This window comes from Bos mutus, chromosome 5 (assembly GCF_027580195.1).
Source record: "Bos mutus isolate GX-2022 chromosome 5, NWIPB_WYAK_1.1, whole genome shotgun sequence".
Lineage (NCBI taxonomy): Eukaryota > Metazoa > Chordata > Mammalia > Artiodactyla > Bovidae > Bos > Bos mutus.
Genome location: NC_091621.1, coordinates 39575110 through 39719288, shown reverse-complemented (window position 1 = coordinate 39719288; position 144179 = coordinate 39575110). Strand labels below are relative to the sequence as shown.

General features: G+C 41.6%; 1 pseudogene; it reads right to left on the bottom strand.

Annotated features, from left to right (window-relative positions):
- Nucleotides 1-46426: 46426 nt before the first annotated feature.
- LOC102288033 (dnaJ homolog subfamily C member 28-like) lies at nt 46427-104623 on the bottom strand (annotated as a pseudogene).
- Between the last annotated feature and the right edge of the window lie 39556 nt (nt 104624-144179).

Genomic DNA, 144179 nt, shown 5'->3' with positions numbered 1-144179 from the left:
TTTTCCAGAATACTAGGATCCTGTGACCATGTGTGGACGCCGTGATTGCTTCCCTCAGCCATGGGCTATTGGACCGTAGGAGGGTGCCTGACCTAAACTGGACCAATCAGAGTTTTCCTCTTAGGAATTTGTGACTGAGACTTGGAGATGCTAGTTCATTTTCTGCTGGTTTCATGAGTTGAATTGTGTAGGTGCCAAGCTGCTGTGTGACCATCCTCCACCATGTGCTTGAAAAACAGAGAAAGCCAGTCTGCAGGAGGGTGAGTGGGAAGAAATAGATTTGTCAAGAGAACAGGGGATGTGAGAGAATAATAATATTAATAATAATAACTAATGCTCATTGAACACTTATTCAACATCAGGTACTGGTTTTTCTATTTTTGAAAGTGAAAGTCACTCAGTCGTTTCTCTTTGTGACCCCATGGACTGTACAGTCCATGGAATTCTCCAGGCCAGAATACTGGAGTGGGTAGACCTTCCCTTCTCCAGGGGTCTTCCCAACCCAGTGATCGAACCCAGGTCTCCTGCATTGAAGGTGGATTCTTTACCAGCTGAGCCACAAGGGAAGCCCAAGAATACTGGAGGGGGTAGCCTATCCCTTCTCCAGGGGATCTTCCTGACCCAGGAATTGAACTGGGGTATCCTGCATTGCAGGCAGATTCTTTACCAACTAAGCTATGAGGGAAGCCCTTTTTCTATTTTTAGTATCATTTTATAAATAAACTTTTGATTCTGAAACAATTTTAGATTTAACAGAAAAGTTACAAAGGTAGTGCAGAGAGTTCCTGTTTATGTCTCATCCAGTTTCTCCTGATATTAGTGTCTTAAATAGCTATACTACACTTGTCAAAACCAAGAAGCACTGGTACATTACTATTAACTAAATTTCAGACTTTATTTGGATCTCACCAGTTTCATACTAAATTCCTCTTTTTCTTCTTTAGTAATTTTTATTTATGTGCTAACAATGCATTGATTTCTTTAGTTAGAGGATGATTATGCTTCTTGGGTGGAAATTCGTAACCTTTTACTATGCTTTTTTTGTTTGTTTATTTTATTTTATGATTGGGTATTTTTTCTTTCTTTCCCCCACTACTCAATGCCAAAATCTCATTGAATTTAGTCATGGTGTCTCCTTAGTCTTCTTGAATCTGTGACAATTTCTCAGATTTCCTTTTGTTTTTCATGACTTTGACAATTTTGAAAAGTAAAGGTCAGCTATTTCGTGGAATGACCCCAATGTGAATTTGTCTGATGTTTTCCCTATGGATAAACTGTAGTTCATGGCTTCTGGGAAGAATTCCGCAAAAATGAGGTGTCCTTCTCATCACATCATATTGTGTGTGGGGGGCGGTGCATGACAGCAACATGGCTTACACACAGGTGGTGTTGATCTTGTTCATTTGGTCCACAGGTTTCTCTGATATAAAGTTACTGTGTACATTTTCACTCTCTGTTCTTTGGAAGTGAGTCACTAAGTCCAGTCAACACTCATGGAGTTGTTTCTTTAAAAGTAATCCAGGTTCGATGCACAATACTGGATGCTTGGGGCTGGTGCGCTGGGACGACCCAGAGGGATGGTATGGGGAGGGAGGAGGGAAGAGGGTTCAGGATGGGGAACACATGTATACCTGTGGCGGATTCATGTTGATATACAGCAAAACCAATACAATATTGTAAAGTTAAAAAATAAAATAAAAAAAAAAGGTTTCATTGTATTAAAACACTAAAAAAAAAAGTAAATAATTTACTGTTTTTTGTGACAGGAGGGAGAAAAAGTGTTAAAATGATTTCTAGTGAAGTCAGATATTGAAATAACAAATGAAAAATGTGTTGTGTAGATATGAAATAAGCCAACTAATGATTAAAAACTAAAGATTTAGCCAGTCTTCTAATACTGAAATTCCCTGTATCCTGTCACCAAAGGCACATCCCAGTGAGGCAGGTTAGTGTGGGCTTAGAGGTCCCCACCTGTTGCTCTGTGGAGTGAGACAATCATGAATTCAGTTCCCTGTGGCCGCTGAGAAAATAAGGTTATCCCTGTCACTATCACTTTCACCCATACAGCAAAAGTGTGTAACTTGTCCTGGAAGGAATTATGTATATTAATATGAATCAGTTCAGTTCAGTTCACTCACTCAGTCGTGTCTGACTCTTTGCGACCCCATGGAGTGCAGCACACCAGCTCTCCCTGTCCATCAACAACTCCCGGAGCCCACCCAAACTCATGTCCATTGAGTTGGTGATGCCATCCAACCATCTCATCCTCTGTCGTCCCCTTCTCCTCCTGCCCTCAATCTTTCCCAGCATCAGGGTCTTTTCAAATGAGTCAGCTCTTCACATCAGGTGGCCAAAATATTGGAGTTTCGGCTTCAACATCAGTCCTTCCAATAAACACCCAGGACTGATCTCCTTTAGGATGGACTGGTTGGATCTCCTTGCAGGCCAAGGGACTCTCAAGAGTCTTCTCCAACACCACAGTTCAAAAGCATCAATTCTTTTGCACTCAGCTTTCTTTATTGTCTAATTCTCACATCCATACATGACTACTGGAAAAACCATAGCCTTGACTAGACGGACCTTTGTTGGAAGAGTAACGTTTCTGCTTTTTAATAAGCTGTCTAGTTTGGTCATAGCTTTTCTTCCAAGGAGTAAGCGTCTTTTAATTTCATGGCTGCAGTCACCATCTGCAGTGATTTTGGAGACCCCCAAAATAAAATAATATGAATAAAGATAGTAATAATAGTAAGAGCTAACATTTAAGCGTTTACTATGTGGCAGATAATATTCTAAGCACTTTACTACCTCAATTCTCATAAACCTATGTAGAAGGTAAACAAATAATACACCCAATTTACAGATGAAGAAACTGATGTATAAGGACATTAAGTAACTTGTCCACTTTGTGCAGCTAGTAGGTGGCAATGATAAGCATTTCATCCTTGGCCATCATAATCACAACCTGCCATACTGCCTCTCCGATGACTCTGATACCTGTTGACATGTGAGTTTCCTGGGTAATTATGACAGAAAATGGAATATTATCTTTGTACACATATTTCTTCCTCTCCCTGTACTTCTGAAAACCTTTGAAGTGTGGAAGAGGTGGAGAACAAGAAACATAACAGCTGTAACTCTTACCCCAAGATAATTAGAAATGCAATGTGATAGAGAAATCTCTATCCCCATCACAAGAGGTTTGCAGATCCCTTTATGGAGATCTTGTTTGTTGAGAAGACACTGTGATAAGCTCGCCTTGGTGGGGACTCTGAGACTCCGGAGTGTTGATCCGCTCCGTAGTTTTAGAGAAGCAGCTTGTGCAGTGAGGGGGCGGGGGTGCATGGGTGGATGGTGGCTGTTGTGTGTGAAATGAGGAAAGGTGTTCTCTTTGAAGAGAGGAGAGAGGCAGAGGCAAAGTGGGAGTGGAGAGCCCAAGTAGCATCACGGAAAGGGAATGTTCTGGAGAGAAAAAGGCAAGAGAGGGATTTCTAAAGTGAACTGACGTGTAGCTTGGTGGTGTGATCCCCCTCGTGGCCTCCGGCGCCCCCATCTTCAGTGACTTTGTGAAACCTGGTGTCGTGCTATGGTGACTGGCGCTGGGTCAGGACCGAACCAGACAGTACGGGCACCGGGATGCCGAAGTCCGGTCTGGAAGGATGTGAGTCTGAAGAACATAGGCATCAAATTTCAAATTTTCTCTTATGCACACACATACGTTACAGATACAATAATGCGAAGGTTAATTAAAAAGAAAAAAGGCATATAATGAAGGAATGTGGATTCAGGAGTTGGTCGACGAGATTCCAGTCTTTGCCTGGCCTCCACTGCTGTCCTGGTGTTAATACTGTGCGTCCTTCCTGGGCCCACTCCCATCATCTGGATTCTTTCATGAAGGTCAGAACTAAAGTCCTTTTGTCTGCACCGCTATCCCTAAAGAGCCTCTTCTCATCGTTCAGGAATCTCTCTCCCTGTCATCAAGCTGGAGATATGCTTCTTGGTGGTTCCCACTGGCTGGCTATGCCTATATCCACCGCCTGGTGACAGGGCCATGGCTAAAATTGTAAGCAGGCCTGCTGTTTAAGGCCTCCTGACAGGTTGTGCTGCAATTACAAGGCAAGAGCTCAGGGCGCCTCTGTCCCAGCTGGCAGCTCTGCCCCTCATGCCCAGCCTGGGCCTATCCCCTGGGGAAGTGTCATTCGGCTCCCTAAGCACCCCCGGAGGCAGAGAGTAAGTCCTGTCCAGCTAGGGTGGGGCCCGCATATTGCCCACTTTCTCAGATCTCCCCACACCAAGCTGGTTCTTCTCGGAAGTAGAAATAGAAAAAAAAAATGCTTTCACTTCCTTGTAAAGGGAGGTGTTTAAAATTATATGTATTTCTAGATCTGCAAATTTATAACCTGATGAATAAGCTGAACATGTGAAAAACAAAATTAATATACTGAAAACAGTATAATTACAAAAATAGGCAGTTTCCAAGATAATCACCCACTCTCCAAGCTGACATGGGCAGCTGCAGCACCGAAAGAGACAAGAAGCCTAGACAGTGTTAGAGACCCTTTTCACTCCAGACCCACACAGACTGTGCCCTCAGTCCTTCCAGCCTCATCAGAAGTCTCGGTGGTCCTTTCAACAAGCGGAAGTGCAGGACTAGAACGTACCCAGCCTCCTCCCCTGGAATCTGAATCCCTCCACTTATCTGGACCTTTCCCTGAGGAATATTAAGGAAATGGCATGACCAGGCAGAAAGACACCAGGACTAGTAATGTGGCTCTTGCTTCCCTGATCAGTGAAGAGCAGAACCTGTAATAATAGCACAGCCTTTTAAAACACTGACAAAGTGGAGGAGGGCTTTGAGAAAAATGACCCAGCTGAGTCAGGGCTCCGACTTGATCTTGGGTAACTTGGCTCAGGTGGGGAAATTTACCTCCTTTCCCTCTCTGTCCTCTTATGCCTTTCCCCTGCATTCCTCGTTTTTGTTTTTACCCCCTCATCTTCAGGTGGTTCTCCCAGCTTTATCTTCCTGTGGATAGCACTCAGGGCATGGAAGCAGAATGGTTGTCATAACAACAGTGTGTATGGTGCTTACGGAGAGCCTGGGAGGAGGGATGAGAGAGGAGGTGAAGAGTCAAGGCAGTTGGGGATAAAGAAAAGCAGTGGAAGCATCACGTTGTGTTCTAGATATGCTTGCAGGAAAGATGCCGGATCCCTGAAAAGACAGAGAGTACCAGGGCAATGCACAGGTGAAGCCTTCAGGAGGATGATGCGTCGTGGCACAGATTTTGATCAAGGTCATTCCTCTCAAAAGGAAACTGAGTGACTTCATGAAGTTAGTGGCCGGATATGCTTCTGGTTTCAGAGAACACCAGCTCTACATTCTTTCTTCTCACCTGTTGGAGGTAAATCTTTCCCCTGCAGAGAGGGCCGTGCCCTTGGGCGCTGAGCCCTGAAGAAGCCAGGCCAACTCTTTCAGTCTCACTCTGTGCCAGCAGCTAAGGAGACATGTTCCAAGCACGGATTTTCTGGCAGCCAAATCACTAAAGGCTCAGAGGTTGTCCTGAAAACGCAACAAAGGACAGCAGTCACGTCAACCGTCTGTGCTGGTGAGGCTGTGCTGGGAGAGCACACACTCACTTGTGCTACCTCAAGTTGTGGGCACTCTGCACATAGGACTCTAGGGAGGATCTGGGGTTTAGCCGCATGGCCAGGCCTTGTGGGCACTGAGATATGATAAAACAACCAGTCTACAGTAGCGCATGTGACCACTCCAGGGACAGAGCGACTCTAGGGACTCCAGTTCTGGGATTCTCTGGTCTTCACTGGAATGTTCTCCAAGTGCTGGGACTCAGCGCCTCCCCTTTCCTCTGTGCTCCTCTCTGTGCATCACCTGCTTCTCCTTTCCTTAGCCCCTGCCGCATTCTCTCTACAGCATGGTAGCCTGCTTTCCCAGAGCCAGAGAGCTGAGAGAGAGAGAGGGAACTCTGAAAACAGAGAGGCAGTTTTCTCATAACCTAATCTCAGTGACATATCATTTCTGCCATATTATATCGGCCAGAGGGACTGACCCTGGTAAAATGCAGGTTGGTCTACACAAGGGTATAAACACTCAGAAGTTGAGATCAGTGAAGGCCAATTTGGAGGCTGGTTACCACATCCTCTCCAGTGGTGTTGGATATTTTCTCTTCAGTATACTTGCCATCTGGCAACTATTTCCACTGCCCTTTATACTTCGTCTTGTGAGGAACTACATTTCCCAGAATTCCTTCCCAGCAGGCTTTCTGGATATAATTTAGATTCAGCCAGTGCACTGATCAAAAATGACATCACTGTGAATTAGTGTGTGAACAATCCAACGCTTGGCGAATTCTGCTTCACAATGATAGGAAGAGCTGACATCAAAGGATCAGAAGTTGATGTTTAGGAGGCAGAACGAAGTGGAAATTGTTCACTCTCCAGCCTTGTGGTGGCTGACACATGGACTTCATGGAAAAGAATGTTCGGTGTCTAGCCAGACTCTGCATCCCTCTACCTGTCCCTGGCTTTGGGGCTGGAAGGCAATGTTGATTTCAACAGTGACTCAGAAGCTTTCTGATCCCTCATTGGAAGCAACAGCTTCTTAAATTCTGGGTCTTAGCTTGGCCATACAACCAAAGGACTTCCCAAGTGGTGGTAGTGGTAAAGAGCCTGCCTGCCCGTGTAGGAGATGTAAGAGACAACACCAAGCCTCTCGCACAGCACATGGAGGACAAGTGGCCTGCCGGAGGTCATAGCCAGTTAATCCAAACTCCTCACCCCTATCCTGGCACATTCTTTTCTTTTACAGAGGTGACTGTGCTAAAAAGTAGGTAAATCTCTCAAGTTTGTGAGCCTCCAGTTACTGGTTTATTTGGTAAAGGGGCAAAAGGAAGGTTGCAATTTTCTCTTAATTTTTAAAAATTTTACTTTATATTTTATTTTTAATTGAAGTATAGTTGACTTAATAATATTATATTAATGTACAATGTAATGATTTGGTATTTCTATAAATTATACACCACACAAAGTTGTTATAAAATAATGACTGTATTCCCCTGTGTTCTAACTGCATCCCTGTGACTTACTTTTTTATGACTGTATTATGTTCCTTTTAATCTCCTTCACTTACTTCACTCCTCCCCCGGTCACTGTCCCCGCTGGCAACCACTAGTTTTTTCTCTACATCTGTGAGTCTGTTTCTGTTTTGCTATATTTGTTTGTTGTTTAGATTCTTCATCTAAGTGAAATCATATGGTATTTGTCTTTCTCTGACTTATTCACTAAGCATAATACCTTCCAGGTCCATCCGTGTTGTCACAAATGGTAAGATTTCATTATTTTATGACTAACCGTTTGTTGAATATGTATAGCACTTCTTCATCCATTCATCTGTGGATGGGCACTTACTTTGCTTTCATATCTTGGCTATTGTAAATACTGCTGCAATGAACATAGGAGTGCATGTATCTTTTCAAAGTAGTGTTCTCATTTTCTTTGGATGGAATTCTCAGCAGTGGAATTGCTGAATTGTATGGTAGTTCTATTTTTAAGTTTTTGAGGGCCCTCCATACTGTATCCCATGGTAGCTTCAACAGGTCACGTTCCCCACTCCCAGCAGTGCACAAGTGCTCCCTTTTCTTCACATGCTCTCCAACACTTGTAATTTGCTGTCTTTTGGACAATAGCCATTCCGTCAGGTGTGAAGTGATATCTCACTGTGGCTTTGATCTTTACTTCCTTATTAATTAGTGACATTGAGCCACTTTTCATGTATCTGTTGGCCTTCTGTATGTGTTTGTTTGGAAAGATGTCAATTAATGTTCTCTGCCCACTTTTTCATTGGATTTTTTTTTTTGATATTGAGTTGTATAAGTTCTTTGTGTATTTTGAATATTAACCTTATGGGATGTATCATTTGCAAATGTCTCTTCCATTCAGCAGGTTTCCTTTTTATTTTGTTGTTGGTTTCCTTTTTTGGACAAAATCTTTTGAGTTTGATTGGGTCCCATTTGTTTATTTTCGCATTTGTTGCCCTTGCCTGAGGAGACAGATCCAAAATAAATATTGCTGAAACTGATGTTGAAGAGCTTACTAACATTCCCCTGTTTTTTAAATGTTTACTTTTATTTATTTATTTGGCTGTGCTGGATCTTAGTTGCAGTACGTGGGATATTTTAGCTGTGCCAGGTGGGATCTAGTTCCCTGATCAGAGATCACACTTGAACCTACTGCATAGGGAGCAGAGTTTTAGCCACTGGACCATCAGGGAAGTCCCTCCCTTAGGTTTTGGGATTTATGTTGTATTAGAGCATGAGAAAGCAAGAAAGGCAACAAAAAGCATTCAAGATTTTGTTATTTGCATTTTATAGAGAGAACTATCAATTTTCAGACAAAGGAGATATAATTGTTATAACGAAAGGCAACAGAAGTTCTACATCTGGTCTGTGAATACCCTTTGGGGCTCTGAAGTTATGTGTGAAACTTTGTCCTTATGTGAGAATAAAGTCTTACAGCTTTCAATATATTCACAAGGGAACTCATGACCCAAAAACCTGTAAGAAGAGCTGCTGTTGAATTTCACATTCCTGCAGCACTGCCTGGGCTAGTTTCTTCATTCATTAAACAGACATTTATTGCACTTCCTTGCCATTTCAGAGGTATTTAAAGTTCAACACATCCGAAACCCGAGTCAGGATTCCCATGCAAACCTCTCTCTGTGTTCCTTCTGATGTTCTCTGCGTCCATAAGTATTGATCTCTGTATCAGTAGGTGGCACCACCACTTGGCAGTTCTGAAAGTTGGAAGCCTGGGACTCATCCTCAACCCCTCCCACTCCCCAGCCCCGAATCCAATCCATCTGTAAACCTCATCTAATCCCATTCTACCTCCTAACTCTCTCTCACACATCCCACTATATCTCACAAATAATATATTAATGTCTCATATTTTAGTAAAAGTGTGTGGGGGGGCTTAGTTGCATCTGACTTTTCCTGATCCCATGGACCGTAGCCCACCAGGCTCCTCTGTTCATTGAATTTTCCAGTAAGGCATACTGGAGCAGGTTGCCATTTCCTACTCCAGGGCATCATCCTGACCGACAGATTGAACCCACATCTCTTGTGCCTCCTCCATTGGCAGGTCAAATCTTTACCACTGTGCCACTTGGGAAGCCCTTTTAGTAAAAGTAACAATGTTTATTTAAGCTTCCTTTAAAAAATTGGAGTATAATTTGCTTTCAATGTTGTAGTTAGTTTCTGCTGTATAACAATGTGAATTAGCTATAAGTAGTCAAAAGCAGAGACATTACTTTGCCAACAAAGGTCCATCTAGTCAAGGCTATGGTTTTTCCTGTGGTCATGTATGGATGTGAGAGTTGGACTGTGAAGAAGGCTGAGCGCTGAAGAATTGATGCTTTTGAACTGTGGTGTTGGAGAAGACTCTTTGAGAGTCCCTTGGACTGCAAGGAGATCCAACCAGTCCATTCTGAAGGAGATCAGCCCTGGGATTTCTTTGGAAGGAATGATGCTAATGCTGAAACTCCAGTACTTTGGCCACCTCATGTGAAGAGTTGACTCACTGGAAAAGACTCTGATGCTGGGAGGGATTGGGGGCAGGAGGAGAAGGGGACGACAGAGGATGAGATGGCTGGATGGCATCACTGACTCAATGGACGTGAGTCTGAGTGAACTCCGGGAGTTGGTGATGGACAGGGAGGCCTGGCGTGCTGTGATTTATGGGGTCACGAAGAGTCGGACACGACTGAGCGACTGAACTGAACTGAACTGAACTGAGTGTAAACCTGAGGCTTCCCAGGCGGTGCAAGAGTTAAAGAACATGCCTGCCAGTTCAGGAGACTTAAGTGACTAAGGTTTGACCCCTGGGTTGGGAAGATCCCCTGGAGGAGGGCATGGCAACCCACTCCAGTATTCTTGCCTGGAGAATCCCATGGACAGAGGAGCCTGGTGGGCTACAGTCCATAGGGTCGCACAGAGTCGGACACAACTGAAGCGACATAGCACACACCCATGCAGGGTGTAAACGTATATCCCCTCCCTCTTGAGCCTCCCATTCACCCCCCGCATCCTACCCCTCTAGGATCACAGAGCACCAAGCTCCCTGTGCAATATAGCAGCTTCCCACTAGCTCTCTATTTTACATGTGGTAGTGTATGCATGTCAATGTTATTCTCTTAATTCATCCCATCTTCTCTATAAGCTTTTTATGAGGGAAAACTCTAACCATATACTAATGTAGTACCCTACACTTGCATACCAGCCTTAACAAATGAACAACTCATGGCCAATCCTGTTTCATCTATAGCCCCACTTCCCCTCTCTTTCCTCAATGGACTATTCTGAAACAAATTTCAGACATGCCATGAAATCATTAAATATTTCAATATCTTTGAAAGTAGCAGTGTTTAAAAATCAAAATTATTATAAATGAGTCTAACAAACACCCTAAGTATCACCTAGTATACAGGCAGTATACATATTTTCCCAATATTTATTGTAGTTTGTTTGAATCATGATGGAAACAAGGTCCATACTCTGCAAATTGATTGGTATGTCTCTCAAGTCTTTTTGTACCTTACCTTCCCATTCCTCTTCTCTCTACTTTATTTACAATGTATTTCCTGGGGAAATGTGATTTGCAGGTCATTCCCATAATTTGCTGAAAGGTTTTGATATCCTTCCACAAATGGCATCAGGTAATTTGGGAAATGAAAGGAGGGAAATCAAAATGTTCTCTACCTGTTTAATTCTTAATTCTAGTCCCTTCAATTTTTAAAGAAATATGTTTTAAAATATCTTAATGTACTTTTTGAGTTGGAAGAAATGTTGGAGGCTGCCCAACCTTCCTGTTTTCGCACGTGGAAAATGACACCTCTGAGTGACAGGCATGCAGCCATCCAGCAAGCTGCACACGTGACCCCTGTGCTCCTGTCTGAGTCCAATCACTTTCCATAACTGCCCTTACTATTCTGTTCAGCATCCATCAGATGGGAATCTATTAGTTGGTGTTTTCATATTTCACTTGTTCCAGGATAGCTGCTGTCTCTGCGTGTGTGTGTGCATGCTCAGTCGCTTCAGCCACGTCTGACTCTTTGCGACCCTATGGACTGTAGCCCGCCAGGCTCCTCTGTCCATGGGATTCTCCAGGCAAGAATACTGGAGTGGACTGCCATTTCCTCCTCTGGGGATCTTCCTGATCCAGGGATCGAACTCGAGTCTCCTGTGTCTCCTACATTGCAGGCGAGTTCTTTAACTACTGAGCCACTTGGGGAGCCCAGGTGATGTCTCTAGTGATGACCCAAGAGACCAATAGGTAAAACCATGTTGAGCGTTAGATTATTCCATCACATTCTAATTTCTGAACACTGGCAATTCTTATAAAGTACACGGGCAAGTCTTCCTAACTATACAACCTCATTGCAGTCTGCACAGGAAGCACCTTGGGAGGATTCCTCACACCTTCCTTCCTGCTGGCCATTTCCCATTTCTTCTCAGTGGAACTCACAGTACCTCTTCTGTTGGGCAGGAAGGAAATCCTCTGTTCCCCCACACTGCAAGTGCTTCATTAGAATTTTTTAGACGTTTATGAGGAAGTGTGGTCAGGGTGCAGGCAGCTGCTGGAGTATGGATAAAGCCAAGAATCACACCTAGGCTCTTGGGCCCCTCAGCTTTGCTCACAAGCAGGACTGCACCTCACCTTCCGGCTGCCCCCACCTCTGTCAACCAATCCTCCAACCCTCCTCAGTTCCCCTTTGGAATTCTCCAAGACAGGTTCTGATTTATAAAATTGCTTAGCATTTAAAAAAAAAAGGTTGAGAGAATAAAACTAACTCTGGCTCTTTTATTATGATGTTGTCTTTTTTTTTCCCCTTTCAGGCTACTGACTCAGACCCATTCTTCCTTCTAATCTCTCATGGGTCTTGCCCTTTCAGGAAAAAAAAAAAAAAACACAGATTGCTTTGAAACTGTATTCTGTACAGAAGTGACCTCAGACATGTTTCTAAGATTACCTTATTCTTTACCAGAATAGATTAGAGACAGAATGTCAATTGATCACTAGCTACTACAAACATAATATTTTCCTAGCATTGTGCTCAAAACTGTAGTTTCACAGCAAGTATGAAGTATGATCACTGTTCCCATGTTACAGAAAGGAACATGATTTAGGATCTAAGTTCAAAATCAGTTACTATTTAAACCTGGTTTGCTCCGAGTCTTAGTTTCCTTGCCAGTTTCTGGCAATAACAGTCCTCTGTTTCAAGGAACTTTATTAAGGATTCATTGAAAGAGTGAAAAGAGTATAGTGTCAGATAGCGGGTAAATACTTAACAAATTTCCCTAACATGACTATAGTTGTTTAGAGAAGTAGAAAAATATACTTGGGGTACACTATGAAAGCTGCAATGAGGGTTTAGATGTAATGGATTTGGAAAATTTGTTCTTGTTTAGTTGTTCAGTCATGTCTGACTCTTTGTGACCCCATGGGCTGTAGCCCACCAGGCTCCTCTGTCCATGGGATTCTCCAGGCAAGAATACTGGAGTGGGTTGCCATTTCCTACTCCAGGAGATCTTCCTGACCCAGAGATTGAACCCATGTCTCCTGCATTGGCAAGTGGATTCTTTATTGTTGAGCCACCAGGGAAGTCTTTGGAACATTAAGTAAGTCATTTAATGTGCTTGAATGGGTGATATTATGGCAGTGGTGTTTTAGAAATCCTAGTCTAGTTCGGGTAAGACCTCAGCCAGGTAGACGTGAGAAGCAGAGAAACCAGCTAGAGGTGGTGCGAGGAAGAGGATCTCAAGCTGTGTCTGAAGGAAAGAGAGAAAAAGGCTCTCTGAGTAGCATTTCCTCAGACGAAACAAAGAGACTTGGTATCCATTTTGATTTAGGAGTGAGGATGAGAAGCTAGCCAACACTGTTATCTCACATTCACTAACCTGGGATGTGGAAAAAGAACTGTCCATGGTAGCAATCTGGTATTTAGATAAACGCATCTATTTGTGTGGGCTTCCCCAGTGGCTCAGCAGTAAACAATTCACCTGCAATGCAGAAGATACAGGTTTGATTCCTGGGTCAGGAAGATCCCTGAGATCTTGGAGAAGGAAATGGCAACCTACTCCAATATGCTTGTTAGGAAATCCCATGGACAGAGGAGCCTGGTGGCTACAATCCATGGGGTCGAAAAGAGTCAGACACTGCTTAGCGACCAAAGAACAACACATCTATTTGTGGAGTAGGTATGATGAGTTTTCTTTGAAGCTATTGAGTCTAAAGTGCCCTACTTAACTACCTATTTGCTCTTTACAGCATCGAATCTTGCTTCTATCACCAGTCCCATCTGCAACTGGGTGTTGTTTTGCTTTGGCTCCATCCCTTCATCCTTTCTGGAGTTATTTCTCCACTGATCCCAGTAGCATATTCGGCACTTACTGACCTGGGGAGTTCATCTTTCAGTGTCCTATCTTTTTTCCTTTTCATACTGTTCATGGGGTTCTCAAGGCAAGAATACTGAAGTGGTTTGCCATTCCCTTCTCCAGTCGACCACATTCTGTCAGACCTCTCCACCATGCCCCGTCCGTCTTGGGTGGCCCCACACCACATGGCTTAGTTTCACTGAGTTATACAAGGCTGTGATCCATGTGATCAGATTGGTGAGTTGTCTGTGATTGTGAACATTGACATTCTAGGAATCAGCGAACTAAGATGGACTGGAATGGGTGAATTTAACTCAGATGACCATTATATCTACTACTGTGGGCAGGAATCCCTTAGAAGAAATGGAGTAGGTATCATAGTCAACAAAAGAGTAAAAAATGCAGTACTTGGATGCAATCTCAAAAGCGACAGGATGATCTCTGTTCGTTTCCAATGCAACCCATTCAATAAACGGTAATCCAAGTCTATGCCCTGACCAGTAACACTGAAGAAGCTGAAGTTGAACTGTTCTATGAAGACCTACAAGACCTTCTACAACTAACACCCAAAAAGATGTCCTTTCCATTATAGGGGACTGGAATGCAAAAGTAGGAAGTCAAGAAACACCTGGAGTAACAGACAAATTTGGCCTTCCTCTCTGGCAGAGGGACCAGAGATCAAACTGCCTACATCCGCTGGATAAAGGAAAAAGCAAGAGAGTTCTAGAAAACATCTGTTTCTGCTTTATTGACTATGCAAAGCCTTTGACTGTGTGGATCACAATAAACTGTGGAAAATTCTGAAAGAGATGGAAATACCAGACCACCTGATCTACCTCTTGGAAAACCTGTATACAGATCAGGAAGCAACAGTTAGAACTGGACATGGAACAACAGACTGGTTCCAAATAGGAAAAGGAGTATGTCAAGGCTGTATATTGTCAGTGTGCTTATCACAGTACATCATGAGAAACGCTGGGCTGGAGGAAGCACAAGCTGAGTCAAGATTGCCAGGAGAAGTATCAATAACCTCAGATATGCAGATGACACCCCCCCATGGCAGAAAGTGAAGAAGAACTAAAGAGCCTCTTAATGAAAGTGAAAGAGGAGAGTGAAAAGTTGGCTTAAAGCTCAACATTCAGAAAACGAAGATCATGACATGGAATGATGCTAATGCTGAAACTCCAGTACTTTGGCCACCTCATGTGAAGAGTTGACTCACTGGAAAAGACTCTGATGCTGGGAGGGATTGGGGGCAGGAGGAGAAGGGGACGACAGAGGATGAGATGGCTGGATGGCATCACTGACTCAATGGACGTGAGTCTGAGTGAACTCCGGGAGTTGGTGATGGACAGGGAGGCCTGGCGTGCTGTGATTTATGGGGTCACGAAGAGTCGGACACGACTGAGCGACTGAACTGAACTGAACTGAACTGAGTGTAAACCTGAGGCTTCCCAGGCGGTGCAAGAGTTAAAGAACATGCCTGCCAGTTCAGGAGACTTAAGTGACTAAGGTTTGACCCCTGGGTTGGGAAGATCCCCTGGAGGAGGGCATGGCAACCCACTCCAGTATTCTTGCCTGGAGAATCCCATGGACAGAGGAGCCTGGTGGGCTACAGTCCATAGGGTCGCACAGAGTCGGACACAACTGAAGCGACATAGCACACACCCATGCAGGGTGTAAACGTATATCCCCTCCCTCTTGAGCCTCCCATTCACCCCCCGCATCCTACCCCTCTAGGATCACAGAGCACCAAGCTCCCTGTGCAATATAGCAGCTTCCCACTAGCTCTCTATTTTACATGTGGTAGTGTATGCATGTCAATGTTATTCTCTTAATTCATCCCATCTTCTCTATGTAAGCTTTTTATGAGGGAAAACTCTAACCATATACTAATGTAGTACCCTACACTTGCATACCAGCCTTAACAATGAACAACTCATGGCCAATCCTGTTTCATCTATAGCCCCACTTCCCCTCTCTTTCCTCAATGGACTATTCTGAAACAAATTTCAGACATGCCATGAAATCATTAAATATTTCAATATCTTTGAAAGTAGCAGTGTTTAAAAATCAAAATTATTATAAATGAGTCTAACAAACACCCTAAGTATCACCTAGTATACAGGCAGTATACATATTTTCCCAATATTTATTGTAGTTTGTTTGAATCATGATGGAAACAAGGTCCATACTCTGCAATTGATTGGTATGTCTCTCAAGTCTTTTTGTACCTTACCTTCCCATTCCTCTTCTCTCTACTTTATTTACAATGTATTTCCTGGGGAAATGTGATTTGCAGGTCATTCCCATAATTTGCTGAAAGGTTTTGATATCCTTCCACAAATGGCATCAGGTAATTTGGGAAATGAAAGGAGGGAAATCAAAATGTTCTCTACCTGTTTAATTCTTAATTCTAGTCCCTTCAATTTTTAAAGAAATATGTTTTAAAATATCTTAATGTACTTTTTGAGTTGGAAGAAATGTTGGAGGCTGCCCAACCTTCCTGTTTTCGCACGTGGAAAATGACACCTCTGAGTGACAGGCATGCAGCCATCCAGCAAGCTGCACACGTGACCCCTGTGCTCCTGTCTGAGTCCAATCACTTTCCATAACTGCCCTTACTATTCTGTTCAGCATCCATCAGATGGGAATCTATTAGTTGGTGTTTTCATATTTCACTTGTTCCAGGATAGCTGCTGTCTCTGCGTGTGTGTGTGCATGCTCAGTCGCTTCAGCCACGCCTGACTCTTTGCGACCCTATGGACTGTAGCCCGCCAGGCTCCTCTGTCCATGGGATTCTCCAGGCAAGAATACTGGAGTGGACTGCCATTTCCTCCTCTGGGGATCTTCCTGATCCAGGGATCGAACTCGAGTCTCCTGTGTCTCCTACATTGCAGGCGAGTTCTTTAACTACTGAGCCACTTGGGGAGCCCAGGTGATGTCTCTAGTGATGACCCAAGAGACCAATAGGTAAAACCATGTTGAGCGTTAGATTATTCCATCACATTCTAATTTCTGAACACTGGCAATTCTTATAAAGTACACGGGCAAGTCTTCCTAACTATACAACCTCATTGCAGTCTGCACAGGAAGCACCTTGGGAGGATTCCTCACACCTTCCTTCCTGCTGGCCATTTCCCATTTCTTCTCAGTGGAACTCACAGTACCTCTTCTGTTGGGCAGGAAGGAAATCCTCTGTTCCCCCACACTGCAAGTGCTTCATTAGAATTTTTTAGACGTTTATGAGGAAGTGTGGTCAGGGTGCAGGCAGCTGCTGGAGTATGGATAAAGCCAAGAATCACACCTAGGCTCTTGGGCCCCTCAGCTTTGCTCACAAGCAGGACTGCACCTCACCTTCCGGCTGCCCCCACCTCTGTCAACCAATCCTCCAACCCTCCTCAGTTCCCCTTTGGAATTCTCCAAGACAGGTTCTGATTTATAAAATTGCTTAGCATTTAAAAAAAAAAGGTTGAGAGAATAAAACTAACTCTGGCTCTTTTATTATGATGTTGTCTTTTTTTTTCCCCTTTCAGGCTACTGACTCAGACCCATTCTTCCTTCTAATCTCTCATGGGTCTTGCCCCTTTCAGGAAAAAAAAATCAACACAGATTGCTTTGAAACTGTATTCTGTACAGAAGTGACCTCAGACATGTTTCTAAGATTACCTTATTCTTTACCAGAATAGATTAGAGACAGAATGTCAATTGATCACTAGCTACTACAAACATAATATTTTCCTAGCATTGTGCTCAAAACTGTAGTTTCACAGCAAGTATGAAGTATGATCACTGTTCCCATGTTACAGAAAGGAACATGATTTAGGATCTAAGTTCAAAATCAGTTACTATTTAAACCTGGTTTGCTCCGAGTCTTAGTTTCCTTGCCAGTTTCTGGCAATAACAGTCCTCTGTTTCAAGGAACTTTATTAAGGATTCATTGAAAGAGTGAAAAAAAAGAGTATAGTGTCAGATAGCGGGTAAATACTTAACAAATTTCCCTAACATGACTATAGTTGTTTAGAGAAGTAGAAAAATATACTTGGGGTACACTATGAAAGCTGCAATGAGGGTTTAGATGTAATGGGATTTGGAAAATTTGTTCTTGTTTAGTTGTTCAGTCATGTCTGACTCTTTGTGACCCCATGGGCTGTAGCCCACCAGGCTCCTCTGTCCATGGGATTCTCCAGGCAAGAATACTGGAGTGGGTTGCCATTTCCTACTCCAGGAGATCTTCCTGACCCAGAGATTGAACCCATGTCTCCTGCATTGGCAAGTGGATTCTTTATTGTTGAGCCACCAGGGAAGTCTTTGGAACATTAAGTAAGTCATTTAATGTGCTTGAATGGGTGATATTATGGCAGTGGTGTTTTAGAAATCCTAGTCTAGTTCGGGTAAGACCTCAGCCAGGTAGACGTGAGAAGCAGAGAAACCAGCTAGAGGTGGTGCGAGGAAGAGGATCTCAAGCTGTGTCTGAAGGAAAGAGAGAAAAGGGGCTCTCTGAGTAGCATTTCCTCAGACGAAACAAAGAGACTTGGTATCCATTTTGATTTAGGGAGTGAGGATGAGAAGCTAGCCAACACTGTTATCTCACATTCACTAACCTGGGATGTGGAAAAAGAACTGTCCATGGTAGCAATCTGGTATTTAGATAAACGCATCTATTTGTGTGGGCTTCCCCAGTGGCTCAGCAGTAAACAATTCACCTGCAATGCAGAAGATACAGGTTTGATTCCTGGGTCAGGAAGATCCCCTGGAGATCTTGGAGAAGGAAATGGCAACCTACTCCAATATGCTTGCCAGGGAAATCCCATGGACAGAGGAGCCTGGTGGGCTACAATCCATGGGGTCGAAAAGAGTCAGACACTGCTTAGCGACCAAAGAACAACACATCTATTTGTGGAGTAGGTATGATGAGTTTTCTTTGAAGCTATTGAGTCTAAAGTGCCCTACTTAACTACCTATTTGCTCTTTACAGCATCGAATCTTGCTTCTATCACCAGTCCCATCTGCAACTGGGTGTTGTTTTGCTTTGGCTCCATCCCTTCATCCTTTCTGGAGTTATTTCTCCACTGATCCCAGTAGCATATTCGGCACTTACTGACCTGGGGAGTTCATCTTTCAGTGTCCTATCTTTTTTCCTTTTCATACTGTTCATGGGGTTCTCAAGGCAAGAATACTGAAGTGGTTTGCCATTCCCTTCTCCAGTCGACCACATTCTGTCAGACCTCTCCACCATGCCCCGTCCGTCTTGGGTGGCCCCACACCACATGGCTTAGTTTCACTGAGTTATACAAGGCTGTGATCCATGTGATCAGATTGGTGAGTTGTCTGTGATTGTGAACATTGACATTCTAGGAATCAGCGAACTAAGATGGACTGGAATGGGTGAATTTAACTCAGATGACCATTATATCTACTACTGTGGGCAGGAATCCCTTAGAAGAAATGGAGTAGGTATCATAGTCAACAAAAGAGTAAAAAATGCAGTACTTGGATGCAATCTCAAAAGCGACAGGATGATCTCTGTTCGTTTCCAATGCAACCCATTCAATAAACGGTAATCCAAGTCTATGCCCTGACCAGTAACACTGAAGAAGCTGAAGTTGAACTGTTCTATGAAGACCTACAAGACCTTCTACAACTAACACCCAAAAAGATGTCCTTTCCATTATAGGGGACTGGAATGCAAAAGTAGGAAGTCAAGAAACACCTGGAGTAACAGACAAATTTGGCCTTCCTCTCTGGCAGAGGGACCAGAGATCAAACTGCCTACATCCGCTGGATAAAGGAAAAAGCAAGAGAGTTCTAGAAAAACATCTGTTTCTGCTTTATTGACTATGCCAAAGCCTTTGACTGTGTGGATCACAATAAACTGTGGAAAATTCTGAAAGAGATGGAAATACCAGACCACCTGATCTACCTCTTGGAAAACCTGTATACAGATCAGGAAGCAACAGTTAGAACTGGACATGGAACAACAGACTGGTTCCAAATAGGAAAAGGAGTATGTCAAGGCTGTATATTGTCAGTGTGCTTATCACAGTACATCATGAGAAACGCTGGGCTGGAGGAAGCACAAGCTGGAGTCAAGATTGCCAGGAGAAGTATCAATAACCTCAGATATGCAGATGACACCACCCTTGTGGCAGAAAGTGAAGAAGAACTAAAGAGCCTCTTAATGAAAGTGAAAGAGGAGAGTGAAAAAGTTGGCTTAAAGCTCAACATTCAGAAAACGAAGATCATGACATCTGGTCCAATCACTTCATGGGAAATAGATGGGGAAACAGTGGAAACAGTGACTGACTTTATTTTGGGGGGCTCCAAAATCACTGCAGATGGTGACTGCAGCCATGAAATTAAAAGATGCTTACTCCTTGGAAGGAAAGTTATGACCAACCTAGACAGCATATTAAAAAGCAGAGACATTAGTTTGTCAACAAAGGTCCATCTAGTCAAGGCTATGGTTTTTCCAGTAGTCATGTATGGATGTGAGAGTTGGACTATAAAGAAAGCTGAGCACCAAAGAATTGATGCTTTTGAAGTGTGGTGTTGGAGAAGACTCTTGAGAGTCCCTTGGACTGCAAGGAGATCCAACCAGTCCATCCTAAAGGAGATCAGCCCTGGGTGTTCATTGGAGGGCCTGATGTTGAAGCTGAAACTCCAATACTTTGGCCACCTAATGTGAAGAGCTGACTCATTTGAAAAGACCTTATGCTGGGAAAGATTGACGGCAGGAGGAGAAGGGGATGACAGAGGATGAGATGGTTGGATGGCTTTGCTGACTCAATGAACATGGGTTTGGGTGGACTCTGGGAGTTGGTGATGGACGGGGAAGCTTGGCGTGATGCGGTTCATGAGTACACAAAGAGTTGGACACGACTGAGCGACTGAACTACCTACCTATTTAAAACCTTCCCTGATCGGCTGTAAGTGCCAGGAGGACAGGAGACTTTTTTGTCATTAACCTCAGCATCTTCAGCATCTAGCACAAAGCCAGGTGCTTAGTGAATACTCTGTGACTATTCATTGAATCAAACTGAGTAGAGTTTAAGGTGGTGGCCGGAAATTTGAGTGAAGCTATGGGCATCAGGAAATATGGCTTCTTTGGGGAGGCATTCCTTTAAAAATGGTACTTAAAAGCCATGAAAGGATGATCACACTTGAGAATAAATATAGAGAAAGAATAAAAAAGAATAAAAGGACAACACTTTGGGGCCATTTGTAGTTTGTGAGTAAAAGGAGATAAAAGAATTGTATCAGACCAGGTTATTCTGTAATAAAAACAAATGTAGAAACTCAGCGGTGCAGCATCACGAGTTTATTTCCTACTCACAACACTCGCCTGCACAATAATCAGTGGGGTGGACACTCGTTCAATCTGGCCACTCGGACACCTCTCTTGACGCAAATCTTCTGCTTCCTCATATCCTTACTATCAGCACTATCCATCTGTGATTTTTCTATTTTTTCTTACAGCATCAACTACTAGCTCTCTCACTATGGAATCATTTTCAAACTTTTGAAGAGAGAAAATCTAATTGGTCCAAGAAGTCAACATCCATCCCTTTGCACCCTGTCTAGCCTGTTGTTTGTCTGACTGTGGATCAAAGGCTACCATTTTATCTAATTCTCTGTGACCAAGAGGGATCACATTAGAGGAAGTAACAGCCCAAAGATTTTACCTGAGTTGCCTCCTCAATGCTTTAGGTCCATTCCCAAGATGTTTGTTCAGAAGCAGCCTTACTTGTATGGCTGTTTCCAAAGAGAGACCAAGGGGCCAGTGATAGAGTGATAATTCAATGCTTTTTTGGAGAGGAGAGGGAGATTTATCTCTATTTGCAATTACAATCCCAATAAATTTGTATTTATAGACCTATTCTTATTCTCCTCTTTCTCTTTAATTTCTGAATTCATCTCAGAACAAAAATGAAAGTTTTGAGGTCCGTTGAAGTGGAGAAAAAAAGAGACAAGAAATACTTTCATTTGATGTCTTTGTTTTTTCTGTATTATGAGCACAATTCAGGGAAAACATATAAACTGGGCTGTCACTACTAGAAGAAATGCTGTAATATCAAGTGTCCTACTTACGAATGTAAAAAGGGGAAAAGTACAAGAAATTGGAAATCAGATCACAAATGCTTTTCCCTCAAAGATCAGCATCTTGAGCTCAGAGACTTGGTAAATTAAATGGTTGACCAGCACTGGTCCTACAAGCTTTGCCCCCAGAAGAAAAACATCTGACCTTCCTGTATAATTTGACAGCTAACAAGTTGCTCTTACTTCTCATCTCACTGGAGTATCTCCAATCCTTAAAGTTGTAAATAGATGCTGCTATCCAAATTTCCAGAAGAGGAAATCAAGGCCAGAGAAATTGAAATCTAGCCAAGATTTTAAAAGAAATATGGGCAGATGCAAAGATTAGAATTCAGATTTTCTAATTCCAAGTGTTGTATTTCTTTGGGTTGTAGAAAGCTTTTCCCTCTTTCACCTCCTGCAGTTGACTAGGATGCAGTGAAATGGCACAATTTCAGGCACAGAGGACCCAAAACGGTGACAGTTAGTGCACTAACTGTGTGACCTTGGGCAAATAACTTGGCTCTCTACTTTTCATCTTCTTCAAGTAGAAAACTGAGAAAATTATAACCTAACTCCAGGGCTTCATGTGATTTAAATAATGTCTTTAAAGTACTTAGCGTATGTTAAGCACTACTAGATGGGGAAACAATGGAAACAATGACAGACTTTATTTTCTTTGGCTCCAAAATCACTGCAGATGGTGACTGTAGCCATGAAATTAAAAGACGCTTGTTCCTTGGAAGAAAAGCTATGACCAACCTAGACAGCATATTAAAAAGCAGAGACATTACTTTGCTGACAAAGGTCCATCTAGTCAAAGCTATGGTTTTTCCAGTGGTCATGTATGGATGTGAGAGTTGGACTGTGAAGAAAGCTGAGCACTGACGAATTGATGCTTTTGAACTGTGGTTTTGGAGAAGACTCTTGAGAGTCCCTTGGACTGCGAGGAGATCAAAACGGTCAGTCCTAAAGGAAATCAATCCTGAATATTCATTGGAAGGACTGATGCTGAAGCTGAAGCTCCAATACTTTGGCCACCTGATGAAGAGCCTACTCATTGGAAAAACCCTGATGCTGGGAAAGACTGAAGGCAGGAGGAGAAAGTGATGACAGAGGATGAAATGACTGGAAGGTATCACCGACTCAATGATCAAGCTCCAGAAGATAGTGAAGGATAGGGAAGCCTGGCATGCTGCACTCCATGGGGTCCCCGAATTGGACACAACTGGGCAACTGAACTACACTATTACCATTGAAATAATTCCTTTGGGTTAAGCCGTTTCTATCATATTAAAATGTAAATAGGACTCTTGGCAGGTCAAGTACATTAATCTATAGCTGCAGTTAACTTATTAAGAAGGAACTGAGGCAGGAGAGTTTCCTTAATTAGAAGGGAAAAACTGAAGCAGACAGGGCGGGAGAGGGTGTCCAGATGAGCGCCTCAGGCTGGGGCTGAGTGCGCCTGCGCAATGCGCAGGATCCTGTGCACCGTGTCTTGGCTCCGCACTCTGGCCCCAGGAGACGCGCACAGCAGCCATGAACCTGACTGTCATATGTTTGCACTGGGTTGTATTTGCTGGTAGGAATCCCTGGGACACCCTGAAAGATGTGAGATATAGAATCTCCCCAGTCATAGCTCAGAAATCCATTTGAGGGCCATTAAAAATAGTTCTTATTCAAAGGAGGGGGCCACATTTTGTGAACCTCTGCTAAGGAGTAGTACCCCGACTCCACCCGCCCCACCCCCATTCCCAGACGACACCCCAGAACCTATGAAGGCAGGCTGGGGTCCAAATTTGTCTGGGGAGGAAATGACAAGTAAACTGAAGAAAATGTTCTCGACCTCAATAGAAATCCAAGAAATAAGAGTTATACTAATCATTAGTACAATAAAATACCTTGAAAGGGTTTAAACCAAAGGAGGATTGTGGTGAGAATAGTTTGAAAAAAATTGCCTCTAACTCTCTGGGGACATTTGTGTGTAAATGACTAAGATAAAAGATTTTTTAATACTGAAGTACCAGTATTTTAAGGATTTAAAAATAATGGGCGACTTCTCTGGAGGTCCAGCGGTTAAGAATCCACCTTGCAATGGTAAAGACAATGGAAGGGTTCCTTCCCTGATCGGAAAACTAAGACCCCACTTGCCCGGGTACAGCTAAGTAAGCCTGGAGCCACAGCTAGAGAGTCCCTATGCCACAACTGAAAGATCCTCCATGATGCAATGGAGATCCCACATGGTGCAACTAAAACTCTATGCAGCCAAATAAATAGATAACATTTTTAAATAAATAAAAATGATGAAATACTGCACATTCGTATTATGCTCACTGCAGAAGTTCTGCTTGGTGTCATCCACTCAGGTGTCCCCACTTTTCTCTGCTCCCTCCATCCTTCCTGTTTCTGCTTCCAGGAAAACTACCAGACTCCACTGTCCTTTTCCTTCTTTAACCCTTTTCTATTTTTTTGTCTATGTCACACAATTAGACCATTTCATCCACTAAGCATGTTAGAGTGCTTTGCAAACAAAGGCAAAATCTTTGTACTCAAGGAGTTTACAGCCCAATGGAGTTCAATAGGACAAGGATACAGGTAAATGTAACACAAGGCAGAAGAAAAACGTTGCATCTTAAATATAAATTAAATACTATATTCTTTCAAAGCATGAGGAAAACAGACTTTGTGGTGAATCTCTGTCCACCTTTGGCAGATGTTGAAGTGGAGGCACCCAGGGAGGAAGTGATTCCCTTAGGTGCCAGGATCTGTTTCTTATATGTATATATATAAGATCAGGCACTTTCTCCGTGTGTCTTTGGCAGCATGACCCTGAGTGAACCAGGGTTCCATTGTAAAGTCTGAAATCCCTAAGCAAATGAGGCGGTCTGCTTTTTGTGGTCAAGTTTTGGGGAAATACTACATAGCATATCCTCTTTTTGGAGTTCAAAGTGACCATTCAAGTATTAAAGTTTCCTAGAAGTTCAATAGAGGAGAGAGATTTATTCCTCAGCCTGGAATCTCCCTTCATACCTTCAGAGCCCTGAAGATCCAGTCTTCAAGTCAGAGAAGCCTTGGAGCATCCTTGGAGACCCAGTCTGGGTCAGTCCCTCCTCCCTCCACTGACTGTTCTGCTCTATGCTGGAAAAAAAAGGAAAGGAGAGAAAGGCCTTTGAATGCCTCTGTGGCCAGCTTCTCGGGCAGTTACTTGTGTGTACATTAAGAATGCTCTTTATCTAACTTTTTGGATGAGGGATATTTATCATGGCTGTTGATTAGTGACACGATTCTGGAGCTTGTATCTGAGCCCATATGTCATTATCTGTGATATATAATCCCCTCTGGAAATTTTCTATTTTACTTCTTTAATGTCAAAATAATATACTAACTTTTATTCATTTTACTAATGCTTTTAAAAATAGGTAATACATTCACATAGCACAAAATTCAAAAGCCAAAAGAGTTTGACATGAGATGTACTCTCTGCCAACTCTGTCCCCCAGTATGTATATGTATATGTATATATATATATATATATATTGTGTGTGTGTGTTACCCCTTGCCATTCTTCCCAAAGGGGATGGGTACAGATACACATTGTTATGCTCCTTGCACTTAAAAATACATTTTGGTTATAGTGCATTATATGTACATAGAGAGGTCCTCATTTGTTTTAATAGCTGCATTGTATTCCATTGTGGGCTTCCTAAGAGGTGCTGTGGTAAAGAATGCCTGCCAATGCAGGAGTTGCAGTTTCCATTTCTGGGTCAGGAAGATCCTCTGGAGAAGGAAACAGCAACCCATCCCAGTATTCCTGCCTGGAAAGTCCCATGGATGGAGGAACCTGGTGGGCTATAGTCCATGGGGTACCAAAGAGTTGGACATGACTTAGCAACTAAAGAACAACAATAATAAATCCCATTGTCTGTGTTGTTGTTAAGTCCCTCAGTCACATATGAGGCTGCGATCCCATGGACTGCAGCACACCAGGCTTCCCTGTCCTTCACCATTTCCCAGAACTTGCTCAAACTCAGGTCCGTTGAGTCAGTGATGCTATCCAACCATCTTGTCCTCTGCCGTCTCCTTCTCCTTCCGGTTTCAATCTTTCATAGCATAAGGGTCTTTTCTAACGAGTCAGCTCTTCGCATCAGGTAGTCAGAGTTTTGGAACTTCAGTTTCAGCATCAGTCCTTCTAATAAATATTTAGGAATGATTTCCTTTAGGATTGACTGGCCTTATCCCCTTTCAGTCCAAGGGACTCTCCAGAGTCTTCTCCAACACCACATTTCAAAAGTATCAATTCTTTGGTTTTCAACCTACTTTATGGTCCAACTCTCACACCCATACATGACTACTGGAAAAACCATAGCTTTGACTAGACAGACCTTTGTCGGCAAAGTAATGTCTCTGCTTTTTAATATGCTGTCTAGGTTGGTCATAGCTTTTCTTCTAAGGAACAAGCGTCTTTTAATTTCATGGCTGCAGTTACCATCTGCAGTGATTTTGGAGCCCCCCAAAATAAAGTCTGTCACTGTTTCCATTGTTTCCCCATCTATTTGCCATGAAGTGATGGGACCAGATGCCATGATCTTCATTTTATGAATGTTAAGTTTTAAGCCAGCTTTTTCACTCTCCTCTTTCACCTTCATCAAGAGGCTCTTTAGTGCTTCTTCGCTTTCTGTCATAAATGTGGTGCCATCTACATATCTCAGGTTATTGATATTTCTTCTGGCAATCTTGATTCCAGCTTGTGGTTCATCCAGCCTGGCATTTCTTATGATGTGCTCTTGCTTGCTTGCTAAGTCGCTTCAGTCGTGTCTGACTCTGTGCGACCCCATAGACAGCAGCCCACCAGGCTCCCCCTTCCCTGGGATTCCCCAGGCAAGAACACTGGAGTGGGTTGCCATTTCCTTCTCCAATGCATGAAAGTGAAAAGTGAAAGTGAAGTCGCTCAGTCATGTCTGACTCTTAGCGACCCCATGGACTGCAGCCTACCAGGCTCCTCTGTCCATGGGATCCTCCAGGCAAGAGTACTGGAGTGGGATGCCATCGCCTTCTCCGGTGATGTACTCTGCATTTAAGTTAAATAAGCAGAGTGACAATATACAGCCTTGACGTACTCCTTTCCCAATTTGGAACCAGTCTGTTGTTTCATGTCCGGTTCTAACTGTTGTTTCTTGACCTGCATACAGGCTTTGCAAGAAGCTGGTAAGGTGTTCTGGTATTCTCATCTCTTTAAGAATTTTCCAGAGTTTGTTGTGATCCACACAGTCAAAGGCTTTAGTGTAGTCAGTGAAGCAGAATAGATGTATTTCTGGAACTCTCTTGCTTTTTCTATGATCCAGAGGATGATGGCAATTTGAACTCTTGCTCCTCTGCTTTTTCTAAATCCAGCTTGAACATCTGAAAGTTCTCGGTGTACATACTGTTGAAGCCTAGCTTGGAGAATTTTAAGCATTACTTTGCTAGTGTGTGAGATGAGTGCAATTGTGAGGTAGCTTGAGCATTCTTTGGCATTGCCTTTCTTTGGGATTGGAATGAAAACTGACCTTTTCCAGTCCTGTGGCCACTGCTGAGTTTTCCAAATTTGCTGACATATTGAGTGCAACACTTTCACAAAATCATCTTTCAGGATGTGAAATAGCTCAACTGGAATTCCATCACCTCCACTAGCTTTGTTTGTATGGTGCTTCCTCAGGCCTGCTTGACTTTGCACTCCAAGATGTCTGGTTCTAGGTGAGTGGTCACACCATCGTGGTTATATGCGTCATTAAGACCTTTTTGGTATAGTTCTTCTGTGTATTCTTGTCACCTCCTCTTAATGCCTTTTGCTTCTCTTAGGTCCATACCATTTCTGTCCTTTGTTGTGCCTGTCTTTGCATGAAATATTCCCTTGGTATCTCTAATTTTCTTGAAGAGATCTTTAGTCTTTCTCATTCTATTGTTTTCCTCTATTTCTTTGCATTGATCACTGAGGAAGGCTTTCTCATCTCTCCTTGCTGTTCTTTGGAACTCTGCATTCAAATGGCTTTATCTTTTCTTTTCTCCTTTGCCTTTAGCTTCTCTTCTTTTCCCAGCTATTTGTAAGGCCTCCCCAGACAACCATTTTGCCTTTTTGAATTTCTTTTTCTTTGGGATGGTTTTGATCACTGCCTCCTGTACAATATCACGAACCTCCATGTTCCTCAGGCACTCTGTCTTTAGATCTAATCCCTTAAATGTATTTGTCACTTCCACTGTATAATTGTAAGGGATTTGATTTAGGTCATATGTGAATGGACTAGTGGTTTTCCCTACTTTCTTCAATTTAAGTCTGGATTTTGCAATAAGGAGTTTATGATCTGAGCCACAGTCAGCTTCTGGTCTTGTTTTTGCTGCTGTATAGAGCTTTCTTATCTTCGGCTGCAAAGAATATAATTAATCTGGTTTTGGTATTGACCATCTGGTGATGTCCATGTGTAGAGTTGTCTCTTGTGTTGTTTAAAGAGGGTGTTTGCTATGACCAGTGCATTCTCTTGACAAAAATCTGTTAGCCTATGCCCTACTTCATTTTGTACTCCAAGGCCAGATTTTCCTGTACTCCAGGTATCTCTTGACTTCCTACTTTTGCATTCCAGTCCCCTATGATGAAAAGGACATCTTTTTTTTTGGTGTTAGTCCTAGAAGGTCTTGTAGATCTTCATAGAACCATTCAACTTCAGCTTTTATGGCATTAGTGGTTGGGGTAAGACTTGGATTACTGTGATATTGAATGGTTTGCCTTGGAAATGAACAGAGATCATTCTGTTGTTTTTGAGATTGCACCCATGCTCTGCATTTAGGACTCTTTTGTTGCCTATGAGGTGATTCTTGCCCACAATAGTAGATATAATGGTCATCTGAATTAAATTTTCCTATTCTGGTCCATTTTAGTTTACTGATTCCTAAAATGTTGATGTTCACTCTTGCCATCTCCTGTTTTAACCAATTCCAATTTGCCTTGATTCATGGACCTAACTTTCCAGGTTCCTATGCAATATTGTTATTTATAGTATTGGGCTTTGCCAGTGGCTCAGTGGTAAAGAATCTGCCTGCCAATGCAGGAGATCCAGGTTCCATCTCTGGGTCAGGAATATCCTCTGGAGAAGAAAATGGCAATCCATCCCAGTATTCATGCCTGGGAAGTTCCATGGATGGAGGACCCTGGCAGGCCTACAGTACATGAGGCCCCAGAGAGTTGGACATGACTTAGCAACTAAAGAATAACAACAACAATGACAAACTCCACTGTATGTACCATCATCTATTTAAGCATGACATTTAGGCTATTTCTAGTCTTTCATTCTAGTCAAATCTGCAGTAAATAATCTGAGAAATTGAGAATATTTGCAAAATTAGGTAGTAGCATCCTGCCACTAAAACAAATCCAGAAAGTTAGTTGAGGATCTGTAAAAATCTTTTTATAATATGCTTTGTAGTATTAAGTCAGGCTGTATAGATAAATTACTAGTAAACTGGGCTAAGAAAAACTTTGATAATGAGCATTTATGCCAAGCACACAGCATAAAGGGAACTAAAGGCAACTATAGGCAAAAGGGAAATAAAGGCAAAAGATCCAAAACTCGCAAAGGGTCTGGTGGTTTTATGTTAGTCCACAGGACTGGAAAAGGTCAGTTTTCATTCCAATTCCAAAGAAAGGCAATGCCAAAGAATGCTCAAACTACCGCACAGTTGCACTCATCTCACACACTGGTAAAGTAATGCTCAAAATTCTCCAAGCCAGCCTTCAGCAATATGTGAACTGTGAACTTCCAGATGTTGAAGCTAGTTTTAGAAAAGGCAGGGGAACAAGAGATCAAATTGCCAACATTTGTTGGATCATTGAAAAAGCAAGAGAGTTACAGAAAAACATTCATTTCTGCTTTATTGACTATGCCACAGCCTTGACTGTGTGGATCACAATAAACTGTGGAAAATTCTGAAAGAGATGGGAATACCAGACCACCTGACCTGCCTCTTGAGAAACCTGTATGCAGGTCAGGAAGCAACAGTTAGAACTGGACATGGAACAACAGACTGGTTCCAAATAGGAAAAGGAGTACGTCAAGGCTGTATATTGTCAGCATGCTTATCACAGTACATCATGAGAAACGCTAGGCTGGAAGAAGCACAAGCTGGAGTCAAGACTGCCTGGGAGAAATATCAATAACCTCAGATATGCAGATAATACCACCATTATGGCAGAAAGTGAAGAAGAACTAAAAAGCCTCTTGATGAAAGTGAAAGAGGAGAGTGAAAAAGTTGGCTTAAAGCTCAACATTCAGAAAACTAAGATCATGGCATCTGGTCCCATCAGTTCATGGCAAATAGATGGGGAAACAGTGGAAACAGTGGCTGACTTTATTTTTTGGGGCTCCAAAATCACTGCAGATGGTGATTGCAGCCATGAAATTAAAAGACGCTTACTCCTTGGAAGGAAATTTATGACCAACCTAGATAGCGTATTCAAAAGCAGAGACATTATTTTGTCAACAAAGGTCTGTCCAGTCAAAGGCTATGGTTTTTCCAGTAGTCATGTATGGATGTGAGAGTTGGACTTTAAAGAAAGCTGGGCTTAGAAGAAATGATGCTTTTGAATTGTGGTGTTGGAGAAGACTCTTGAGAGTCCCTTGGCCTGCAAGGAGATCCAACCAGTCCATCCTAAAGGAGATCAGTCCTGAGTGTTCCTTGGAAGGACTGATGTTGAAGCTGAAACTCCAATACTTTGTCCACCCAATGCGAAGAGCTGACTCATTTGAAAAGACCCTGATGTTGGGAAAGATTGAGGGCAGGAGGAAAAAGGAACAACAGAGGATGAGATGTTTGGAAGGCATCACTGACTCAATGGACATGAGTTTGGGTAAACTCCGGGAGTTGGTGATGGACAGGGAGGCCTGGTGTGCTGCGGTTCATGGGGTCACAAAGAGTCAGACATGACTGAGTGACTGAACTGCACTGAAGATAGAAGGGCCTCTTGGATGGAAACCAAATGCCCCAGGGTGCTTAAATAACAATGAAGCTGGTCATGCAGTGTTAGTTTTTAATGGATTTGTCAATTTTTAGATCTAAGAATGTTTAAAAAAAATTTTTACATTTACATTTAATAATAGTAAAATAATAATTCCACAAGTTAACATTTATTAAACACTTAACCATATTCACACACTATTCTATGTACAAATATTACCTCATTTAATGCATTTTGAAACTGATGCTATTATTATCATCCCACTTTACTTACTTTGTAGAGCTGTAGTTAATTTACATTGTGTTAGTTTCAAGTGTACAGCAAAGTAATTCAGTCATTCAGATTCTTTTCCATTATAGGTTAAGTAGACTTCCCTGTTCTATATAGTAGGTCCTTGCTGTTTACCTATTTTATATATATTGGTGTGTATTTGTTAATTTCAAGCTCCTAATTTATCTCTCCTCACCCCCTTGCTATCCCCTGTGGTAAACATAAATTTTTCTTTCTGTGGACGTGAATCTGTTTCTGTTTTGTAAATGAGTTCATTTTTAAAGATTTCATCTATAAGTGATATCCTGTGGTATTTGTCTTTCTCTGTCTGACTTTCTGCACTTGGTAAAGCATCCCCATTTAGCTTTAAATAACTACTTCCTTTGGCATATTTGGGGAAAAAGGGAGATTTGTGATAGGCTCATCCCAGTGTTATCTCGTGCCAGCTGATCCTGAGTCATGTGTTGGCACTACCACTCTCTGTTCTCCATGGGCCACTTTAGCTGCCAGAGGGCCAGGATCAGGGTGACACAAGTGAGGCAGCTAGGAAACAAGGCTCAGAGGCGTTTGCTCTAAGAGTTGTGTAGGCAGAAAGTTGGTTTGCCCACCTGACATGGCCTGGACTCCATGGGCTGAGTTCCTTGGAGAGGTGGATGGAGGTGGGTCTGACCTATGTCACCTCAAGGCAGCACGCCACAGTGATTAAGAGTGTAAATTCTGGAGCTGGACATATTGATAACTCTCTTTGTATCTCATTTTCCCCATTTGTAGAATGAGGAAGATAATGCTAGAAACATAGCCTACTTTGGTAGTGTTGTCATGAGTTAATACAAGTGCAGTGCAAAGAGCAGCCTTGGCACATGGTTAAGTGTTCAGTAATCCACAGCTTTTCCTCTTAATCCCATCTCCAGTTGTAGTCTCACATACCTCCATGGCACCACCACCCAGACCTGTGAAACTATATTAAACTTTATAAGGAATTTTTAGAAAATTAAGCAGAATTGTAAAAGAGAATTTAAAGTTGTCAAACAAAACATTATTTCCTCAAGATGCAAAGGAAAAGCACACCACCCCACCCCGCTTCCTTTCCTTCTCCATAAAGTGGCCTCCTTCCCTTGCCACAGGATTTGCATATGGCTTACCATGGTTGCAGACCCTGAGTTGTCATACTCTGCTCACCGCCCCCCCCAAAACCTATCTTTGCAGGAGAAATATTTGGCAGTCTATTTGTTTCAGGTCAGCAATGGCATCTGGGACCACCAGCAGGACAGTCCAGGGTAGGCACTGGCAGCCATGTTCAGCCTCCTGCAAAATCTCTCAGCCAAGTGTACCTCTCTGTGTGACATCTGCTTGTTGTCCCCATACCTGTCAGCACTACCGTGATATCCTTTGGGGGTAGTCACTCCTTCTCTGTGATCAGTCAGGAGGTTGAGATAGTTTTTACCCTTAGTTCTAGGGGTGAACTTAAGCCAATAAATAGTGCCTGTACCCCTGGCTCTGGTAATTGACTCAGGATGTGTGTGTTAGTCACTCAGTTGTGTCTAACTCTTTGTGACCCCATGGACTATAGCCCACCAGGCCCCTCTGTCCGTGAAATTCTCCAGATAAGAATACTGGAGTGGGTTGCCATCCCCTTCACCAGGGGGTCTTCCCAACCGAGGGATTGAACCTGGGTCTCCAGCACTGCAGGCAGATTCTTTTACCGACTGAGCTACCAGGGGAGCCCAGGCTCAGAAGAGAGCTCAATATAGCCAATCACAGACAAGGAGAGAAGAGGAGACATTTTCTGGTAATTCTGGTCTCGCTATTTTTGCAGTGGCTTTTTGCTATCATGATCTTCCTTCTTCACTAGATGTGTATGAGGAAGGGTTTAGCATAGGTGCTGTTACAGTCATTTTAGAATCAGGAGGGCAGAACCTGGTTAAGAATGGCATCAACACCAGGAACACACACTTACACAGGGAGAGAGAGAGAAAGAGAGAGAGTCTTGGGTCTAGATGAAGTTGCACCTGACCTCTTTGGATTGTTTAGTTATGTGAGACAGTCTATTCCTTTTATTGTTTAAGCCATTTTGAGTTATGTTTTCTGTTTCTTTCTACATAGTGACCTAATTGATAGAGTCTGTTTTCTAAGATTCGAGTAGAGAGTGAAATGGTCAAAATCTCTCTCTGTCAATACTTTTAGTTGCATTTATTTCAGAGGAGAAATTGAGATAGGAGTTTTATCACATTGCCTAAAAGTTGTGTATCTTTGTTGTTTATATCTTTGGGGCTTCCTTAGTGTCTCAGCACAGAAGGCAATGGCACCCCACTCCAGTGCTTTTGCCTGGAAAATCCCATGGACAGAGGAGCCTGGTAGGCTGCAGTCCATGGGGTCGCTAGAGTCGGACACGACTGAGTGACTTCACTTTCACTTTTCACTTTCATGCATTGGAGAAGGAAATGGCACCCCACTCCAGTGTTCTTGTGGGGTCACACAGAGTCGGACACGACTGAAGCGACTTAGCAGTAGTAGTAGTAGTAGTAGTAGTAGTGTCTCAGAAGTAAAGAATCCACCTGCCAATGCAAGAGATGCAGGTTGGACCCCTGGGTTGGGAAGAGCTCCTGGAGATGGAAATGACAAACCTCTCCAGTATTCTTGCCTGGGAAATCCCATGGACAGAAGAGCCTGGTGGGCTACAGACCATAGGGTCACAAAAAGTTAGACATGACTGAAGTGATTGAGCATGCTTGCACTATTAGGTACGTGGAATCACCAAAGGAAAGGAGTAGAATAATTATCTTTAAAAAAGGCCTCAAAACTCCCCAATTCAATAAACACTATAACCCACAAATCCAAGAAGGTCAACAAACTCCATACACAAGGAATATCAAGAAAACTACCTTGAGCTACATTGTGATCTACTTGCTTACAAAAAGTGATAAGGAGAAAATCTCAAAAGTAGCCATGCATAGAAGACACATTAAGTACAAAACCTTGAAGACAAGAAAGACAGCATCTTCTCAGTGGAAATAATACATGCCAGAAAACAGTGGAGAAACATCTTTAAAGTTCTAAAAGAAAAAAAAAAAATTCAACCTACAATTCTACATCCAATAAAAATATTTTTTAAAATGGAGATATACAGAAGCTGAGAAAATTCATCACAGCAGACCTGCAGTACAAGAAACGTTAAAGGAAAATCCTTTAGAAAGAAGAAGAATGATATCAGATGGCAATCTGGATCAACCAAAGGATGAAGATTAATAGAATGGTAATTATATGGGTAAATATAAAATACTTCTTCCTTATTAAGTTTCTTGAAAGATAATGGGCTTTTTAATGCAAAATTAATAGCAATGTATTGTGGGGTTTATAATTTATGAAGAACTAAAATATGTGGCAACAACAGCCTAAAGATTGGAAAGGGAAAAGTGGAAGTGTATTACCCTAAGATTCTCGTACTGCATGTGGAAAGTGTTAGTTACTTAGTCATGTCTGACTTTACAGTATGTGGAAAGTGTTAGTTGCTTAGACAGGTCAGACATGGGGTCATGTCTGACCCCACGGACTGTAGCCCACCAGGTTCCTCTGTCCATGGAATTCTCCAGGCAAGAATACTGGACTGGGTTGCCATTCCCTTCTCCAGGGGATCTTCCTGACCTAGAGACTGAACCCAGGTCATCTGCATTGCAGGCAGTCTGAGCCACCAGGGAAGGCCTTTACTATATGTGGAAGTGATGTAATTTTTTTTGAAGGTGGACTGCATTACATTAAAAATATGTAAATCTTAAAGCAACCACTGAAAATAACCATAAAATGTAATAACTAGTAAGTCAATAAAGTAAATTAAACAGTATCATAAAAAATACTCAAATATTCCAAAAGAAGGCAAAAAAAAAAAGGAAACATAAAACAAAGAATAGATGGAACAAACAGAAAACAAGAATAGAGGGAACAAACAGAAAACAAAGAATAGATGGAACAAACAGAAAACAAATTGCAAGATGGTGGGTATAAACCCAACTGATCGGTCATCACAAAAAATGTAAATAGTGTGAAAGTGAAAGTGTTCATTGCTCATCGTGTCTGACTCTTTGTGACCCTATGGACTGTAACCTGCCAGGCTCCTCCATCCATAGAATTCTCCAGGCAAGAATACTGGAATGGGTAGCCACTCCCTTCTCCAAGGAATCTTCCCGAACCTTGAATCAAAGATGGGTCTCCTGCATTTTAGGCAGATTCTTTACCATCTGAGCCACCAGGTAAGTGGTGTAAATATCACAATTTAAGACAGCAATTGTCAGGTTGGATGAGAAAGCAAGAGTCAACTAATATGCTGCTTATAAGAACCACTTCAAATATAATGACAAATAGGTTAAAAATGAAAAAAGAATGATACTTAAGACAGAGGCTTGAGCCATGCCACCTTGATTTCTTGCCACAAGTCAAGAATTGTGTTCAGGAGACTTCTGTTAGTATATATGTTCAGCTTCAACCTGTTTTTCTTTTTTTTTTTTTTGATTGAGTATATTTTATGATACTGTTAGCAGGAATTTCTGTAGGGGAAACAGCCTGCCTATTTCACGTAAACATGGAGTCACAGTATATGACCAATTACTCGGACTAGAGGAAACTCTTTAATGAAAGCCAGATGCACAGTCAGTCTGGAGCAACTGAGTTGACATGGTGTCTTTTAGTGAAAACTGAATGTGACAAATATGAGAATGATCCAAAATTAGGAAAAATATCTGAAAAGAGAGAAAACATGCCTGGATTGACATAATAACCATGTGCAAATATAAACTGCCAAAGTATGAAGCAAATATTCTTCTAGGCACAGAGAAATGGCTGCCCAAGAAACAGAAGCTTTAAGACAAGGATTAAGATAACTTATCAAGAACATCTACACTTGGATGATGAAATTCAATGTATCTTTGATGGAAGTGGGTATTTTAAGGGATAAAGAGGACCGATTGATTCAGATTTGTATGGTGAAAGTGGACATGACATTTCCCAGAGGGACTTATTACCCTCTCACCCTAGATGAAAAGAACTATGTAAAGGAAATGAAGCTGTTTGTTGAAGAACCAATATTACATACAGTTGACTAGCCGATCAAATCCAAAACCTCAAAACTTGATGTTCGAGGATCTCTCATGAAATTTTTGGCACAAACAGCATAGTGGTACTCTCTAGAAACTAATGAACTCTTTAAAGGTCCTATGTATGACAATTAAGAAAAAATTTGATCAGTTCTTTCCTGCTTATACATTGTAAACTTGAAGCTAGGCTCTTTTTCCTTGGTTATATTATTTGAACAAAATTTTTTAATGAAACAATAAAACTGATTTTACCATGAAATGAAACTGTGATAATGTGGGTAAATCACATTTACCCACATTATCACATCCATTTTCTCTAAATCAAGGATTGTTTTCAATAGAGTTCTGTTAGTATATACCTTCAGCTTCAACCTGCAGGAAGGCTGAATCTCCCAAAATATAAACATTCAGCATATTTTACCTGAACATTATTCTTAAGCTTTAAGTCAGATATCAGTCAATGCCATCCCTTCCCTATGAAGAATAATGACAGAACAAGATGATGGAGGGGTAGGTGGACATGGAGCACTTCTCTCTCCACGGATACATCAGGAATACACCTTCAGACACAGAAGTGCATGCAGAACACCAGCCGAGAGTGGACAGGAGTACCTGACCAATCAGTTCAGTTCAGTTGCTCAGTCATGTCCGACTCCCTGCGACCCCATGAACCGCAACATGCCAGGACTCCCTGTCCATCACCAACTCCCGGAGCTTGCTCAAACTCATGTCCATTGAGTCAGTAATGCCATCCAACCATCTCATCCTCTGTCTCCCCTTCTCCTCCTGCCCCAGTCCCTCCCAGCATCAGGGTATTTTCAAATGAGTCAGTTCTTTGCATCAGATGGCCAAAATATTGGAGTTTCAGCTTCAACATCAGTCCTTTCAATGAACACCCAGGACTGATTTCCTTTAGAATGGACTGGTTGGATCTCCTTGCAGGTCAAGGGACTCTCAAGAGTCTTCTCCAATATCACAGTTCAAAAGCATCAGTTCTTTGGCGCTCAGGTTTCTTTATAGTCCAACTTTCACATCCATACGTGACTATTGGAAAAACCATAGCCTTGACTAGACGGACCTTTGTTGACAAAGTAATGTCTCTGCTTTTGAATATGCTGTCTAGGTTGGTCATAACTTTTCTTCCAAGGAGTAAGTGTCTTTTAATTTCATGGCTGCAATCACCATCTGCAGTGATTTTGGAGCCCCCCAAAATAAAGTCTGACACTGTTTCCTCGTCTATTTCCCATGAAATGATGGGACCAGATGCCATGATCTTTGTTTTCTGAATGTTGAGCTTTAAGCCAACTTTTTCACTCTCCTCTTTCACTTTCATCAAGAGGCTTTTTAGTTCCTCCTCACTTTCTGCCATAAGGGTGGTGTCATCTGCATATCTGAGGTTATTTATATTTCTCCTGGCAATCTTGATTCCAGCTTGTGCTTCATCCAGCCCAGCGTTTCTCATGATGTATTCTGCATATACGTTAAATAAGCAGGGTGACAATATACAGCCTTGACATACTCCTGGTTCCTATTCGGAACCAGTCTGTTGTTCCATGTCCAGTTCTAACTGTTGCTTCTTGACCTGCATATAGGTTTCTCAAGAGGCAGTCAGGTGGTCTGGTATTCCCATCTCTTTCAGAATTTTCCACAGTTTATTGTGATCCACACAGTCAAAGGCTTTGGCATAGTCAATAAAGCAGAAATAGATACTTTTCTGGAACTCTCTTGCTTTTTCCATGATCCAGCGGATGTTTGCAATTTGATCTCTGGTTCCTCTGACTTTTCTAAAACCAGCTTGAACATCTGGAAGTTCATGGTTCACATATTGCTGAAGCCTGGCTTGGAGAATTTTGAGCATTACTTTACTAGCGTGTGAGATGAGTGCAATTGTGCGGTAGTTTGAGCATTCTTTGGCATTGCCTTTCTTTGGGATTGGAATGAAAACTGACCTTTTCCAGTCCTGTGGCCACTGCTGAGTTTTCCAAATTTGCTGGCATATTGAGTGCAGCACTTTCATAGCATCATCTTTCAGGATTTGAAATCGCTCAACTGGAATTCCATCACCTCCACTAGCTTTGTTCATAGGGATGCTTTCTAAGGCCCACTTGACTTCACATTCCAGGATGTCTGCCTCTAGGTGAGTGATCACACCATTGTGATTATCTTGGTCATGAAGATCTCTTTTGTACAGTTCTTCTGTGTATTCTTGCCACCTCTTCTTAATATCTTCTGCTTCTGTTAGGTCCATACCATTTCTGTCCTTTATGGAGCCCATCTTTGCATGAAATGTTCCCTTGGTATCTCTAATTTTCTTGAAGAGATCTCTAGTCTTTCCCATTCTGTTGTTTTCCTCTATTTCTTTGCATTGGTCGCTGAGGAAGGCTTTCTTATCTCTTCTTGCTATTCTTTGGAACTCTGCATTCAGATGTTTATATCTTTCCTTTTCTCCTTTGCTTTTCTCTTCTCTTCTTTTCACAGCTATTTCTAAAGCCTCCTCAGATAGCCATTTTGCTTTTTTGCAACCCAATTACAAGCACTGAAATTGAAGCTGTGGCCAAAAATCTCCCAAAAATCAAAAGCCCAGGGCCAGATGACTTCACAGGAGAATTCTATCAAACATTTAGAGAAGAGCTAATGCCTATCCTTCTAAAACTTGAAAAATTGCAGAGGAAGTAAAACTTCCAAACTCATTCTATGAAGCCACCATTACCTTGATACCAAAACCAGACAAAGACAATACAAAAAAAGAAAACTATGATGAACATAGATGCAAAGATCTTCAACAAAATTTTAGGAAACAGAATTCAGCAACACATTAAAAAAGTCATACATCATGATCAAGTTGGGTTTATTCCAGGGATGCAAGGATTCTTTTAATATATGCAAATCAATCAATGTGATACACCATATTAACAAATTGAAAGATAAAAACCATATGATAATCTCAATAGATACAGAAAAAGCCTTTGACAAAATTCAGCACCCATTTATGATTAAAACTCTTCAAAAAATGGGCATAGAAGGAACCTACCTCAACATAGTAAGGGCCATATATGATAAGCTTACAACAAACATTATTCTCAATGGTGAAAAACTGAAAGCATTCCCCCTAAGATCAGGAACAAGACAAGAGTGTCCACTTTCACCACTATTTTTGACATAGTTCTGGAAGTCCTAGCTACAGTAATCAGAGAAGAAAAAGAAATAAAAGGAATCCAGATTGTAAAAGAAGAAGTAAGCTCTCATTGTTTGCAGATGACATGATACTATATATAGAAAACCTTGAAGATAGTATCAGAAAATTACTAGAGCTAATCAGTGAATTTAGCAAAGTTGTAGGATACAAAATCAATACACAGAAATCACTTGTGTTTCTATATACTAACAATGAAAATTCAGAAAGAAAAATTAAGGAATCAATCCCATTCACCATTGCAACAAAAATAATTAAATATCTAGGAATAAACTTACCTAAGGAGAAAAAAGAACTGTACACAGAAAATTATAAGACACTAATGAAAGAAATTGAAGACAACATAAACAGATGGAGAGATATTCCATGTGCCTGGGTAGGGAGAATCAATATTGTGAAAATGACCATACTACCAAATGAAATCTACAGATTCAATGTGATCCCTATCAAATTACCAATGGCATTTTTCACAGAACGAGAACAAAAAATTTCACAATTCATATGGAAACACAAAAGACCCCAAATAGCCAAAACAGTCTTGAGAAAGAAGAATGGAGCTGAAGGAATCAAACTTCCTGACTTATACTACAGATTATACTACAAAGTTACAGTCATCAAGACAGTCTGGTACTGGCACAAAAACAGAAGTATAGATCAATGGAACAAGATAGAAAGCCCAGAAATAAACCCATGAACCTATGGGTACCTTATTTTTGACAAAGAAAGCAAGAATATACAATGGGGCAAAGACAGCCTCTTCAATAAATGGTGCTGGGAAAAACCAGACTGTGACATGTAAAAGAATGAAATTAGAACACTTCCTAACACCATACACAAAGATAACCTCAAAATGGATTAAAGATCTAAATGTAAGACCAGAAACTATAAAACTCTTAGAGGAAAACATAGGCAGAACACTCGATGACATAAATCAAAGCAAGATCCTCTGTGACCCATCTCCTAGAGTAATGGAAATAAAAACAAAAGTAAACAAGGGGACCTGATTAAACTTAAAAGCTTTTGCACAGAAAAGGAAATTATAAGCAAGGTGAAAAGACAACTCTTGGAATGGGAGAAAATAATAGCAAATGAAACAACTGACAAAGGATTAATTTCCAAAATATATAAGCAGCTCATACAACTCAATGCCAGAAAAACAAACAATCCAATCAAAAAGTGGGGAAAAGACCCAAACACACATTTCTCCAAAGAAGACATACAGATAGCTAAGAAACACATGTAAAGATGTTCAACATCGCTCATTATTAGAGAACTGTAAATCAAAACTACAATGAGATATCACCTCACACCAGTCAAAATAGCCCTCATCAAAAAGTCTACAAACAATAAATGCTGAAGAGGGTGTGGAGAACAGGGAACACTCTTACACTCTTGGTGGGAATGTAAATTGATACAGCAGCTATGGAAGAAGGTATGGAGATTCCTTAAAAAACTAGGAATAAAACCACCATATGACCCAGCAATCCCATTCCTAGGCATGTACCCTGAAGAAACCAAAATTGAAAAAGAGTCATGTATCCCATTTTTCATTGCAGCACAGTTTACAATAGCTAAAACATGGAAGCAACCTAGATGTCCATCAACAGATGAATGGATAAAGAAGTTGTGGTACATATACACAATGGAATATTACAGTCATAAAAAGGAATGCATTTGAGTCAGTTCTAATGAAGTTGATGAACCTAGAGCCTATTATACAGAGTGAAGTAAGTCAGAATGAGAAAGATAAATATTGTATTCTAACACATATATATGGAATCCAGAAAGATGATACTGAAGAATCTATTTACAGGGCAGCAATGGAGAAACATCCATAGAGAATAGACTTATGGACATGGGGAGAGGGGAGGAGAGGGTGAAATGTATGGAGAGAGTAACATGGAAACTTACATTACCATATATAAAATAGATAGGCAATGGGAATTTGCTGTATGGCTCAGGAAACTCAAAACCCCGGGGTATGTATCAGCCTAGAGGGGTGGGATGGGGAGGGAGATGGGAGGGGTGTTCAAAAGGGAGGGGAAAAGGTAATGGCAACCCACTCCAGTACTCTTGCCTGGAAAATCCCATGGCTGGAGGAGCCTGGTAGGCTGCAGTCCAAGGGTTCGCTGAGTCGGACACGACTGAGCAACTTCACTTTCACTTTTCACTTTCATGCATTGGAGCAGGAAATGGCAACCCACTCCAGTGTTCTTGCCTGGAGAATCCCAGGGACAGGGGAGCCTGGTGGGCTTCCGTCTATGGGGTCGCACAGAGTCAGACACGACTGAAGCGACTTAGCAGCAGCAGCAGCATATATATACCTATGGCTGATTCATGTTGAGGTTTGACAGAAAACAACAAAATTCTGTAAAGCAATTATCCTTCAATCAAAAAATAAATTAAGAAAAAAGAAAAGAGCTAAAAAATTCCTAAAATTTTAAATAATAAATAAAATTTACTTTCCTCTAGAGGTATAAATTAGGTAAATTGAAATTCAGTTGTAATAAGAATGATCAATAAAACTCCTAAAATTAAAAAAAAAAGAATAATGATAATTAACACAAGCATCCAAATACATTTCTACCTTCCACCCCTCTTTTTCCTTGGGCTGAGGATATGAGGAGAAGAAATAATTGACACACTCTTCATTATTTACACAACTTTGTTGTTCAAAATAAAATATTTGTATTAATTTTCTGCAAATGAATGCTCATACCTTACATTCAGAGATGTTTAGTACTTTTTTGTTTGATAAATCAGAAGAAGTTTTTAATGTTTCAGATTCCCAACACAAATAGGCATGAATGTATCTGAATTTAAAAAAAACACAACTCCCTAGTATTCTAATGTGACAGGTTCAGTATAGAGAACAGATCTAAAGTCAGCTTGATTTCTATTATTCTTTTCTTTGGGCACTTGAGAAATGTGTTTTCCCCTCCCCTTTATCCTTGTATTCTGTATTTTCCACAGGCTATGCCGAAATATGGGCCTCTTTCCCCTGAGTTTGTTTAGAATGTGGTTAGTGACAGAGATGTTTAGAATTATTGTCTGGTTCCTTAAAATCACCTGTCTATAGTCTTTGTTTTGGGTGGCGGGTGGTGGTTTTGTCGCTAAGTCATGTTAGTGCACTGAAAACAGAGTAGCCCCAGCTCACTGCAACTGGAGAAAGTCCGCACACAGCAGTGACGACCCAGTGCAGCCAAAAATAAATTAATTAATCAATTTTTTAAAATCTTGCAAATATTTATTTTTAAAAAACACATAAAATCCCTTTTAAGCACAGAACGAGTCACTGTAACTTGTAAAGACATGACCAGACTGTGAGAAAAATACATATACACTCTGGAGCAAATGACAAGTCTTGAATACTATAGTCATGGCTTAATATAAAAAACTATTAAGGCTTTGTTTACCATCTTCTAGAAGTCTCCTTCTCTTCCCACCTCAAACAAACAAACAAAAACAGCAAACAATTATGTTACCATACATAGCCTATCATATCAAAGAAGAAGAACAAATATTACACTGAAATATTTGTTCAAGATTTGGCTTAAATGGAACTCAGAACCGGGAGCCCTTTTTGCCATTAATATCAAAGGTTTACAGCAAAAAGGTAAATGATGGTTAAACTGATCAGTGGAGAAAAGAATGATTAAACAGAATGGTATTTAAGCAAAAAAGAATATTGTTTCAGAACCAGTTACATGAACTGAAGCTCCCTTGGGTGACATTTTTGGTGTAATGATTTTAAGCTTCCTGTTAAACACTGTGCACTTTGGAGATTCAGTTTGCCAGCTGATAGAAACCCATACTAATGGCCTTTTCAGCTTCTTTTATATTGGTTCCAAAACATGATACTGGATATAGCTGAACTTTTCCAAAGGGCTGGGTCATCAAACTGATTTTCTTTTTAGATGCAGTGAATTCAATTTCCAGGGAAGTTTAGAATAAAATTCACAGAAATGACAGGGATTTTTATGTTAAAAGGACAGTAATTGGATTGTATTCCTTGGAGTATGTAACTCTACACTATCTGGTCAGGGTTGTGTTTAATTCATGACAAAGTCATAGTTCCTTCACTCAAGACATTGTAGTCAGTTGATTTCTGAGAGGAGATAAACGCATACTGTAGGCACATGTGAAGGTTTGGGGCTTTTGATTCTTAGAAAATGGTTCTTTTATTTTTTATTTTATTATTATTTTTTTAATGTTTTGGAGCAATAGTTTTTATTATAAAGCTCTTATTTCACAGTGGTCACAATTGTATATAGAGTAATAGATCACTGCAGAAGCTAGTGATAACTCATTCAACAAAATAATCACATATTATACCCATTAATGCCCCATCATCTAAGCAGAAAGGTCTGAAATTTCCTTCTGAAGATGTAATTTTACTTATCTATCACACACTTTACAAAATAACTTGTTCTTCCAAAATCAGAGTGACATGCTTCTGAGGCACTTCCATAGTACAGCACTCTGAATAAATAAGGAAACAGACCAGCTCCTTTTGACAACTCTCCATATCCTTCTAGTTGCCCAATTCTGTGAATAAGGCAATTATACAGACCTTAAAAAGTCACATCATTCTGAGAGTGGATGGGACACAGTCTCATGGATGTCAATCTCTTCTCATTTGCCAAAGGTGCAAGTTAGCATAAAATTCTGACATCTTGTAGTTGCTTATTAAAGGGTTTCTAAGACAGGAAATTGGATCCCTAAGACTATAAACTGATATATTCCTCTCATTGAAAAAGCCTCTGAGAAGTGTGATACATAAGAGAGAGAGGCTTCAGATCAGATCAGATCAGATCAGTCGCTCAGTTGTGTCCCACTATTTGCGACCCCATGAATCGCAGCACGCCAGGCCTCCCTGTCCATCACCAACTCCTGGAGTTCATTGAGACTCACGTCCATTGAGTCAGTGATGCCATCCAGCCATCTCATCCTCTGTCGTCCCCTTCTCCTCCTGACCCCAATCCCTCCCAGCATCAGAGTCTTTTCCAATGAGTCAACTCTTCACATGAGGTGGCCAAAGTACTAGAGTTTCAGCTTTAACATCATTCCCTCCAAAGAAATCCCAGGGCTGATCTCCTTCAGAATGGACTGGTTGGATCTCCTTGCAGTCCAAGGGACTCTCAAGAGTCTTCTCCAACACCACAGTTCAAAAGCATCAATTCTTCGGCGCTCAGCTTTCTTCACAGTCCAACTCTCACATCCATACATGACCACAGGAAAAACCATAGCCTTCACTAGATAGACCTTTGTTGGCAAAGTCTCTGCTTTTTAACATGCTGTCTAGGTTGGTCATAACTTTCCTTCCAAGAAGTAAGCGTCTTTTAATTTCATGGCTGCAGTCACCATCTGTAGTGATTTTGGAACCCAGAAAAATAAAGTCTGACACTGTTTCCACTGTTTCCCCATCTATTTCCCATGAAGTGGTGGGACCAGATGCCATGATCTTCATTTTCTGAATGTTGAGCTTTAAGCCAACTTTTTCACTCTCCACTTTCACTTGCATCAAGAGGCTTTTGAGTTCCTCTTCATTTTCTGCCATAAGGGTGGTGTCATCTGCATATCTGAGATTATTGATATTTCTCCTGGCAATCGTGATTCCATCTTGTGTTTCTTCCAGTCCAGGGTTTCTCATGATGTACTCTGCATATAAGTTAAATAAACAGGGTGACAATATACAGCCTTGATGAACTCCTTTTCCTATTTGGAACCAGTCTGTTGTTCCATGTCCAGTTCTAACTGTTGCTTCTTGACCTGCATACAAATTTCTCAAGAGGCAGATCAGGTGGTCTGGTATTCCCATCTCTTGAAGAATTCCAGAGAAAAGAAATGCAAAAAAGCAAAATGGCTGTCTGGGGAGGCCTTACAAATAGGTGTGAAAAGAAGAGAAGTGAAAAGCAAAGGAGAAAAGGAAAGATATAAACATCTGAATGCAGAGTTCCAAAGAATAGCAAGAAGAGATAAGAAAGCCTTCTTCAGCGATCAATGCAAAGAAATAGAGGAAAACAACAGAATGGGAAAGACTAGGGATCTCTTCAAGAAAGTCAGAGATACCAAAGGAACATTTCATGCAAAGATGAGCTCTATAAAGGACAGAAATGGTATGGACCTAACAGAAGCAGAAGATATTAAGAAGAGATGGCAAGAATACACAGAACTGTACAAAAAAGATCTTCACGACCCAGATAATCACGATGGTGTGATCACTGACCTAGAGCCAGACATCCTGGAATGTGAAGTCAAGTGGGCCTTAGAAAGCATCACTATGAACAAAGCTAGTGGAGGTGATGGAATTCCAGTTGAGCTATTCCAAATCCTGAAAGATGATGCTGTGAAAGTGCTGCACTCAATATGCCAGCAAATTTGCAAAAGTCAGCAGTGGCCACATGACTGGAAAAGGTCAGTTTTCATTCCAATCCCAAAGAAAGGCAATGCCAAAGAATGCTCAAACTACCGCACAATTGCACTCATCTCACACACTAGTAAAGTAATGCTCAAAATTCTCCAAGCCAGGCTTCAGCAATATGTGAACCGTGAACTTCCTGATGTTCAAGCTGGTTTTAGAAAAGGCAGAGGAACCAGAGATCAAATTGCCAACATCTGCTGAATCATAGAAAAAGCAAGAGAGTTCCAGAAAAATATCTATTTCTGCTTTATTGACTATGCCAAAGGCTTTGACTGTGTGGATCACAATAAACTGTGGAAAATTCTTCAAGAGGCTTCAGATAGGTTTATGTAAAACCAACATTTTGACTCTGATTAGAGATGAAGCCATAAGTGAAACTTTGTTTCCATTGAACCCACCTCTGAGAGGTCAGAAAATAAACTCTTTAAAGTGGACATTGGAGTCTATTTCTAGAATAGCTAAATTAGTTAGTTTGGCTGATGGATCTTTGCTGCCATTGGCTCATGAAGTTAAACAGGGCAAAGTACAACCTAGATGTTTGGTGGTTTCTTTATTCAGTATCCACAGAGAAGGCCCTTATTAAAAAAAAAAAGAAAAGAAGACTGCCGGAACTCCATTACACTAATTTCCTGTCCTAACGTTTCCAACCATATAGAGAAGGTCCCAAAAGTCTTAGACTAGTTTTGTGCTTTAATAAACTCAAGTGTCAATATTAAATTGTTTCCTCTTGTCTTGCTATGTCCTCAGAACAAAGCTGGTTGAATATTTCTCAGACTCAGTTTCTTACAGTTCTCTTACTCACTCACACATCACTGGAGATGTGGGTTGTTTTGTGAAAAGCACAGAGATGCACAGTTCTCAAACTCTTGTGTTAAGGAAAGAAACCTCAGCCTCTATGTGTGGTGTTAATATTACTCAAAATTATTTGGGGCAGTACTGTGAACATTGGGATGGTTATATTTTAATACATTTCCACACATTCATCCAGTTAAAGAAAACTGTCTTAACTCCAGGTGTTTTCTCTCCTTCTCCCGGATCAGTGTTTTTTGGGTTTTTATCTGTGATTTCTTTTGTTTTTTATAAGGGTTGTGTTTATTTCCTGGGTTCTGGCAATTTCTTTCTGTGCATCAAAATGGACCTTCTGCCTAGTCAGGAGGGGAACAATTAAATTAAAATCATTAATTCTCTTATTTAGCTTTTTGATGTTTTCTTGAAACTGCTCACAAACTTGGTCCCACTGTTTCTGTTCCGCTGATGTCATTGGATTCCCAAGTTTTTTTCCTCGACACTAAAACTGCCTCTCTGAGTTGATCAGTGGTATCCTTTATTTCCTTTTGCATTAGGATCCATTCTGGTTGGTATCCATTATCTATCAATATTCTGTTCAGGTTGTGAGTCATAGGATCAATATATGAACAGCCAGAAAATTTTTTCAGAGGTTCTCCTTTCCCGCTGAGATTGTCAAAGTCTCCTTTTGCCATTGATTCCTGAATGAGATCCTCCACCAAACGCTCTATTGCCTGAGTTATCTTTGTTCCTTACTCTGTCTTACATCTTTAACAGTGACACTATCAGTGAAATACTGGCTTTGTAGTTTCTGCTTTTGGTATTCATCACTTGTTCAGTTGCAGGGTCTGCTCTAAACTGCCTGTACTGCTTCTCTCGTTGACTCGGAGTCCCCAAACAAATACCCTCAAAACCTAAGTAAGGCCGGTGTTGGGGTGTTTTATATTTGAATTGTTCTTCTTCTTCTTCTGTGTCTTCAACTTTATTCTGTCTGGGATTTGTCTGTTCTATCACTTGGGAAAGTACCTTCCTGTAAGCTTATTCAATCCTTATAATCGTTGTAGAATCAGCAGTACTAGAGCCACTGTCTGGATGGTATTGTTTGGTAAGCTTACGAAAAGATTCCCGACATCATCGGCAGAACAGCCTTCATCCAGATTCAGCAGCCCATAATATTCTCTTATATTCCTTTTGGATTTATGAGTTGACATCATTCTAATTTTTATGACACCAAGATATGGACCCATTTTCATTCGATTAGGAATCACTGAAGCACTTCTCAGATGAGGTCTTAAGATCTGAGCCATCATCACATACGTTGTGTTCCTTATGGTACCCAGAGTTCTTCCCTAGCAATGATCTCAGACGCAGCTCAGCGGCTCGCACCCCCAAGCTGAGCCTCTGCGCGTGCGTGCGCCATCTGCCCTTCCCGCCACAGGCTTCTCTGCGGGAAGCCCGCGGCAATCTCCGCGGTTGGGCTAGACCATCTGCCTTTTACACAGAGGGAATCCTCGGGGTGCGGCGGGCAGTATTATACCTAATAGGGACAGATGTCCTACCTTACCAGAGAAACCCAGAATCTCCTTTAAGCCTTAGTCTTCTCAAGAAGACAGGAGCAGGGCCTTTCAGGAGGCCCCGCCCCGTCCTGGGCCGAAAATCGTTCTTAAAAAAAAAAAAAAAAAATTAATTTCTGGCTATCCTGGGCTTTGTTGCTTTGTTCGGACTAGTTGCAGTAGGTGGGGGCTTCTCACTGTGTGGCTTCTCTTGTTGTGGAGTACAGGCTCTAGGCTTGTGGGCTTCAATAGTTGCAGCACTTGGGCGTCACTAGCTGTGTCTCTTGGGCTCCAGAGCCCAGGCTCAGTAGTTGCGATGCACAGGCTTAGCTGCTCCATGGCACGTCGGATCTTTCTGGATCAAGGATTGAATCTGTGTCCCCTGCATTAGCAGGCAGATTCTTATCCACTGTACCATCAGGGAAATCCAGAAGATGGTTCTTGATTTGTGCTGATGTGTTTTGGTCAAAAATAGTGAGGGAATCTAAAATTACATTAAAGCTATCCCTTTCAAGAATTTTGAGAAGTCATCAAAAATAAATTACATTATTTTAATGATTTTACACCAAAAAAATTTCACTACCAAATTCCTAGACAGTTTGAGAAACTGCTTTATCAAACTTTGCTTTCCATCATGGGTAAAGATGATTTTGTTATTTTTTAAAATTGAACATTGTCCATCTTGAAATATCTCACAAATCTGAACACTAAAAAAAATTCCTTTTGCTTTACTGCTTGATTTAGAAAGTATATAGTGAAGGAGATATGTCCTGCCACTCACAGCCTAAATACTAAGATAAGTACACAAAACTCATATTTGGTTCATGGGGGTATATCTCTGGAACAGTGAAAGATACACTTCTTCTTCTTAAAAAAAAATGCAATAAAAGGTTTAGATAGTCCAGGCCAAATAGGAGATCAGTTCAGTTCAGTTCAGTTGCTCAGTCATGTCCAACTCTTTTCGACCCCACGGATCACAGCATGCCAGGCCTCCCTGTCCATCACCAGCTCCTGGAGTTCACTCAAACTCATGTCCATCAAGTCGGTGATGCCATCCAGCCATCTCATCCTCTGTTGTACCCTTCTTCTCCTGCCCCCAATCCCTCCCAGCATCAGGGTCTTTTCCAATGAGTCAACTCTTCGCATGAGGTGGCCAAAGTACTGGAGTTTCAGCTTCAGCATCAGTCCTTCCAATGAACACCCAGGACTGATCTCCTTTCGGATGGACTGGTTGGATCTCCTTGCAGTCCAAGGGACTCTCAAGAGTCTTCTCCAACATCACAGTTCAAAAGCATCAATTCTTCGGCACTCAGCTTTCTTCACAGTCCAACTCTCACATCCATACGTGACCACTGGAAAAACCATAGCCTTGACTAGACGGACCTTTGTTGGCAAAGTAATGTCTCTGCTTTTCAATATGCTATCTAGGTTGGTCATAACTTTCCTTCCAAGGAGTAACAGTATGAAAAGGCAAAATGATAGGATACTGAAACGGAAACTCGCTGGGTCAGTAGGTGCCCAATATACTACTGGAGATCAGTGGAGAAATAACTCCAGAAAGAATGAAGGGATGGAGCCAAAGCATAAACAATACCCAGTTGTGGATGTGACTGGTGATAGAAGCAAGGTCCGATGCTGTAAAGAGCAGTATTGCATAGGAACCTGGAATGTCCATGAATCAAGGCAAATTGGAAGTGGTCATACAGGAGATGGCAAGAGTGAACGTCGACATTCTAGGAATCAGCGAACTAAAATGGACTAGAATGGGTGAATTTAACTCAGATGACCATTATATCTACTACTGTGGGCAGGAATCCCTTAGAAGAAATGGAGTAGCCATCATGGTCAACAAAAGACTCTGAAATGCAGTACTTGGATGCAATCTCAAAAGCAACAGAATGATCTCTGTTCGTTTCCAAGGCAAACCATTTAATACCATGGTATTCCAAGCCTATGCCCCAACCAGTAATGCTGAAGAAGCTGAAGTTGAACGGTTCTATGAAGACCTACAAGACCTTTTAGAACTAACACCCAAAAAGATGTCATTTTCATTATAGGGGACTGGAATGCAAAAGTAGGAACTCAAGAAACACTTGGAGTAACAGGCAAATTTGGCCTTGGAGTATGGAATGAAGCAAGGCTAAGGCTAATAGAGTTTTGACAAGAAAATGCACTGGTCATAGCAAACACTCTCTTCCAACAACACAAGAGAAGACTCTATACATGGACATCACTGAATGGTCAACACCGAAATCAGATTGATTATATTCTTTGCAGCCAAAGATGGAGAAGCTCTATACAGGCAGCAGAAACAAGACCGGGAGCTGACTGTGGCTCAGATCATGAACTCCTTATTGCCAAATTCAGACTTAAATTGAAGAAAGTGGGGAAAACCACTAGACCATTCAGGTATGACCTAAATCAAATCCCTTATGATTATAGAGTGGAAATGAGAAATAGATTTAAGGGACTAGATCTGATAGACAGAGTGCCTGATGAACTATGGACTGAGGTTCGTGACATTGTACAGGAGACAGGGATCAAGACCATCCCCATGGAAAAGAAATGCAAAAAAGCAAAATGGCTGTCTGGGGAGGCCTTACAAATAGCTGTGAAAAGAAGAGAAGCGAAAAGCAAAGGAGAAAAGGAAAGATATAAGCATCTGAATGCAGAGTTCCAAAGAATAGCAAGGAGAGATAAGAAAGCCTTCCTCAGCGATCAATGCAAAGAAATAGAGGAAAACAACAGAATGGGAGAGACTAGAGATCTCTTTTGGAGAAGGAAATGGCAACCCACTCCAGTGTTCTTGCCTGGAGAATCCCAGGGATGGGGGAGCCTGGTGGGCTGCTGTCTATGGGGTCACACAGAGTCGGACACTACTGAAGTGACTTAGCAGCAGCAGAGATCTCTTCAAGAAAATTAGACATACCAAGGGAACATTTCATGCAAAGATGGGCTCAATAAAGGACAGAAATGGTATGAACCTAACAGAAGCAGAAGATATTAAGAAGAGGTGGCAAGAATACACAGAAGAACTGTACAAAAAAGATCTTCACGACCCAAATAGGAGATAGATAGGATTTAAAAATAGCTCCTGACAGTGCTGGGTACTCAGTGGGAAATAATATTGATTGATGGTAACCATCCTTTGCTAGAACCTATGTAGTAAAAGAAATATTTTAGGAAAATACTTGAAATTTAAACTAAAAGCTACATGGTAGAGATTCCTGTGATTACTATTCTTAAAGAACATTTGTAATTTCGTTTCAAATTCTGCTTGTAAGGGCCTAGAATTCACTATTGTTATTATTCAAAACCCAACATTAAGTTTGAAAATCTAAAAAGCCTAAGAATTTTTAAGCTGGGTAAAGAGAGATTTCATACAATATTTAATGGTTACAGATCCAGAGAAAAATTTAAAATGTAATAGAGGAGGAGTGAGAGAGAGGACTGAAAATGTGATTTGAGGCATATTGCAAGAGTTTGTTTAATGCTAAGCTCTGCAGTACAAACTCATTCTTATGTACCAAGGGTAGCCATCAAAGATTTGCAATGAGCAAAAGAGGAATGGGGGTGGGAACAGTATTTTAGGAAGACAAATCTGGCCTTTAGAGACCTGAAATCCTTAATTTCAGTGCTAGATTCAATTTAGGCATGGAAAGCAATTGACCTACTATGTATTATAAATCCAAGTTGCTGTATCATCTCTTCCAGCCCTTTAGAGATCCTTACTGTTTTAATATGCAGAATTCATTCCATGCTAGCACCCATTTCTTGACAGTTATTCCTTGGAAGGCATTATTGTTTTATTTGCAAATTCGAACATATCTTTAGCTTTGTTTAAGCCTCACTTGGCATGACTGCAGCCATGAAATTAAAAGACGCTTGTTCCTTGGAAGAAAAGTTATGACCAACCTAGACAGCATATTAAAAAGCAGAGACATTACTTTGCCAATAAAGGTCCATCTAATCAAAGCTATGTTTTTTCCAGTAGTCATATATGGTTGCGAGAGTTGGACTATAAAGAGAGCTGAGCACCAAAGAATTGATACTTTTAAACTGTGGTGTTTAAACTGTCCCTTGGACAGAAAGGAGATCCAACCAGTCCATCCTAAAGGAAATCAGTCCTGAATATTCATTGGTAGAACTGATGCTGAAGCTGAAACTCCAATACTTTGGCCACCTGATGCAAAGAACTGACTTATTGTAAAAGACCCTGATGCTGGGAAAGATTGAAGGTGGAAGGAGAAGGGGACGACAGAGGATGAGATATTTGGATGGCATCACCGATTCAATGCACATGAGTTTGAGTAAACTCTGGGAGTTGGTGATGGAGGGGGAGGCCTGGCATGCTGCAGTCCATGGGGTCACAAAGAGTCAGACACAACTGAGTGACTGAACTGAACTGAAGCCTTACTTCCTCCTCCTAGGAGATTTTCTACCCCTTAAATGCACATTCCACGGAACTTCAATACTTCTTAGCTGCGTCATTCCCATAATGTTATCACAAACTACCTTGTGGTGTGGCCTTCTGCATCTCTGAAATCAGCTGACTACAATATCCTTGAGTGAGGGGAATATGACTTATGTGAACCGAACAAAGCCCTTTCCTCTACTATTAAATTATGTATACTACCCTAGCTTGGTAGGTACAACATGCATAACCATTGACTGATTCCACTCTCTATCCTTATCTCATATCTTATATGAGTCTCTTCACTTTAGTCAAAAATTAGAGGTAAGAATTTCAGTCTTTATAGTTCAATTTTTATGTTCCATGCTATTTGCAATCAAGTGGATTTAGTTTTTCCTGAGGAGGATTATAATTCAATACTAAGGAAAAAATGGCAACATTATTTTGCAGTTTTTACCATCAAGAGATGGAGTCTATTTCTCCATGCTTTGAATCTTGGTTTGGTCATATGATTTATTTTGGCCAACAGGACAGTAGCAAGCATGGCATAAGCAGAGGCTTGACAAATGCTTGTTCACCAGGAGTTGTCCTCTGTCTTGCTGTTTTTGGAACCCAGCTACCGTGTGAAAAAGCCCAGAGTAGCCTGGTGGACACTGGAGACATGTGACCCAGCTACTCTGTTGCCCCAGCCAACCACCAGATATGCAAGCGAGCCATCAAGCACCAGCTAGCCCCCAGCTAGTCCACCACATAAGAGACAGCAACCACATGAGTGAGCCTACGTAAGACCAGTGGAGAAACCACTTAAACAAGTCCAACCCAAATGCTGACTTACAGAATTTTGAACTAATACATAATTATTTTTAAGCCTCTACATTTTGAAATGTTTTGTTATATATTGAAAAATCAAACTGATTTTGTATATAATAAAATCAAGATATTAAAAATCTCATTTTCATGCACATTTGACAGAAAGCCTACTGTGCATTAGGGGCTTCCCAGGTGGCGCTAGCGGTAAAGAACCCACTTGCCAATGCAGGAGACATAAGAGACTCAGGTTCAGTCCCTGAATGAGGAAGATCCCCTGGAGGAGGACATGGCAACCCATTCCAGTATTCTTGCCTGGAAAATCCCATGGACAGAGGAGCCTGATGGGCTACAGTTCATGGGGTCATGAAGAGTCAGACACGACTGAGCAACTAAGCACACATTCAGGCTCTGTGCTCTAAGGAAGAATGTTCTACACAACTTCTATAGAACATTTCAGGCAAGAATTAAGAAGACTTATTCTTCCTGGCTGAATCTAAGGAAAACAAACAAACAAGAATCACACTGGCAAGTTCATTAAGTTAAATAAACTACATCCACTTATGGAAAGGCAGGAACAGCTTCTTTCCTCCTTCTCTAGAAAGCAACACAGAGATAAAAGTCTGTGACGTGCAAGAAAAGGACAGGTTTACAACTTCCTGCTCAGCTAATATGATTCTTTCTTCCCAAATTTCTTTTTGATTGCTTAAATGCTTCAACACACAATGACATGAACAGAACCTACACAGTCCAGGAAGTAAGTCAATATCTCTTCACAGATGAAGTTTTAAAATTCTGCATGTGACTCTATGAGGAGAACACTGCCTTGATGCTCATGCTACAGATGAATAAACTGGATTTAAATGGCTGAAATAACTTGCCCAGGTGAATATTTAAATGGTAAAGCTGCAATTTGAATCCAGGCAGCTTAGATTCTTAACCAAGGGTCTACATTCTTTTTTTTTTAATCTCAGTTTTATTTATTTATTTATTTTTACTTTATAATATTGTATTGGTTTCGCCATACATTGACATGAATCTGCCATGGGTATACATGTGTTCCCCATCCTGAACCCCCTCCCACCTCCTTCCCCACCCCATCCCTCTGGGTCATCCCAGTGCACCACCCCCAGCACCCTGTATCATGCATCGAACCTGGACTGGCGATTCGTTTCACATGTGATAATTTACATGTTTCAATGCCATTCTCCCATATCATTCTGCCCTCACCCTCTCCCACAGAGTCCAAAAAAACCGTTCTGTACATCTGTGTCTCTTTTGCTGTCTCACATACAGGGTTATTGTTACCATCTTTCTAAATTTCATGTATATATGCGTTAGTATACTGTATTGGTGTTTTTCTTTCTGGCTTACTTCATTCTATATAATAGGCTCCAGTTTCATCCACCTCATTAGAACTGATTCAAATGTATTCTTTTTAATGGCTGAGTAATATTCCATTGTGTATATGTACACAGCTTTCTTATCCATTCATCTGCTGATGGACATCTAGGTTGCTTCCATGTCCTGGCTATTATAAACAGTGCTGCGATGAACATTGGGGTACACGTGTCTCTTTCAATTCTGGTTTCCTTGGTGTGTGTGCCCAGCAGTGGGATTGCTGGTTCGTATGGCAGTTCTATTTCCAGTTTTTTTAAGGAATCTCCACACCGTTCTCCATAGTGGCTGTACTAGTTTGCATTCCCACCAACAGTGTAAGAGGGTTCCCTTTTCTCCACACCCTCTCCAGCACTTATTGCTTGTAGACTTTTGGAGAGCAGCCATTCTGACTGGCGTGAAATGGTACCTCATTGTGATTTTGATTTGCATTTCTCTGATAATGAATGATGTTGAGCATCTTTTCATATGTTTGTTAGCCATCTGTATGTCTTCTTTGGAGAAATGTCTGTTTAGTCCTTTGGCACTTTTTGATTGGGTCGTTTATCTTTCTGGAATTGAGCTGCAGGAGTTGCTTATATATTTTTGAGATTAATTCTTTGTCTGGTGCTTCGTTTGCTATTATTTTCTCCCATTCTGAAGGCTGTCTTTTCACCTTGCTTATAGTTTTCTTTGTTGTGCAGAAGCTTTTAATTTTAATTAGGTCCAATTTGTTTATTTTTGCTTTTATTTCCAATATTCTGGGAGGTGGGTCATAGAGGATCCTGCTGTGGTTTATGTCGGAGAGTGTTTTGCCTATGTTTCCCTCTAGGAGTTTAATAGTTTCTGGTCTTATGTTTAGATCTTTAATCCCTTTTGAGTTTATTTTTGTGTATGGTGTTAGAAAGGGTTCTAGTTTCAGTCTTTTACAAGGGGTTGACCAGTTTTCCCAGCACCACTTGTTAAAGAGATTGTCTTTTCTCCATTGTATATTCTTGCCTCCTTTTTCAAAGATAAAGTGTCTATAGGTGTGTGGATTTATCTTTGGGCTTTCTATTTTGTTCCATTGATCTATACTTCTGTCTTTGATGACTGTCTTGATGACTGTGGCTTCGTAGTAGAGACTGAAGTCAGGCAGGTTGATTCCTCCAGTTCCATTCTTCTTTCTCAAGATTGCTTTGGTTATTCGAGGTTTTTTGTATTTCCATACAAATTGTGAAATTATTTATTCTAGTTCTCTGAAAAATACGGTTGGTAGCTTGATAGGGATTGCACTGAATCTATAGATTGCTTTGGGAAGTATACTCATTTTCACTATAATGATTCTTCTGATCCAGGAACACGGTATATTTCTCTATCTATTAGTGTCCTCTTTGATTTCTTTCACCAGTGTTTATAGTTTTCTATATATAGGTCTTTTGTTTCTTTAGGTAGATATATTCTTAACTATTTTATTATTTTCATTGCAATGGTGAATGGAATTGTTTCCTTAATTTCTCTGTTTTCTCATTGTTAGTGTATAGGAATGCAAGGAATTTCTGTGTGTTGATTTTATATCCTGCAAATTTACTATAGTCATTGATTAGCTCTAGTAATTTTCTGGTGGAGTCTTTAGGGTTTTCTATGTAGAGGATCATGTCATCTGCAAGCAGTGAGAGTTTTACTTCTTCTTTTCCAATTTGGATTCCTTTTATTTCTTTTTCTGCTCTGATTGCTGTGGCCAAAACTTCCAAAACTATGTTGAATAGTAGTGGTGAGAGTGGGCACCCTTGTCTTGTTCCTGACTTTACGGGAAATGCTTTCAATTTTTCACCACGAGGATAATGTTTTCTGTGGGTTTGTCATATATAGTTTTTATTATGTTGAGGTATATTCTTTCTATTCCTGCTTTCTGGAGGGTTTTTATCATAAATGGATGTTGAATTTTGTCAAAGGCTTTCTCTGCATCTACTGAGATAATCATATGGTTTTTATTTTTCAATTTGTTAATGTGGTGTATTACATTGATTGATTTGTGGATATTGAAGAATCCTTGCATCCCTGGGATAAAGCCCACTTGGTCATGATGTATAATCTTTTTAGTATGTTGTGAATTCTGTTTGCTAGAATTTTGTTAAGGATTTTTGCATCTATGTTCATCAGTGATATTAGCCTGTAGTTTTCTTTTTTTGTGGCATCTTTGTCAGGTTTTGGTATTAGGGTGATAGTGGCCTCATAGAATGAGTTTGGAAGTTTGCCTTCCTCTACAATTTTCTGGGAGAGTTTGAGTAGGATAGGTGTTACCTCTTCTCTAAATTTTTGGTAGAATTCAGCTGTGAAGCTGTCTGGTCCGGGGCTTTTGTTTGTTGGAAGATTTCTGATTACAGTTTCAATTTCTGTGCATGTGATGGGTCTGTTAAGATTTTCTATTTCTTCCTGGTTCAGTTTTGGAAAGTTGTACTTTTCTAAGAATTTGTCCATTTCTTCCAAGTTGTCCATTTTATTTGCATGTAGTTGCTGATAATAGTCTCTTATGATCCTTTGTATTTCTGTATTGTCTGTTGTGATCTCTCCATTTTCATTTCTAATTTTATTGATTTGATTTTTCTCCCTTTGTTTCTTGATGAGTCTGGCTAATGGTTTGTCAATTTTATTTATCTTCTCAAAGAACCAGCTTTTAGCTTTGTTGATTTTTGCTATGGTCTCTTTTGTTTCTTTTGCATTTATTTCTGCCTTAATTTTTAAGATTTCTTTCCTTCTACTAACCCTGGGGTTCTTCATTTCTTCCTTTTTTAGTTGCTTTAGGTGTAGAGTTAGGTTATTTATTTGACTTTTTTCTTGTTTCTTGAGGTAAGCCTGTATTGCTATGAACCTTCCCCTTAGCACTGCTTTTACAGTGTCCCACAGGTTTAGGGTTGTTGCGTTTTCATTTTCATTTGTTTCTATGCTTACTTTAATTTCTTTTTTGATTTCTTCTGTGATTTGTTGGTTATTTAGCAGCGTATTGTTCAGCCTCCATATGTTGGGATTTTTAATAGTTTTTCTCCTGTAATTGAGATCTAATCTTATTGCATTGTGGTCAGAAAAGATGCTTGGAATGATTTCAATTTTTTTGAATTTACCAAGGCTAGATTTATGGCCCAGGATGTGATCTATCCTGGAGAAGGTTCTGTGTGCACTTGAGAAAAAGGTGAAATTCATTGTTTTGGGGTGATTGTCCTATAGATATCAATTAGGTCTAACTGGTCTGTTGTATCATTTAAAGTTTGTGTTTTCTTGTTAATTTTCTGTTTAGTTGATCTATCCATAGGTGTGAGTGGGGTATTAAAGTCTCCCACTATTATTGTGTTATTGTTAATTTCCCCTTTCATACTTGTTAGCATTCATCTTACATATTGTGCTGCTCCTATGTTGGGTGCATATATATTTATGATTGTTATATCTTCTTCTTGGATTGATCCTTTGATCATCATGTAGTATCCATCTTTGTCTCTTTTCATAGTCTTTGTTTTAAAGTCTATTTTATCTGATATGAGTATTGCTACTCCTGCTTTCTTTTGGTCTCTATTTGCATGGAATATCTTTTTCCAGCCCTTCACTTTCAGTCTGTATGTGTCCCCTGTTTTGAGGTGGGTCTCTTGTAGACAACATATATAGGGGTCTTGTTTTTGTATCCATTCAGCTAGTCTTTGTCTTTTGGTTGGGGCATTCAACCCATTTACGTTTAAGGTAATTATTGATACGTATGATCCCATTGCCATTTACTATGTTGTTTTGGGTTTGAGTTTATACACCCTTTCTGTGTTTCCTGTCTAGAGAAGATCCTTTAGCATTTGTTGGAGAGCTGGTTTGGTGGAGCTGAATTCTATCAGCTTTTGCTTGTCTGTAAAGCTTTTGATTTCCCCTTCATATTTGAATGAGATCCTTGCTGGGTACAGTAATCTGGGCTGTAGGTTATTTTCTTTCATCACTTTAAGTATGTCCTACCATTCCCTCCTGGCCTGAAGAGTTTCTATTGAAAGATCAGCTATTCCTTATGGGAATACCCTTGTGTGTTATTTGTTGTTTTTCCCTTGCTGCTTTTAATATTTGTTCTTTGTGTTGGATCTTTGTTAATTTGATTAATATATGTCTTGTGGTGTTTGGCCTTGGGTTTATCCTGTTTGGGACTCTCTGGGTTTCTTGAACTTGGGTGATTATTTCCTTCCCCACTTTAGGGAAGTTTTCAACTATTATCTCCTCAAGTATTTTCTCATGGTCTTTCTTTTTGTCTTCTTCTGGTACTCCTATGATTCGAATGTTTGGACATTTAAAATTGTCTCAGAGGTCTCTGAGGTTGTCCTCATTTCTTTTAATTCCTTTTTCTTTTTTCCTCTCTGTTTCATTTATTTCAACCATTCTATCTTCTACCTCACTTATCCTATCTTCTGCCTCTGTTATTCTACTGTTGGTTCCCTCCAGAGTGTTTTTGATCTCATTTATTGCATTATTCATTATATATTGACTCTTTTTTAATTTCTTCTAGGTCCTTATTAAACCTTTCTTGCATCTTCTTGATCCTTGTCTACAGGTATTTATCTGTAACTCCAATTTGTTTTCAAGGTTTTGGATCATTTACACTATCATTATTTGGAGTTCTTTATCAGGTAGATTCCCTATCTCTTCCTCTTTTGTTTGGTTTGGTGGGCATTTATCCTGTTCCTTTACCTAGTGGGAGACTATTTCTGGGAGTGGGAGACTATTTCTGGGAGACTAATAGTGGGAGACTATTTCTCTGCCTTTTCGTCTTGTTTATATTGCTGTGTTTGGGGTGGCCTTTCTGTATTCTGGCAGTTTGTGGCTCCTCTTTATTGTGGGGATTCCTCGCTGTGGGTGGGGTTGCACGGGTGGCTTGTCAATGTTTCCTGGTTAGGGAAGCTTGTGTTGGTGTTCTGGTGGGTGGAGCTGGATTTCTTCTCTCTGGAGTGTAATGAAGTGTCCAATAATGAGTTTTGAGAGGTTAGTGGGTTTGGTGTGACTTTGGGCAGCCTGTTTATAGACACATTGCCTTCTCTAAGAGTAGAGGTTAGATTCTCAAAAATACAATATTAAAAAAAAAGTCACAAAAATTATAAAATATATATATATGAAATTTGCTTTAAAAATAGGGTCTTTTTTTTGCAAGGTAATCAGTTCAGTTCAGTTCAGTCGTTCAGTCATGTCCAACTCTTTGCGACCCCATGAATCACAGCATGCCAGGCCTCCCTGTCCATCACCAACTCCCGGAGTTCACTCAGACTCACGTCCATCGAGTCAGTGATGCCATCCAGCCATATCATCCTCTGTCCTCCCCTTCTCCTCCTGCCCCCAATCCCTCCCAGCATCAGAGTCTTTTCCAATGAGTCAACTCTTCGCATGAGGTGGCCAAAGTACTTGAGTTTCAGCTTTAGCATCATTCCTTCCAAAGAAATCCCAGGGTTGATCTCCTTCAGAATGGACTGGTTGGATCTCCTTGCAGTCCAAGGGACTCTCGAGGGTCTTATCCAACATCACACTTCAAAAGCATCAATTCTTCAGTGCTCAGCTTTCTTCACAGTCCAACTCTCACATCCATACATGACCACTGGAAAAACCATAGCCTTGACTAGACGAACCTTTGTTGGCAAAGTAATGTCTCTGCTTTTCAATATGCTGTCTAGGTTGGTCATAACTTTTCTTCCAAGGAGTAAGCGTCTTTTAATTTCATGGCTGCAGTCACCATCTGCAGTGATTTTGGAGCCCCCCAAAATTAAGTGTGACACTGTTTCCACTGTTTCCCCATCTATTTCCCAAGAAGTGATGGGATCAGATGCCATGATCTTCGTTTTCTGAATGTTGATATAAGCCAACTTTTTCACTCTCCGCTTTCACTTTCATCAAGAGACTTTTTAGTTCCTCTTTACTTTCTGCCACAAGGGTGGTATCATCTGCATATCTGAGGTTATTGATATTTCTCCCAGCAATCTTGATTCCAGCTTGTGCTTCTTCCAGCCCAGCATTTCTCATGATGTACCCTGCATAGAAGTTAAATAAGCAGGGTGACAATATACAGCCTTGACGTACTCCTTTTCTTATTTGGAACCAGTCTGTTGTTCCATGTCCAGTTCTAACTGTTGCTTCCTGACCTGCATACAGGTTTCTCAAGAGGCAGGTCAGGTGGTCTGGTATTCCCATCTCTTGAAGAATTTTCCACAGTTTGTTGTCATCCACACAGTCAAAGGCTTTGACATAGTCAATAAAGCAGTAATAGATGTTTTTCTGGAACTCTCTTGCTTTTTTGATGATCCAGTGGATGTTGGCAATTTGATCTCTGGTTCCTCTGCCTTTTCTAAAACCAGCTTGAACATCAGGAAGTTCACGTTCATGTACTGCTGAAGCCTGGCTTGGAGAATTTTGAGCATTACTTTACTAGTGTGTGAGATGAGTGCAATTGTGCAGTAGTTTGAGCATCCTTTGGCTTTCCCTTTCTTTGAGATTGGAATGAAAACTGATCTTTTCCAGTCCTGTGGCCACTGCTGAGTTTTCCAAGCTTGCTGGCATATTGAGTGCAGCACTTTCACAGCATCATCTTTCAGGATTTGAAACAGCTCAACTGGAATTCCATCACCTCCACTAGCTTTGTTCGTAGTGATGCTTTCTAACGCCCACTTGACTTCACAGTCCCGGATGTCTGGCTCTAGTTGAGTGATCATACCATCGTGATTATCTGGGTCATGAAGATCTTTTTTGTACAGTTCTTCTGTGTATTCCTGCCACCTCTTCTTAATATCTTCTGCTTCTGTTAGGTCCATACCATTCTTGTCCTTTATTGAGCCCATCTTTGCATGAAATGTTCCATTGGTATCTCTAATTTTCTTGAAGAGATCTCTAGTCTTTCCCATTCTGTTGTTTTTCTCTATTTCTTTGCATTGGTCGCTGAGGAAGGCTTTCTTATCTCTCCTTGCTATTCTTTGGAACTCTGCATTCAGATGTTTATATCTTTCCTTTTCTCCTTTGCTTTTCGCTTCTCTTCTTTTCACAGCTTTTTGTAAGGTCTCCTCTGGTGCTGCTGCTGCTAAGTCACTTCAGTCGTGTCCTACTCTGTGCGACCCCATAGACAGCAGCCCACCAGGCTCTGCCGTCCCTGGGATTCTCCAGGCAAGAACATTGGAGTGGGTTGCCATTTCCTTCTCCATTGCGTGAAAGTGAAAGTGAAGTCACTCAGTCGCGACCACTCATAGCGACCCCATGGACTGTAGCCCACCAGGCTCCTCCATCCATGGGATTTTCTAGGCAAGAGTACTTGAATGGCTTGCCATTGCCTTCTCCGAAGGTCTCCTCAGACAGACATTTTGCTTTTTTTGCATTTATTTTCCATGGGGATGGTCTTGATCCCTGTCTCCTGTACAATGTCACGAACCTCAGTCCATAGTTCATCAGGCACTCTATCTATCAGATCTAGGCCCTTAAATCTATTTCTCACTTCCACTGTATAGTCATAAGGGATTTGATTTAGGTCATACCTGAATGGTCTAGTGGTTTTCCCTACTTTCTTCAATTTAAGTCTGAATTTGGCAATAAGAAGTTCATGGTCTGAGCCACAGTCAGCTCCTGGTCTCGTTTTTGTTGATTGTATAGAGCTTCTCCATCTTTGGCTGCAAAGAATATAATCAATCTGATTTCGGTGTTGACCATCTATCATGTCCATGTGTAGAGTCTTCTCTTGTGTTGTTGGAAGAGGGTGTTTGCTATGACCAGTGCATTTTCTTGGCAAAACTCTATTAGTCTTTGCCCTGCTTCATTCCATATTCCAAGGCCAAATTTGCCTGTTACTCCAGGTGTTTCTTGACTTCCTACTTTTGCATTCCAGTCCCCTATAATGAAAAGGACATCTTTATGGGTGTTAGTTCTAAAAGGTCTTGTAGGTCTTTATAGAACCGTTCAACTACAGCTTCTTCAGCATTACTGGTTGGGGCATAGACTTGGATTACTGTGATATTGAATGGTTTGCTTTGGAAACGAACAGAGATCATTCTGTCGTTTATGAGATTGCATCCAAGTACTGCATTTTGGACTCTTTTTTGACCATGATGGCCACTCCATTTCTTCTGAGGGATTCCTGCCCACAGTAGTAGATATAATGGTCATCTGAGTTAAATTCACCCATTCCAGTCCATTTTAGTTACCTTGCAAGGTAATAGTAGGTTATTAAAATGAATATTAAAAGAGTAATAGGGGACTTGAAAAAAAAATGTTTTTAAGTTAAAAAATGATAATAGTAAAAGTATGTCTAAGACTTTCTCTGGAGCTATTGTGGACAGTATGAGGTCAGTTCATTTTCAAATAGTTCCTTGGTCCAGCTTGTACTTCTCAAGATCTGTAGGCCCCTTCCTATGTAGTCGGTGCTAAGTACAGGGTTTTAATCTATTGCACCTGTCACTTCCAAAGTGGTTCCCTCTGTTTATTTTAGCTTCTTCTGTTTGCTGGTCTCTTCAGTGTCTAATTTCTGCCCTGACAAAAGGGGAGCGGTGGTGGTCACTTTTTTTAGGCTCACTTGTTCAGTCGTGCTGTGGGGAGGGAGGAACACTGCAAACAAATACCACTGGTGTGTGCTCACAGTGATTCAGCCACACTGGGTTTGCCCCCACTTACAGTGTATGTGCTTTCCCAGTCTGCACGGTTCAGGCTCTAGGTTGCTCTGCTGGAAACTGTCTGATACTGGCCCTGGATTGCTTGCACTCCCCAGGTCTAAGCCGCTCAGGTTCAGGTTCTTAGGTACTCTATAAAGGTTCAGGCTTGGTTGTGCCTGTCCCAGGTCTGAGCAGCTCAGGTGACCAGGTGCTTGGTGAGCACGGTCACACCCAGTTGAAGGCTGTGACTTATCACCTCCCCTGCCCCAGCCGCTCGGTTTTCTGGGTATACAATGGGCACGCCTTCTCAGGTGTGCTGTGTGTCTCTTCTGGGGAGCTGATCTCTGGCTGCGACCTTCCTGGTGGATGTTGACTGTCCAGAATCCCAAGAAGTCTTGGTTAGCAACGAACTCTGCTTGCAGTTTGGTACAGGATGCCTGTCTGGGGCCATGATTGTCCCCTTCCGGCTCTGGCTGCCCTCGCCTGCCTGTCTCCGGCGGGGGATGGGCTGGTCTGCAGCTGGCTAGTTCTGCTCAGTCCTTTGTTCTGTGAGCAGGCCTGGCAGTATCTTAGGTTAGGGCTTTTCCCAGGATAGCTATCCCACAGTCTGGGTTGCTATCTCAAGCTAGTTCCCTCAGATTGCCCTCGGGGCATTCAGGCCCAGTCCTTACTCTAAGCAATGCAGCCCATGCCTCCCTGTCCAGCCCCCACTTGCTAGTGGCAGATGCAGTCATCTATGCTGCTTCTCCATTGGGAGTTACTGTTGGGCACGTAATCTGTGGGGTTAAATTATTTATTTTTCTTCCTAGTTATTTTGCCCTTTGAGATTCCAAGGCTTGCCACAGACCCACCAGAGAGAGTGTTTCCTGGTGTTTGGAAACTTCTCTTTTAAGACTCCTTTCCCGGGACAGATCTCCATCCCTACCTCTTTTGTCTCTCTTTTTATCTTTTATATTTTGTCCTATCTTCTTTTGAAGACAATGGGCTACCTTTCTGGGTGCCTGATGTGCTCTGCCAGCATTCAGAAGTTGTTTTGTGGAATTTGCTCAGCGTTCAAATGTTCTTTTGATGAATTTGTGGGGGAGAAAGTGGTCTCCCCATCCTATTCCTCTGCCATGTTAGGACCTCCTCCTCTACATTCTTGACTAAGGTGCTATGCTGCTGCTGCTGCTGCTAAGTCACTTCAGTCGTGTCCGACTCTGTGCGACCCCAGAGATGGCAGCCCACCAGGCTCCCCTGGCCCTGGGATTCTCCAGGCAAGAACACTGGAGTGGGTTGCCATTTCCGTCTCCAATGCATGAAAGTGAAAAGTGAAAGTGAAGTCGCTCAGTCATGTCCTACTCTTAGCGACCCCATGGACTGCAGCCTACCAGGCTCCTCCGTCCATGGGATTTTCCAGGCAAGAGTAGTGGAGTGGGGTGCCATTGCCTTCTCAAAGGTGCTATACTGCCTCCCAAATAAAGAGCTAAAACAAAACAATCTGTAAGGGCTTCTTTATATTTTAGTATCCTATTTTGGAGAAGGGATAGCTTTGCTCTTATTTTGTATGTCATTTGTAGGCTTTGAAGCTCAAAAGAAAAGGTGTAATTATTAGGCTACTTTCATGTTGAATTCCATCATATTCTGCTTTCTACTATTTAAAATAATTTCCCATTGTTTTTAGTTTTTATGTGTAGGATTTTAGCCATAGCAGGGAATGATGTGTCTACAGTAATGAAACCTTGGTTAATACCAGAATATGATCTCTGAGTTGCGAAGATACCCTGGAGAATGCAATGGCAACCCACTCCACTATTCTTGCCTGGAAAATTCCACAGACAGAGGAGCCTGGTGGATTATAGTCCATAGTTTCAGAGTCGGACGTGACTGAGTACGCATGCACAAACACACATGAAAGATAAAGGCCTCTTCTCTTCAGAAGAATTATAGTAGGATCCCAAAGCATGAGATTACGAAAGTTTCTAGATCCATACAGCACCCACAAACAGAGACCTGAGCACTGCAGAGCCCACTTGTCTGCATATTGTAATGTGTTATACAAATGTACAAAATGTTCACTGTTTTTTTGCTAAATCAATTCTTTAGAAACAGACATGATAGAAAAAAATGACAACACAAGGCCATAAAGCTAACAGAGGTTGAATTTCATTACTGATTCTGTTATGAGCTTCTGTCTTAGAGCAAAGCATTCTGGGAATATCTTTAGACTCTTTTGACAACTTGATGACAGCCTCGCAGCCTAACAACTCTATTTACATAACAAGCTGCATACTTAAGTCACTTGTAGAGCACTATGTAGTGTTATAAGACAGAAAGACATTCACATACTTTCACCATGTCATTTAAAATTTCTGAGCCTCAGTTTCCTTCTCTGTAAAATGAGCATCGTAAGACTGTTGTGAGATAAGAATAAATGTATATGAAGATGCTGTTATAAGAATCTGCATATTCATTAGTATTACATTCATTTTATGTGAAAAACATGTACCAAGACTTTAATTCAACATAGTAGATTCAAAACCTCTTGGCCAGTGATCCCCAAAAGGTCTCATTACTATTTGTTTCCAACCAAATTGGAAGGATATAAACATTCCATCCTCAACAAATTTCCTCTGTCCTTACAATGTTTTCCTTGTCCTTCTCTCCCTTTTCTCTACCCTATCTTTTCAAAGATTCTTCAGCAACTTCAGTCATGTATCCAGCCACTACAGTCATGTATCCAGCCATCATTAATATTTTATTACCACAAATAGTGCTCTGTAACTGTTTCCCATGACCTTTCTTTTCTCTTGTTTGCAGAAATGTGCTGAAAGATGAGTCACTCCCTGGCCTAATTCATGAAAAGATGATGGTTTTCTCAGAAACTGGAATAGAGAACAGTCCTTGCTTAAACTACTATCTGTATTTAAGATCAGAATGCTCCTTTTAAGTTACAAAGAATGTGTTGCTATTAATAAAGATTCTCTGTGTATTGATTGAAGCAAGCTCCCATAATACAATGTTTAAAGTCTGATAATGTGCTACTGATTTAAAAGATTCTCAAGGATAAGCTGACCTAAAATGATCAAGTTTGTTAGCACACAAATGAGAAGATATGGGGAATCTGGTAAGGTCATTTATGTTGGCTCCATCTTTCAGCGAGACCCTCTGAAATCTCTTTCTCTCATCACAGTAGAAATACTCTAAGGTGTCAGTAGTGATAAGGATTTTACTGAGGACTGGACCGAGGAGATAAAACCAGTCAATCCTAAAGGAAATCAGTCTTGAATAATCATTGGAAGGATTAATGCTGAAGCTGAAGCTCCAATATTTTGGCCACCTGATGGGAAGAAATGACTCATTTGAAAAGACCGTGATGCTGGGAAAGATTGAAGGCAGGAGGAGAAAGGGACAACAGAGGATGAGATGGCTGGATGATGTCACTGACTCGATGGACATGAGTTTGAGCAAGCTCCAGGGTTGGTGATGGCCAGGGAAGCCTGGTGTGCTGCAGTCCATGGGGTCCCAAAGAGTCAGACACCACTGAGCAACTGAACTGAACTGGACCTTGTACCAGCCCTCTTGTCCACTTTTCAGTCTTCCTCACTGCTCCCAGAGGTGGGGAGAGTTATTATTTTTTACAGGGTTGCAGTCTACAGAGTTAATGAGCTAGTAAGAGACTGAGTTGGGACTAAACCCGGCACTGTCTGACTTTAAAGCTCTGCAGTGCCTCTTGGACATAACCTCCCAAAACTCCTTTCCTGTGGGAGGACCTCTCTCTGTTCTTTTACTGGGCTAATCTTGGCCCAAACTGTATGCCTTCTTCAGCACTCTCATCCTTTCCTCTCTTCACTTCTCCCCCTTGCTCCCTCACCTTGCCAGATCTCTCCAGTACCAGTCTCCTTCCGGTGTCATGACCATGTGGGGTTCTTTACTGAACCCAGGTAGGCTTGTACTTCCTGGGTCCTGGCAGGAAGGGGAGCAGTGCTCTTTAACTGCTCTCTTAGAGACTAACTCCTTCATGGCTATAAAACTCATTAAAGGTGAACAGAAGCTCAATATCATTCTTGGGGTTGTTTGGATTTTTCAATAGGAGGTAGAATAGTGGCAGGTTAAAGCAGTGGAACAGGTAGGTGGAGCTGGGACAGAGCATTTGGGCAGAGGAATTGTTCTAGCATTAAGTTAGAGGCAGCAGCAGCTGCTTTGACAAGAGAAAGAGTGTGCTGCCATCAATTGGTGATGCCTGCTTTAGCCAAGGGTGCAGGATGACAGAACTGTATATTTCTGACTCCAATGAAGCCCAGGCTTGGAAGAGGTGAACTCCAAGGCATGTTTGGAGGGTGGTGAGTTCATTTGGAGGTTTCCTGCTTAAGGAGAATTTCTGCTATTGTGGCCTCTATCTTTCATCCAAATTCCTTTCCCTGCCCCCATTTCCATTTTGACATAGAACGTGCACAGATCTGAGACCCTGGGTCACACTGAGAGGGAGAAAGGCATTTTACCACTGCATCCAGTCATCCTTGTAACAGAATATAAAGAACATTGGTGGGTGACAGATGCTGAGGTGGCTGTGAAGAAGCCTGTGAGTAGGATTAAGGTGTATAAGCCTAGCACTCTGTTAGGGTTCAAAGCATTAGGGCCCTGGTGGGGAAGGAGGACAGAAGATCCACCATCATAGAGTGTCGGTGGGCACTTGGTGCTCGTGGTGCTGTTTCCCGGTGGGTGAACAGTCATCTTCTCATAGCCCCTGTATGGAGGGGCAGGGTCCGGAGATGTGTGCAGCCTGCCCCCTGAAGGTAAATGGCCTTGGGGATGATTCAGACCTTATCTATCTATCTCCCTCTCCTCATTTTCTTTTCTTCTTCTTTTTCTTTTAGCTCCATGGCAGGGAGGTGAGGAAGACCTTTTGAGCTGGAAGGTCTTTATTCTTTTTTAATATTTATTTTTAATTGATTGATGATTGGTTTACAACATTGGTTTGATTTCTATCATATTCAACATGCATTAACCACAGGTGTACATATGTCCCATCCCCCTTGAATCTCCCTCCCACTACCCACCCATTTTTACTCCTCTAGGTTATTACAGAGCCTCAGTTTGAGTTGCCTGAGTCATACAGCAAGTTCCCACTGGCTATCGGTCTATATATATTAGTACATCACCTCTCAGATCAGTTTCACATGCTGCTTAAAGCATTATTTCTTAAAATAAGGAGAAACACCCATTTCCCATCCTTTTCCCAGGTATGCTTAAATTTGTGGGTTTATTTTTTTCTGATCCTGTCAGTAGAGTTCAATTACATGCCTGTCTTTTTCAGATATATAAAAAATGGAGCTTTCTCTGATTCAAGACAGCTCTCTACAGCAACAAAAGCAGGAAAGTAAACATGAGGAATGAAAAAGAAAACTAATGGAGAAATTATATCTTCACCAGAAGGTTCCCAATTTCTAGAACATCAGCATAGAAAGATTTCACCTGTGTCTAGAGTGGAAGCAAACTGGTCGATGACTCTCTTTAATTTTTTTTTTTTAAGAGAATGTATTTTCTAAGTCCTTAAGGTACACAGTGTTTCTGAAAACAGCTGTGAAATATTTGAGGTACAAATATAAGCATGAGAGAAAACAGCAAAACAGTGATCCTTCTGTTGAAGCCTCTTGAAATGCAGATATTTTCTTTTTCCTCAAGATTATATTTCTCAAGATAAATCCATTTGGATTGCAACACAAGAGAGAGAGAGAGAATAATTCAGGTGAACTCAAGCTGAGGAAAAAATTAGGCATTAAAAACTTCTGTTATTCTTTCTTCCTAAAACAGAGTGATAGATACACAATCCCTTATGGAATATCTTAGTGTGATGGAGAGAGAATGGAATTGGGAAAAGTGAAGCCTAATATAATCCAATATCCGGTTATCAGTAAAGGAGAATTGTAGAACTGAGTTCATAGAGTGCTTAAATATTTAAGATTCAATGAACCAAGGATGCTGGAAACAAAGCCCTAAAGTCTAGGGAGGAGTTTGGATAAATTTTTTCCAATTATTGCTTTCACAGATGTAATAGGTTAATCCTCCACCTCATAAAAATTAAAAATGTTATGTGCGTGTGTGAGTGCTAAGTCGTGTCAGTCATGTCCGACTCTGTGTGACCCTATGGGCTGTAGCCCACTGGGTTCCCCTGTCCATGGGATTCTCCAGGCAAGAATACTGGAGTCGGTTGCCATGTCCTTCTCCAGGGAATCTTCCCAACCTAGGGATCAAATCTGTGTCTTTTACGTATCCTGCATTGGCAGGTGGATTCTTTACTGCTAGCACCACCTGGGAAGCAGAGGTTAAGTTCTTGTCCTACCACCCACGTCCTCTGTGCTCAGCATAGTTTTGTGTATATTCTTTTGTTACCTGGAGAAAATATATATTATTGTTTTGGTAAGCATATCTTTTAAAAGAAAAAATGATAAATTCTATATGTGTAGTTTGGAAACTTTTTTCCCCATTAACAACACAATATGTCCAACATTATTTCAGATAGTACACATCTCAAATTGCAGGCATAAGTCTCAGCTGTTTTTATTTTTTAACTGAGGCATAATATACCACAGTGAAGACAGGCTTAGGTTATTTGACCATTGCCCTACTGAAGGACATTTATGGTATTTCCAATTTTACTCTCAGGTATCTTGAATATGCTTTCTTGGTCATATGTGAAAATTGTTACTTTAGGGAAGATATTAAAAAATTTACTGGGACATAAGACATGTACCATTTAGAATTCTGTTAGCTAGAGGGGCTCCCCTGGTGGCTCAGTGGTAAATAATCTGCCTGTCAGTGAAGGAGACAAGGGTTCAATTCCTGGTCCGGGAGGATCCCACATGCCGTGGAGCTGCTAAGCCCATGTGCCACAACTACTGAGCCCACAAGCTGCAACTACTGAAGTCTGTGCCCCCAGGAGCCCGTGACCGCAACGAGAGAAGCCACGGAAGTGAGAAGCCAGCGCACCGCAACTACAGAGTAGTTCCCTCTCTCAGCAACTAGAGAACCCGTGACCGCAACGAGAAGCCACGGAAGTGAGAAGCCAGTGCACCGCAACTAGAGAGTAGTTCCCTCTCTCAGCAACTAGAGAAAAGTCCATGCAGCGATGAAGACCAGCACAGCCAAAATATATGAATACATAAATTCTGTTAGCTAGAGATCAGAGGACATATTTACCTACACTCTACTACTTAGAGTTGATATCATCAAACATTTACTTTTTTGTCAGTTTGATGGGTTAAAAATGGTATTTCATTGTTTTTATTTTCTTGATTTTTAATGGAATTGAGCATTGGTTTTCCGGTGCTTGATGCCCTGTTTGTATTTTGCTTCTGTGAATTGCCTGTTGCATTTTGGTGGTGGGGGTGCGGGGGCGGAAATGGTGGGGCAGGTGTTTTTACAATGGATTGCTTGTACTCCCATTTTTAGACATTTTTCCTTTTGTATTCCAGAAAGCAATCTTTTATCTTCACATGTGTTGAAGTATCTTTCTCCTACTACATTATTAAAAAAAAACTTTTTCTGCATGGTATAATTTGTCATATAAAGGTTTTAATCTTGAAGTACCTGAGGTGAAAGAGGAGAGTGAGAAAGCTGGCTTAAAATTCAACATTCAAAAAATGAAGAGCATGGCATCCAGTCCTATCATTTCATGGCAAATAGATGGGGGAAATGCAGAAGCAGTGTCAGATTTCATTTTCTTGGGCTCCAACATCACTGGATACAGAGACTACAGCCATGAAATTAAAAGACACTTGCTCCTTGGAAGAATAGCTATAACAAACCTAAACAGTGTATTAAGAAGCAGAGGCATCACTTTGCAAAGGTCTATGTAGTCAAAGCTATGAATTTCCAGTAGTCATGTATGAATGTGAGAGTTGGACCATAAAGAAGGCTGAGTGCCGAAGAACTGATGCTTTTGAACTGTGGTTGGAGAAGACTCTTGAGAGTTCCTTGGACTGCAAGGAGATCAGACCAGTCAATCCTAAAGGAAATCAACCCTGAATATTCTTTGGAAGGACTGGTGCTGAAGCTGAAGCTCCAATACTTTGGCCACCTGATGCGAAATGTTGCAAAGGATATGACTTAACAACTGAACAGCAACAAGAAGGCCCTACCCACCCAAGGTCATGCATGCATTTTCATTTATTTATTTTGAATATTTTAATGATTTTTATCTTGCTGCTGCTGCTGCTTCTAAGTCGCTTCAGTTGTGCCCGACTCTGTGCGACCCCATAGACGGCAGCCCACCAGGCTCCCCCGTCCCTGGGATTCTCCAGGCAAGAACACTGGAGTGGGTTGCGATTTCCTTCTCCAATGCATGAAAGTGAAAATCGAAAGTGAAGTTGCTCAGTCGTGTCCGACTCTTCTCGACCCCATATACTGCAGCCTACCAGGCTCCTCCATCCATGGGATTTATCATCTTTAGCATTTTAGTAAAATTGGAGTTTATCTTGTAACCAGCATGAAATTAACATGTGTCTTATTTTTTACCAGTTGATATCTAGTTAACCTGATACCATTTATTAAATAATCTACCCACTGATTTGAAATGTGACTTTGTTGTTGTTGTTCAGTCACTCAGTACCGTGCGACTCTGCGATCCCATGGATTGCAGCATGCCAGGCTTCCCTGTCCTTCACCATCTCCCAGAGCTTGTTCAAACTCATGTCCATCAAGTCAGTGATGCCATCCAACCATCTCATCCTCTGTCATCCCCTTCTCCTCTTGCCTTCAGTCTTTCCCAGTATCTGGGTCTTTTCCGATTAGTCAGCTCTTTGCATCAGGTGGCCAAAGTACTGGAGCTTTAGCTTCAGCACCAGTCCTTCCAATGAACATTCAGGACTGATTTCCTTTAGCATTGACTGGTTTTATCTCCTTGCAGTCCAAGGGATTCTCAAGAGTCTTGTCCAACACCACAGTTCAAAATCATCAATTTTTTGGCCCTCAGCCTTCTTTATGATCCAACTCTCACATTCATATATGACTACTGGAAAAACCATAGCTTTGACTAGATGGACCTTTGTTGGCAAAGTAATATCTCTGCTTTTTAATATGCTGTATAAGTTTGTCATAGCTTTTCTTCTAAGAAGCAAGCATCTTTTAATTTCGTGGCTGTAGTCACCATCTGCAGTGATTTTGGAGCCCAAGAAAATAAAGTCTGTCACTGTTTCCACTGTTTCCTATCTATTTGCCATGACGTGATGAGACCAGATGCCATGATCTTAGTTTTCTGAATGTTGAGTTTTAATCCAGCTTTTTCACTCTCCTCTTTCACTCTTATCAATAGGCTCTTTAGTTCCTTTTCGCTTTCTGCCACAAGGGTGGTATCATCTGCATATCTGAGGTTATTGATATTTTTCTGGCAATCTTGATTCCAGCTTGTGCTTCATCCAGCCCAGCCTTTCACATGATGTACTCTGCATATAAGTTAAATAAGCAGGGTGACAATACACAGGCTTGACATACTCCTTTCCCAGTTTGGAACCAGTCCGTTGTTCTATGTCCGGTTCTAACTCTGGTTTCTTGACTTGCATACAGGTTTCTCAGGAGGCAGGTAAGGTGGTCTGGTAGTCACATCTCTATAAGAATTTTCCACAATTTATTGTAATCCATACAGTCAAAGGCTTTAGTCAATGAAGCAGAAGTAGATATTTTTCTGGAACTCTTGCATTTTCTATGATCCAATGGATGTTGGCAATTTGATCTCTGGCTCCTCTGTCTTTTCTAAATCCAGCTTGGTCATCTGGAAGTTCTCAGTTCATGTACATTAAAGCTTAGCTTGGAGAATTCTGAGCATTACTTTACTAGCGTGTGAAATGAGTACAATTGTGTGGTAGTTTGAATGTTCTTTGGCATTGCTTATCTTTGGGATTGGAATGAAAACTGCCATTTTCCAGTCCTGTGGCCACTGCTGAGTCTTCCAAATTTGCTGGCATATTGATATTGACCCACTGATTTGAAATGTTACTTTAGCATATACTTAATGTCCAAGTATTATGGAATTTATATGTGGAATTTCTATTCTAGTCCAAAGACCACTTTACTCTTGTTTCAATACTATACAGTAAGTCCCCTACATATGAACGAGTTCTGTTCTGAGAGCACAGTACAATTTGTGCAGAAGTCCAACAAGTTGGTATAGGTATCCCAGGAACACAATTGGTTATGTAGTACTATCCTGTAATAGGTTTATAATGCTTTCACACAAATAAATAGCTCAGACTGTAAAGCATTCGCCTGCAATGCAGGAGACCTGGGTTTGATCCTTGGGTTGGGAAGATCTCCTGGAGAAGGAAATGGCAACCCATTCCAGTATCCTTGCCTGGAAAATCCCATAGACAGAGGAGCCTGGTGGGCTATAGTCCATGGGGTCACAAAGAGTCGGACACGACTGGTTGAAAAGTGCAGCAGTACAGTACAGCAGTTGGCATACAGGGGCTGGCATCGAGTGAAGGGGCAAGAAGAGTTACTGACTGGAGGAGAGAGAGGAGATCAGAGATGGTAGAGATGAAGGATCATCAGCAATAGGAGACAGAGGGCAAGCTGCAGTTTCACTCACTCACATCCTGAGCTTGAAATAAAGATATTGTACTACTGTATGCTATACAGTACTGTACAGTGAAGTACACAAAAGCAAAATGACAGGGATGGATGCACATGACAGTGTACTCCAGACACATGAACTAACTTACGTGATTCAACATGCAAATGCACATTCACATCTGTGAAAGTTCCAACTCGAAGGTTCATATCTAAGGGACTTCCTGTGTCTCTTAAGTTGCTGTGGTGTGTGTGCCAAGTCACTTCCGTTGTGTCCGACTCTTTGCAACCCTGTTGACTGTAGTCCACCAGGCTCTTCTGTCCATGGGATTTTCCAAGCAAGGGTACTGGAGTGGGTTGCTGTTTCCTTCTTCAGGGGATCTTCCCAACCCAGGGACCGAACCTGCATCTCTTGTGCCTCCTGCATTGGCAGGCAAGTTCTTTACTGCTAGTGCCACCTGGTAAGTTCCTATAGTTTGTTTAAAACTTGATATAAGAAATGAAAAGTCCCAGAATTTGTTCTTCACTTACAAAATTACCTTGATGGCTGCTTTTCATTGAACTGTTCACACGAATTTTAGTACGCTCTTTCCAAATTATATAAAAAGTAATTGGGAGATTTTTTTTATCATGATTGCATTAAATTTACAGATTAATTTGTGGAGTATTAAGTGGAATTTTCTGGTTCACAACCAGATATGCTTTTCTGTAATATTTTATAGTTTTCTCTAAAAGGGTCTTTCATATCTTGATAACCTTATTCAAAATATTTTATAGTTTTGTTACCATTATGAAGTTACTTTGCAATTGCTGAATACAGGTGTATAGAAAAGCATCGTATTTAAAAAAAAACATTTTTTCATGACAGAAGTTTCCTATGTGAAGAAGACTTTCTCTTTTCAGTGCTGAGAAAAAAGCTTTGATGGGGTTCAGGGCAGACTGCCCCAAATATGCCACATTGCCATCTTGATTATTTTGAATCGAAATTACTTAAGAACAATCAGTCTAAGAGGGGCACTCTGACCCTCTTTTGCCCTCCTAAGAGCAGGAAATAAATCTCCCTTGTGAAAGGTACTCCTTTGCCCCACACAAACAGATAAAGAGACATCCTTACTTCCAGAGAGGGAATTCAGGGCTGAGGAGTTTGTGTAAACAATAGCTTTGCTTAGATTCTTCTAATCAGTTCAGTTCAGTTCAGTCACTCAGTCGTGTCCAACTCTTTGCTACCCCATGGACTGCTGCACACTAGGCTTCCCTGGCCATCACCAACTCCTGGATCTTACTCAAACTCATGTCTTAACACCATTAAGTCGGTGATGCCATCCAACCATCTCATCCTTTGTCATCCCCTTCTCTTCCTGCCTTCAAACTTTACCAGCATCAGGGTCTTTTCAAATTAGTCAGTTTTTTGCATCAGCTGGCCAAAGTATTAGAGTTTTAGCTTCAGCATCAGTCCTTCCAGTGAACATTCAGGACTGATTTCCTTTTGGATTGACTGGTTGAATCTCCTTGCAGTCCAAGGGACTCCCAAGAGTCTTCTCCAAGACCACAGTTCAAAAGCATCAATTCTTCAAATTAGTACCCAAGCGTAAATTTCTGTCTTGTCAGTTCTTCACAAATGTATTGTTTCTTTGTCTAAAAGGTATAAAAGTGCTTTGGTTACTTCTTTGGTTCTCATATTTCTATGAGTTTCTGTATGTATAATAAATTAAATTTGTTTTTCTCCTGTTAATCTGTCCTGGGTCAATTTCATTCTTCGACCAGCTGAAAAGAACCAAAAGGGAAAGGGGGAAATTTCTCTTCCCTGACAGCTTTGAGAGAATGAGGAGAAATATCCATAAATGTCCCTTTCACCCAGAAGTCAGATGCACTCAACGATGTTTGCAGTGACCCTGGGAGACGCCTACTGTTTTGTTTCAGTGCAGTTTCTGCTGCTCCTCTGATCCCTCCTATGACTGAATTCTGGTATTTAAAGCAAATAAGTTCAAATAAATATTAATCTTGAAGAAAGGTAGATGGCCTTAGGAAAGAAAATATCTTAAAGAAAGGTAGGTTTTTATATTAAATCTGTAAATATGGATTGGAAACCTTTTGTGCAAGACACAACTAGTTACTGTGAAGCATATCAAAGTGAGTCAAGTATTTCCCCTGCCCTCAGGGAACTTAAAATAGAGTTAGCAGTGGATGTATTTTTAGAAGGTCAGTGGTGACAAATTCAGTAAAGTAGCTAACTTTCACTGAATGAGTGCTGTACACTAGAAGCATATTTATTTTTATTTAATTCTTATTAAAAAAAAAAACCCTTGCAAGAGACACTATTATTCACATTTAGAGGTGAGTTTTCTGGGTATGCATAAGTGTGTGCTCAGTCGTGTCTGACTCTTTGCAACCCCAGGGACTGTAGCCTACCAGCCTTCTCTGTCCATGGGATTTCCCAGGCAAGAATCTGAGTACATAAATAATTTGACTGGCCTTTGTCCACCATTTCTGGGAGGAAATTTCTAAACCCTTGGAGTTGCCCTGAGTGATAGGAGTGTCTTTGTTACTCATGGTGGGCTGCCTACCATGTGCCTACCAGTGAGGCGACTCATGGTGGCCCCTAGACAGCATGTGCTGATGAGATGATGCCAGGGGGCTGGCCAGCCAGAAAGACCAACCCTGTGATTAGAGGGTTGGGGCTTCAAGCCCTGTGATATCAACCCAACCTTCATGGAGGGAAGAGGGCTGAAGATTGAGTTCTTTTGCCCAGCCAGTCATTCTATCAATCATGCCTTAGTAATGAAACTCCAATAAAACTCTGTGCACAACAGATTAGATGAGCTTCCCTGGTTGGTTTCTTGAATATTGTCATAGCCAGGAGGAGGCAGTGCTGTCCAGGACTCCATGGAGAGAGGATGACTGGAGAGAGGATGATGGAGAGAGGAAGCTTCGTGTATGGGACTCTTTCAGAACTCTGTGTGTTTCTCTCTCTGGCTGGTTCTGATTGGTATCCTTTTGCTATTGTAAGATTGTAATTGTGAGTACAGCAGTTTCCTGAGTTCTGTGAATCACTGTAACGAATTATTGAACCTAAAGGGACTCATTGGAATCCCTGAATTTATAGCCAGCTGATTAGAAGGGAGAGCAAAACTGAGGGCCCCAAACTGGCAGCTGGTGTCAGAAGCAAGGGTAGTCTTGTGGAGGACTGTGCCCTTCACTCAAGAAATTTGGCCCAACTCTGCATAGTTGGGGTCATAAGTTGTTGCAGGAAGCTTATTCCTTAGATAGATCTGCTGGAGACTCCTTGTGCAAAGCAAATGCCTACCCTCTAATTTATCTTTCCTAAGTTTCCGTGTTGGCATGTTTTGTATCTAGATGGGGGAGGGGCAAATTCCCCTTGCTAGTTTCCATCCTCTGTGGTGGATGTAGCCATGCTATGGCTTTCATGTACATAGGCAGGCAGGGATGAGGTAGGGGGAAAACTCACCATACTGAGGCAGGAGGTAGGTGCCCCCCCACCCCCAGGGAAAAGCAATTGGAAATTCATCCCCTGTGCGCTGATATAGAACAGCAGGACAATTGAGAGGGGAGGCTGGGCTCTGCCCAGGTAGAAGACAAGAGATCACATATTTCTCATTCTCTAAGTCAGGAGACCTCTCTGACTATACACGTGCAGAAAGGTTCCTTGGAGGTCAAAAGGGGAGTTATGCTAATCAGAGTTCACTACCCATAGGCCTCTTCAGTGGAATCCGTCTTGGCTAAGAGATGCATAACACACGTGCGAGGATCCTGAGGTATACTAAATATGGGCTGTAAACCAGGCAAATCAAGATGATTGGCCAAAGGAAACCTGGAAGAAATGTCCCATTATGAGTAATTTAAGCTGCCGCAAGGGCTCGACTCTCTCTGAGTCTATTCACACGTATCATACTTTTTCGCCTCCTAATAAACACTTTACTTGTTTCACTACTTTCCATCTTGGAGGGAATTCTTTTTCTGCAAAGCTGAAGAGCCAGGGCACTGACCACTGCTCTAGCAGTTAGTATTTTGTGCTCTCACCGCCATGACTGGACTTCAATCTCTGGCCAAGGAATTGAAGTCCTGCTTCAAGCTATTGCTGCATGAGGCCACCTGACATCAATATTATCAGAAAGTCCAGTGGTAAGCATTGTATTTTCTACTTAACATCAGAATGTGCCAAAGAAAACCAGCCACGAGGGCTGTGGAGAGCTGGATGAAGACTCCTCAAAAAGAAATCTTCCAAGCAAGGACTCTGGGAGCCTCTCAAATCATATTCATCTTGTGCCTTGATATTAATAAGCAGTTAAGCACAGAATTATGACCAACCTAGATAGCATATTGAAAAGCAGAGACATTACTTTGACAACAAAGGTCCATCTAGTCAAGGCTATGCTTTTTCCAGTGGTCACGTATGGATGTGAGAGTTGGACTGTGAAGAAAGCTGAGCACTGAAGAATTGATGCTTTTGAACTGTGGTGCTGGAGAAGACTCCTGAGAGTCCCTTGGACTGCAAGGAGATCCAACCAGTCCATTCTAAAGGAGATCAGTCCTGAGTGTTCTTTGGAAGGACTGATGCTAAAGCTGAAACTCCAATACTTTGGCCACCTCATGCGAAGAGTTGACTCATTGGAAAAGACCCTGATGCTGGGAGGGATTGGGGGCAGGAGGAGAAGGGGACGACAGAGGATGAGATGGCTGGATGGCATCACTGACTCGATGGATGTGAGTCTGAGTGAACTCCGGGAGTTGGTGATGGACAGGGAGGCCTGGTGTGCTGCGATTCATGGGGTCCCAAAGAGTCGGACACGACTGAGCGACTGAACTGAACTGAAGAACAGAATGTGTAAAATGCATTAAGATGCAGACATGAGTCAATTTTATAGCCACTGGTTCAGAAAACATGTGTTTCCTGCTTGAGAACTACAAGATTTTTTCACACCTTGCAGTGAGAATTACACACATTAAACTTTTCTCAAAGTTGGTAATTCCACTGAACAGGGTTCTGTGTTCAGTCTACACCAACTAAGCCCCAGCCTGCATCTGTGCCCTCAGTGTGGTCCCAGCTTCAACACCAAACTGCTCTTCTAGGGCATTTTCCTGCTTATAGAGTTATGAAAATTCTGGTCACTGTAGATGTAGTACTATGACAAGAATACTGAAGAAAATGTCCTTTCTTGGCCAATGAAAGTTTCTCAAAAGTGTCAACCATGTGGGTGTAAGATTCTTGGGCAAGGTTGCAACTCTTGTCCATTTAACCAGAGGCTGAGGTGGCATTGGTGTGTTTTCTAGTGAAGCCTCAGCAGATCGGCCCCATTATCTGTGGCTGGGACAGTAGAAGTGATTTCTTCCAAAGCTGGAGAAGCCACAGCTGGACTCTGTGCCTCATTCTTCATGGCAGTGGTTATTTAGAACATCTCTGAGCTGTGGCCACCATTCCTATAGGGAGGAATCAATGTGTAAAGGAAAATCTCCATTTATGACATCTGTGTATTTTCCTGTGGCTGTTACAACAAATTATGACAAATTTGGTGCCTTAAAACAACAGAAATTATTATTACTTTTTATTGAAGTATAAATCCCATGGACAAAGGAGCCTGGTGGGCTGTGGTCCCTAGGGTCACAAAGAGCTGGACACAACTGAAGTAACTTAACACAGCCATAGCACAGTCATTTTACAATATTGTGTTAGTTTCAGATGTACAGCAAAGTGATTCAGATTTCTTTTCCATTATAGGTTATTAAAAAATACTGACTATAGTTCCCTGTAGGTCCTTATTGTTTATCTATTTTATATGTAATAATATGCACTTGGGCTTCCCAGGTGGCGCTAGTAGTAAAGAACCTACCTGTCAATGCAGATGGACATAAGAGACGTGGGTTTGATCCCTGGGTTGGGCCCCTGCAGGAGGGCACGACAACCCACTCCAGTATTGCCTGAAAAATTCCATGGACAGAGGAGCCTGGCAGGCTGCAGTCCATAGTGTGACAGAGAGTCGGACACAACTGAAGTGACTTAGCACGCACACGATGTGTACCTATCAGTCTCAAAGTGTTAGTTTATCCCTCCTCTACCCCCTTAACCTTTGGGAACTATTAGTTAATTTTATTTATTTTTCTAAAGATTTTTTTTTTTTATGTGGACCATTTGTAAAAGTCTTTATTGAATTTGTTACAACATTGCTTCTGTTTTATATTTGAGTTTTCCGATTGTGAGGCATGTGGGATCTTAACTCCTCAACCACGGGTTGAACTCACACCCCCTGAATTGGAAGGAGAAGTCTCAACCACCGGACCACCAGGGAAGTCCCAGAAACCATAAGCTTTAAACAGAAGAAATTCATTGTCCCACAGCTCTGGGGAACAGATAAAATCAAGATGCCCTTAAGGCCACACTTCCTTCTAGGGGGAAGCCTTCCTCGCCTCTCTCAGTTTCTGGTAACGCTAGGCATTTCTTGGCTTGTGGCTGGACAAATTTGCTCCTGTCTTCACAAACTTTCTTCCCAGTGCCTCTATGTCCAAATCCCCTTCTCCTTTCTCTGATAAAGACACCAGTTGTTAGATTCGGGGTTCACCCTAAATTTGGTATGACTTCATTTCAAATTCTTTAACTAATTACATCTGCAAAGACTCTATTTCCAAATAAGCCCACACTGTGAGATTCTGGGTAGACATGCATTTTCATGGAGCACGATGAAACCCGCTACATCATCCAAACATGCAGATTTGAGTCATGCATTTTTCTGACCTAATCTGTTTGAGCCTCAATTTGTAGAGTGAGGCTAATGATGACACCCAGCCCACCACACAAGGCTGTTAAGGTTGAATGAGATAATTGATGTGAAAGTGCTTTATAAACTATTATAAGAATAATGTGATAAGAATATAATGGAATATTTTAACTGCTGGTTTTAGGATTTACTGTCATTGTTCAAGGAAATATTTTGGTAAGACTACATGCTGTGTCAATGAAAGGCTGAGGATTTGGTGTGGGCAGTAACCAAGGTAACAAATGTGGATACCTGAAAGCCTTGTATATGTCAAGAAGAGGAAGAATTATTATTTTATTTTACTTTTTATTTCCCTTAGGAGGAGGAAAGGGTGAGCTGGGAGAAGCTAGGACATAATATGGGTTTAAAGGCAACACTTAAAAGCGGGGTGCATGCTAAGTCACTTCAGTTGTGTCTGATTCCTTGCAACCTATGGACTGTAGCCCAGCAGGCTCTGCTGTCCAATGGGATTCTCCAAGCAAGCATACTAGAGTGGATTGCCATGCCCTCCTCCAGGGCATCTTCCTGACCCAGGGATTGAACCCACGTCTCTTACATCTCTGGCTTTGGCAGGTGGTTCCCTGGTGGCTCAGACTGTAAAGAATGTGCATGGAATGCAGGAGACCCAGGTTCGATCCCTGGGTTGGGAAGATACCCTGGAGAAGGGGATGGCCACCCACTCCAATATTCTTGCCTGGAGAATTCCATGGATAGAGGAGCCTGGCAGTCAACAGTCCATGGGGTCACAAAAAGTTGGACACAACTGAGTGGCTACCACTTTTTCATTTCCACTATCGCCACATGGGAAGCCCCACAAGCAGGGAGACTGAGACACTTTTCAAAGCAGAAATTGCCATTTTGTACTTTAAAGTTGGTTGCGCTCTGGTGTGTGATATGAACCCTTTCAGTGGCGCCCAAGTCCTCAGAAATGTCAACGGCACTAGGATATTTTCAACAGATAGGATTTCTGGGAATATTTTTGGAGATCAGTTTCAGTTTAGGCTGACGTGACTTGGGAAACTGCATCCATGTAAACAGAGCCAGGACACAGTGAAGATCTTGAGAATGTCATTCTTTCCCATACTCCTCCAGGAATTGGTAGAAAATTGGAGGAGGGCTTTAGTCTTAACCAAGGCATGGAATTAGGGTTGAACCTTGGTTGAACCCATGGAATTAGGTCTTTTCCAGAATTACTTTGGCACGACAGTCCCAGGTAACTGTGTTCCTTTGCACTGGATGCAAGAATGAATGGATAAAGAAGTGGTATACACACACACACACACACACGCAAATATTACTCAGCCATAAAAAATGAAATCATGCCATTTGCAACAACTTGGATGGACCTAGAGCTTATTATACTAAGTGAAGTAAATCAGAGAGAGCAAATATCATATGATATCACTTGTATATAGAATCTTAAAAAATGGAAAGAGAGAGATGGTTTGGAGAGAGACACAGAACATTTATAAGCAGCCGAGGTAGGTCTACAGCACTGTGCTAAGTTCAGGGCTCACTGTTATGAGAGACGCAGTCTCCATTCTAGGAAAGCTCAGGGTCTGGAAAGAGAGATTTACTGTGAACAGATAGGAACCATACACAATGATAAGCTCATGGAGAGTGACAAGAAGGGGCTGCTGCAAAGCAGGGGGACCTGCGTCAGACACCTATCCCAAGGCTGAGTTTTGGGTGGAGAGTTTTCTTGATGGCCTCCTGGACACTGAGACTTCACAACTGTCTCATTTAAGAGATGGCCAGGAATAAAGAAAGCGGGGGAAGATCCTTCTGAAACAGCCTTGCCAGGCTTGCTAATCTATGAGTACCTCTCATTTCAGCGGGAACATCAGAGGCTGAGAGAGACGTTTTAGAGAAGGTGGGGTCTAGTTGTGCCCCTTAAATCACACTTCACGGGCAGTGACACTTCTGCCTATAGCTGAATGCCAATTGTATTGAAAATTGATCGATTGTCATTTCACAGAAGCCAACACAAAAGATGGTATGCACTTCCAATTTTAGTTCTAATAAAGCAAAAATAGTTACAAGGCAAATCAAAAACAGTAAAAGTAAATTAATGTTAGAGAAAGTTGTAAAAATTGGTTAGGGAGACAATTTATCTCATTTGCAGGTTCTCTAGTTCAGTCATGTCCGACTCTTTGCTCTATAGCCCACTCACTTGTCTTCTCTGACTATGGAATTTTCCAGGCAAGAATACTGGAGTGGGTTGCCATATGGGAGTGGGTTGCATCTTCCCGATGCAAGGATTGAACCCTGTGCAGGAATATGCACTGGCCGGCAGATTCTTTACCACTGTGCCACCCAGGAAGCCCAACTCATTGTACATGCAATGAATTTCTGAATTTCTGAATGAATCACTTGTTTAATCATGAAGAAATTGCTACTGATGTTTCAAAAATCTTGGAGTATCAATTTGACAGTCCTTTTTGAATGTTCCTCATTACTTATTCAGCTTGGATTGCACCAGCTAAATCCTCTGTTGTTAGTCTGGATCCTGTTGTTATTTTCTCCAGAGAATGGGGGTTCTATTGATACTTCCAAAAATATACTTCCAAAAGTATATATACATATATAGACATACTTTTATATACATGTTTATGAATAAAAGCTGATATTTTACAAAAACATATAAAAGAGTATCAGTTCAGTTCAGTTGCTCAGTCGTGTCCGACTCTTGATGATCCCATGAACTGCAGCACGCCAGGCCTCCCTGTTCATCACCAACTCCAGGAGTCTACCCAAACTCATGTCCATTGAGACGGTGATGCCATCCAACCATCTCATCCTCTGTCGTCCCCTTCTCCTCCTGCTCTCAATCTTTCCCAATGTCAGGGTCTTTTCAAATGAGTCAGCTCTTTGCATCAGGTGTCCAAAGCATTGGAGTTTCAGCTTCAACATCAGTCCTTCCAATGAACACCCAGGACTGATCTCCTTTAGAATGGACTGGTTGGATCTCCTTGCAGTCTAAGGGACTCTCAAGAGTCTCCTCCAACACCACAGTTCAAAAGCATCAATTCTTCGGCACTCAACTTTCTTTATAGTCTAACTCTCACATGGTTTCTCCAGTAGTCATGTATGGATGTGAGAGTTGGACTATAAAGAAAGCTAAGCGCTGAAGAATTGATGCTTTTGAACCGTGATGTTGTGTATATATACAGTCAGTGCTCATTATTTGGGAGTTCCTTGTTTGTGAATTCGCCTACTCACTAAATTGTTTGTAACCCCCAAATCAACACTCTCTGTGCTTTCCTGGTTAGTTATTCTCAGATATGTGCAAAGTTGCCCTGTTGTGCACATTCTCAGCTGAGGTGCAACAGGCACCAGTTCTGCCTTGGTTTGGATCATGAAGAGATGACCCCTGGATGGAGACAGTGGAGCAGTACACTATAGTGCAGAAGCTCTGGCTCTGAGCCAGTGGGACCGGGTTTGAATCCCAAGTCCAACACCTGTCAGTAGGACATCCTCACTATTCTAACCTCATTTTCACTTTTGTAAAATAAAGAAGACAGAATCAACCAGGATTAGGATGAGTTGTGTTTCAGGATTTGAGATTATAATATAGATTATATATATATCTGTATATATATATATATATATATATGTATACACACACACACATACCCATATATGTGTATAACATAGAGTAACATATAGATCGGAGAAGGCAATGGCACCCCACTCCAGTACTCTTGCTTGAAAAATCCCATGGAAGGAGGGGCCTGGTGGGCTGCAGTCCATGGGGTCGCTAGGAATTGGACACGACTGAGCGACTTCACTTTATTTTTTCACCTTCATGCTTTGGAGAAGGAAATGGCAACCCACTCCAGTGTTCTTGCCTGGAGAATCCCAGGGACCGGGGAGCCTGGTGAGCTTCCATCTATGGGGTCGCACATGACTGAAGCGACTTAGCAGCAGCAGTAGCAGCAACATATATATGGGCTTCCCTGGTGGCTCAGATGGTAAAGAATCTGCAAGAAATGCGGGACACCTGGGTTCGATCTTTGGGTTGGGAAGATCCCCTGGAGGAGGGCATGGCAACCCACTCCAGGATTCTTGCCTAGAGAATCCCATGGACAGAGGAGCCTGGTAGGCTACAGTCCATGGGGTTGCAAAAAGTCAGACACAACTGAGCGACTATGTAAGCATGCACACAACATATAGATATTTTCCCTGGGGACAATGGTGCATTTTTCTCAATTACTTTATAGAACATAACTACCACAAAACGTACATCAACTATATACATGTACATACGGGATCACACAGTCGGACATGACTGAAGTGACTTAGCAGTAGCAGCAATGCATGTACATATGCATACACACATACATGCACATACACACAGACACACACGGGGAAGACATATATATGTTTGCATGTTTGTAAATAGGATACAGTGTGTTTGACCATTTGTTATATATTCTCAAATCCACACAGATATAATCAACAGATATTGCTAACGGCTCTTGTTTCTTCCATTTTCAGAAGTGAAGAAATTATCTCTCAAAAGAACTTTCCTCCTGATGAAAAGGGACTAAATTGCTCACTTTTGCAGGTGCATTAAGTTCTTTGGGGAAAGCCTGCTTAAGCCCACTCAGTAAACTATCTCCTTCAACACGCTGAATAGTATCCCATTAATCTTACCAAGTTAATGCAACTTCAAAAGGGAGATAATTCACCCTTCTTTCATAAGTATGGTGAGAGCCATAATGCACATTTTCCCCAACTATTTTTCTATATTTTTCTATTCATTGGCTAGGATTGCTAGATGAAGCTTACGTTATTATAGAAAAAGGATGGCTGCCCATGACAGGTAAAAAGTGATGCCACTGATTTTAAAATAGTATTTTAAAAAATCTTTAAAAATTTTAAAAGATTCTTTCAAAAGTTCTAATGAATTCATAATATTCCTTTTCTGCTCTTCTTCTATGACTTTTGGTGACCAAGGGGACATGTTTACCAGACAGCTGAAAGGCAGAAATATCTGTCTTTTGAACTGAATGGACCAGCTAGTCTATGAAAGGTATAGACCTTTCAGTCTTGACTTTTGTAATCCAGAACATAAAACTATTGAGCCCATGAAAAGTATTCAGAAAAGGCAGTGTGATGTTTAATTTGCTATGCTTGTGCTAAGTTGCTTTAGTTGTATCTGGACTTTTTACAACCCCATGGACTGTAGCCCACCAGGCAATATACCAAGAACCAGAATGCAATAAATCAAACTTGATCCAAAACTTGTGTGTACTCAGTCGCTTCAGTCCTGTCCCACTCTGTGACCCTATGGACTGAAGCCTGCCAGGCTCCTCTATCCATGGGATTCTCCAGGCAAGAATACTGGAGGGTTGCCATGCCCTCCTCAAGGAGATCTTCCCGACCCAGGGATCAAACCCGCATCTCTTAGGGCTCCTGCATCGGCAGGCAGGGAATTTGCCACTTGCACCACCTGGGAATTTGCTATAGCCAAGTGTAAAACCATTTATTTATGGTGTTATGAAGAAAGAATTCCTATCTACAAGTTTATAACTCTCACTAGAAGAGAACTAGAGTTGTTTCTAAATATTGCATTAGTTGGAACAGATTAGGTTTAGTAATAAATAAGCCCCTAAATCAATGATAGTTCAAACACAAGACAAGTTAATCTCTCATCCACGTAAGAGAATTTGAGCATTTTGAGCATTACTTTACTAGCGTGTGAGATGAGTGCAACTGTGCAGTAGTTTGAGCATTCTTTGGCATTGCCTTTCTTTGGGATTGCAATGAAAATGGACCTTTTCCAGTCCTGTGGCCACTGCTGAGTTTTCCAAATTTGCTGGCATATTGAGTGCAGCACTTTCACAGCATCATTTTTCAGGATTTGAACTAGCTCAACTGGAATTCCGTCACCTCCACTAGCTTTGTTCGTAGTGATGCTTCCTAAGGCCCACTTGACTTCACATTCCAGGATGTCTGGTTCTAGGTGAGTGATCACACCATCGTGATTATCTGGGTCGTGAAGATCTTTTGATTTGTCCAAATAGATGCCTGAGACTGATACGGAGACCAGCTACCTGAGGGACCTGGCAGAGCACTGGTCCACCTGTGTTGCTTGTGTGGTATCGTGCAAGATCTGTATTTCTGGGCTTAATAGGGTAGAGGCAACCTCCTGATTATAGCAGAGGTTGAATGGGTCTGGAGATGGTGGTGACAATTCCTTGGGCTGGTCCTGGGAGTTGTCCCTGGAAGCTTAGTCTAGCACTATTCCTCCAGATCTTTCGGTGATTCTGCGAGCTTTCTAATATCCTTTAATACATTTCTTCTGCGTCATCTGGCTAGACGGAACCCTGTTGTCTGCAACTGAAAACCTTCACCAGTACTGAGATCCAGCTAGCCAACGTAGAACCAGAACTCATTGCTTTGTATATGAGACTATTTATATTCCTAATTATTCACATTTTCTTATTCTAGCTAGAATAGTCAGTTGAGTTGTTCAGTCACGTCTGACTCTTTGAGACCCCATGAACTGCAGCACACCAGGCTTCCCTGTCCATCATCAACTCCTGGAGCTTGCTTAAACTCACATCCATCAAGTCGGTGATGCCATCCAACCATCTCATCCTCTGTCCTCCCCTTCTCTTACTGTCTTCAGTCTTTCCCAGCATCAGGGTCTTTTTCAATGGGTCAGTTCTTCACATCAGGTGGTCAAATTATTGGAGCTTCAGCTTCAGCATGAATCCTTTCAATGAATGTTCAGGACTGATTTCCTTTAGCATTGACTGGTTTGATCTCCTTTCTGTCCAAGGGACTCTCAAGAGACTTCTTCAACACCACAGTTCAAAAGCATCAATTCTTCGGTGCTCAGCTTTCTTCACAGTCCAACTCTCACATCCATACATGACCACTGGAAAAACCATAGCTTTGACTATATGGACCTTTGTTGGCAAAGTAATGTCTCTGCTTTTTAATATGCTGTCTAGGTTGGTCATAGCTTTTCTTCCAAGGAGCAAGCATCATTTAATTTCATGGCTGCAGTCACCATCTGCAGTGATTTCGGAGTCCAAGAAAATAAATTCTGTCACTGTTTCCATAGTTTCCTGATCTATTTGCCATGAAGTGATGGGACCAGGTGCCATGATCTTCTTTTTTTGAATAATGAGTTTTAAGTCAGCTTTTTCACTCTTCTCTTTCACCTTCATCAAGAGGCTGTTTAGTTCCTCTTTGCTTTCTGCAACAAGGGTGGTGTTATCTGCATATCTGAGGTTGTTGATATTTCTCCTGGCAATCTTGATTCCAGCTTGTGCTTCATCCAGTCCAGCCTTTCACATAATGTACTCTGCATATAACTTAAATAAGCAGAGTGACAATGTGCAGTCTTGATGTACTCTTTTTCCAATTTGGAACCAGTCCATTCATTGTTCCTTGTCTGGTTCTGTTGTTTCTTGACCTGCATACAGATTTCTCAGGAGGCAGGTAAGGTGGTCTGGTATTCCCATCTCTTTAAGATTTTTCCACAGTTTGTTGTTATCCACATAGTTAAAGGCTTTAGCATTAAGCAGAAGTAGATGTTTTTTTGAAATTCTCTTGCTTTTTCTATGATCCAACGGATGACTCTTTCTGACCCTATATACTACACAGTCCATGGAATTCTCCAGGCCAGAGAATACTGGAGTGGGTAGTCTATCCCTTCTCCAGTGGATCTTCCCAACCTAGGAATTGAACCAGGGTCTCCTGCATTGCAGGTGGATTCTTTACCAGCTGAGCTACCAGGGAAGCCCAGCCAGAATAAGCGCTGTGCTAAAAATAAACAGAGAAAGAGTTCTGTTCATACTGTGTTGAAATATTAAAGCTGTATCAGAACACATTTGGAAGACATCGTGGTTGTGGCAGGAGAACTCCAAGGGGAGATGGTACATTTCAGGAAACTAAGTTGGGACCGCTTGTTCAGAGGCCCCTCAGTGCTAGGGAATTCTCTTTCCAGAGTTATCCCTGAAGGTTTGGGGATATAATTTATTAAAAAAAGCAAATTCCTTCACAGATTGACTATAAAAAGAAATCAACTATCCTATAAATGGATATCTCAAATTTTATTTGATTTTTTTTGCCTTAGAGGACAGTGGTCACTTGGGCCTGATTTTTGGAGAAATTATTTTTACTAAAAATTTGTATACCCCAAATAATGTTTCTAAGTTAATAGAGGCTTAACAGAGACTGAAACCAAAGATACGCCATCAGTACTGCATATGCAGAAGAGAGATGGCTTTGTGAAAGGAAACTTGGTTGAGTGGGAAGAGCTTTGGGTTCTGTTACTTACTAGCTGTGTATAGCCTTAGGCAAAGTTACTTCTCTGAGCCTTATTTCTTCATCTTTAAATTGGAGGTAATAATCATAGGATTAAGATCATGGAGTTATCATTATGCTTAATTAAAGGTGTGTAATGGTTCTTCATTGCAAGCAATAGAAACCAATTCTGGCTGACCGAAGCAGAAAAGGAATTATTGGGAGGCTATTAAGATGATCATAGAATTGACAGGAAAGTAAAAGAACCAGGACTTGAAAATGAGCAGCATTAACGGAAGCCAATCGGCAGAAAAGAGCCAAGGTCAAAGCAGGAATGGCTGGCTGTGGGACACTCACTGGCTCCTCTACCACTGGCGCTAGCTCCTGCTGCAGCAGTGCCTGGCTAAGCCAGACACTGACGCCATGGGACTCTGAGCCCACTGAACCTATGAACTGAACCCTCTCAGTGATGTCCTAAACCTGAATTTTTCCTTATCAATTCAGCTGACAATCTAAGTTTTTATTTTATTTTTGTTGTTTTGATTTTTTAAAATTTTTATTTTATTTTTAAACTGTACAATATTGTATTGGTTTTGCCAAATATTGAAATGAATCCGCCACAGGTATACATGTGTTCCCATCCTGAACCCTCCTCCCTCCTCCCTCCCCATACCATCCCTCTGGGTCGTCCCAGTGCACCAGCCCCAAGCATCCAGTATCATGCATCGAACCTGGACTGGCGACTCGTTTCATACATGATATTATACATGTTTCACTGTCATTCTCCCAAATCTTCCCACCCTCTCCCTCTCCCACAGAGTCCATAAGACTGTTCTATACACCAGTGTCTCTTTTGCTGTCTCGTATACAGGGTTATTGTTACCATCTTTCTAAATTCCATATATATATGCATTAGTATACTGTATTGGTGTTTTTCTTTCTGGCTTACTTCACTCTGTATAATAGGCTCCAGTTTCATCCACCTCATTAGAACTGATTCAAATGTATTCTTTTTAATGGCTGAGTAATACTCCATTGTGTATATGTACCACAGCTTTCTTATCCATTCATCTGCTGATGGACATCTAGGTTGCTTTTTTAAGTTTTTATTTTATTTTTATTGAAGTATAGTTGGTTTACAAGGTTGTATTAATTTCTGCTGTACAGCAAAGTGATTCAGTTATACATATATATACCTTTTCTGCCTCTTCTTTTCCATTATGGTTTATCACAGGATATTGAATATAGTTTCCGGTGCTATGCAGTATGACCTTGCTGTTTATCCATTCTATAGATGATAGTTTGTATCTGCTAACCCCAACTTCCCACTCCATCCCCCCACTTCCCATTTCCCCCTTGGCAACCATAGGTCTGCTGAACCTGAATTGAACCTGACTGTGAAAGATGACTGCTAAACATTCAGGAACTCTGCAAGCTGGGCATTAAAGTGTTTCTAGTTTGAAATCAGCCACAGTAGAAGTTATTTATACCACATAAATCAGTGAATGCTAAAAATCAGGGCTGAGATTTTGTTTTGTTTTCTCCCGAGACCCATTTACCAGCACACTGCTGCCTCAAATGCCACTCCTGAATGTGAACACCCAATTGGCTAAGTCTAGAATGGGGTCTCACAGAGTCGGACACCACTGAAGCGACTTAGCAGCAGCAGTAGAACACAAGAATGTGTTTAGCTACAAGGGGATGGCGAGAGGAGTGGCTGGCCTTTTAGACAATAGCCGAAAGGGGGTCTCTCTCTTACCAAGACTGAAGCAGGTGGAGAATTCTACCCAAAAGATTTTCAATGCTGAAAAGTGAAAATGACAGTCACTCAGTCGTGTCTGACTCTGTGACCTCATGGACTTGTAGCCCACCAGGCTCCTTTGTCCATGGAATTCTCCAGGCAAGAATACTGGAGTGGGTAGCCATTCTTTTCTCCTGGGGATCTTCCCGACCCAGGGATCAAACTTGGGTCTCCTGCATTGCAGGCAGATTCTTTACTGTCTGAGCCACCAGAGAAGCCCCATCTCCGAAAGTTTCAGACATTCTCTACAATACTCAAAGGGCTCACCTAAAGATGTGCCCTTACCCATCACAAGTACCCAGAATATGTGGGGTTCCTTCTCCTTCATTTTGTCTCTTTTCCTAAGTTTTGGCCACATTATAATCCTTGCTTTTCTGTTCGATATGTTCTCTGAAGTTCTGACCACAACAAAATTGAAGCCTTTAATACAGCCTTGCTCTAAGTTGTATCCAGTTAAAGAATAAGGTCATTGCAAAGGTTCCAAGCATAAATTGACAACTGTAATATGTTACTTATTAAGGAAATGAGCATCTTTTGCTAATATAGAATTTTCTTAAAATTTTCACATTTAAGTACTTTTTAGATGAAAGTAACTGATAAGTACAAACACTTGAACAAGACAAATTTCTTATTAAGATACTGAAGTTCTTTCTATTTATTAAGTTATTCAAAGTCCTAGCAGAAGAATTTTTCATTTAAGAAAAGGTGATTAAAACAAAGAATCTTCCAAGTGAGAGGATATGGCAGGCAGAGCATGCTATTTTTCCTCCAGATTAATAAATGTTAAGGTACCTTGTTAATCAGCCAGAGGTTAGGAAAAAATGAATATAAATAAAATTTTTTTCATGAAAATTGCCTTTTTATATATCAGCTACAAAGTGATTTATGTCCTAGAACTTGAATGAAGAGGAGAAAAAGCTGTTTTAGTAATAGAAATTGCATTGCAAAACATTTTTTTGGGATGTATCTTGTTTAATTTTTCACGTTGCATATTCATCACTCTGTGTGTACGGGTTGGAAGGTGCCTCAATTCACATTTGAAATTAGAAAAATCTGTCACTGTTCAGAGTCAGCTTTCATTTTCTAAATGGTTTAAGAGGAAGGGATTTTTTTTTTCCAGATGAAGTTGCTCATTCTTAAAGGGATATTTGGAAGTTTCTCTGCCTGGAACTTTTGCTCAAGTGTTTGGAAAGGATGATGCAGAGACTGCTGGGTGAGGGCAGAAGAGGCTGCATGGGGTCCTGGAAGGAGAACAGATTTCACTCTGACTCCAGTGATTTCATTGCCTGGCAGCTGGTCAGCTTGCCTCCTGGCCTCATTTAGGTTCCTCATCTGAAATATAAGGGCCCATCCAGAAGTCCTTTTCATTTCCTTACCCTTCAAACTTCTGCATCCTAATTACTAATTCTAATGCCATCTCTTTGTTGAAAATGCACTTCATTATTTGTAGTTCGGCTAGGCACTCATGAAACATTGGCAAATGGCCATGAAAGAAACAGAATTTCCTATTCCTGGTGCCCCAGTTCACACCTGCAGCACAGAAATCCCCTCCTCTGGCTTTTCTGTATGAGTAAACACTTATTTTTGGCAATGCTGGCTTGAGAATAGCATCTCCATAGAAACCACTGTTTGGGTGAATGCTTTTCTTGCGATTGAGACTCTTTTCCACCTTTACATGTCATCTTAATTGATAAAATAGGTACATCTGTCAAGATCACCAAGTCTCTCCGTCAGCTTGCAAGTCAAATCCCAAATTAGGTACAACACCTGAACGGGCATGCAAGCAGAGAGGAGGCGTCAGTGTTGTCATGACAACTGGGAAATGCCTTGTCTCTCCACAAATGCTAATTCAACTGTCATGGTGGGTTTTACACACCAGTTGTTATTGCATTTCTTCTGGGAGCAAAAATAAAGTAACATTCTGGGTCTTCCCTGAGGGATTCAAAGCCATTTCTTTTGTTGTTGCTGCTGGTGTTGGTGGTTAGGTTTCTTTCTTCTCCTGTGTTCCAACCCTGATATTCTCAGAGTTTCAGGGTCTAGTGGGAGCCAGCTCCATCAAGGCATCTTTAAAGGGTCCTGAGGAACATTTGGAGGGTGGAATTGGAGCAGAGAAGATCTAGACCACCTACCATTTTATACTTTGGAGTCTAGGTTCTCAAACAGAACTCTGTAAACCAGCTTCATAAGATGGCTTAAGGATAAATAGAAATAAATGGGAAAGCTGCAAGTGTATCACTTGTTCCAGTACTATTACATCCAGAAAGAGCTTTCATTTGATACCCAAACCATGGGATAAACTATATAATGCATAACGTTATTCCCCCACTTCCCCCTCCAGCTCCCAATTGTGTGGATAATTATAAAAACGTAACTGTTTTCTAGAGGATGGATGGTGAAATGATGAACTCTGGACAGAAACATTTTCCAGTGGGCCAGCTACACTTTCCAGCCCCATCAGCCTCAATCTTCTGGTCCCTGATATGTTTAGAAGCAAAGAGGCCAAACAACTCTATGATCTGGTAGAGGAAACCCTAGCATAGTTTGCATCAAGGCATTGTGATAGGAAATATATCTAGCTGTAAAAAATGGATGGGCTGAAATGACTCATAATTTTGAAGAAGCACTTGGTTTTGGATGTTGGGTGAACAGGGAATTCTCCATTCGGAACCATTAAAGACTTCCTGATTTGTGGATGTGTCACAGGGAGCCAGAGTCGGTTTTTGAAATGTCAGTTTGATTGCTCCCCCTGGAATGCTCCTGGTGTTCTGATGAGAAGAGGAACACACTCTGTTCAGAAGCATATGCTGTCCCCTTCTTCAGGAAGGATGGAGACAAACAGCACAAATGAATGCACACACTGTTTTTAATATTTTGGTGCAACATGTCTCTAAATTCACTCCATGCTTGCTCAGTTTTTCATTTCCTGTGTAGATGTATTCTCAGATTGGGAACAACTTCATTACCCACACATTCGGATTAATTTCTGAGTCATGCATAGCTTCTTCTCACGAGAACAGATCACAAAATCTAGGTATTGAGAGCTGGAATTTGACCATTTTTCAAGCTAAGTGTTCTAGAATAAGATGTTCCATGAAGATCAACTGTGATGACACCACTTCTGATTGATTAGGTGGCCTGAGAATCTCAAGTCATGAAAAAAAACTGGTAATAATTCAACCAAATCATTACCAATGATGAAGGGCTGCCTAGTTTCCAGGCGTTTGTATTAACCTCATTTAATTTTCACAACAATTCAGTTAATTTGATCTTATTTTCAGATGAAGGAACTTGTTTCGGAGATTAACTTGCCCAGGTCATACATCCCTGCTTGCTGGAGTTAAAATGCAAACCTGACTTTGCTTTATTCTTAAGCCAGATACCTCCACACTAAGCAGAGCTTCGTCACCAGTCAATAAGTCACAGGCAATGGTACATTTTTGTTGGTACCTATGATATTAGTACCAACAAATGTTAGTAAGGATTTTTAATGTAGGTGTCCTAGAAGACTGGGCTCTCTATTGCAGACAAGGCATTAGAATCTTTCATAATAATGAAGAAGTAAGGCCTGGATATGGAGAAGGCAATGGCACCCCACTCCAGTACTCTTGCCTGGAAAATCCCATGGACGGAGGAGCCTGGTGGGCTGCAGTCCATGGGGTCGCTAAGAGTCGGACACGACTGAGCGACTTCACTTTTCACTTTCATGCATTGGAGAAGGAAATGGCAACCCACTCCAGTGTTCTTGCCTGGAGAATCCCAGGGACGGGGGAGCCTGGTGGGCTGCCGTTTATGGGGTCGCACAGAGTCGGGCACGACTGAAGCGACTTAGCAGCAGCAGCAGCAGCAGCAAGGCCTGGATAAACAGAAATGGAATAAATAATAGGGACAATATTACTTGGAAATGAGAGAAAATAATTCTTATTAGCTAAATGAGATCGTGGCCTGCCGTATGAGCCAATCCTTCTGTATTTATTGAAATGCCAGTGTAAGTGGAGTCCTATAGTACAACCTTTAGCAAAATTCAGCATCAATTACCAGCTAGCAACTACTGGAGGAGGTTTCAGTTTTCATGAAGTCCAAGTATAAGGTAAGTGTTGATTTTACTTTGTCAGGTGACATCTTGTTTGAAATATGGAGCAATGAAATTTCACTTAAAAATATTTCTCTGATTTTTTTTAATGAAAGAATTATGCTAGGGCAACTGCATTGTGCAGGAAAAAGGGGTACCATTTGCCCAGATGGCAACAAAAGTGGTGCCCACCTGATTTATGCAACAGGGCAGCCTTCACTGATTTGAGAGAAACTCCAAGACTCTTCTCTACTGACATATGAGCTTTTTAAAAAAATTTATTTCCCTAAGCAGCTGAGTGGACAGTGGTGTCATTTAGTGACATGCAAAATCCTATGGGAGGAATGAACTTGTTTGCAGTGTAAGCCAGGAGCGCTCCTGTGGGGATGCTAAATTTGAAAGGTTGACTCTGTCATTGGATACACAAGACTGGCGAGGAGGGGAAAGGCTGGGACCAGATATAGAATCTGGGGAGTTATCAATATACAGATAATGCTATGGAACTGAATGAGATGTCCTAGAGAGGGAGAGTGGAGAGAGAAGAGAAGAGGCCCAGGACTGGGTTCAAAGTTCTGCCAATATTTAGAGGTCAGGAAAAGGCTGAGGAAATGGCCTCTGAGACCCAAAAGGGAGCAGTCAGTGAACTACGAAGAAAACTAAGAGGTGAGTGTCCAGAATGGAAGACAAGTAAGAAGAGCACTGCAAGAAGGGGTCACATGCTGCTGAGCATTAGAGGGGTCCTGCTGATTCTTTCTCCTGTGTATTTTCTAAACATGCTCCCTCCTTTCCACCTCTCTCACTGCTTCCCTGGCTCAGAAATACAACAGTTCCTCAAGGCATCTCCTCGCCTCTTGATGAAGCCTCCTTAAAATCCATGCTCCATACTATCCCCAGACTGGGTAATCTCTCTAAAATGCAATGCTACTATGCAATAGCTCTCTGTTGCCCCTAGAATATAATCTTCACTCCTTCATATGTCTGTAACCGAACAGAACCCTCTGGGGCCTTCATGGGACAGACTCCTCTTCCATATATCTTCTGCTGTAGCTCCTCTCTGAAGCATCCAGATAGTAGTGTCTCAGGCATATTTCCTGAGTTCTTCAGATGCTAAAAACCAAATGGTAGAAATTAACTAGTTGATGGTTGGTAGACCCCACAGTTTCTGGGGCCCAATGATTGATAATGTTAACTGCCCTGTTACCACAACATCAACCAAAGAATTATGCATGAGCTGATCACATACCCTGCAACCCCTCTCCCTTGCCTGACATTAAAAAATGCTTTGCTAAAACCCTTCTGGGATTTCGGGGTTTGGGGGAGGGGAACACGAGCCACCTGTTCTCCTTTCATGGCCCTGCAAGAAACCTTTCTCTGCTCCAAACCTGACATTGAGGTTGGTTTGTCCTGTGCATCAAGTACAAGAACTTGCATTCAGTAACGTGTCCTATGAAGTCCTTTACCACCTGGAACTTAACTCCTGCCACTCCAGCTCTGTCTCCCACACATTGTGTGCTATGCCCCCACTGAGTCGCTATTAATGTGACCCACTTTTTTTTTTTTAACCTCCAGGCAATTCCTTCTGGCTGATGCTATTCCACCTAGTTAAAATGCTTTCCTCCACATAGTCCTTCTAAAACTGCTTAGTATATAGATCTCAGTTCCGGAGTTATCTCCTCTGTAAAGTCTTCCCTGACCTCCCTAAACAGATAGGTATTGTCCATCCCACCATCCCATGACTTGTGATCTGTATCTCCATGACAACATCTTTCAATTGTTTTGAAGCTGCTTTTTTATTAGGATTGTGATACCAGATGCTGCCATTAAACCATGAATTCCTTAAAACAGAGCCCATCCTTCTCTTTCAATGTTTCCAGTGCCATGTACAGTGTCTTGATTCTGATCCCAGAGAGGCAACAGTGAGCCCTGGCTTAAAATTAGATCTTAGTTCCCTGCCCAGGAATTGAAGCTGAGTAGCCTAGATGATGGAGAAGGCAATGGCACCCCACTCCAGTACTCTTGCCTGGAAAATCCCATGGATGGAGCAGCCTGGTGGGCTGCCATCTATGGGGTCACGCAGAGTCGGACATGACTGAAGTGGCTTAGCAGCAGCAGCAGCCTGAATGAAAACAAGGAATCCTAACCACTAGTACAGCAGGAGCTAGAGGCTAGAAGCAAAATTCCCCTAGCCCTTGCCTCCATTGAGAAATGCATTGAGAAATTACTCAAAAAGAGCAGTAAACAGGTGGTTAAATCATTTATATAGGGTAGTTCTGTATCTTTGTTTACCTTTGGCCAATTACCTGGTTTCTTTATCCACACCTGACTTGCCCTCGTACTCTCCCCAACATGTGTAACTTTCTTTCCAAGATGAATTTCAACCCAGAGGCCTACAGGGGGCCTTGGCATCACCTGTTCTGGGGTGGCCCCCCTTTCTTTTTGATCCCTAAGGAATCTTTCTGTGCATGTGCAATGCCTCTCTTGCCCCAGGGATGGGAAATATGTGACCTCTTTATCTTTTACTCAAACAAGGTTTAGCCCCTCTCTGTTTCTGCCATAGCTGTTATCTTAAAGTGTCCTCAGGAAACAAAGCCTGGCTATTTACCCTGTTTCCATTGTTATTTCTATTTCCAAGTGCAAACGGGAGGCTGATTGTAAATGCCTAAACTGGAGCCCATCTATCTCCTGGTTCAATTTCTGTGAGAAGCTCCATAGTATACACTGAATGAACAAGACTTTCAAGCCCTCATGATAGTCTGTATTTCCATATTGGTCGTGCTTCAGCAAAATTCTCAGGGGTTTAGTCAATCATTAAAAGTCATGGCTAATCACTCACCAGGCCCTCACCTGGTGAATACATTGCCCAAGTAGTCCCAGGTGGCGGGCAACTGGTGATTGCTGTTTTATTATTCACAAGGGGCTATTCCTGACCATTTCCTGTAGGAGTTCACAGTGTGAATCATGCAGCTGGTTGCCTAACCTAGGCAACTCCGCTCATCCCATTTCTTGAAAGTCCAGTGCTGTATTACTTCAATTAAAATGATCCAGTTTTTGTCAAAGTTCCCCCAGCTATATAGAAATTATACCTCAAGATAATAATAAAATTTTATTAAGACTTCATACTTTTATTAATATAATTTTGAAAGAAAATGCCTTACATAACCTAGCCATTACCTATCGAGGAATATGATATAGGGAGGGAAGCAGGGTAGACTACATTAGCTTAGAGTTGAAATAGTTTATGGAGGCGATTCACGGAAAGCATTACAAAGTCAGATTCTGGCATTTAAGTACTTTCCACTAGAAAATATATATTTTTTATCTCCCTGACACTAAGGTTACATAATAGTAGAATTTGATCATCTCTGTCTTGTTTTCTTCTCTTTTTCATATTAAAAAAAGCTACTTCAAGATTATATCTGCTGCTGAAAGATTAAAAAGAGAAAATTCAGGCTTCAAAGTGTTATTAAAGCATGCATTTTGACCTCTCAAAATCTGACCCTTTAGAGATCAACTATTCTGGTCCTTCTCTCTGTGTTTCAATTATACCAGAAGAATGAGAATCTGTCCTATTTTTTAGAAGCCTGGAAAGGAAATCTCCATCAGTAGCTCTTTGAAGGACTTTCCAGGTGGCGCTGGGGGTAAACCCGCCTGCCAATGCAGGAGACCCAGGTTTGATCCCTGGGTCACAAAGATTCCCTGCGGAAGGCAATGGCAACCCACTCCAGTATTCTTGCTTGGGAAATCCTATGGACAGAGGAGCCTGGTGGGCTACAGTACATAGGGTTGCAAAGAGTCGGACACAACTGAGCACACACACACAACTCTCTGAAACTTCTCTCCTCTTCTTGAAGGACTTAATGCTTCCATGAAGCCTTTTGCTTCCTCCAAGTCTGGACGACACGATCCATAAAACCACATCTTCACTGGGATGCTTTTGGCTTCGCTTAGCAGTAAGCTCAATTCAAACTGTCAGTCAGGGAACTTATTACCTCTCATAACTGCAAGCCTCAGGTCATGTGGGTGCTGGACCCACATGATTGATTTGGTGGCTCAAGAATATCCCTGGGACACAGGTCTCTCCATCTTCCATGGCCATCTTCAGAGCTTGTTCCAATCCAAGCTGGTAGCAAGAGAAGTCCAGAGACAAAATCCAGAAGTAGAAGAATGGTCACTTCTTCCTTCGTCTCTTCCTTAGAAGGGAGGAAACCTTTTCTAGAAATGCCCTAGCAGACTTCCCTTCATGTTTCTTGGTCAGAATTAGCCACTCTTGAATCAGGCATTGACAAGGAGGAGGAAATACCCACAGCTGACCGATTATGGGTGGATTAAACCACAGAGGCCTCTACATCCACCTGCCATTCCATCCAGCTTTCCTCTTCGCCTCTGGGCCTCTCCCATTACCCATTTCCTGCAGTGACTGGGAAGGAAGGGTCAAGAAGAGGACAAGAGAACACAGAGACAGAGAAGAAGGGGTAGTTCAAGTTTGTATTGAGAATGCAACTTAAAAGTGGAGAATAGAGTTTATTAAAAAGGAATCATTTCTCCCATTTATTAAGGAAAAGTTAGATCCTGTGATCTGAGTTCCCATTGAACCCTGAGGTGTGACTCTGACTGATAGAAGCTTGCGCAGTGAAGTCAGACAAGCTTGTGTGTCTTTAGGTCAATTAGTTTAATTGTGTTGAGCCTCAGTTACCTCATTTGAAAAACAGGAGTAATAATCATCTTGCGTGTTGTTGTGAGCACTGGAAATATTATATAACCAGTGCTAGCATCACACCTGGTTCTTTATAAATAACAGCTGTTGTTTATAATAATATTAAAAAGAAGAAATGAAAGATGCTAAAGACAGTCAGCATTAGGGACCATAGGAAGCCTGAACACTTTTGACTGATTATCATGAGATGTTAACTACCAATATTGAATAAGTCATTGTCTTAATGCATTACTTCTGTTGTCTCAACCCTTAATTGTTATCTCCCTTTATGGATGAGCATTCAGAAGGTTCAGTATTGGTGAGTGAACAGCCTAGTCTGGAGTCTAGATCTGCTTTGTACGAGGGCCCAAGCTCCGAACCATACATGATACCGTTTCCAGACATAAGCCCCCTTACTTGATGCCTGGGTTGTGCATTCAGAATGATTCAAACCAACGCTTGCTTTGACTTGCTTCATTTATTCACTTATTTGAATCTTTTAAAATTGCATGTATGTTGACAACCTGTTGTCACACACAGTCTGTTTTTACCCTTTATTAACGTTGATACAGAACACAAAACCTCTTCCCATTCCCTAGAAAGAATCTACCGGCATCAAAAGATGAGTGAGGTCATGTTTTTGTTTGGTAGAAACCATGCAATACTGTAAAGCAATTATCCTTCAATTAAAAATAAATAAATAAATAAAAAGATGAGTGAGGAATGCAGTTTTCCCTAAAACCGTATGGCATGGAAGGAGAAGGGGGTTACACTGCCCACCACACAGCCACCTGCTGGAATTCTCACCCAACCTATCAGTGCTTGAGGCTCCTTCTTCCCCATTAGATCTGCACCATGTGGTGGATCGTTCTCCTTGGTGCTTCCCTACAGCCAAGCTCCCTCTCTGGGTCTCAGCTCCTTACCTGGTCTTTCTCACCTTCACTCTGATTACCCACCTCTTTTCTCTGCAGAGAATTTTTAATAGCTCTTCCCCAAGTTCTGCCTTGGATCTACATACCCAGCCCATCTTTGGAATCAACTAAAAATACGTATACCCTCATAGGAGCCCAACCTCCTTAGGAAATGGATAAGGAAGAGAGATAAATAATAAATCTTTGGCTTTTACACATTTAAGCTGCCTCAGACTATCTTGAGTTTGCAGTAGGGAATATGTAAAGAAATACCTCATGTTCCTCATCTTACGTGTTGACCAGGTTTGTTCTCCAGTATTTATCAATCTATCAGTTCAGTTCAGTTCAGTCACTCAGTCGTGTCCGACTCTTCGAGACCCCATGAATCGCAGCACACCAGGCCTCCCTGTCCATCACCAACTCCCGGAGTTCACTCAAACTCATGTCCATCGAGTCAGTGATGCCATCCAGCCATCTCATCCTCTGTCGTCCCCTTCTCCTCCTGCCCCCAATCCCTCCCAGCATCAGGGTCTTTTCCAATGAGTCAACTCTTCACATGAGGTGGCCAAAGTATTGGAGTTTCAGCTTTAGCATCATTCCTTCCAAAGAACACCCAGGACTGATCTCCTTCAGAATGGACTGGTTGGATCTCCTTGCAGTCCAAGGGACTCTCAAGAGTCTTCTTCAACACCACAGGTCAAAAGCATCAATTCTTCGGCGCTCAGCTTTCTTCACAGTCCAACTCTCACATCCATACATGACCACAGGAAAAACCATAGCCTTGACTAGACTGACATTTGTTGGCAAAGTAGTATCTCTGCTTTTGAATATGCTATCTAGGTTGGTCGTAACTTTCCTTCCAAGGAGTAAGCGTCTTTTAATTTCATGGCTGCAATCACCATCTGCTGTGATTTTGGAGCCCCAAAAATTAAGTGTGACACTGTTTCCACTGTTTCCCTATCTATTTCCCAAGAAGTGATGGGACCAGATGCCATGATCTCCGTTTTCTGAATGTTGAGCTTTAAGCCAACTTTTTCAGTCTCCTCTTTCACTTTCATCAAGAGGCTTTTGAGTTCCTCTTCACTTTCTGCCATAAGGGTGGTGTCATCTGCATATCTGAGGTTATTGAGATTTCTCCCGGCAATCTTGATTCCAGTCTGTGCTTCTTCCAGCCCAGCGTTTCTCATGATGTACTCTGCATAGAAGTTAAATAAGCAGGGTGACAATATACCGCCTTGACGAACTCCTTTTCCTATTTGGAACCCGTCTGTTGTTCCATGTCCAGTTCTAACTGTTGCTTCCTGACCTGCATATAGGTTTTTCAAGAGGCAGATCAGGTGGTCTGGTATTCCCATCTCTTGAAGAATTTTCCACAGTTTATTGTGATCCACACAGTCAAAGGCTTTGGCATAGTCAATAAAGCAGAAGTAGATGTTTTTCTGGAACTCTCTTGCTTTTTTGATGATCCAGCGGATGTTGGCCATTTGATCTCTGGTTCCTCTGCCTTTTCTAAAACAAGCTTGAACATCTGGAAGTTCACGGTTCACATATTGCTGAAGCCTGGCTTGGAGAATTTTGAGCATTACTTTACTAGCGTGTGAGATGAGTGCAATTGTGCAGTAGTTTGAGCATTCTTTGGCTTTGCCTTTCTTTGGGATTGGAATGAAAACTGACCTTTTCCAGTCCTGTGGCCACTGCTGAGTTTTCCAAATTTGCTGGCATATTGAGTGCAGCACTTTCACAGCATCATCTTTCAGGATTTGAAATAGCTCAACTGGAATTCCACCATCTCCACTAGCTTTGTTCATAGTGATGCTTTTTAAGGCCCACTTGACTTCACATTCCAGGATGTCTGGCTCTAGGTGAGTGATCACACTATCGTGATTATCTTGGTCGTGAAGGTCTTTTTTGTATATTCCTGTGTATTCCTGCCACCTCTTCTTAATATCTTCTGCTTCTGTTAGGTCCATACCATCAATCTCTAGCTCTATTTAATTGTTTCATCACTGATTATCAGGATAGTCTGAGGACTACTGGGAAATGTTCTTGAGATAATGTGTCTACTAAAAGAACAGTTTCTCCTTTTTATTACCACAGACATCTATATATCTTTTAAAAATATTTCCTTTAACTATGTGCTCATTGTAGATTACTTGGAAAATTCAGAAAACTATCATGAAAAAAATCAAAATCATTTGTAATTCTACTGTCAAGAGTGACTTTCTGTTTACATTTGGGTTTCTTACAGCTTTTTTTCCCCTATTCTGTTTTTCTCTCCTGTCAGCTCTTTTAAATATTTAAAGGATGAAATGGACAGAGGACACATAAAAAGATGCTCAACATCACTCATTATCAGGGAAATGCAAATCAAAACCACAATGAGACATCATCTCATCTTTGAGAATGATGGAGAATAGAATGGCAGTTCTTTAAAAAACTAAAAATAGAGTTACCATATGATCCTGCAATCCCACTCCTGGTCATGTATCTGAGAAAACTCTAATTTGAAAAGATGCATGTATCACAGTATTCATGGCAGCACTGTTTATAATAGCCAAGACATAGAAGAAACATAAGTGTCCATCAATAGATGAATGAATAAAGAAGATGTTATAAATATATATACACATACAATGCAATACTATTCAACCATAAAGAAGAATTGAAATCTTGCCATTTGCAGCAACATGAATGGGACTAGAGGATATTATGCTAAATGAAATAAGTTAGAGGAAGACAAATGCTGTATGATTTCACTTATATGTGGTATCTGGAAAAAAACAAAACAAATGAATAAACAAAACAGAAACAGACTCATGGATAAAGAGAACAAATAGGCAGTTGCCAGAGGAGAGTGTGTGGGGAGAGAGAGGAAGTAGGTAAGGAAGATTAAGAGACACAAACTTCAGTTGCAAAAGAATCACAAGTACGCAATATAAGGAGAATATGGTCAATTACTATATATATCTTTGTGATATGGAGTAACTGGACTTATCATGATGATCATTTTGAAAAGCATAGAAATATCAAATCACTATGTTGTGTTACAGGATCTAACAAAATGTTGAAGGTCAACCATATTTCAAAACAAAAAAGCTACGTGAGCAAACACAGAATGGTGTCAGATTTGTGGTTACCAGAGGTTGGGGGTGGTAGGAATTCAAAACATACACAGTTCCGGTTATAAGATAAATGAGTACTAGGAGTATAATGTACAACATGATCAACATAATTAGCACTATACATTACATACAAATGTTGTTGAGAGAGTACATCCTAAGTTCTTATCACAAGAAAAAATATTTTTTCTGTTTCTTTAATTTATAACTATATGAGATGATGGGTGTTCAGTAAACTTACTGAGATAGTCATTTCATAATGTATGTAGGTCAAATCATTTTGCCATACACCTTATACAGGGCTGTATATCAATTAACTCTCAATAAAGCTCGAAGAAAAAAGTTTTAAAGGAGTTTACATGAACAGAATACTATCTTACCTTTACTGATAGAAGATGGGAATGGGAGAATGGATGTGACAAATGAGAGTTGGAGGAGAGCATCTGACTGACTCTTTTTTTCTGTGGTGAAAAGGGCCAGATGCACAAGATTAAAGAGAAAAACTCCTGTATAGTTATATACTTCTATAGCTACAATCTCCAAACTCAAGACATATAGAAGTAGTATTAAAATATAAGAAACATAAGATATATGTTTATGATTTTTACATTTTAAGAAGCTATAAGGCAAACATAGCAATGCATCTTTAAACTGTGATTTATTTCTAAATAAGAAGAAAGCATAATTTTGGACTTCCCCGATGGCTCAGTGGTAAAGAATCCACCTGCCAATGCAGGTGAGAAGATCCCTTGGTCGGGAAGATCCCCTAGAGAAGGCGATAGCAACCCACTCCTGTATTCTTGTCTGAGAAATACCATGGACAGAAGAGCCTGGCAGTCTACAGTCCATAGTGTGGCAAAGAATCAGATATGACTTAGTGACTAAACAATAACAAGCATACTTTTTATAAAAGAGATGAAAAGTTTGAAAACCTTTTCCCCCATCATTTCATTTCTGCTTAAGAGAAAAGAAACTTGCACTTTTTTGAGTTTTGTTTGTTTGTTTGTTTCATGGGACTTCCCTGGTGGACCAGAGGTTCCTCTGCTTCAGAGGAACACTCTTCACTTCCACTGCAGCAGATGTGAGCACAATCCCCAGTCAGGGAAATTCCACATGTTTTGAGGTGCAGCCAAAAAAAAAAAAAAATTGAGTACTGAATTGTTTTGTTTAAAAGGTTCACATAAACTGATCCCTTTACAAGTGGTAGGGGACTACATAAGGGCATGAGTACCTGGAAGTAGAGATCACTGGGGTTAGTCCTGGAGGCTGGTGACCACAGACGAACTGGTAATTCATAAAAGTAGAAGACAATGGCCAGCAAGTGTGCAAGGGTTAACCCATAGCACTTGGGTTGCAGGGTCTGGGCATCTCCCAAGTAGGAGGCTCTGAGGCCCACAGCTGACAGGCTCTTCTTGTGGGTCAGCCCAGAGTACATTGAGGGAAATTAGGATCAGATTGAGCTGTCCTGCAAAAGTTGACCCGACACCCCGTTCTCTTAAGAAAAGCCAGAAGAATAATGCCTAAGAGATATCTTTGGGTTAACCGTTTCAGGCCACAGGCCAAAATGTGGTTGACCACGGTCATGGCCAAGTGTGAAAGTTGCTCAGTCATGTCCGACTCTTTGCAACCCCATGGACAGCAGACTGCCAGGTTCCTCTTTACATGGAATTATCCAGGCAAGAATAGTGGAGTGGATAGCCATTCCCTTCTCCAGAGGATCTTTATGACCAGGAATTGAATTGCCATCTCCTGCATTGCCATCAGATTCTGTATGGTCTGAGCCACCAGGGAAGCCCAATGGGCAAGAGGCTTCCAGTCTAAAAAGTCAGTGCTGGCAGATGTTGAGGTTTTGTGCTGTCACTGAGAAGCAGAATGATGTACCAGGAAGCCCCACTGAGCCCAGACCTTAAGGCCAACTCCTTGGCATTTTGCTCTCTTTGAAGACATTTGCCAGTAAATAATTGTGTCTGGAAAAGTAAACACTGAATCCAAACAGCAAATTCTGCCTTTGGGACCTTTAGGATTTCTGTCAAGGCCCAGGAGATCAAGAAAATCACAGCTTTGAACCAGCGATGGCTTCTTAATCCTAACTAAAATGATGCTACTCTGGTGCTGAATCTGGTAATGAAAATATTGCTGTTGGTGATATTCCATATTTATGTTCTGATATTATATAAAGGGAACAAAGAAAGATTGAGATCTTGAGTTTTAAATAAAAAAATAATTGAAATATGGTAGTATTGAATTTTCACAAGACCAATAAACAAAATGAATCAAAAAATTCTATTCAGTCTCATATAGGAAAACAAATCTTTTATTTTGGCATTCTCAATTTCTTCACTGTAGACTCTAACCTCAGTTTTCATCTTAACTCCAACGTTTTACTGTCTTCCATTCCTCTCTTTGGCCATATCAGTCTATTCCACATTCCTTATTTATGTCTTATATTTCTGATTGTGTTTGCTGTCTCATGTCTTGTCATTGCTTCTTTCCTCTTCCTACATAATTCTTAGACTATTTTTTAAGGCTTGTATCAAATATCTTCTCTTCCATTAAAATTTTACAGACCAGTCCAGTGTTTTCCATTCTCTGAACTCCAAAGGCATCTTTGGTCTAATTTCTCAGGTCAAGTAGGCATTCACTAAGCTATTATTGAGAAGAAACTGAGAAAGGAGTACAACAGGGCTGTGTGCTGTCACCCAGTTTGTTTAACCTATATGCTGAGCACATCATGAGAAATGCCGGGCTGGATGAGTTACAAACCAGAATCAAGGTAGGCAGGAGAAAGATCAACAGCATCAGATATGTGGATGATACCACCCTAATGGCAGAAAGTGAAGAGGAACTAAAAAGTCTTTTGATGAGGGTGAAAGAGGAAAGTGAAAGAGCCGGCTTAAAACTAAATATTAAAAAAAAAACTAAGATCATGGCATCCAGCCCCATTATATCATGGCAAATAGGGAAAAAAATGGAAGTAGTGACAGATTTCCTCTTCTGAAACCCTAAAATCACTGTCAATGGTGACTGTAGCCATGAAATCAGAAGACGATTGCTCCTTGGCAGGAAAGCTATGACAAATCTGGACAGTGTGTTGAAAAGCTGAGACATTGCCGACAAAGATCCTTATACTTAAGACTATGGTCTTCCCAGTGGTTAAGAACGGTTGTGAAACTGGACTGTAAAGAAGGCAGAATGCCAAAGAATTGATGCCTTTGAACTGTGGTGCTGGAGAAGACTCCTGAGAGTCCCTTGGACAGCAAGGAGATCAAACCAGTCAATCTTAAGGGAAATGAACCCTGAATACTCATTGGAAGGACTGATGCTGGAGATGAAGCTCCAGTATTTTGGTCATCTGATGCAAACAGCCAATTCACTGGAAAAGTCCCTGATGCTGGGAAAGATTGAAGGCGGGAGGAGAAGGGGATGACAGAGGATGAGATGGTTGGGTGGCATCACCGACACGATGAACATGAGTTTGAGTAGGCTCTGGGAGTTGGTGATGGACAGGGAAACCTGGCGAGCTGGAGTCCATGGAGTCGCAAAGAGTTGGACACAACTGGGAAACTGAACAACAACAATAAAGCTATTATTTATTTTGGGTATGGTTTCTTAACATTTGGCATGTATATACACTACTTTTTCAAATAGATTGTAAACATTTTAAAGGTCTATGCTCTATCCCTCTTTGATCTCCTTGCCTCATTCTACCCTTTGGGGGCTACCTCCTTGTCTCCCAGCAGGTGGTATAGCACTTTGTAACAAGTAACTAATCAATAAGTACTTGATGGATTGATCCATTGATTAAAGGATCCATTGCAGGAGACCATACTATAGTCTGACCATCTTGCAGCAACGATTTATCTAAGAGAAGTAGTGCTGTGTTCAAGCCAGTGTAAACCTGGTGACTGATGGGGTGGTGATTCATTTATGCTTTGCACTAGATATGAAATCAGCAGGAGTTGTACCAGCCCAAGAAACTCTGATAATATATATACCATCACATGAGATGCTCAGGGTGATCCATTTCTATTGACATTTCTACGAAGTTGGGCTATTTTTCTCTCTCAGGCTTTAAAGTCCTATTCTTATGATTAAATGTAATTCATTAAACATATTTCATGAGTGTCAGTCAAGGGTAAAAGCATCCAGAACCAATACTGATACATAGTAGGTGCTCAGCAATCTTTCCTTCCGCCCTAGTTTTGGGTGGCAAACATTCTGTTATTTGCCAAGATGGTCCCTTCTTCCTCACTTCCCCACTCCTGCCTCACTGTTTGCACAGGGTGAGCTTTTGCTTGTTGATGATAGTTCCTTATATTTATATAGTGCTTATGGTATATAAAGCAACTTCAGGTACATAATTTCATTTGGGTGTCATATGACTCCAGCCAGATATTATCTTTAAGATATATCATTAATCCCCAATTTTATGTCCTCAATGAAGTGACATGAAAGTAGCTCAGTCGTGTCCAACTCTTTGCGACCCCATGGACTATACAGTTCATGGAATTCTCCAGGCCAGAATACTGGAGTGGGTAGCCTTTCCCTTCTCCAGGGGATCTTCCCAACCCAGGGATCAAACCCAGGTCTCCTGCATTGCAGGCAGATTCTTTACCAACTGAGCTATCAGGGAAGCCAATATGCTCCATAGGTATCTCCAATCCCCAATATATATAACATTAATACTCAATTCTCAAGTGAAAAAATTGAGCCTCACAGAACTTAAGTTACTTGCTGTCGGTGAATGACTTGAATTTGGATTTCCTGATTTAATAAAGGAGAGGGAATGAAAAAATGGAGAGGAAGTATCATTTTTTTGTTTTGTTTTGTTTTTGTTTGAGTGGTATTACCATTTGAAAAACGAGCACTGAAGAATTGATGCTTTTGAACTGTGGTGTTGGAGAAGACTCTTGAGAGTCCCTTGGACTGTAAGGAGATCCAACCAGTCCATCCTAAAGGAGATCAGTCCTGGGTGTTCGTTGGTAGGACTGATGTTGAAGCTGAAACTCCAATACTTTGGCTACCTGATGTGAAGAGCTGACTCATTTGAAAAGACCCTGATGCTGGGAAAGATTGAGGGCAGGAGGAGAGGGGATGACAGAGGATGAGATGGTTGGATGGCATCACTGACTCAATGGACATGGGTTTGGGTGGACTCTGGGAATTGGTGATAGACAGGGAGGCCTGGTGTGCTGTGTTTCACGGGATCGCAAAGAGTCAGACACAACTGAGCGACTAAACTGACTGACTGACCATTTGGCATTTTGTTTTGTTCGAATGGTATTATCTTGAAAATACCACTGTGGCAGACACAATTTGTCTCCCAAATAGAGGTAAATTTACCATGAGGTGAATAGTTGAGTGTGTTTAGAGGTAAGGGAGCCAAGAGAGACCAGCTTTTGGTGAGTGTGGACAACTGGGCCTCTGAGCCAGGTTTCATATGAACATCATCATGTCTGGGATAATAGAAAACCATGAAATGTTTGAGGGTGAGACGAAATATAATCAGATAGGCCTTTGAAAGAAGGAAAAAAACAAAACCTTCTTACTTCTGGGTAGTGTTTCATGGTATAGAGGTATCCTAGTTTATTTAACTGTTTACTTACAAAATGACTTTTTGATTGTTTCTAGTTTTTAGCTATTACAAACAAAACTGCTGGAAGCAAATGTAGGTTTTTGGGTTGAGTTAAATTTTCATTCTGGGGGGACAAATGCCCAGGAAAGCAATTGCTGGGTCACATGCATGTTTAGTTTTTTTTAAAGAATGTGCCAAATTATTTTCCAGATTAACAGTATCATTTTACAATCCCACCAGCAATGTATGAGAGACAGTTTTTCTCCATTCTCACCAACATTTGATTTTGTCACTACGTTTGGTATTACTTGTTCCAATATCTCCTCATGTCGTTCATTTGCTTTTCCTGAATGGCAAGTGGTGTTGGTACTTTTCATGTACTTATTTGTCATCATCCTTTACAGGATAAACAGGATATCTTGTCTTTTGCCCATTTTCTAACTGAATTGTTTGGGTTTTTTTAATGGTGAGTTTTGAGAGTTCTTTATATGCTCTAGATGAGTTTTTTCTTAGGAATGTAGATTGCAATTTTTTCTCTGCCTCTGTAGCTTGTCTTTTCATCAAAGTCTTTTGCAGAGTAAAAGTTTTAAATTTTGATGAAGTCCAATTTATTAATATTTTCTTTAATGGTGTCATGTCAAAAACATGACCCTGCTGCTACTGCTGCTAAGTCACTTCAGTCGTGTCCAACTCTGTGCAACCCCATAGACAGCAGCCCACCAGGCCCTCCCCCCCTCCCCCTCCCCCCGCCCCCAACACCATCCCTGGGATTCTCCAGGCAAGAACTCTGGAGTAGGTTGCCATTTCCTTCTCCAACGCATGAAAGTGAAAAGTGAAAGTGAAGTAGCTCAATCGTGTCCGACCCTCAGCGACCCCAAGGACTGCAGCCTTCCAGGCTCCTCTGTCCATGGGATTTTTCAGGCAAGAGTATTGAAGTGGGGTGCCATTGCCTTCTCCGAGACATGACCCTAAGTTCCCTAAATTCTATCTTGTATTATGTTCTAAAATTTTGATAGTTTTACACTTAAACGTATGATACATTTTGAGTTAATTTTTATATAATATGAGGTTTAAGTCAACATTATTTTTTAAATGTTTTTACCCATGGATACCAAATAAATAGCTTTAACATATTTCTTGGCAATGCTATCCTCCATTAAATTGCTTTCGCATCTCTGTTAAAATTCAAGTAGCCAAAACTCTCCTGGTGGTCCAGTGGCTAAGAATCTACCCTGCAATGCAAGGGATGCAGGTTCAATCCCTGGTCTGGGAACTAAGATCCCACGTGCTGCAGGGCAACTAGGCCCGTGTGCTGCCACTGGAGAGCCTGCATGCCACAACCAACACGTGATGCAGCCAAATAAATACTTTTGAAACAATCAGGTAGCCATATCCATAAGGTTCTCTTTATTCCATTTATCTGCTTTCATCAGTGTTGTGCAGTTTTTAGCATTCAGGTCCTGTAGGGATATATTGTTAGATTTACATGTTAAGTATTTCACTTTTTTTTGAGCAATCGTAAATGATTCTGTGATGCTCATTACTAGTATATACAAGAAACGCAATTGATTTTTGCATGTTGATCTTGTATCCCGTGAACTTGCTGAATTTGTAAGTTTCTGAGATTTTTGTAAATTCCTTGAGTTTTTTTTTAATGTAGAATATCATGTCATCGACAAATAGGGGAGGTTTCATTTCTTCCTTTCTAATCTGTATGCATTTCATTTCCTTTCCTTGCCTTATTGCACTGGCCAGAACTTTTAACATTATGTTGAATAGTGGTGGTAAGAATGGACATTTTTGCTTTATTTTTGATTGTATGAAGAAAACATTCATTCTTTTGTCATTAAGTATGATGTTAGCCATAGATTTTTTTGGGGGGTAGATGTTCTTTATTAAGGGTAAGAGGTTCCCCTCTTTTGCTAGTTTCATAAGTTTTTATCATGAAAGGCTATTTAAATTTTCAAATGCTTTTTCTGCCTCTATTGGTAAGATCATGTGATTTTTCCTCCTTAGACTGTTAATATGATGAGTCACATTGATTGATTTTTGAGTATTTAACCATCCTTGCAGTCCCTGAGAGAAACCCCCCTTGGGTATGGTATAAAATTCTTTTCATATATTTCTGAATTCAACTTGCTAATATTTTGATAAGAATTTTTGCATTTATTTTCATGAGGATACTGGCCTGTGGTTTTATTTCTCTCTGTTTTCATACTGTCTCTGCTGGTTTTGGTATCATGTTAACATTTGCTTCATAAAGTGAATTGGAAAATATTCCATTCTCTTTCATTTTCTACACAAGACTGTAGAATTCATCTTGATTCTTCTTTAAATACTTCACAGAATTCTCCAATGAAACGGTCTGAGACCAGAGTTTTCCTTTATGAAGAATTTTAGTATTACTGATTCAGTTTCCTTTGCAGTCATAAGGCTATTCAAATTATCTTTTTTGTACAGTGTGAGTGGTGGTCGTTGATGTTTTTGAGGAACTGATCTACTTACCTAAGCAGTCAGATTTATTATCCATGTAGATTTACTCACGGTGTTCTTTTATCTTTTTGATGTTTGCAGGGTCTGTAGCAATATCCTGTTTCACTCCTGATATTGGTACTTTGTGTCTTTTCCCTTTTATTTTTGTCAGTCTCCCTAGAGGTTTGTCAATTTCATTGATCTTCCCAAAGAACCAGCTTTTGTTTCACTGACTCTCTGTACTTTTGGTTTTCAACTACAGTGATTTCTGCTATCTTTATTATTTCTTCTTCTTTCCTTTTTATTTTGTCCTTGAAAGTGTGACATCACTCTAAGTCAGTATCTCAAAGGACAGGGACCATTTGACTTGTGACTGGGTAATTGGAAGATCTGGAAAACTAAAAAATACAGAAACTGAGGGGGACAAAGCCCTTTAGGTAAAAAACTGAGTCCTTCTGAGCAATTCATTCAGAGCATTAACATATCTCTGTGGAAAGGGAATTGCTTTTGAGTCATGTGTTTTGGCCCTGAGCCCATGTTTTATTTTCTCAGATCCCAAAGAGCACAGTATGAAAACTGAGGACTTCCCTAGTGGTCTAATAGATAAGAATCTGTGTTCGAACCCTGCTCCCAGAAGACCCCACGTGCCAAGAAGCAACTCAGCCCCTGCGCCACAACTACTGAAGTCCATGTTCTAGAGTCTGTGCTCTGCAACAGGAGAAGCAATGAGAAGCCACTGCACCATAGCTAGGGAGTAGCCCCTGTTCTCCAACAGGGAAAGTCCATGTGCAGCAACGAGGACCCAGCATAGCCAATACATAAATAAATAGGTGTTAGAACATATGGAAACAGAGAATGAAGGAAAGAAACCAAATGGTTCCATGTAATAATGTGACATACTCATTCCGCATGGCATACACACTGGGAGAGGCACTTTGCAAGCTGAGAGTGTATTCTCTTTGAGTGCCAGGAGGATGGTACAGGCAGAGGGAGGGGAGCTTCAATTCAATCAACCAACTAAAGTATGTATAGGACCCAGGGATAAAGCTTGTGCAGAATAATAAAAAAAAAATTCTAAAAGTTGCTGGGAGGTGCTTACCCTTAGTGAGCTTTTGGTCTTAAGGCATACAAATCCTGTGCTCTAAAATGGTGAGTCCAGCTCCCCAAATAACAGCTCCAAGCTCTCTGATTCACCACTGAATAAAAAATACTCCTTGGCAGATAAATGGAGCAGTTAGAACATGTCAGCTCTCCTGGATCCTACAGGGAGTGGACTTGTGGAACACCTAATCAGGACTGGGAGAAACTGTTAGTGAATACCTGTCACTTTCTTGTCAGCTGGGGCTGAAGTGTGACTGTTGCTGCATTTCTCTTCGTGTTATCATTCAGAATGCTCTGACAGAGCCAGCAAGGAGGAGGAATGGCACAACATCACGACAAAATTTGTTAGCACTTGGACAGCTAGACACGGCTCCCCAGGGGACTTTCCAGCGCTTTGCCAAGCTCTCCTCCCACGCTACGCCCTGGCTGCCTCTTGCAGCCCTCTCCCCTCCTTGAAACATCGACTCTGTTGTGTCTGGGTCCCCAGGCAGCTTGCAAGGATTTGTGACACCCAGGGGCGCTCTTTGCAGCATTGTCCTTAGAAACGTTACACCAGAGATCTGTCCTTCATTCTACATTTAATCCTGTTCTTACCTCACAAAATAGAGACCCGAAAATGTCAACCCTTGAATATAAAATGAGGATTTCTAAAGTAGATTCTAAAATTGACAATGGAAAATTTAAGTTCAATATTAAGGAAGAGCCAGTGTTTTGTATTCATTAGCAATTAGATCTTTCAGATTCTTTATTCCAAATTATGCTATTCTGTGAGGAGTGTAAGAAAGATGCCCTTGGTCTGAACCAGGAGCATGAAAATGTACACCCCCAGGGAATTTGCAGAGAGTTTTTGACTGCCTAGAGTCAGTGGGAAAGATAAGGTTTCATATACTTCAGTAATATCTTGAGCAAAATAACAGCTGCTCCTCTGTACTTGCATGTGTCAGACACTGACATATATAATATCCCAGGGAAATAGGCATTATCATCCCCATTCTCAAGATTATGAAGTTGAGGGCTAGCAAGCTTAGGTGACCTGCCCAGTGTTAATCAGAGAGTGCGTGTTTAAGCCCGAATGAATGCCAAATATATCCACTGCCCCTTCTTGCTAGAATTTAAAGCTAAAGGAATAAGGGCAAGGAATCCAATTATCAATTTATTCTACAGATTGTTACTTATAGCCCTATGATCGTGCTACAGCTTTACCTGAGAACTTTAACTAAATGTGGCCTGCTCCAGAGTGGTACAAATATACAATAAATCTGATTTCTAGACTTTATTTTCTCAGGCTCCAAAATCACTGTAGACAGTGATTGCAGCCTTGAAATTAAAAGACACTTTCTCCTTGGAAGGAAAGCTATGCCAAATCCAGATAGCATATTAAAAGGCAGAGACATCACTTTGCTGACAAAGGACTGTATAGTCAAAGCTATGTTTTTTCCAGTAGTCATGTATGGATATGAGAGTTGGTCCATAAAGAAGGCTGAGCGCTGAATAATTGATGCTTTTGAACTGTGGTGCTGGAGATTATTGAGAGTCCCTTGGACAACATGGAAATCAAACCAGTCAATCCTAAAGGAAATCAACTCTGAATATTCCTTGGAAGGACTGATGTTGAAGCTGAAGCTCCAGTACTTTGGCCACCTGATGTGAAGAGCAGACTCACTGGAAAAGACTCTGATGCTGGGGAAAATTGAAGGCAAAAGAGAAGGGAGCAGCAGAGGATGAGATCGTTAGATAGCATCACCGACTCAATGGACATGAATTTGAGCAAACTCTGGGAGAGAGTGGTGGACAGAGGAGTCTGGTGTGCTGCAGTCTATGAGGTTGCAAAGAGTTGGATACAACTTAGCAACTGAACAACAAATACTCTACCTAATACAATATGTTGAAACTTCCAAAGCACAAAAACATGTTTCAAAATGTTAGGCTGGTTTCCTCTTCCTAACATCACCTGAAAAAAATGCACAACCTAAAAGCTGAGAATTGTTTTATCTGGCAGACAAAACTGAGGACTTAGGTTGGTACGCTGCCTCTCAAATCACTCTGAAAGACTGTTCTGAAGAGGTAAGAGAGGAGCCAGGATATATAGTTTTTGCAAACATCAAAATGTTACTATTAATTAAAGGAAACTAGACATCTCAACTTGATGAATTCAGTGCATTTCTATGTATTGTTGCTGTTTAGTTGATAGTCATGTCTGATTCTTTGTGGTCCCATGGACTATAGTCCTCCAGGCTCCTCTGTCCTTGGAATTCTCCAGGCAAGAGAATACTGGAGTGGGTTGCCATTTCCTTTTTCAGGGGATCTTCCCAACCCAGGAATTGAACTTGCATCTCCAGCATTGGCAGACAGATTCTTTACTGCTGAGCCACCAGTGAAGCTACAAAAGTCTGGACTCATTGTGATCATTCCTTTGATATGCACCTTAATTATCCAGGGCCAATATCCTGTTCTTTCTCATCCTGAGTCTCCTCAGGGTGCACCTTTTGAGGGGGCGGTGGCTGCAGTGGCTGATGGCTTGCTCAGGCTCCTATTTCTCTCTTGAGCTCCCTTGGGGCTCACCGTGGGGAGGGGAGCTACAATGTAATGACTTGATGGGGGCATCATCTTTTGTTTACTGATATGAGAGGTGACATTTTTTCATTGACACTAAAGATGGTCTGCTGCTGCTGCTGCTAAGTCACTTCAGTCGTGTCTGACTCTGTGCAACCCCATAGACGGCAGCCCACCAGGCTCCCCCGTCCCTGGGATTCTCCAGGCAAGAACACTGGAGTGGGTTGCCATTTCCTTCTCCAACACATGAAAGTGAAAAGTGAAAGTGAAGTCACTCAGTCGTGTCTGACTCTTCTCGACTCCATGGACTGCAGCCCACCAGGCTCCTCCGTCCATGGGATTTTCCAGGGAAGACTACTGGAGTGGGGTGCCACTGCACTTAGAGCTTAAATATTCATGTCTATTGGCAGCTCAATATTAGTCCTCAACTGAATGAGATCCAAGAGACACTGGAACCCAATGGCCTGTTTTTCTAGGTGAGTGAGCCACCAGACATCCAGGTCCATGTGTCATAAGATGACTCTCCCCCTGCCTCATGAGCTTGTTTTACATCATCCACTAGGATCTTAGAGAGTCTACTTGTACTGGCCAAGTTTCCTCCATCACTGGCATGAATATTGACAGAAAAAATGTATGAATAGAACAAGACATACTCTGATTTAGAAGGCAGAACAGAGTGAAAAGAAGTGAGTGTAAAGATTCCTGCAATAATTAGTATCATAGTCTTTGAAATGGAATGGGGGGCATCTCCAGGGAGAGTGAATTAATAACAATTCCTCTTTATAGTAGTGAATAATAAGAATAATTAAGAAAATGAATGTGCCGCATGGAGTTCTTTTTTGCCAGTGGGCACACAACACTGGATGATTCATTGGCTGCTGGGACAGGATTCTGTACCCTGGATCAATTGTGTGCCTTCTGATGACACTTTAATAAAAGAACAAGTGGGCACAGAGTGACAGCTGATGACGGAAGGCACAGACACAAAGTAGAACTGCCATTGCCTGGAGCTAAACAAAAATTATACCTTTGAAAAACTTAAAGCCCAAGAGCTAATATATTGTCAACAAAAAGCAGAAAGTTTCCAATCAAATGCATAGGTTATAAATGTTAGGATCTCCTAAAATGTGTATTTCTGACTGAGGCTGAAAGAGTCAATATATATAGGGAAACAGACGGAGGACAGATAACTTCATAAAAATCGCAAATGCTGTGCTATGAAGGCACACGTGGCCCGTGGACTCAGACCTGCACATGGACCCAGACGCCTTTCAGAAAGGGACTTTGTCTCTCCAGGTCCTAGCCTCCTTGCCTCAAAAATGACCTTCATGTTGTTGAAGGAGGCTCCTTGGAGAAGTTCCTTTCTACAGAATCACCTGCACAAAGGTGAATATTCTTGGGATAAATGGGACTGACTTACATGGTTAATTCTAGCAAATGGCTTTAAAATTAATCCATAGAAAAATGGAAAGGGACAATGCCACGTAGTAACAACAGCTCTTTGTGATGTTCTTTTTCTCGTAATTTATTTTAAGTGAAGGTACAAACCAGGACACAGAACTTTTGTCGTAGATGGAAGGAGAAAAAGAGACGCTTGTCATTCTGCTGTAATTCATGTGCAAAAAAGAAAAAGAAATCTTCTCCCTCATGGTTTCCATAGCTACTCCACCCCATTGGTTTTCATTTGCAGCCAGCCTACAGGGGAGGTCAGCGACTCGTGGCACTGCAGCCTTCTCACCATCCCATGGAGTTGTACACCCTGCCTGATGTTGATCAAAACCCTCAGATGTCACCCAGGAGGGCAAAGCAAATCCAAACAGAATCCTCCCAACTAAACAATTGCCCTTTCTCTTTCCCTTTGAAATTCTTATCTAAAAGTAGCAAGAATGTCCTTCAAGCTAAATACAAACTAAGGCATTGAGGTAATTATGATTATGTAATAAAGTAAAAACAAACACATATTTTAAATATTTCCAACAAATACATTTCATATCACAAGTTTGAGGCACAAAGTAAGATCACATTTATTTTAATGTTGACACATAACAATGAAAAAATTCTCCCAGACTGACAGAACTTTCTCCTAGGGTCCCCACATGGGAATTGTCTAGCTCCTCTAGACCTCAGGAGCTGGAAATACTGAAGCCTTTACACCTAGAACCTGTGCTCTGCAATAGGAGAGGCTACCACAATGAGAAGGACGCACACGTCAATTTTAAATGGAGATCAAATTTCAAAAGGAGATCCAACCAATCAGCCCTAAAGGAAATCAGTCCTGAATATTCATTGGAAGGACTGCTGCTGAAGCTGAAAGGCCAATACTTTGGCCACCTGATGCAAAGAATTGACTTGTTGGAAAAGACCCTGGTGCTGGGAAAGATTGAAGGTGGGAGGAGAAGGGGATGACAGAGGATGAGATGGTTGGATGGCATCATCAGCTTGATGGACATGAGTTTGAGCAAGCTCCAGGAGTTGGTGATGGACAGGGAAGCCTGGCATGCTGCAGTCCATGAGGTTGCAAACAACTGGACAAGACTGAGTAACTGAACTGTTAAATCATCAATTTCATCTGCCCATTGCGTCTTTTACGAATACAGTCTGCACAATGAAAAATAAGAACTGTAGGAATAGAAAAGCTCCTTGTCTCACAGACATTGGAAATAGTTGCCAGAAGTGAAATGATGGAAAACAGTAGAAACAAATTCCACCTGGCATACTCTGATGCGTTATAGCCTGCAAAGCTCTTGTCTATCTCACATTATCCTATAACCCTATAAAGTAGAATGTTTTTCCAGCTGTCCCTTCACTCCGAGCCAATGTTGAACCAACTAGGAAATGTAAAGATGTAATGAGATAACATATGAAAGATCTTCCCGAGACGGCTATATCAGTGCTCAGTAAGACAGAGCTGTTAGTGAAGATTAGGAGCTGGAAGAAATTGAAAAGGGGGCAAAGTTTACTTTTTGTCATCATAATTCCTCCTTTTTGTGCTTACCTGCTTTTCTCCATCCTTTGCATGCTGATGCATCTACATGTCTAGCTCCCAAGTGCCTAGAGTGCCCTAGGTACTTGCCCACCAGCTTTCTATTTCTGTGCCCACCTCCCCAATCAGAACACATCAATCCTATGGCCTTTCCTTGGATCTTTAGTATAATGTGAGAATGGCTGATACTGGAGACCCCAAGGATTGTTTCAAAATCCCATAAGAGTCTTGAAAATAAGAAATTTCTATCTTTTTGGCAAACTGAATGGTATAAATGTAAATTACATTTATTAAAGTCTTCAGAGAAGGTTGGAGTCTCTCTCAGCGTTTCTGATTGTACACACAGGCAGGTGGTTGTCTGTTAAGTTGTCACAAATAACCTGCCACAGGATCTGCTAAATGGAAGCAGAATCACACTCTCCCAAACTGCAAAAATATGCACTGAGGATTGGGATAAGAAAAGGGCTTTCCCAAGAGAGAGGACCACTGACCTGTGGAATAAACCTCAACTCTTAAAGAGAGGAAACAGCTTTTAACCTCTTCTGCAGAAAACTCCACCTCTTAGGCAGGCATCCAGCAAATTTCCTAGGTTGAATAGATCATTTCTAGAGCGAGGTAGTAGGTACCCTGGGGAACGTTTATAAAGTATAAACCTGGTTCCCATTCAGTGACCGCACAGTGTATAGTGTCAGGTCGGTGGTGTGGCAGTGGTGATGGTAACAGTGGTGTGTGTGTGTGCGTGTGTGTGTGTGAATCTGCCAGAGACACCAGAAGAGCAAGATGGTGGAATATTTACCTATGAAACTTGACTCTAAAATTTTTTTAAAAACCTCTATTTTCTTGAATATTATTAAAACCATTTTTAGCCAGATAGTGCTGTTTCACTTTGATTTTACAGGAAATAAACTCAGCATCCCGTAGAGTGGCATGATCATGCAGTGCTATGCGATAAGAATTAACCATCTGCTGAATATCAAAGCAAGAATTGTTACTGCCCAGATCCTGAGACAGAACTTCCTGTGGAGTCAGATGATTTCAGAAGAATTTTTATGGTGAGAATTAACTCTAAATGGCCCATCTGCTGTTGCTCTCTGATCCAAATTAACACTGCCTCAGCCATAGTAATCAAATACCAGGAGTAAAAGAGATCTAAGTTAAGTCTCAGCATCCACTTGACAGACGTGTGCTCTGAGTACTTCAGTTTGTGATTCTATCCTGCAAAACATGTGCTTTGTCAGTGGCTATATGTTAATGAAAGGAAAGGTGTACATTGTGTGCAGATAATCTAATTTTATGCTGAGAAAATCTAAAAGAATTCACTAAAAATTTAGAATAAAGTGACAAAGTACATTAAAATCCGCATGTAAAATGGTGATGAGGAAAATGGTGCAGTCCCGGCTTAGTCCTGATTCAGGTCTAATGACAAGATGCCGTCAGCCATAGCCCCAGGACAGCCTGACCTGTGAGCTCCCTGGTAAACTCTCAAGATTTGCGGGGAGAATCCATAATTAGTTCAGCTCTTTCCTTTGATAACCCCTCATCTGCCTACTTAACAGCAGAGTGTCCCGACTGACTTTTATTTTTGTTAGAAACAGGCTAATCAGTTTACCTCGAAAATGTGCAAACAATATTCATTCTCCCAGACTGTCATCAGTTTTTTTTCTCTCCTTTCTCCTATAAATTCTGTTTTTTGCCTTCTTCCTTGACAATAGTCTACTGATTATTCCTCCTCCTATGAATACATTTGCAGGCATGCAACAAGCTGAACACTATTCCATAACAATTATCACTTAGAAAACACTATTTAAAAAGAGAGAACATGCTTGTGGTTGTCAAGGAGGAGTGAGGGAGGGAGAGGAATGGACTGGGAGTTTGGGGTTGGATAAACAACAAGGTCTTAATTTATAACTCAGGGAACTATATTCAATATCCTATGATAAGCCATAATGGAAACAAATATGAAAAGAAATATATATATTTGTATAACTGAGTCACTTTGCTGTACAGCACAAATTGGCACTATACTGTAAATCAATAAATATGTCAATAAAAAGAGAGAAAGAGAGAGATCACATTGGGAAAAAGAATCAATCAAAATTGAAACCTTCAGAAACCTGGCATCAATTTTAACAAAAGAGAGTATCTTTAAAAAAAAATGTACATGTTTACATTCTATTGCTAGGTAACAAACCACTGCAGAACTCGGTGATTTAAAATAACCACAATTTTATTTGTTCATGATTTTGTGGGTTGACTGGCACCCTGAGGGTGGTTCTTCTGCCAACTCACTTGGGGGTTCCTCACGCTGTTGCAGTCAAGGGATGGCTGGGGCTAGAACATTTAAAATGGCTATTCTCCCAGGTCTGGAAAGTTGGTGAGGACAGTTGGAAACCTGGGAATTCTGCCTCTCTCTTTTGTGGCTTTCTCTATATGACTAGTTTGGGCTGTTCCTCATGACAGAAAGGTCTTCAGGAGCAAGGATTTACCAATCCTCTACTAGCAACATGCTTGCTGCTCTCTGATTGGACAAAGTCAGGGCAGGCGGGGCCTATATAACCATGAATGAGAGGCACTTGAATTTGAAGGAGGGGGTACAAAAGCAAAAGTCTACCACATTGACTATTTCTGCTCATTCTTCAGCAGGATCTCTTCTGTAGTTGCTAATTTTTTACCAAACTGTAAGTGCCTTGTTCAAGCTGGTTTTAGAAAAGGCAGAGGAACCAGAGATCAAATTGCAAACATCCGCTGGATTATTGAAAAAGCAAGAGAGTTCCAGAAAAACATCTATTTCTGCTTTATTGACTATGTTAAAGCCTTTTACTGTGTGGATCACAATAAACTGTGGAAAATTCTGAAAGAGATGGAAATACCAGACCCCCTGACCTGCCTCTTGAGAAACCTATATGCAGGTCAGGAAGCAACAGTTGGAACTAGACATGGAACAACAGACTGGTTCCAAATAGGAAAAGGAGTACATCAAGGCTGTATATTGTCATCCTGCTTGTTTAATTTCTATGCAGAGTACATCATGAGAAACGCTGGGCTGGAAGAAGCACAAGCTGGAATCAAGATTGCCGGGAGAAATCTCAATAACCTCAGCTATGCAGATGACACCACCCTTATGGCAGAAAGTGAAGAGGAACTCAAAAGCCTCTTGATGAAAGTGAAAGTGGAGAGTGAAAAAGCTGGCTTAAAGCTCAACATTCAGAAAACGAAGATCATGGCATCTGGTCCCATCACTTCATGGGAAATAGATGGGGAAACAGTGTCAGACTTTATTTTTTGGGGCTCCAAAATCACTGCAGATGGTGACTGCAGCCATGAAATTAAAAGACACTTACTCCTTGGAAGGAAAGTTATGACCAACCTAGATAGCGTATTGAAAAGCAGAGACATTACTTTGCCAACAAAGGCCCATGTAGTCAAGGCTATGGTTTTTCCAGTGGTCATGTATGGATGTGAGAGTTGGACTGTGAAGAAAGCTGAGCACCGAAGAATTGATGCTTTTGAACTGTGGTGTTGGAGAAGACTCCTGAGAGTCCCTTGGACTGCAAGGAGATCCAACCAGTCCATTCTAAAGGAGATCAGCCCTGGGATTTCTTTGGAAGGAATGATGCTAAAGCTGAAACTCCAGTACTTTGGCCACCTCATGCGAAGAGTTGACTCATTGGAAAAGACTCTGATGCTGGGAGGGATTGGGGGCAGGAGGAGAAGGGGATGACAGAGGATGAGATAGCTGGATGGCATCACTGACTTGATGGACGTGAGTCTGAGTGAACTCCAGGAGTTGGTGATGGACAGGGAGGCCTGGTGTGCTGCAATTCATGGGGTCGCAAAGAGTTGGACACGACTGAGCGACTGAACTGAACTGAACTGAACTGACTGAACTGAAGTGCCTTGGGTTACAGTCTTACGTAAGTATCCTCAGAACCTAACATAGCACCCAGTCAGTGTGTAAATACCCACTGGATGGACCAGTGATGGGTGAACAGGTTGAGTGATATACTCCAAATCCTTGCTGGGAGCACTCCAGATGGAAGCCACATGACATCAATTCCTACCCTGATTTCCCCAATACCCACACTACATCCTTCCCCAGCCAGGTGTGAGGTGTGAAAGAAACACAGGAAGAAGTGCCTTCCGCTAAGCTCTGTCTGCTTTTGCCACAGCTTCACAAGTCTCTGGATCATACCTCTCCTTGCTGCTTTTAAGGAATAACAGAATCCTGCAAGCTATTTGGTCCAGAGTGGTTTTGTACAGAAATTTTCAATGAGACCAGTTAAGAAAAGAATTTTAACATTAGCCTTGAAATTCATGGGTATAAGTGAGGGGTTAGAAAAGGCAGGCACAGGGCAGGTGGTACTGGCCAGGCTGAGAGGACCAAGGATGCTACAATGTGATCACCGGCAGATGAAATGCTTTACAAGACGTGACTGTACTTAGAAGAAGCCTGGGAAGTCCAGCCAAGGGAACACTCTTTAAATATGTTATTCAATCCTTTTGAAAGGTTGCTATGGTTTCGTTAGAAGGATGAACAGGCGTCAGGAACCCAGGTTTCAGTGTCAGCCCTGAAGTGTCCTTATTTGCCCTTGGGGTGTGGGTTGTCATTTTCTTTCTCAGGGCCAATGAGACAAGCAGGTCTGGCTGTGTCAGGAGGTCCACCCTATGCTCTTGTGCTTAGGGGCCAGGGAGACACCTGGAGGGCTGGGGTGAGGTGGTGACTGTCCTGACCACAGCCAGACCACCTCTGCTTTACCTCTCTTATATGTTCTTACATGTTCTGCATAATAGGTTGGAACAAAAGGTTCTATTACTGAAAAGCATTATTTAAAAAAAAATTCCTTTATCTCTGAAATTATGTGATTTTTCTCAAAATCCACAGACCACTTCAAATGATCAATTTATAGTTTTATGTTACTTTTCTTTCTGGAAGTCGAAAAACTATGTAAAGAAATTATGTTAGAAAAGCAATCATGTGTTTATTTTGATATCTATGCCAATGGTTAGATGGGTGCTAACCCAACTTCTGGTCTCAAAAATGAAAAATCAGTTTGCAAACAACCCTTTATAAACCTGTGACAGTTTCTTTCCAAATGACCCCTAATTTCAGAGCCTTTGGAGTCTGAAGACTAAATATACAATTTGGTGTTTTGTATACTCACATATTTTCCACTTCCCAATGTTTTGGTTCCCTGGTCTTATTACAGAGAAGATTTTTGGTGCTCAGGGGGCAGTCTTCAGAAGTATATGTAATTTGCTAATTGTCAGGTTCTCTCTTGGCTGTTGTTTTGGACATGCTTTTATTTAGTCAGTTAACACTGAGCAAGAACCCACTATATAGGTTCTAGGTACTGGGGATACAGTGAAATATGAGACAGAGTCCTCACCCTCACATCAGCAGGGAGGGAGACAATAAACGCGTAAGTGAATAAATCAGGTACTTTCAGATAGTGGCAAGTGCTATAAAGGAAACCTAGCAAAATAAAAGGAAGGAGATTTAGAATCATAGGACTGTAGATGATCAGGGATGGCTCTCTGAAGAGGTGTTATTTTTTTAGCAGAAAGATGAGAATGAATGAGACATTTAAAGAGCTGGGGGGCATAGGAAGGGCCTGCTGGTGGGGATGAGGTGGGAGGAGAATGTTCCACAAAGAGAAAACAACAGGTGCAAAGCCTGGGGAGAGAACAGAGCTTTATGTTTTTTGAAGGACAGAAAGAGGGCTGAGATGACTGGAGATGATTGAAGAAGAAACAGAATGGTGGAAGATGAAGTCAGAGATAGTAGGGACTTGAAGGACATGGAAAGAGATCTGGATTTTATTCCAAGTCCAGTGAAATTGACAGGTTTGAAGCCAGGGCATGAAATGATCCATTTTTAAAAGCTTGCTTGGTTGCTGGGTGATCAATGATTATCTCTGTATCACTGACCTATTTTATCTTTTTAACAGCATGCATCGTAATCTGAAATTTATGTATTTACTTGTTTATTATCTGTTTCCTCTTCCTCCACACCAATAAAAGTAAACTCTTAATGTGATGACTTTGCCCATTTAGTTCACTGCTGTTCACCTGTGTCTAAATAGTGCCTTGCTTGTAGTGAACTCTAAGAACTGCTTGTTGTTTGAATGAGTGAATATACTTGTTCATTTAGATAACTGAGCTTGAGAGGAGTATCTGTGGTACATGAGTGGCAAAGTAGGAAACAATATTTGCTGGTCTTTTCTAGTTGTTCATGGGGGCAATGATCCCTGAACACTGCTCACCACTCCCACAGTGTGTACAGGTGCAAGTGATGACAATGAACTTGAAGTATATTCTTCCAGTGCAGGAACATATGTGATGTGTGTGTGTGTGTGTGTGTGTGTGTGTGTTCTCACACCACTCAAAGTGTGGTGAAGAAGGGGGAGAGCAGGCATTTGAAGCTTGGGACCAAATTCCTCTCCTGGCTCTTGCCAGCAATGAGATTTTGAGTAAATTGTTTTAAAACCACCACCATCCTACCAGGGGAAGGATCAGATCAGATCAGATCAGATCAGTCGCTCAGTCGTGTCTGACTCTTTGCGACCCCATGAATCACAGCACACCAGGCCTCCCTGTCCATCACCAACTCCCAGAGTTCACCCAGACTCATGTCCATCGAGTCAGTGATGCCATCCAGCCATCTCATCCTCTGTCGTCCCCTTCTCCTCCTGCCCCCAATCCCTCCCAGCATCAGAGTCGTTTCCAATGAGTCAACTCTTCGCATGAGGTGGCCAAAGTACTGGAGTTTCAGCTTTAGCATCATTCCTTCCAAAGAAATCCCAGGGCTGATCTCTTTTAGAATGGACTGGTTGGATCTCCTTGCAGTCCAAGGGACTCTCAAGAGTCTTCTCCAACACCACAGTTCAAAAGCATCAATTCTTCGGTGCTCAGCCTTCTTCACAGTCCAAGGGGAAGGATAGGGGCAAGGATATTTAGGGAGTTTGGGATGGACATGTACACACTGCTGTACTTAAAATGGATAACCAACAAGAACCTACTGTATAGCACAGGAAACTCTGCTCAATGTTATGTGCCAGCCTGGATGGGAGGGGAGTTTGTGGGAGAATGGATACATGTATATCTATGGCTGAGTCCTTTTGCTGTTCACCTGAAACTATCATAACATTGTTAATTGGCTATACCCCAATACAAAGTTAAAAGTTAAAAAAAAAAAACCACCACCACCCTGATCTCATGTCTTTCTCGACTGTTTCCATGAGGCAGTTACCTTGTTCTGTGCATAGTAAATAAATGAATCAGAAACTCAGATAAATGCTGCTTTCCTTCCCAGTGTGAGAGGAAAAGGGCTTGCTGCCAGGAGGAAGAGGTTACAGATCAATTACAGATATGGCTACAGCTGGAAGATGGTGCGCCAGCTAATATTCCCAGGTTCATGCTCCCCACCACAACTTGAGCCACTGCACCCCATCAACCAGGGCGCCTAGAAAGGGTGACCCAGAGCCACAGAACTCGAAAGTTCTGCTTCTTCAAACACTAGTATCAGGGAGCATCATGATGACATGAGCTTACTGTCTACCAGGCACTGTTGTAAGCATCACTGTTTTCAATGACTTCAATCATTCCTCATTAGAAGCCTACTTCACTGTAAAGGTGAGAGAGCTGAGTTAGAGGGCTGGGGCCACTCACTCGTGGTGGCACACGGGTAGTCAATGGCAGAGCAGGGTTTTTGAATCCAACCAGTTTGGTTCCACAGCCTGATTTGTCACCACTTTGTCCTCGCTTCTCTGCCCAGGGCATGAGAGGTTGTCTGAAAACCTGAAGATGAAAAGTCTGTAGCCCGTGTCTGTGGTCTCAGTGTGTGGCACCCCTGTACCCCTACCAAACCCACTGCCGGACCAAGCTCCTAGTCAAGTTCACCAACAGAGGCTTCTTTCCACATTATTCTCTGTGTCCAGTGGCACACTGGCTGCAGAATGGCCCCCACATGAGACAGACACACTGCTTATACATTCCTCTTCTAGGTACCGGGAAGGGCATCTGGATTTTACGACTGCTGTACGGGTTTTCTTTCCCCTGTGCCTGCCACTTCCTCCACAACAGCGTGGGCAGCGTCCCCTGAGCACCTGTGCTGCCATCATAGACCAGCTTTCGGTTAGTTACCGTCTTATTTCACTTCCTCTCTGACTGCCCCCACAGAGCAGTCGCATAGAGTAGGTTCTCAGTGCTCCCTCAATGACTAGGAAATAAAGGGAAATTTTCAGACAATGATGAAGAGCCATGATAGCAATGGAGCCCCTGCCTTCTGTACGCCCGGGAGCTACGCCAGACGAAGCGCTGACATTGCGCCGTTGGAACAGAGAGCCGTTTTAAAGTGCAACGGAAAATTTAAACATTAAAGCATGAGGAATATTTTCATGACTGCAGCTTGCCAAATGGAACTGAAGCAGATTTTGATATAAAAATTGACAGGAAGCAAAAGTGGAATGAATAAAAATAGAAAAGAAATTACCAAGCTCTGAAAGGAAGTACACAAGATGAAAATGGAATGAAATCTACCTTGACTGGATGATATTATATAAAAATGAATAAATTGACAGTAAATTAACATGTAGCACGTCTACAATCTGTCTTTAGGGGATAACAAAAGATATTTTTATTATCTCAATGCAGAATTTTGGTTGATTTCTTTTTTCATTGGCTCCTGAAATGAGAGGTTTAGTTTTATATAGAACTAAGTGTTATGCTTTGCCCAACTGCTTGGGGCCCACAAGAGTCTGGAGTCTGCTCTGTGTTTCTTTCTAAATCTCCCTAGATGCAACTATTTTCTTGGATGGAATTTTCTGTGAAGCTAAGGGTAATTACTTAGGGATTGGAGTGTGTTTGTGTGTGTTTAGTTTGGGATTGTGGGAGATGGAACATTCTAGAACTCAAATTTTCTGAAGTCTGATATGACCAGTGCAGAGCCCAATTAGGAAACAAAAGACCCAGCCCCTTCCCTGAAGCTTGTAGCAGCTTCTCTTGGGCCAATCACCTAATCTCTGGGTCTCAGCTTCACTAATTATAAGATGGAGATGCTAATTCCTATTTTTCCTATCTCATTTATGAAGATTATGATAACGGACGTGAAAGTACTTTGAAAAGTCCAAATCTGATGCTAAATGTAGAGAATTATTGTTATAATTTTTCTAAGTAATACAATTATTATGTGTGTAATTTTAAGGTTGAAAAGATTTATTTTGAAGAGTAGAAGAATTGCAGTATGTAGTTCCTTCTATTTATATAGTATCTTGTAATTTTGAAAGTCTACAGTCTACACTCACTTACTGGATTCAGCTAGTAATTCATCAGGACAGGCAACTCTTTGGAAGATGGAGAAAGTCCAAGTTAACTGCACCAGGTCTCTCAGCTCTTGAATATGGAGCCAGCACTAGAACCCACGTGATTCCACAGCTGATCCAAACAGCCACCATGCTGATGTTGCTGCCATTCTTCACAGCTGTGTGTGTGTAAATACTGTTTTCTAATTAATAAAAGCATTTTTAAAAAGTAGAGTTTTGGTTTCATGCTTTCCTCTTCAATTCTCTCTCTTGTGGATATAATGTGTCCTGTTTTGGACACTTGGTGGCATTTGGTCAATAATAGGTAATATACTAGTCCCCATGCTGGATGCTGGGGAGACCTGGCAAAGCAGTCATTGCTTTGGTCTTCAGGAAACTTCTGGTCCAGAGAGGAAGACAGACGCATGCAAGTACCTCATGTGATAAATGTTATGACTGAGGTAAAACGAGTTCTGTGGGAGCACCCATGAAGTCAGAGGAGGCCTCCAGAAAGAAGTGGTGTTTCAGGTGAGACCTGAAGAACCGGGAGTTAGGCAGGTCAACGAGGAAGAGGCTCAGGCAGAGGCAATGGCTGTTTCAAAAGCCTACAAGAAAAAGCAAGATTTTGGGGGAGACAAAGTATTTCAGAAAGCCTGAAGCACAGAGTATGGTGGAATTAAGGAGTGGTGAGGAACAAGAGGCGTGGAGCCACTGTAGGGAGTGAAGCTGAGATAGGGGTTTTGACTTTAGGATCTTGATCAGTTTCATCAGGAGAGTGACAGATTATTCTGAAAGTGTGTAGAGAATGATACAGACAAGATTTGGTGAGCAAACAAGAAGACCAGCCCTCCAGGCAAGAAAGGGTCTTGGGACCAGGGTTTAGGCTGCCTGCAGAGTGCTTCGGGGAGCGGAGTTGGTGTTCAAGGATGTGGAAGATTATAGTCCTATACCTAAAGGATCAAGGATGGTTTGTCCTAACATGGACAACTATAAGTGGATATGCGTGAAATGCAGGCAGGCAGGTGGGTGGGTGGGGTTAGGCTGTGGATCTCAGGGTGACTGGCTCTCGACTGGACTTAAGAGGGTGTTTTGGTCTTTGGGGATGGGTACTGATGAGGACAAGGCACAGCCCTGGTCCCAGGGTTTCTTTAAATAGAAACCAGACCAGGAGGGGAAGAAGAGGGACCAAGGCAGAAACCTAACTGTAAGAACTGGAGCCTCAGGGGAGGACTGGACTCAGATGGGTCATCAGAGCGAGTGTTCAGAGTCAGAGCATTTGAAGATCGTCATCAGTCATGAGCTCATGGTGGAGGGGTGTGGTCTGGGCATAGGAAGACAGCAGGCACGAATGAACAGAACTGGGACCCAAGGATGGAGGTGGACAGAGGTGACCACACTCAGGGTGATCAGGTCTGGGACACATTAGGGATTCTAAATGCTTGCCTCTCCCACATCTACATTCAAAATGCAACAATATTAAACCTTATAATGGGACTTCCCAGGTGGCACTAGTGGTAAAGAACCCACCTGCCAGTGTAGGAGACATAAGAGACACAGGGTCAATCCCTGGGTTAGGAAGATCCCCTGGAGGAGGGCTTGGCAACCCACTCCAGTTTTCTTGCCCAGAGAATCCCATGAACAGATGAGCCTGGTGGGCTACAGTCCATGGAGTCTCAGAGTCAGACACGATTGAAGTGACTTAGCAAGCACACGCACAAGGCTATTTGACTATCTTTGGACCCACTCTTTCCATTTTAGACAATCAGGAAAAAAAGATGACATATGGAGAAACACAGTGGCTCTGCTCAAGTCTTTTAGGGAAAAAGGAATGTCTGATTCAGTGGAAGTCTCAGGATAATTTTGTCAGGCTTAGCTGAGGGTCTGACACTATTTCCACTGTTTCCCCATCTATTTCCCACGAAGTGATGGGACCGGATGCCATGATCTTCGTTTTTTGAATACTGAGCTTTGAGGAGGCCTAGCGTGCTGCGATTCATGGGGTCCCAAAGAGTCGGACATGACTGAATGACTGAACTGAACTGAACTGAACTGAATTAGCTGAGGGTTGGTTTCTGTTACATATGCAGTGACTTCTACCTCAGATTGTCTTTGTCCAGTTTTCATAACATTCCTCAAATTTCAGACATTCTTATAACGCTCCAAAGTATAAGTGATTGATTCCTTTTTTTCTTTTTGTTGAACTAAAAACATGAGTGATTTTGTATCATGGTAGGAAAGATTCATTCACTGTTGAAAGAGGATACATTCTGAATTTCGTTGGGCTCCAGGGATTAAATCATATGTTTTCAACAAACAGATACTTTGATAAAGATTTGCAAACATTCCCAGTCCAGAAATAATTGTTTATCTTTCCCAAAGGTCTCAATAGCACTTCTATTGAAACTTTTTGTCGAAGTTACAGCATGTGTCCAGAAATGAGCACAGGTGCTAAGCACATAGCTTGATGAATTTTCATGAAGGGAACATATTTGCATTCAGATCAAGAAATAAAATAAGGACTTCTCTGGTGGTCCAGGGGTTAAGACTCTGCACCTCCAATGCAGGAGGCGCGGTCTCGATCCCTGGTTGTGGAACTAAGATCCTACCTGCCCTGTGGTATGGCCAGAGAAAAAAGGAAACAAAATCAGTGGCTCACCAGAAGTCCCCTGGAAACCCCTTCCAGTCACTCCCTGCCCCTCCCTCCCGTCACCACCATGATGGTAGCAGCTTGCCTGGTTTTTGAACTTCGCATGAGTGGAGGCACACAGTATGTACTCTTTGGGTGTTTGGACTCTTGTTCAGCAATGTATTTGCTAAGATAAAGATGTAGACCCGATAGCAGAAGGTGGAGAAAAAAGAGACAAAGGTATTCTGCTCTGAAGCCTGGTAGACCAGGGAGCCAGGGAGCCGGGGAGCCGGGGACCAGTGTCCTCCAGACAGAAAGAAAGACTAGAAGGAGAACTCCTGGATTTCCATCTCCGTGAAGTTCCGTGTGCTTTTCTTCCTGAACTAGATTTCCCACCCCACTGCCTCCCCCAGTGCCATTTTGATTATATCTGGAGGTCCACCTGACAGGACTTTAAAAAAAAAGTTAATTAGTTGGATCTTTGTTGCTTCCCAGGGCTTTCTCTAGTTGCGGTGAGCGGGACAGGACTTTTATTTACTTACTCATTTTATATTTGGCTGTGCTGGGTCCCTGTTGCTGCCTGTGGGCTTTCTCTAGTTACAGTGAGCGGGACAGGACTCTTATTTACTTATTCATTTTATATTTGGCTGTGCTGGGCCCCTGTTGCTGCCTGTGGGCTTTCTCTGGTTGCAGTGAGGGGGCTACTCTACTCTCCCTTGCCGTGCACAAGCCTCACAGTGCAGTGGCTTCTCTGGTAGCAGAGCACGGGCTCAGTTGTTGTGGTGATCAGCCTTAGTTGCTTCGTGGCACGTGGAATCTTCTCAGACCAGGGATCGAACCCACGCCCTGCATTGGCAGGCAGAGTCTTATCCATTGTACCACCAGGGAAGTCCCCTGACAGGACTTCTTGAAGGAATGGTTGCAGATGTAGAGAGAAGCAGAACGGAAACAAGATTGATCCTTTAGGTCTTTGCTTGCAAACTGGGCTGCTGCTATGTCCTGAGATGGAAGAAAATGGAGAGAAACAAGCATGGAGGCAGTATGAATCAGCTGTTTGGTTTTGGATAAGTTTTGAGATGCTTCTTAAAACAAAACCCAAATGGATCTGGAGCTCTAGGGAGCAGTCAGAGCTTGTGTTACAGATTTAGGAATCATTCGTGTGTAGATTTAACTCTGGGGGGGCACACAGTAAGATACTGAAGGTGAAGTGACGAGCAAAATGGGGACTCAGATAAAATCCCTTTTTTGTTCTTCGCCACCCACCTCCTCAACCTGTGCTTGCCTTGTGCTGCGCAGCCACGCAGCCTCTGGCCCCAATCCTCCTCTTTTCTCCTGCCTCTCCAGTCCCACTTCTTCCCATTCCTTCCCTTGTTTGGTATCCCCAAAAGCCCAAATAATTGGAGAAGGGGCCATTGTCCTAGGAAAGGGGGAAGGTGGAGAGTAGAAAAGAGGGAGGCAGGGCTGGCTGTTGGACAGAAAGACTTAGTAACATACCAATTAGCACTGGCACTAGGACACAACCTCATAATTTTTGGACCATCAAATTTTTGTTTTGGTTCTTCATATGCATGAGTTGTTCCTGGGGTTTTCTGGAAAATAGGAAATTTCCCTCTGTGTTCCAAGAGAGTTTCACCATAGTGTAAACCAAATGGTTTAACAAAGCCTATTTATTGGACAAATTTTCTCCTCACCAAAGGACTAAATTGCTTATCTATATATTTATTCCAATAATTAACAATTGAGCTGTGATAGGGCAAGCGTTTACTGTGCCTGTGTGTGTGTTCAAATCAAAGAGTCAGAAGTAGACTCCTACATTGTGTGAGCAATGGTATTTAGGAGCAGAAAAAGAGTCATTTCAGATTAAACTCCCTCTTTATTGTTCAAGAGTTGGCAGCCTGGCTGGTGAGGACTTGTTTTTCAACCAGGGCTAACATGCTGGAATGAGGCCCTGGCAATTCCTGGTGACTAAACTGAAGGACAAACATGTGCCTTCCCCCTCAGATATTTTTGGCAATTAATTCACTTATATCCACCCTAACAGATGTAGCTCTTGGGGGAAAAAAAATAACTCTTTCTTCATGCCTAGATTCCTCTTCTTCTCTTAGTTAAACCATAAAGAAAATAAAGGATGAAATGAAATATGCATCATTGCCTTAAGAAGAAACAGAAATGCAAAGGAAATGGCACAGTCTTCAGATTGACAGGCTCCCTGGGAGCTGCATCTTGGCCGGCTTCCAGCTTACCGGTCTGCTTCCTCCCACACCCCCTCCTCTCTTCTTTTACAATCTCTTTGTTACCCTGACTTGAGTCCCTGGGCTCTTTCCCATCTCTGCCCGGTTGACTGTTACTCATTCTCTTGTAAAACTAGGATTTACACATTTCCTCTGTACAGTACTGCAAAACAATATCACATTAACAAAGCAGAGGAAGAAATTACATATTCTACTAGCAAAATAACTGATTGACAAGTTGAAGAGAGCCTAAACAAGTTGATTCCTGAAAAATAAGACATGGATAATATGGTTGCCTTTCTTTTAGGAAATGTGCATATGTGGGTTTTAACCTTTAGGACTCTTTGGAGACCAAAAGGCATGCAGCTGCCCTGCTAAGTCGCTTCAGTTGTGTCTGACTCTGTGCGACCCCATAGATGGCAGCCCACCAGGCTCCGCAGTCCCTGGGATTCTCCAGGCAAGAACACTGGAGTGGGTTGCCATTTCCTTCTCCAATGCATAAAAGTGAAAGGGAAGTCGCTCAGTCGTGTCCGACTCTTAGCGACCCCATGGACTGCAGCCCACCAGGCTCCTCCATCCATGGGATTTTCCAGGCAAGAGTACTGGAGTGGGGTGCCATTGCCTTCTCCAACCAAAAGGCATAGGATAGGTTTAAAGACGATAAATTACCGATGGGGATCAAGTGCTACTCCCTAGCATGACTGATCTCGTGTGCTTCTAGAAAAGGCAAATTCCCTAAAATATGTCTCCTATTTGTTCTGCTGCAGTCACTGTTTCTACTTGAGAACAATATTAGGAATGTCTTATATTTTATTATTGTTGTGCATCCTACTGTTGTAAATATATTATTCAGCTACATCAGCCTGGGTGTGCTAAGACCCTAAGTGGTACCCAATTCTTTGCAACCCTTTGGATTGTAGCCCACCAAGCTCCTCTGTCCATGGCAAGAACACTGGAGTGGGTTGCTATGACCTCCTCCAGGGAATCTTTCCGACCCTGGGATTGAGTTTAGGCCCCTTACGTCTCCTGCAGCTGGGTTCTTTGCCACCAGCGCCACCTGGGAAGCCCACATCGGCCTGGCTCTCTGCTGTTTATGAAGTATCTGCCTTCTGTGCCAGGCACTGAGCTACAGGGAGGTGTGCACTCTCTCTCCTGGTTCTCACAGCAGCTCTGTGAGGGGGCATTATTACGTCCACTTAACTGATGAAGCCACTGAGCCTCAGAGGAAAGTTGTCTAAGTCAGACCTCTTACTTGTGGTGGGACTAGGAGTTCTGACTCCTTATTCAGACCCTCCTCCCATTCCAACCTAGTCAGGGGTTGACTGTTTTAGAGGTGTTAACAGCATTTGCTAAAACACAGATATGTGATTGCCAGGAGAGCCCTCACTTTACCCTGAGAATTTAAGACATTTTGTGGTGGGATTTTTCTGGCATGATTTTCTACAATCATTACATATATCACTTAGAAATGTGATATATGTGATGTTATAATCCTGTATAGGGGCGGGAGTGAGGCAGGTGCTCTGCAATGCTTCTCTCCAGGGTATTTGCATTTTAAGAAGGGATCCCGTTTTTACCAGGATTTTTCAGACTAGAACCAGCAGGTGGGGTTGTATTTCTTCTGGTAGCAGCGCCACTGAAATTGTGTATTCCACCTCTGTGTGAAGCTGAAGCTAGTCAGGAGACCTAAGTTTGAACCACTGGCCTATCTCTGTCAGTGAGGCTTTGGGGATGTCAGTTAATCTCGTAGCTCTTCTGGGGCAAGACACAGTGTGTTTGCCTTATGAGACTGCTGGGAAGGTAACAGGAGCTATCATAAGAAAAGAGGGGAAAATCTATAGAGCTAAACTTTGCAAGGGTGAGTGTGCAAACTGAGTGCTTTTTATAATGCTCACCATATATAAGTTAGCACTATTATCTGATGCATGTTCTGGCTGGTGAGCTGGTGTAGCTAGGCATGGCTGGAGATGAAAATAGGATGGAGAGGCTAGTGTACAGTGGCCCTTAATTGAGATAATTTTGTGGTATATTTGGTGACTTCTTAGGACAACATTGGACTTCCCAAGTGGTGCTAGTGGTAAAGAACACACTTGCAAATGCAGGAGACCCAGGTTTGACCCCTGGGTCTGGAAGATCCCCTGGAGAAGGGGGGAATTCTCCAGTATTCTTGCCTGGAGAATTCCATGGACAGAGGAGCCTGGTGGGCTATACAGTCCATAGGGTCGAAAAGAGTCAGACATGATTGAATGACTAACACTTAATACACTTTAGACAACATTAACCCAACATTAACAACCTCTGTAAAAATGTCTTCTTATGGGTTCCAAGTGGATTTACAGGAGCTGGGAAAGGGACTTGGCAGGCGGGCAGGGAAGGTCTCATAAATGGTCTCATAAAGGTCCAGGCAGGCTTTTCTGGTCTTCTTCCTTGAGAACACGAGCACCATGCTAGGTGGTCCACAGGCTGTCTGTAAAAACCTTGGCATCAATGAGACAAAGAGCCCTTTGGGGGAGTCAGTAACACCCTGTGTTAGTATGCTGTTGCTGCTCTAACAAATCACAGCAAATTTAGTAGCTTAAAACAACACACATTTATTGTCTTACAATTCTGGCAGACGGAAGTCCTAATATGGTTTCACTGGGCTAAAGTCAAGGTGAAGGAACCGGAGGCTGGCTCTTTCTGGAAACTGATTCCTTCCTTGGCTTCCTTCCTTCCTTCTGGTTCCTTCCTTGGCTTGTGACTTCTTCTCCATCTTCAGAGTGCATCCCTCCAATCTGTGCTCCTGTCATTACATCAGCTTCTCCTTTGACTCTGACTGTCCTGCACCCTCCTTATAAAGATAATTGTGAGGACATTGCCCATTCAGATAATCCAGGACAATCTCCCCTTCTCAAGGTTCTTTATTGAATTCTCTCTGTAGAGTCCTTTTTGCCATGCAAGGAAACAGTCAGAGGTTCTGGGGAACAGGACTTGGACATATTTGGAATTACGTTTCACTCTTCAGCCCACCACATACATACCATTTAATCACTACCAGAGAAACAGCTGATTGTGGATTAAGAAGAGAATGGAGTATCCAAGACATTTATACTAAGTTGGCTTGAGATCAGTTCACTGCATTTCAATTTCCTAGCGACCATTTTGTCTAACTTTTGAATTTTACTAATATTTTAAAAGTTGATGCCTCTAATGATTTGCTTGTCATCTGTCTACTTTTCAGTGCTTAGTATTCTTTGTCAATTCTTCAAATGGTATGTCAGCCTTAATTTTGAGCTTCCAGCAATTAAAACTTAATTATAGTACATTAAGTCAAATTAGATTAAAATGGTAAAGGCTTAAGATAAATGGATGAAGTGTTAACTGGGGATTTTTTAGGAAGAAACAGTTGAGCTTATATTTAAAGATTTAAATATAAAAGAACTTGAGAAAAAAATTAGGAGCAGTCCAAATTATCCCGTAAGAAATGATGACATTTTATATTCCTAACAAGAACCAATTGAGATAAAAATAAACCAAGGCAGCAGAAGGAAAGTGAGGATGTCCAGAAGATTGTGTCATAATGGTTCCTGTGACCAATGCCTCAACTTTGATATTCACTGACTATAAACACAAAATTATTGTGAAAGTATTTTGTTTTAAGGGCTTTAAAAGATTCTAAAGTGCAAAAAAGATTGATAAATCAAGAAATGGACTGGAAGCCACAGGAATAATCATATTATACAGTAACTTTACATTATTGTTAGAAAGGTTGGATTGGCAAAGTACTTTAGAAATTGGTAGAACAATAACAAACTTAAATACTTAAATATTGGTAAAACAAAAACAGCATGAAATAACTAAAAAATTTTTGGAGAAGGCAAGCACTGATATGCTGGTTACAGAATGATTTGTGGATTTTTAACAGTCTAAGGACATTAAAGGATTTCTTTAACTGCTTCTAGGAAGATAAAGTGAAATGTGGTTAGTGAAAACTAGAGAAATCCCCCCAAACTACTATACTAAAATGGTTCCATTGGAGACAAATTACTATAAGTTTATAAATAATTAAGAGAAACAAGTTTGAGACTTCCCTGGTGATCCAGTGGTTAAGACTTTCCCTTCTAATGCAGGGGGCGCTGTTTCGCTGATCAGGGAAATAAGATCCCACATGTGGCGAAGCCAAAAAAAAATAATAAAATTTTAAAAGAGAAGCAAGTTTTTTAGTAAAATAGTAAATTTGGTGAACCGTTGATTTGACAAATTGTTTTTTGGCAAACTAACCTGTTGTATTATTATTATTTGATTTAGTTTATTTTGGTTGCACTGGGTCTTTGTTGGCTGCACGTGAACTTTCTCTAGTCGTGGCGAGCAGTGGCTACTCTCTAGCTGTGGTTCATGAGCTTCTCATTGTGTAGCTTCTCTTGTTGCCGAGCACGGGCTGTGGGCAAGCACGTGTCAGTTGCAACACGCGGGCTCTATAGTTGTGGCACATGGGTTTAGTTGCCCTGTGGTATGTGGTATGTGGAGTCTTAGTAGACCAGGGATCAAACCTGTGCCCCCTGCATTGGCAGGTAGATTCTTAACCACCGGACGACCAGGGGCAGTCCAAACTGAGCTTGTAGTTCTTTAAGCTTCAGGAAGCTGCCCTGCTAAACAGTATCTTGGAGAGGGGACTTTCTAGTGGGTGTGCCAGTCGCCCAGTGGAACTGTGGGGAAGGCCAGGACTGCTCTGCTTCCACCATACTTCCTGGGTCCTGCTGCTGGTGAGTGTGAGTGGTCCAAGGGCTTTCTCACTGTGAAGGTTTGGTCCTGTCCTACCAGGAAACGTCTCCCTTCGTGGAACCCAGTCCCTCCCAGCCATGCTTCTAGCACATTCCTAACCTTTCATTGCACTTGTGGTTTACACGTTTGTATCCTTCAACTAAACCTTAAAGCTCTTGGACAATGGTGATGCCTTTTCCAACATTTTCTCTCTAGCCCTGAACCTGTTGTCTAGCATATTATGCTTAAAGAGTGATGTAGAATGAATGGATAGATGTGGGAAAGATTCTTTATTTTAATAAATGTGTTATTTCTCAGATGCCTTCCTTCTGGACTCCCTGTCCCTGTACTTTCCTCTCCTGTGGTGAATATCACCCCTGAGTCCTTGTCCACCTCCTCCTCATGAAAGCAGGGCAGGTTTCTCCTCATCTGTGTATCCCCAACCCAGGAGAAGGAAATGGCAACCCACTCCAGTGTTCTTGCCTGGAGAATCCCAGGGACAGAGGAGCCTAGTGGGCTGCCATCTATGGGGTGGCACAGAGTCGGACACGACTGAAGCGACTTAGCAGCAGCAGCAACAGCAACAGCACATACTAATCTAATTATTTAATGATCTGAAGTGAGCCCCCAACTTTAGAAGGAAATTCTGTGTGTGTGGTATTTCTATCGTGACATTCCAGACTCCTGTGTAACATCAAGATCTTCAAGTGAGTTCATTCGATTCATCTTAGCTTATTTTTCACTATCTTTTGGCTGAAAAGTGAAAGTGTTGGTCGTTCAGTGGTGCATAAGTCTTTGCGACCCCATGGACTGTCGCCCTCGCCAGGCTCCTCTGTCCATGAGTGCATTGCCATTCCCTTCTCCAGAGGAACCTTCTCAATCCAGGGACTGAACCCAGAGTCTCCTGCATTGCAGATTCTTTATCTTCTGAAGGGAAGCTCCTTTTGGCTGAGAAGCAAGCAATTTATTCAACAGCTTCTTCAGAACGTACTTTGTGCTGTAATTCTAACCAATGGGCTACAGTTGTGGACAAAGGAGACAAACTATTTCCTAAGTGTTATATATCAGTAATTCCTTTTCTGTTTTCTTTCTAAGAGGAACATTATTGGAAACAACTGTTCCTACATTTTTCACTCCTACCACCTTTGTAATTTGAGTAAGATTTCCCAGACTAGCTTTCATATTTATCACTGAAATAAACACATTTTTAATTGCTTGGATCATCCATGAGTATCTGGAAATAATTCATCACCGCTTCACATGTTTTCTCATTTCTCTTTTCACAGAAACAAATTATTCATATTAAAAGTGTTGGTCTCACTCTTCCCTTTAGCATTTTTCATTCAATACTTGAAAACCCTGTATTTGTTTTTGTAGTGATGAAGGGGGCATGATTTTGTCATGAAAGAGTCTAAAAAAAGCTGATGATGTAAAACCCAAAGTGCATTTGGATGAATCAGGATGATGACTTCAGGTTTCTATAAATATTTCCTGAATATTTTCCCAAAGGTCTTTCTATAAATCCTTCATGTTCCTGTAGAGGGTTATGAATAGTTTAATTATGGCACTTCACGCACAGCTGTTTTTATTGACTTGTTTTTCTTCTTCACGAGACTGCAAGGATCTTACCTACCTGTGCGTCCCTAGTGCCCAGTGTTCTGAAAGTGCTCAGTGTCACTGTAGTGAAGGAATGATTTCACGGCTGTATTTTCATCTCTTTTTAAAATAATGATACTAACAGCTATTGTGTACTGGCTGTGTTCTATGAACCAGACATTAAGCTAGCCTCACTTCATGCATTATTTCACTGAATCCTCACTGCAGCTCTATCTGTGGTGCAGATCTTATTATTCCCCATCCCATTCCACCAGAAAGGAAACTATCAGCGAGTTAGAGAGGTTAGTTAGCTTTCCCAAGATAACACAACGATAAGGACAGAGTGTGGCACAAACCCACGTCTGATGAGCCAAGAAGCTCATATTTCCCCCTTCCACTATATGTCTAAGGTGTGTTAGTTAACCATAACTTGACACTTTTTAAAAAGACTGCCTCTAGTGCTACTCTTTGTATATAAGACACAGCTGGCTGCATATACCATGGGTATAATATCTAGCAAGTGGCCTCGAAACAAAAGCCAGTCCAAAGGGAGGAAACATGTAAAGGAAACCTGAGACAGAGGAAAGTGGGAGGCTAAATGAAGAGTCTGTCTGTTTGGTACTAGATGGGGCATGAAAGTGGAATTTTTATCTAATCATTGTGATGTTTCTGGGTATTCATTCCTAAAAGCCTAGTGATTATATTCTGATGAAAAATGAGAATTCCCATCTTTTTTTCTGGGTGAATGCTGTTTCAAAGATTCAACTAAATCAAGGACAGGAAGAGGGAAAGAAAGCAGAGAAGTTAAGCAACTGTTCATACTAGGGTGTTTCAACCTCAGCATTAATGACATTTGGGGCAGTTGTCAAGAGTTGTGTCTCTCCCAAATTCATATGTTGAGGTCCTAACTCTTAGGATGTGATCTTGTATGGTGATGGGGTCTTTAGAGAGGTTCAGTTTAGTCACTCAGGCGTGTCAGACTTTTTACTACCCCATGGACTGCAGCATGCTAAGATAGACTTCTCTGTCTATCACCAACTCCCGGATCTTACTCAAACTCATGTCCATCGAGACAGTAATGCAGAGGTAATGAAGTTAAATGAGGTCATTAGGGAGTCTTAATCCCAAAGGACAGGTTACTTCAAAAACCGAGAAATCTGAACATGGAGATACATATGAAGGGAAGACGATTAAAGAAACTGCAAGCTTGCCATCTGCAAGCCAAGGACAGATGCTTCCTTCAGCCTCAGATGGAAGGAATGTTGCCTTATTTTCAGACTTCTAGCCTCCAGAACAAGAGATGATACCTTTCTGCTGTTTAAGGCCCCAATCTATGGTTTTCTTGTTTTTAATTTAAATTGAATTTTTTATATTGGAATATATATGACAAGTGTACAGTGAAGTGAGTCAGTTATACATATACATGTATCCATTCTTTTTCTTATTCTTTTCCCATACAGGTTATCACAGAACATTGAGTAGAGTTCCTTGTGCTATACAGTAGGTCCTTGTTGATGATCTATTTAGAGTTAATCCCAAACTTCTACTTTATCTCTCCCTCCACCTTTCCCTTTCATAATCCTAATATATGGAATCTAAAAAAACCAAAATGATACAAATGAACTTATTTACAAAACAGAAACAGACTCACAGATTTGGAAAAAAAAAATCTGTGGTACATTGTTACTGCAGAGCTAGCAAATGAATACAGGTCTGATAAACCTTCACTGTGGGTGGTTGACCTGTGAGACTCGAGTTTGACCCCTGGGTCAGGAAGATCCCCTGGAAAAAAGAATGGCAACCCACTCCAGTATTCTTGCCTGGAAAAGTTCCAAGGACAGAAGAGACTGGTGGGCTGCAGTCCATGGGGTCACAAAGAGGCAGACATGACTGAGCTCCTGAGCGTGGCACAGCCTGCGTATTGTAGGCTGTTTAGCAACACCCCTGGCCTCTACCCTCTAGATGCCACTAGCACCTCTTTCTATCAGTTGTGATAACCCACAGTGTCTCCCACCATGGCCAAATATCCCCCCCGGGGCAACCAGGCTAGACCCTCTGTAGCCTTGAGGCAGTTGCTGGTCTCATGTCATGGGTACATCCATTGCCGATTTCCAAGCTCTCTGCAGGCTCTGGTGATTTCCCAAGCAGAGGGACATTCTTCATGTGGAACATTTCCCTTCATCTGAACAGGGACCGCTCACAAAGTATGCTATATAATGGGGAAGAAATTCTAATCAGTTGGAGATCTAGAAAAGATTCTTTAAATCCCTCAGTCATCCTCAGGGAAAATATGGGATTTTCTGTTTCTTAAATGTGGATTATGCTTCATCTGAAGTCAACGTCCACCTTTCGTAAAAGTGCGAGCCTTGCCATTCGACAGGAACAGTCACAGAAGGAAAAGGATGCTTCTGTGCTATTAAAAGGACAAATGTGTTTGTGCCTCGGTATGAAAGCTGTAGGAGAGGGGTCTAAGGAGAGAGTGGAGAGCAATGTAAGGATTTTAATAAACTAACACAAAGGCTCTGATTACATCACTATTTATCCACATGTGAGCAGTCAGTTGTAATGAGTTGAGAAGAACAGAAACAGCAGCAGGCACACTGGTGATGTGGCTAAATCCTCTTTACAGCCTTTCCTACCGGAGGGATTCTAAAAGGACACACCCTCAGAGCTGCTGTAATTATATTTTTCTCACCCCATGATCTCTTCCTAATGGCAATGCTACCAGCGATATTCAGGTGATGAATCTGTTCCAACAGGTCAATGCATCATTTTAAACAACAGAAAACTCTTTCTCTTTTGCTAATAGTTTAAGCATGTTGACAAAGTCTGATTATAAATCTTTCAGAGATCCTTTCAAGTAGGGCCACCTACAAATTCAATTAACTGCAAGATTTAGCTGACAGTACTAGTTCATAATTGACCACGCATTATTTGGTTTTCCCTTTTTTAAAATTTTAAATGTCTTTGCTTCTTTCTCTCTTTGTGCACAGATGTGCATACACTATATTTCTCTTTGTGTCACTGTTTTATTATGACTTAAAACTGGAATTAAATATTAATATCAATACTTCTTACCTCTGAAGCAGATACAACGATCCTTGTCTGCCCACCTCATAGGACTGTGAGAATCAGACGGTAAAAGATATGGAAATGGTTTACAAGCCATCAAGTGCTTCAGCATGGAAAATACTATTGTCATTACTCTGTCCCAGTGAATAGAGAGGTCAAAGGCCTAAGAAGGTTTAGAGCTGAGGGGATTAGTAACCAAGTTTCCTAGGAGTCAGTGAGCTCTGGAAGGAACCTTAGAGACATCTCTCTTTGGCCCACCAGGATTAGAGTTAGCTTCTTTAAATAGGAGTTTAGAGCTCTGTATTTCTGAGATTTGTTTTCCAAACATTTGTAATTTATAGCATAGGAACCGTTAAACAGTGACATAATCTGATATTTGTTATTTTACTTCACGATGTGAAACAAAACATGGGAGTTCTTATATAGGGGCTTTGTATGTAGGACACTTGCTTTTTAGGAGGTCTTGAAAAGTGATAGACATTTTCCAGGCAGAGGAAGGGAGAAAGAGCTTTACAGGGAAACCAGACCAGCAAACCACAGACGAGGAGGAAATCTACAACAAGGTTGTAGAATGTGTCAGAATGGGCACTTGGGTTGCTTAACATAAAGTATAATGGAAAAAGTTTTGGAGACTAGGTTGTATAACCATGTGAATATACTTAACTCTACTGAACTGTACTCTTAAAAATGGTGAAGAGTAAATTTTCTGTGACGTATACTTTACCACAAGGAAACATTTGTATTATGTTTACTTCACCACAATTAAAATTAAACATTTTAAAAAAAAGAAGACATTAAGACATCAGTGCATAGTGGCCACAGTTAAAAATATTTGCACTCCACTTCTGACTCAAAGTCTGTAAAGCTCTGTTGCACTGTAAGGAAGTGAAAAAGAAACAATCAAAAATCCAGCAAGAGCAAAAGGGGAGGGCAGAGACCCCGCCCCCTCCTTTTTCTCATCATTTTCCAAATAGTGAAGTTCAGCATCTGGACACTTCTAGAATAAAATTCCTTTTTAAGGGGTGAGATTATAGGATATTTTTCCTCATCTCTATGTTATTCTATATTTTCTTGCATTTTGTAATGATTGTGGATTACCTTTATAAGTAGATGGGAGAGTGCTGCTTCAGTATTAAAGGAGCCACGGTACACAAACCTTTGCGATGCCTGATTATCACAGCTTCACAATGATCCATGAGGGTGAAGTAACCCTATTATTTCCAGTGTGCCGCCCGCCAGCCCCAGAAAGGATCTGGCCCTGACACATGGCTGCTCTAGATGTAGGAAGAAAGAAAAGACCCACAGAAAGCAAATACACTTTCCCTAAGCCTCAAGCCAGTCATCAGGCCAGGACCAGAAAACAGACCTTACCACCTTCACTACAAGACCCTTTGCCCAACGTCACTGTTTCTCTAAATCTGAGGTGCTTGGTGTATGACTGAGGCCACGTTTATATGCAGCTATGATGGGCTACAGTCCATGCAGTCACAAAAGAGATGGACATGATTTAGCAACTAAACCACCAACTGCTTCATTTACATCAGGGTTCCTCAGCCTCAGGTGGGTATTTGAGGCCAGATAATTCTCTGTGGAATGGAGCTGTCTTGTGTATTGTAGGATAATTAGCAGCATCCCTAGCCTCTCTCCACTATTTGCCAGGAGCACCCCAGCATCCCATCACACCCATGTGACACCCAGCAATGTCTCCAGACACTGTCAAACGTCCCCTGGGAGGCACAGTCATACCAGTGGAGAACCACTGACCTACTCTTGGTGAAAATTCATATAATCAGCAGACTTTTCCTCTAGATCTTTGTCTGACCTGTTCACAGTTCACCAGACTCTGGGAGGTTTATGGTAAAAAAAAAAAAAAAAAAAATCCTACTAGGGGTGGGGGTAGGCTGGATTGGGAGTTTGGAATTAGCAGATACAAACTATTATATATAGAATGGATAAACAACAAGGTTCTATATACCACAGGGCATATAGTCAATATCCTGTGAAAAGCCATAACAGAAAAGATACAAAAAAAGAATATATTTGTATAACTGAATCACTGTGCTGAAGAGCAGAAATCAATACAATATTGTAAATCAACTATACATCAAGTATAAAAAAAAATCCTGCTAAAAATCTTTGGCCTGTTCCTTGATCCTTGTGCAACTCAACCTTACTCTTTCCTTATGAAAACTTAATTAACAATCAAGTTGAGAAGAAAAAAAGGGAATCTTATTTTGAGCCAAATTGAGGATTATAACTCGGGAGACAGAAAGCTCTGAGAACGGCTCTGCTTGTGAGAAGTCCAAGGCATAATCATGTACATTTTTGAGACACAGGATCATACACCAGAATGAGATCCTGATATTTTACGTAAAGTTCACCAAGAATACTTAGTCCAGGTAAGCACGTACAAAGCCAGCAGCAAGTCACCACGACCTACAGAACGGGGTGCTGGTTTCGTTGTTGTCTTCTGATTCTTGGACCCTATAGACTGTAGCCTGCCAGGCTCCTCTGTCCGTGGGATTTTCCAAACAAAAATACTGGAGTGGGTTGCCATTTCCTTCTCCAAGGGATCTTCCTGACCCAGGGATTGAACCTATTGTCTTCTGTACTGCAAGTGGATTCTTTATCACTGAAATAACTCTATTCTTTTAAGAAGTTACATTGCTAGCTTCAGAAGAAAGAGGGGGGAAAGAGATCTTTAAGGTTGAACACACAAGCCTTTCATTGAGGAAGTCTGCTT